Below are 144,179 nucleotides of genomic sequence, written 5' to 3'. Positions count from 1 at the left end.
ACGTTTTTATTTTATTTTATTGCTGTTCACACTGTTTTAAAAAGCTGTTTTAAATGTTTATTTTTAGCTGTAGTCTGAAAATAGCCTTTGGCTGCCTCTAAATGGTCTCTGATCTCATGTCTCTAAACTAAAGGTTTTCTCACCAGATTGATTTCACACTGGTGTTTTTCTCCAGTGCCTGTAGTAGATATTCTACCCCTTCTCTAGTAATGCAGTTCTTGGTTAACCTGTGAAGACAGAGCAGATGAGGAATAAGGGGAACAGCAACAGTTCACAATGTAGCACGTAAGGGGTTTCATACTTTGATCAAGGGATCATGAAGAGGAACCATATGCCTTCTAAAGTAACAAATATTTACTAAAACAGAGTGGCATATCTGATATTCCATGGAAAGCAATACAAATCACTCACACATTAAATTTTTGTAAGACTGTAAAATGTGAAGCACAATCTACTGTACTTGTCCCCTAAACATATCTCTTCTACTAAGTCTCCATATAGAGGTCTGTTAAGAAAGGTTTACTAAATGTCCTGCTGTATACTCCTAGGTTTCATTAATCTCCTGCCTGCAATCTCACAATTTAATATTTTTTATTATTCATTGTGCTTTATGGTGTACTCCGTATTGCTACAACTTATTTCAGCAGCTATTGTTTGATGTCGTTAACTGATGTTGAGTGAGTGTGTCATGCTTCTGTGTTTTCCTGTCTGTGTTTCCCTTGTTGGGCCGCCAGATGGCGGCACTTCTGTTTTGTGTCCTGCTCACCCCTGTTAATTGTATTATTGTTGTCTCGTTATTCTATCATTGTTCCCACCTATGTCTTGTTATCCCCTCCTTTTCTGGTTTGATTGTTTTTTGAGTTCACCTGTGTCTTGTTACCCCCTGTCTATTTAAGTTCTTTGTCCCCTTGACTCGGGTGCTGGTTCCTTGTGTTTGTTTCTGACTTGTGTTTGTTTCAGACTGTATGTACCTGCCTGTGTTTTTGACCTGTTTGTGTTTCTTACTTTGTTTCCGCTTGTGTGTTTCTGTGCGTTTCTGCCGTTTGTTTTCTGTACTGGTGTAGTTCTGTTTTTTTTGTATTTTTTTAGTTTTCGTTTTATGCCCCTCGTGGCTCTTTGTTTGTTCTGTTTTTTTTTTTTTTTAGTAAAGTCTTGTTTGTATCAACTCTTGAGTTCTGTGTTTTTTCCCACTCTGCGCCTGGGTCCCACCCCCCGTACCGTGACAGTGTCATTTAAAAATGCATATAGGGAAGTAAATCAGCAATTTGAAGTTTGTTTATAATGCTCAAAGGAATTTATATGGAAATGAGAATAGCTCAGCAGAAGTAAGAGTGATTACACCATACCAAGCGTGGTTATGGTTTAGTAAGAATTAAATTTTATAATTACTAAAACATGCCCCCCCCCCAAGTTCTGGAGAACCACAGGGTCTGCTAGTCTTCATTGTTACTAAGCACTTAATCAATTCAAATCAAATAAATGCAGCTGGAATGATATGAATTGCACAGAAAACACACACTACCTAGTTTCTTGGTTCTGAATTCATTGCTGATTTTAGGATGGAAACAAAAACCAGCAGAACTTGTGGCTCATTATGACCAGGGTTAATGACCCCTGCGTTACTCTTGGGACTGCACTGTCAGCATTTAGACTGTTCAGGCACTTACCACATATCCTCAAGGGTCTTACTGCTCCTGATGAGTTCAGCCAGAGCACACGCTCCATCACTACCAATCCCATTGTCTACCAGACTATAAGAAACAGCACAAGATCAGCACACACAAGAAGTACTGAAGAGCCTCAAAGATCATCACACTATTGAGACCTACAGCTTGCAGATACATTTTTGGACACAGAAAGCAGTGAAATTGGGAAAGTGCAGCTTCCACAAAGTGAACTGAAATTTTTGAATGTTGCACACAGATGTAATAACAATGAAAAACTATACTGTGAATTCATGTTTTGAAAAAAAAACTTTATGATAATTGTCATTAAGCTTCTTTACACATATACATTTTAATCCAGTTCCTACACATTTTGTAAATGTCTCATAACTCAACAAGTAACAGATGGTTTAAAACCCAATGCTATTAAATGGTATTTTTTGTGGTTACCGATACTTCCTTTTTGAAAGGTGCAACGGTTTTTTGAAAGACGCCTACAGCTATTGTGTAAATTCAGAAGTTATCACCATGGTTTGTACGGTTGGAAAAGGAAAAACCTATTCAAGCCACAGACTACTCATGAAAATAAACACATTCATGGATTTTCCATGTCTGTGACCTGGCCATTTTTGAAAAGTTGTTCCATGGCTCACCCAGCTATATAAGTATACCATAAACATGGGGAAATGCATAATTTTTACTATTGAAAAATTATGGGAAGTCACAACAGAAAAGACCCATAATTACCTGAGCCACACCAGACTGGGGCTTTCCTGCAGAGCCTGTGCCAGTGCCTTTGCCCCCCGGTCTCTTACTTTGTTCCCCCACAGCCTAGGAAACACACAAGAACAACACTGCTGATGCACAAAATAAACTAAAAGAATTTATGTATTTCTTAAACCGAAAATCCAGAATTGGCCCACTCTCAGCCAGCTTCATAAAATTCTAAATTAAAATAAAATTAAATAATTAACAGTAACATTTGGATGAAATACCAAATTCTTTTTGGTTGGGAATAAAAAGTATAGAGGGTAATTTATGAAACAATAATTTCTAGAGCTACTATGTTGAGTTCAAAATTCCAGCCCAAAATCACATAATCTGGCACCAAAGAAGATGCCATGGTGGTTTGCAACCAAAATATAAGCCAATGCTAACACTGTTTTTGGAAAAGGCTTATCATAACTGCCAATACAAAAACTCACTTCTTACAAACTAATGAAATTAAGGTAATACATATATGGCCATGACAGCTCAGGAATGCATCTATTCTTATCTCTTGTGTTTTTAATCCATTTTTTTTAATAAACAAAAAATATCAATTGGATTTTTAGCCCCACAAGTCAATGCAAAATTCAGTCAATGTGGCTTAAAAAAACAAAGCTAGAAACACTGATACTGTCTCACCCCAAGAACTGCAGTGATCTGTTTGATCTCAAGCCATCTGCCAGCTGCTCTGCCCCCACAGCAGTGATGTAATTGTTTCCCAGCCTGCAACACAAATCTTGCCAATCAGGAAAGCCAATGGGAATTTGGCTATTTATATCTCATATTCTCCAGGTATAGGTAGCTACAGCCTCAGGAAGATTGCTGGTCATATCAAAAGAACACAGTCATTGGTGAGACACTCAAAGTGAGCATGAAGTGGCTGTGCTTATAGCTCATAAAGTAGTCTCTGATTATTCTCAAAGTGGGTGTGCCAAATGAACATGTGCTTGATACTCTCTTCTTGAAGTGATGCCATTGTTCAGTTTTCCTGCCAGTTTCCCTTGTGGAGTAAGAAATATGTTAATACTTGCAATAGTAAGAATGGCACATTGTTGATGAAAGCAATTATAACAATAACACCTACAAACAACGTGTACAATTTGCACTGTATGTCAAAGCCTGTTGCCATTTGTTGGCAGGCGCTTTTGTTGGTTTAACGTGATGGATCACTGTTTGCATTTGTCAGAAGTCTGATTAGAGTAAATGAATATCTAACCAATTCCAAGAAAACAAACGGAACAGATATAGGTCGGTAAAACATAAGCAGTTGATGTCTGGTATCTTAATAGCTAATGAAGTAGCCAATGTAGCATACCAATTCTACAGGCAAAACATTTTTTCTGACATTTAAATTCATGTCTTGAGGATGCTGTAAATGTATACAGGAGACAGAGCACGTTTTCACAAAGTGTGGTTGGTGAGTTAGCCAACTAGCTTTTGTAAATATTGTGTGAGGCAGAAGCAGCAGTTTAAAGTTGATAGACAGGAAAGACCAGTAAAAGAATGATTTCGGTACACCCAATTCTTTTGACATGCCAACTTCCATGCAATTCATTACTCAGAGGCCACTGCTACCTATATATCCTGTTCTTCATAAGCTTATGGTATGATTAATGTGTAATGTCATATTTCCTGGTGTGTCAAAATGAGGTTGCTTACGCAATTCATTCAAATTAATTTAAAATTTTATAGATTACCTTAATGAGAGAAAATGTTGCTTCCTTTTCAGAAGTTCAGCGAAGTGCTTTGTGCAGGCATCAGTTAACTTGTTATTAAAGAGCCTGCAAGAAATGACAAAATTGAATCTGTTTCACAATGGACTATTGCTCCTCTCTTGGGCCTCTGCAAGTCTTTTTTTGTGTGAAGTTGTTGGACAGGTTTTGCGACACCCTTGCGAAATGGAAGTAAGTCATCCTTGCTTAAGATTCTGTCTTGATAATATTACCGTACATTGCATGAAAGAATGAACTATACACTGTCAAACAGGTATGTGAAGGCCACTTGTCTTTTTTAAAGCTCATTGTATACCTCTCCCTGTACTTGGAATTTTAATTATTTACTCACAAAGCTGTACTCACGCAATCTTCTGGAGATTCTCACACTGGATACCCTTGTCAATCAGTTTGCGGATTCCCTCATCTGATATGTTATTGTTCCTGAGACTGGTGAATCATAGAAGAAAGTTAAAACAAATCCAATTTTGGTGGATTTTTGTATATAATTAGATTCTGCATATTCATGTAATTTACTTTCTTAGCAGATGCTCGTAGACATACACAGCATATATTTTAATACAAATATCCATTTATAAACTGCAAGTGTTGAAGAAATGATGATTAAGTATCTTGAAATGGCAGTGCCACAACTCAGATATGAACCTGCAACCAACTAATTGATTGAATTAATGGACCTATTATGGATATTAATGTAATGGGTATTATAGAGATTCTTATGTTAAAGTTATTATTAATGAAAAATGAATATAGCAGAACCAGGGTATTTCTACTCGTACTATATTGAGTGACAGATTTCCAGACAGGGCAGCAGCTGCTCCACGCCGACATCGCCCACAAAGTTGTAGTCCAGCTGAAGTCCCACTGAGGTCCTCAGGTGCTGTAGCACATATGCCAGGGCAGTACACTCCACCGGCCCAATGTTGCAGTAGGTCAGCTTCAGGTGTTCCACCTCCAGCCTAGCCAGGGCATCTTTAGCAACGGAAATTTCCTGCATCTCATATATGCACTTAATTAGCCAGATGAACTCCGGCATAGCGTGCATGCTCTTTTTCTCACCCTCAATGGGCTGGGGGATTGATTTGAAGTGCTTCTGCATGCCCTTGGATAGGGCCCTGACCACCTGCGTACACTTTCTGTCCAGGGTGGGGGCAGGGCAAGCTTGCAGGAGAAGTTCTCGATGCCTCTGAGACAGCAGCCCAGACACAAAGGTAGCGGTTATCTCCAGGTTTGGCCTTTCAGCTTCCTGGGCACCTCCGTCAGGATCCCTCTTCTGGGAGCCAGCAGACAGACAAGGCCCTAAGCATACTTTGGCCAGAACTGAATCCTGCCAATACTGAGGGTAAAAGAGGTCTTGGATGGTAGAGCGTCCAATGTTGTTGTTCAAGACAATGAAAAGAGCGGCAAAGAAGCACTGCATGGTGACATGAAGGAACTCGTAGTGTTTGCACTCTGAGGATGAGTGGTCCTTGGTGTGAATTAGGAACCCAGTGCAGATGTCCTCTTCTGTTACTCCGCATCTCTGAAGCTCCACTTCAGAAAACATGAAGCAGGAGGACCTCAGACCGCCCAGAGCCACCCGGCCCAAGCGAATGACTGCACCCACACTTTCCTGCACCCACCCCAAACCCGGGCTGAGCCGCCTTGAGGAGCGGCATTGAAAGAAGTGCTGCAGGACCATAAGGTAAATGTCTGTGATGGTTTGAGGACTCGTTCCACCCCCCAGGAGCTCTCTGCTACACTGAGAGACGATCCAGCAGAAGACGGGGATGTGACAAAGCCCAAACAGCGCCATATTGCTCTGCAGGGACTCCAGTACACGGTTAGACACGGCGGGATCGCTGTGGTGCTTCCTGACAAAGAAGTCTATCCCCTCAGTGGAAAAGCCCTGCAGGGAGACCTCCTTTCGGAGGTACCTCTTCAGCACGGGGGTCACTGCCACCGGCCGGCTGGTTGCCACCTTTCGCACGCCCTTCATGAGGGAGCCCTGCAGCAGGTTGAAGAGCAGCACGGACACTGGGGCGCACTGGGTTGGGCAGCAATGCCTCCGCTCATCTGAGAAGCCAAGCCTGAACTCGTCCACTCCATCAAAGGTGAAGAGCACCTTGTGCGGGTGGTCCAGTATGTACTGGAAAATCAAGTCCTGGCCCCGGTCGGGCCAGCAGCAGTGCATGAAGAGCAGGTCCCTGAGAGAGACCTCTCGCTCCTCTGCGCTTAGCCGACGGCAGCTGAAGGAAAAGAGGAAGAGGTAGTCTTGCAGGGCCGTGTCCCGGGACCAAAGCTGGAGCAGCCTCTGTAGCAAGGTGCTCTTCCCACTCCCAGCTTCGCCCGACACCAGCACCGTGTCCGCCTCCTCGTTCAGAGTGCCCGCATGCCCCAGAATGTCCTCCAGGCCAAGGGGCTGCTGGGCCTCACCGGAACCCTGAGCCACTTCCAGCAGCCCCTCTGTGTAGATGTCATCCAAAGACAGGTTCCCCGTGCCGCCATAAGTGCTGACAAAGTGTGACTGAGCAGACAGTGAACTTTTCAGTTTCTTCTGGTACAGCAGGCATTCTGCAATGGTACGGATATGGTACAATACAGCAAATTACACTAGTATCCAACAAGCGAGAATAGATATAGTAAGACGGCATATCCTCCTGAGATTCAGCAATTCATTTTTATTCCCGGTAGAGCAGTGGTTCTCAACCTCAGTCCTGGGGGACCACAGTACAGTGGTTTTCATTCCAACCATAATTGCAATTTAAACAAGCTATTAATAAGGTGATATTCATGTTTAGAGAGATCACTTATTCTTTTAAGCCACATTATGCCAGAAAAAGCTATACATGCCATGAAGAATAAAAGTCCCATTGTCACATTATGCTATTTTGCAAATGATTACATTAAGACAAAACTTTTTACCTAATCGGCAAAGACTGACTGAATCAAGAGACTCCTGATTGATGAAAATGTGGACACCATTACATTACATTACATTACAGGCATTTGGCAGACGCTCTTATCCAGAGCGACGTACAACAAAGTGTATAACCATAACCAGGAACAAGTATGACGAAACCCCTAGAGAGAAGTACCGGTCCAAGTGCAGGGAACAACCGCATAGTTCAACTTGGACCCTGATGGTTAAACTGATTAACACTAACAACGAGAACGGCAACAACGCAATCTATGGAAAAAAAATACAAGTAGTCGTTAAGACAGGTGCATTAACTAAGTCACCTACGAAACAGCTGCCTAGTTACAACCCTAAGTTTAGTCATTTACAGGGGGGAAGGGAGGGATGGGGAGAGGTGCAGCCTGAAGAGGTGAGTCTTCAGTCGTCGTTTGAAAACGCCAGGCCATTAATGTAACCATTTGGTAGAAAATTAAGAATTCAAAGACAATTATAACATGCCAAACCTGTATGATGTTAATAAGTTTAAGACACCTATGTTCAGCAAACTAATTAGGAGCCTATTGATTCACCTCAGTCTTTAATTTGATCAGGTAAAAAATTGTGTTACTTCTCTTTATGTGATTGTTTGCAGTATATCACAATAAGCACAATGGGACGTTTATTCTTCACGGCAAGCATGACAATGTCTGACACAATGTGGCTTGAGAGGGTAAATAATCCCTATAAACATGAACAGCACCAAATTAAGAAAAAAAAAATACCCTGTTAAAATTCTGGGATTGCAATTCTAATTGGAATGAGAACCAGTATATACAGTGGGTCCCCCAGGACCAAGTTTGAGAACCAGTGTGGTAGAGCACATGAGTCTCTTAATCTCCCCAACTATACATATATTGAACGATGACGAAACCTAGACTACAAGGGACACTCAAAATATTGAAATATTTGAAAATATTTTCACTGCAACATGTTTTATCATACAGGACACTTGTATTGTGTCCAACAATTAAAGGATATTTCAAGGATAGTTCATTTTCACCTGCAGGATGCTCCTCATTTTCAGGTGTTGTGGGGTTTTCTTCAGACGTCGGGGTATGCTGTAACAGAATGGCTGCTGCAGACTCTCCCTTTGACTGCACCAGGTCCAGCAGACGCCTTGCCTGAGAAACAAAAGTTTGTATTTACTGTTAGTATTACTTTTTGAACCACATAATACTAAGATCTATAAAGGCTGAGTAACATAACCTTTGGCTAGTTTACTGTAAGACCTGTCACAAGTACATCCGCACACACACACCTATACTCTTTCCATTTCTTTCATAACTGGCGTCAAGTGATGTGAACCAGGTGGTCCTGGGGGTGGGGCTACACCCATATGATTTATTTTTAGCTCAGGGAAATGCACATGGCGGGTGTGGAAGACAGGTGTAATGGCAGGCTAATGTGAAAGGGTTTTCAAAGCTTGTGCAAGTTCTGCTGTAAGACGCAGTGCTGGTGGCATTTTGTTGAGTTTGCCTAATTTCGAGGAGTCCCGGAGTCAAGAAGAGCTCCGGTGTGGGCTTAAGAGGAAGACGGCTGTTTTTGAGTTTATCTTCATGGCCATAACCACGCCACATAGCCACCAAAGCACCGGCAGCCTCCCTTGGGATTTTGGGGTTCTTTTTATTATCGCACCGGCGCAACACCAAATAGCACTGGCACGGGACGTTGGGACTGACTTGGTCTTATAAAAATAAAAATAAAAAAGAGAAACAAAACTGAACTAAGCGTAACCATAACCAGCGTGAGCTGTCCGCCTAAGTGGCGAAGTCGGACTGGCCAGGGAAGTCCCAGGAAAGCCGCACCCTCAGGACTGGGTTTGATGCCAGCACCAATTAGTTCATTTTCTTTCTAGCTAAAACCCTGCAGGACACATCATTTTGCGTTGCAACTGTTTCTCACACTTTAATCCTAACATACATAACAGGCTGGTGGGGAACGCATTTGACACAGATCCCATCATGATTTTGAGTCTCATTGAAAAAGAGAAGCATTCAAAGGAAGCAGAGAACTGATGTGGTGGACTAGTTATATTCATGTGGAAGTCAAAGAGAAGTCATGTTATATACAAAGAGGGAGAACAGTAATTGCTCATGGGAATGACTAGAATATGGTTCCATCAATGTCTTGATGTAGGCATGCTGGATCAGCTTTTTTATTCTGTCACAGGAGTGAGACTGTGGCACAGTCCAAAGGACAGCCAACACACCCATATAAGAATTCCCCGTGTGGACGGGGGTTTGATTTCTAGCCACAACCCTTTCTGTACTGCAATCCCCTTCTCTGCTTTCTTCCTGTCTGAAAAAAAAACTGAAAAGAAAATACGAAAAACATCTGTATCTCTTGCCTGCTGTGATGGGGTGTAAAGCAGCAGCTGCACTTCATCACAGTCGTAGGCCGTGAAGACGCCGGACTCCAGCAGGGCTTTCAGTGCAGCAGTGATGCCACCTCGCAGGCGCCTCACCAGGAGGGATCTGTGGCACCTCAAGGCCTGGGTTGCGGTGGCAGGGTGAGGCTCTTGCTCCTCTTGGGGTGGCTTGCAGCCCCCAAAGGACAGGACCACTTTCCGAGCCTCTGGGAAGACCCGGCTACATGCCGCCAGCAGCAGAGCACAGGCGGACTCTCCCTTGATGCACACCAGGTCCAGCAGCCCCCTGGCTCTGGAGCTCAAAGTCTGGACTGGCGCGCACAAGCCCTGGTAGTCTTCCCATGTCAGCAGGTCCCAGGCCAGTAGCAGGTCGATCACGCTCTCTAGCCCCTCTGCAGACCCTCCGCAGCACAGGGCCTGTAGCAGCTCCTCCCTCTGCCCCTGGACCAGCTGCATTGCACCCATTCCTCATCCTCTGCAGAGTCTGCCAACCCTGCGTCACATTGGAGGGGACAGCACTAGTTCCTACATTCACACAACCTGCATTTACTGTGTGTACTTCTGGCAGATATCCTTCTTGTGAGACCTAAATGTTTGTCTCAACAAATTGGACCTAAAGAGACAAATTGTGTGGGCTTGTAGTGTACAAAGGGAACATAAATTTTAAGTTCTTTTAATAGTCATAGATGTTCAAGTGATAGACATTAACTAGGATAAATATTATTCAATTTTGAAACAATAAAGTTTAATTGTCTTACCATATGATTGGGGGGGTGGGCTTATTATGTGGGCAATTAATGTGTGTGCATGCCAGACTTTGTCAAAGTATTACCCTTTAAACTTCACTACAACAAGAATAAAATAAACCAGCTTGAAAGCAATAATTAAGCAAACACACAACTAAGGGCAGGTGTACATTATATGATTTTCTCGGATTCCTTGCCACACTTAACAAGGTTCTGATTGTGACAACCGATTGGATGATAGTATTGACTATACGAGCTCCCAAGCACAGCGGGCACAACATCATACATGGAGCCACCTGCTGGGTGGTCAATGGGAAATGAAACACATAATTGACTCACGTGTCCTTTCACACCTAACAAATTAAAGCCAACTGTGTCCAAATTTTTTTGACATGTCAAAAACAACAGGGAGCACATAGATCAGTCGGATCAGTCCGAAATGGTCTCTCATACCTTGCGAGTTGACGTTACGTCGGGAGCCCACAACTCGTATAATGTACGCCTGCCCTAAGGAACCACCAGAAAACTAAAGAAACATTTTTTGTGCTCCAAAACGTAACTGAAAACATCATACAAAAGAAATCTAACCTTCTCCTCAGCTGTTATGAACACTTGACTTCCCAACAGGGGACTGCATGAAAACACTGACCCTGATTGGGTGATGCCCAGTTAAAACACTGAAGGGGTGGGTCATTTTTGTCAAGGACTAGCCTAAGAACTGACAAAATGACAATTAGTTAAAGCAGCTCTAAGTTGTCTAAAGCAAAGGTAAGCACCATATTACTAACAAAAGATTATTAGTATTTTTAACGCCTCTTTCTGGTGTGACTTGAAAAGTTACATTCCAAACTGGAAGGCTTCAACAACATTACTCACATGGGATCAAGACATTCAATCATTATTTTCAGCTCAGCATTTTTTTTTTTTTTTTGTAAAATCTCACAACATTCAAACTTTATGAAAAGAAATAATGACCCTGTCATATGGTGTGGCTGTACTGGGGCCTGACACCATAGCTTTGTGTGCAGGTGTTTTCTGTTCTGGTGTTTCTTCAGGGGTAGTAAAAAATGTTAACATATATAACAAAAACCATACCATCCTAGATTTGTGTGAATATCTTTTTACTACCAAATAATTCCATTGAATGCTTTAGGAAATGAGAGATACAAAAACAGGCACATCAAGGATATTTAGAAATGTCCCCCATTACACTGATTTTAACATAATGCATAATCAGAATCAATTCCTACAAATTATTTTGTTTCAGTGTGCAGGTGCCCACACTTTCAGACCTCACTGATTTCCTGTATATCTATCAATAAACTCAAAATAGAAACATCAATATAAAGAAATCTTGTCTCAGTGAATATAACAGAAAACAACAGCCTTTTGCCTTTGGATTGACTCATTAACAATCCCTGAATACTGGATATTCTTTCTTGCACACATATACTGTATATTTCTGACATAATTTATCATAATAAATTATTATGAATTTATCATAATCTATCAGAGCAAATCCTACATCCCACACAAGACATTACAAGTATCTAATCGCAAATTAGTACCAGCCTGTTACCCTTCATAAATTAAAATTACACTTGCACATGGAGGCTGCAAGAACTAATTTGAGAATCAGTTTTATTAATATAAATGTAGGTATTAGAAACGCACATGTAGTCTATCAATTGGAGAAAAACACTTGGAGTAGAACACAACCTGTCAGAAAATAATGTTGACACCTTTTAGAAGAAAAACTGTATCCACTGTTCACCAGCAGACAACAACTTGACTGAAATTGCAGTTTGCATGGTATATTCACTATTGGATTGCTTATCATCAAAAAATGCCTATAATGTATCAACAGGTGTCTGTATTAGAATGTTATCAAGTAAATCTCGGACCATGGACCATTGTAAAAGCATACTCACATTTCACAATGAGGTCACATTTATTGATCTGGAAGAGAAGGAATCCACAATGCTGCCCAAACTGTATGGATCGCTAATAGTGTCACTTCTCACACAAACCATTGTCTCACAGCAGCTGCGTCTACTTCCTCATTCTTTCTAAGTTTCCATAAGAGTGGCAAACTGCATGTCTGGATTTGAAAAGGCTACATCTCGATTGTAAAAGATGGAATTCACTGAAAAACACATGGGATGTCATAAGCAGCAACATATAATTTACTACAGAATGCCAATTTAGAATTTGAAGATTTTAAGATTTAATCTATAAAACCTATTCACATGTCCATACAGTTTATGTGTTGATTTAAAAAATAATGTATTTTATTGAATGATCTGGCACTGTTAGAACAGTATAGTCATATTGTACAATGCATACCTTTATATTCTGAACTAAAAAAATAACTCTGACTGTACCCATCCTGTTTCGGTTAAAGATTTCATTTCCCTCTTATCGTGTTCCTTCAAATATGACCAATCAGAACTCACTATTACATATTGCATAGTGGTTTCAGTTCAGGGGGAAGGTAAAATTACAGAAACCAGAAATACGAAAACAGAAGATTGACTGTAAATTAGTTAAGCCTGTTTGGGAAAATACAAGAAGATTACACATTAACAAAACAATAATTGCAGCTTTGCAAAAAAAGATTGCAATGCAATGCAAATGCACAATCTGAGAATAAAATAGAAGTGCAATCTTTAACCACAGCCACAACAGTAGTCAGTGCTAGAGAGGTTTTTTTTGGGGGTGGGGCAAGGTGGGGTTTGAAGAGTGTGGTGGCAGTTGGAAAGTGTTTCTGTGAATCGGACTGATGAGGGGAGGTCATTTCACGATGGGGGGGAGGGCCAGACAGAAAGCAGGTGTGACCTGGCAGTGCAAGTACACAGAGGGGTTAGGAGCCAAGTGTGCTGAGGTTGCAGAATGAAGGGATCTAGCTGGTCTGTAAGGTTTGATGACCCCATGAAGGTAAATTGGAGCAGTCCCCTTAGCAACCCGGTAGGCAAGCAACAAGGTTTTGAGATTAATGTAAGAAGGCGGTGACGTGAGAACACTTTGAGAGTCTGCAGCATTTTGGATGAGCTGGAGGGGCCTGATGGCAGAAGCAGGGAGGCCACGTTGCAGTAGTCCAGTTGGAAGAGAACTACTGCTTTGACCAAAATCTGGGTAAGGAAGGGTCGGATCTTCCTGATGCTATGAAGGAAGAATCTGTGCACTTCGTACACACTGCAATATTCTCTGGACAGCTCAGTCTGTGTACAAGTCAGATGAAGGAGAAGATTCACTGGGTTCCCACTTCTGTGTTACTGTTGAAAATAAAACATGAAAAAGATCAACACAGATTGAACATTTTTGCAAATACTGGCTTTTCTTTATTCCTCTTAAATATACACATGGCTGGTCATTTCTAAAATCATGGCCTAACAGTTAAATTTCTAATTAATTACATTTAGTTACTAGTTTTAGTTACAACTTATTTAGTATGAGCCTCTAACAATACTACACCTACATACCAAAACATTATGTTGCTGTGAAAAAAGTACATTAGTTAAGGCTTGAGGAGTGCGAACTTTCATTTTGAGCTAGACCATAAGAAAAAGCGTCATACCACTCAAGCTTTGCACCCAGACAGGTCCTCAGAAAATGTTTTGTTAAACCCAATATGATGCAAGTTGATAAGAAGAATCTGATTCTTAAAACCGCCACTTGAGGGAGCTATTGTAATTTTATTAATCTAGGAGCTTCACATTTTACACAAGAGACAGTTGGATGTTTTCATTGAACCATCATTTTGCAGAGTATAAACATTTATAAGTTGTTTTTATGCTTCATTTTTATATTATTATTAGAATGTGTCAGATTAAAGAAACAAAAATTATTTTTCCCAGATCTGCAGTTCAAGAGTGTTCACACTCTTGACTCAAGCTAGATAAATCTTAATCAGATAAATTCAATTCCAAACAAAAGAAGCTACAAAATATGGATAAAGATAGAAAAAATTGACCTTACCAAGAGAATACTCATGGTGGCCAGTAAGGGAGGAACATTTTGTGTTTCTTGTTTTTTCGGTAAAAAGAGTATTTAAAGTGAATGAAGTAAATGAATATACCTATACCTGCCAATTTTATACCTATAACCTATAAACACTCAACTGGGTGTTAGGCTAATGGAATTAAAGAGAAAGCCTCAGTCAGGTTTTACAAAATGAACAACATACTCTAGGTATGTATTTTGATAAGTGGTATTTCTGCAACCAAATCATACATTTGTGCAATTACCTTGACTGCTAATCAGTTCTCATGTGGACAATTCTCAATTCTCTTTAAATTCTCTTTTTTTGCCATTTCTGCATAATTTTCACTGATGTACGTACAAAGTAGTTGGTTAGTCACTGTAGTCTTCTTTACTAAAGAGAAGAATCTCCTCCAGTTTTCCAGACGCCTCCATTTTTGTTACTCCTGCAATATCAGAAAAAGAGCAGAATTATTTGCATTATAGAAAATTAGGTGTTCTGCTTAGTTTGCCACTGTAAATGTTTTTATCTGAAATTCACTGCTAGCCTGTAACTCTTAGGGGCTGTCTATTTAATGCAAAACTTTCCTTCATGCTACTAATACTTTTGTAACGTTTTATTTACAAACTGTGGAGACATTTTACTAAGCTTATCATTTGTCATTTCCCTTGCAATATTTGCTCCAGGTGCATTCACTGGTCCACTGTCTAAGATTCTGCTCAGTATATATTGCTTAGACAGTCAATTCAATTCACTTTATTGGTCCCAAGCAGAAAATGATAAAAAGATCACCAACCTAAATTGAAAGCCTTAAGCCGCGTTTCCACCCAAAGTACCCAGAACTTTTAGTCCCAGGAACTACTTTTCAAGGAACTAAAAGGTTCCTTCAGCCCATTGTTGTCTGCGTTTCCACCGCGGTCTAAAGACCAGCGAAGATTAGGCAAATTAGTCCACTGACGTATATAAAAGCGACGTCGTCGTCGGTCCATCTGTCCTATGATTTCTTCTGTAACCCCATACTACCACTGAAGTACATTATTTTCCAATAACCGGGACAGCCGGATGGGGTTTATTCCACTTATACAACGGGTTACCAACAATGACTATATATGGTTACTTTAGTATTTATTGATTTTTATCGACTTAATCACCTGAAATTATAATATTCTTCCGCGGCCGTTTGGGCATATTATTTTACCGTTGTCAAGCAAAACTCTCGTTGGTAGTTCGACTTGGACCATTGTTATGCAACAAACAGGATATAACAGGCCAAACACATTCATTATGTTTTCATGCGACCATTCACTTTCATGTCTTGACATCCGAGACGACAGAATGCATTCACATTCTACAAATAACTGGTAACAACAGCAGAAAACATGCACACGTCATAAACAATTTGCTGTACGAATGCTTAATATTTTATAAAACGAATACTAAAGCAAGAAAAGAACATAAGAGCACACATTATAATCCTCAATCTTAATTTCTCATCTGTTCCAAGACGTTGGCAGGCTATAACCAAAAGTAGGCTACTGCGCCGCATAACATACAAGTTTGAATTCAAGTTATTATTATGAAAATAAATCGGTTAGCGGCCGCAGATTTTTAAAAATGGCGGTTGAAATAAAATACTGTGAGTAGTCGACCAATCAGAAATATTCAGTACTTGCGCCCCACCCCAAAAGTTCCGGTACTTTTGGAAAGTACTACCCCCGAGCAGGGACTTTTTTGGGGGTACAATAAAGTCCCTGGAACTTAATTTACACTCAGGTTCCTGCGGTGGAAGCGCACTGAGTTCCTCAAAAGGTTCCTAGTTCCTGGGGAAAGTTCCTGCGGTGGAAACACGGCTTTAGTGTACAATGTACATGAGCATTAACACACTAAAAACAAGACAAGACCTGCATTTCCTCATCTACAGGGGTGTTCAGAGTCTTTTTAGCCACGTTTCCACCAAAATTACCCGGAACTTTCAGTCCCAGGAACTGCTTTACCAGGAACTAAAAGGTTCCTTCAGCCAATGGCTGTCTGCGTTTCCACCGGGGTCTAAAGTCCCGCGAAGATTAGGCAAATTAGCCCACTGACGTATGGAAAAGCGACGTTGTCGTCGGTCCATCTGTCATATAATTTCTTCTGTAACCCCATACTACCACCGAAGTAGCCTACATTATTTTCTAATAACCGGGACAGCCCGGAGGGGTTTATTCCACTTATATACAACGGGTTGCCAACAATGACTATATATGGTTACTTTTGTATTTATTGATTTTTATCGATTTAATCACATGGAATTGAAATATTCTTCTGCAGCCGTTTGGGCATATTTTACCGTTGTCAAGCAAAACTGTCGTTGGTAGTTGAACTTGGACCGTTATGCAACAAATAGGATATAACAGACCAATAGTCAGATTGTAACTGTTTTATATATCCTCTCAAACACATTCATTATGTTTTCATGCGAACATTCGCTTTCATGTCTTGACATCCGAAGCGACAGAATGCATTCACATTTCCAATATAACTGGCAACAACAGCAGAAAACATGCACACGTTGTAAACAATTTGCTGTTTGATTACTTTCTCATCGTCAATTCTATATAGGCTAATCGCAAAATGACAAGAATAGAACGAAAACTCGGACTTGCGTGAAATTTTAAATTAGTAGTGGTACAGCCACCGTTTGTTTTCCTTCGGAGTTACTGCTAGCCGAGCAGCGAAGTGTGCCCTCCAGATGCGAACCATGCACCATAAATTAGTCCATAGTCTTCCTGGTCTTTTTGTGAAATTGAAGAATGGCAGAGTAAAATTACGGCAGTCTGAAAAAGCTAAAGGTACTATTACTAGAATTAACCTGTTATTTTACCATGACAAAAAGTGCGGAAGGTGATTTCCAGTTTGCTTTTACTGTATCACCAATGTGAATTACGCAGAACTACCGCATACCTCACATAACTGTATCAAACGTTTTGATTCAATTACAATGGGCTAACAAAGAAAATCCGGAAGAAAATATTCAGCAACCGAATTAATCCGTTTGAATGTTTTAGTAGGCTACGTAATATGCTGTCCCAGCACGAATGCTTAGCATTTTATAAAACGAATACTAAAGCAAGAAAAGAACAGAAGAGCACACGTTATAATTCCAAGACGTTGGCAGGCTATAACCAAAACTAGGCTACTGCGCGGCATAACATACAAGTTTGATTTGAAGTTATTATGAAAATAAATCGGGTTGCGCCGGCATATTTTCAAACATGGCGGGTAATGGCGGAAAATAAATACAACACAAGTGCTGCGAGTACTCGACCAATCAGAAATGTTCAGCGCTGCAAGCTCCACCCAAAAGGTTCCTGTACTTTCGGAAAGTACTACCCCCCGAGCAGGAACGTTTTGGGGGGTAAAACAAAGCCCCCAGAACTAAATTTAGACCCTAGTTCCTGCGGTGGAAACGCACTGAGTTCCTCAAAAGGTTCCTAGTTCCGGGGTATAGTTCCTGCGGTGGAAACGCGGCTTTTTATGATGCATTTTCTAGTTTACAAAAGTGTAATTAAGCCATCATTAATATTTCCCCTTCCGTACATGCTTTTATGCTGTCATCACAGGAATTAGTGGTAAAATTGTCTTATGCTCCTGGTAGCATGTTGTATATTCCTATCATAAAGCCTTCCCATTTCCCACAGAAATGTAATCCAGGTATGGTTTACAGGATCAGTCACTGAATTAATTTGCACATTTAGGCAAGTTTTCCTTAAAGCAACAGTATACTAAAATCTATTTCTTACGTATTCTATCGTTTCTTAGCAGTTTAAATCCAACCACACTGTTCACTTCTTTCCCTTTGTTTAGTTAACTCTGTGTAACCCAAATTATAACATTGCTGTCCTTTTTAGCAGACATCCAACTCTAAAATTAACATTTGTAATATATGAAGGAAACATGAGTGTTTTATACAAAAAGATCACATTTAAAGTATTATCTGACATGAATCTGGACAGTAGAAACACTGTAGAAGTGCTGGTGAGCAGTGTTCTCTTCTGGGATAAACAATCCTCTAATGTTGGGATGTAAATCTTTTCACTTGAAGAAAGATACTTTTCCAGAGGATTTCCCAGGCATATGTGCCCACCTATCTGCTAAGCCACCCAATTGTCAAACTGAACACTGGATTTAATCAAAAACTTGTCCTAGAATGAGAATGTAACTTGTAAAAGCGAGAAATCATCCCATTTCATTAAATGCATATGTTGTTACTCATCTTTATTGTAAGAAGCCCAATTTGGCTTCGTTCATTGTAAAGCTACACATACAACTAATCCATTATGCTCTGCAAAACCAGTCTGATGATTTTACATTATAATATAATTACTATCCAATATTCCACCAGTACTTCATAAATTGAGAAGATAAAGACAAGTCAGCGCATTCTGAGACCTTCTGGAAGATTTTGTGGTCTGATGAAGTTGAAGTTTAACTTTTTGGTGCAAAACAAAAGCAACCCATTTATTTCCAATACGAGAAAGATGGACGGAACCAAATAAAAGTAAATCCTTGAGGAGAACCTGTTTCATTCTGCAAGATTCATGTTTCGACAGGACAATGACCCAGAGCTCATTACAAAAACTACAAGAACAAGAAGGTCAGTAGTCTGGAATATCCCAACCAAAGACCAGCTGTAAATCCCATTGAAAGTTTGTAGCATAACTGGAACATTTCCGTCCACCTACACTCTCTGTCTTAGCAGAGTTAGGTTATGTAACTGTTCTCCTTTATTGAATCTGCATTGCATTTCACATGGAAAATCACACCTACAGTTCTTAAGATTTTAAACAAAATGTATTTAATTTATATAATAATATTTTATGTTTCATTGAGGGATTTTGTAATGCTTTATTTCAGAATGAATGCACTCTTCGAGCCTCACAAATTATCATATTGATCATACAAGTGCACTCAGAGATAAAGTATAATTTGTTACTTACAGAAGTGCAGAAATGTTTATTATTAAGGTGTATGTTGTATACAGAAACCTCATAACATAGTTTACTTATAAGACACAATACTGTTATCTTACAGTCTGTATGCATGTACCCCATGTATTTACTTTTAGATAAGGGGTTGGATCATATGTTGAAAATGAGGTTGATGTAATTTCTCATATATTCCTAGTACATGCCTTCTCAATATACTGTTAGGAGGGCACAGTAAGTAAAAGCAGTTTGTAATGCACTTAAGTAAGGCTATCTAGGGCAGGAGTACGGATGACACATGCAGTCATGAAGGCATTCCAAGACTGTTCCTGCCTGGCTGAGAGCAGGATCTAACCAAGGTCATTGAACTGCAGGGTTTTACAGGCCTACTGGTAGTTTCCCATAAACATTGTATACAAACAGCTCTATAGCTCTGAAAGGGAATTTGCTTAGATCCAGGCCTGGAAAATTTGACTGAAACTTTTAATTCCACTTTTTTAATGGGTTCTCTGAGTCAAAGTTGCCATGACGGACACATTCTCTCTCCAAAGTTGTCTTGAGATGAGAAAAAACAAAATGGTTGAGACATTCTATTTTTCTTGGCTCAAATAGACCTTTAACAGAAGTGGTTAACAAAATCATAGGTTAGGATAGGGTAGAGACTTTTCCCTCTCTCTTGTCTATAGGGCCACCAGTTAGTCTCCACCATGTGACTTGCAGGGATTTAAACTTGTATTTCAATGGTTATCCTCCAGTGGTTCCCATGGGCACTCCAACAGCACACTCAAGACTGACTAATACAACTGAGTTTCTATTGAGACATTTTTTTTTTTTTTAAACAATAAGTTAATCTAATGATGGTAGAGTCAGGAAAGAAAGTGAACATGGATGGTAGTTTAAATGCTGCGAAAAATATGTCTTTGAACCAGTGTTCCTCAGTCCTGGTCCTGGAGAGCTGCAGGGTCTGCTGGCTTTCGTTGTTACTCAGGACTTGAGTAGCGCAGCAATTGATCAGTTAAGGCAGATGATTACACAGTTAATCCAGGTCAACTGGTTTCTTGGGTCTGAATCAGTCACTGATCTTAAAAATAAAAACCAGCAGACTGGCTCTACAGGACCAGGACTGAGTACCACTGCAGCAAAAAGAAAAATGCATCCATATAAAGCAGGTTTTTCATTCAGCCCAGCACCAAGACGCCTGATTCTACTTAAGGTCTTGACTGAAGACTATGACTAGTTAATTAGTTGAATTATTAATTTATTTTATCTAACATTTTTTGTTAAAAGTTAAATGTTACATAACTGCTCTCATTTTTAATTTGGGCATTTCTTACTGCTTCTTACAAAACCTAACATGTAGCATGTTCATTGTAGTAAGTAATCAAACTGAATTTAACATGTGAGTGTCACTTATAAATATACAGCTGAGGCCAAAATTTTACATACACCGAGGCTAAAGAAAAACCTAGGCCCACAAACGTGACTGAGTTACATCAGTTCTGTCAGGAGGATTGGGCAAAAATTCCGGAAAAGTATTGTGTGAAGCTTGTGGATTCAGCGTTTGATTCAAGTTAAGCAAATAAAAGGCAATGCCACAAAATACTAACAAAGTGCATGTAAACTTTTCACCCACTGGAATTCTGATATAGTGAATTAAAGCTTAAATAAATCTGTCTCTAATCGATTGTTTTAAAAATGACCTCAGATGTAAACAAAGTAGATGCCCTAATTGACTTGCCAAAAGAAATGTATGGTAACATGAAATGTGCAGAGTTGTGAAAAACTGAGTCTGAATATCGTTAGTCTAGGTGTATGTAAACCTTTGGCCTCAACTGTAGATGTCAATCATTGTCTGTGTTTAATTAGTGGCTATTACTTTATCAACTTTGATTACTGAGGTGGTGCATTTGGGATAACAGTTTGAGAAGTGGCTTCACAAAGAGACTACCGCTACCTATATCTGGCAAAGTACTGAAGTACCATGCAAAAAAACAAGGGGAGGTGGTGGCCCTACTTATGAGGTAACCATAAATGCAGGGCAGATTTAGAGTGCTTAAAGTCACCATTTTTTATAAATGGAAAAGGTGACAGTGCAAGACAGTGTATGCACATATAACACATAAGTGTGCATGGCCTTTGAGGTTAAGTGGCAAAATATTAAAGCTTGTGTAAAGCCTTCCAATAGTGTGAAACGTAATTAATTTTTTCCAAGTGAGAATTTCTCTCTCCAGCATTTTGCAGACTTTGGGAGTGGCATTCAAGGTTATCGGTTTCTCCCACTGTGTGGGTGCTGCCTACTTGTTGGACATTCATTATCAAAACCTCTTTTCTCCTTTCATCTGCACCCCTCTTCAGTGCTCAACATAAACTACACAGGCACCTTGCAGCTTGACATCTCTCCATTCAGACTGTACCTTAAACAGCATGCTGCCACATCAAAGAGCAAGAATGGCCTTTGATGTTACAAAAAAGGACAAACCCAATGATTACTAAAACCAATAGAAGTTTTTTGGTTGACCCTGTTACTCTCCGTCCCATCACCTTGAGAATTATCCTTCCCCATCTCACTCTACTCTTTCACCTCCCCGAGACTGGTGTCTCCATTGGGTACATTTTTCAAAAAGGCTAATTGTATGAATAAAAGAGAGAAATGGTGTTTTCTTCCCTGACAAAATTGGAGTGATCTTCCTGTTCCTTCAGGACCAATGCCTTTGTTTAGGAAGATAGTGACTGTGGTGCTGGCTATCAAGCAGCTTCACCTTCAGGACAAGTCTATTCATCATTGCGGCTTTTCCTCTAAAATGATCCTATATTTGACCCCATATTTTATATAGTTTATTACGGTTTATACCATATTAATCATTTTCTGTACACATATGCTACACATACGCACACAAGGACACACATGCTTGCACACTGAGGGGAAAAAAAAACATCTGGAACAAATCGAATCCAGTTGTTTTACTTTCCATTCTCTCATTATCTTCAGCTGGATTTACAAATGGCCAATGTGTTTCCGTTTTTCCCCTGGATTTTACAATGGAAGGGCAATTAAACTTTGGTCCATAAATCAGATGGCAGTTTAAAAAAGAGAAGGATTGTTTTGGAAGAAAATATTTACAGTATAATTTATGTGTTGCTATTGACTCTCCCTAATTTAAAACATCACTGGAAAAACACTTACATACTGACGCACCTTATGAAACTGGCAACCCCACAGAAAAAAAGCTAGAATAGGACGTCTAAATAGAGTGTATTTATTTTTCACTTCATAGAAACCCCTGCTTTTTAATATCAAGAGAAATTTCCCATTTTAAAGCCTTTACAAAATGCCGGTAGCATCCCAGCTCTCAATGCCCTCCCCCTCTCATCCCAGTTCTAAATAATTTAGCCGGGTTCATTAGCCATTCATTTCATCCAGCTGAAAACATTTCTATGTCCTTTGCAGTTCGATGGTTTAAGCACAGATGTAACACATGAAAGTGTAAGTACTAAAAAGACCCATCACATCTGTCCAGCTCTTTGACACCTAACCATGACAATCGTTCTATGAATATTGAGGTGATGGATTTGTTCTGAGTTAGATTTCTCTTTCCCTGCACCAAATACAAGAGACAATTTTGTTGGGGTAATTTAATATTTTCTGTAGTTTTTTTTTCTTTTTACTTTCTTTGAATAGCCAAACTCTTGCAATCAAACTACATCATGCAAAATCTGTCATGAATATAAAAGGTGTGACCAGGCCAAACACAAAATCAAAGATGTACTGCTGTCACTGACTGATAGTCAGGCTGACATCCAGCACTTGGCTAAAGAAATCAGAACCATGTGTCCATCTTCTGAAGGTCATGCCCCTGAAACAGAATACAGTACACCACTGTGTGATGACAGAAAGGTGTAGTTACCTTCTGTCATCACACAGTGTTACCAATCAATGAAACTCATATAGCAGACACAAATATCAAAAGTGAGGTTTATGATTCCCTGGTAGTGACTGCTGGAGTGGGAGATTGGATCTTTCATGTTCAGTCAGTTCGGTTCTTCATTTAATGAACTTGACCACTGTTGAAGTGTTTTACTTTTACTCTTCTTTTTACACATAAAAGACTATCACACCAATTAGCCTTCTTTCTGTCTTTTCATGCTCTGATTTGGCAGGAACAGGCACACTCCCAATTATTTGCACGTCCTGTGAATTTGCTTTGAAGTTCTAAGATGGTGTAAAAAAACGGATCTACTTATCCACCCGTAAAGAAATGTTCAAAGAATATATTGTAAATACCCTGGAACAGATGTACATTAAGACTGGATTAGCTTTTTTCTCCTTGCCACTGTACTGGCAATAGAGTAGCTTGTGTCCCTCTCATCCTTAGCATTTAGCACCTACAGAAGCTTGTGTCCCACTGTGCCAATCCGCACTTCAAAGCCCCGTGTCTATCTACTGGAGACAAAGCACACTGGAAACACATGGCCGTATTTCACTTTCCCACATTTAGGGCATTACCATCGCCTCCTATTTTGGCACAAGCAAGACATGACACTTTTTGTCTGATTTGTTATGAAAAAATCAGTCACATCTGACAAAATGCACTTATAGATTACATGGCTTGGCCCCAAAATACCAAGACAAATGCCACAACCAAATGTGGTTAATGCTACTTTTTTGTATAATTAACCAATTGCAAGGTTTATAGGCCTGAAATGTTTGCAACTGTGGCAGGACTTGGTCTAGAAGAGGGAATTGGAGTACTCTCAGGGGGGAGACAGACAGAGACAGAGAGAGGGGGGGGGGGGAGACAGAGAGAGAGAGTTTTTTTAAGTCCCATTTATTTGAACATCACACTAAATATAATTGCAGAAACAAATAAATAAGCAGTAACCTTCATTCCATTGCAATGTTTCTAAAAGACACTTAAAAAAAGGACAAAAAAGCCAAGAGAGATTTTAAAAGCAACAAATGCAGTCACAATAAAAAAAATACATAACAATAAAACCATCAGAAAATCAGACCGCCAGTATGACTAAGGTAAAATCAATAAATAAAATAAGTAAAAATACAATAAAACCAGAGCAAAAAACAAAACCATTCCAATTCCACCCTTGTCTTACATACTGTTGTTTAGAAGCATACATTGTGGCCCCCTTCATCATCCACCACACAAATTGCTTCATTTACACACCAAATTCTCTGGAAACTACTTACATTACTATACAAACTAAAATACTTGTGCTCTATATGAAGGCGTTGTAAAACCATCCCCCTGAAAACCAGTAATGGTTTGTCCCCCTCTTGTATCCTATTCCTCCTTGTGATCCAAATTGCAAGCTTTACTTGCCCAAATAGAAAATTAACCAAGGAGAGTGCATACTTGTGTTTTGCACTGTACTCTGGACCAAGAATGAAGACGGTCAAGTAAAAAACCACCCCAAGCCTCCCGCACAGATCACACAACAAAGCAAACAATGATGACAGACGATTGCATTGCATAAACAGGTGGTGCACAGAGAGAGAAGGAGAAAGAGAGAGGATAATGGAGGTAAAGAGAGAATTTAAATTTAAAACCCCCTTTATTTGGTTAACAAAATTATAACAAATTATCAAAAATAATAGTAATGAACAAGCAAACAAAAACAAAAATAAAAAAATAAATAATATTACAATAAAAAATGACAGTCAAATAGTTCAATTACATTAATGGATAAAGGGTCAAGGATACAAGGATACATAGAACTGAATTACTAATCTGCTGTCATCGATTGAACACAAAGTGCTTTGCAGCCCCCAGGTATTTACAAATTGCAACAGGTTCCCTACCAGTTTACAGTAAGAGTAAGTATTCTACCCTCAATCTTATGGCAACTAGGCCCTTAAACATTTGTACAACATCTACAGATCCCATTTCCCTGATTTGATTTTTCCTGGTCTTCCAGATAGCAAGTTTTTCTGTGCCAGATAAATAGTTCATCAGAATCATTTTTTGGTTTGGTCTTAAATGAATATTTAGGCCCCATTATGAATATTATAAAAGTGAAAATAACCCCCTAATGAGGAGAACCATCTCTTGAGTAGTTCAAACAAATCTCCCAGCCTTAGGCACAGCACGAACAGGTGATGAAGACTTTCAGGAGTTGAATAAAAAGGGGCACCCAACCCCAATGCCTGGATCTAGGTGGGCCACATGTCTGTTTGTAGCTATTGAATCATGTATTACCCTTCACTGGAGGTCAGCTGTCCACTTTTAAATGGGAGGTTTATACAGAGACCGCCAATTGCCTTTAGGTGGAGGGTCTGAGCCAATAACCTCAGCCCACCTGGTTGTCCTCATCTCCACCAGCCCCTCTGCATGCAGTACTTTAACACAGCTGGTGTACAGTGCTTTCTTCCCCACTCACTCGAAGTTCCCCAGTCCAGGGGTCTTAAAGGACAGAATAAAGCCAGTGGTTTTTTAGCAGCAGTCCGACCATGTCTTATCATCGTTCATATTTACTGAGACAAAGATGTTTTCTTTTTCTTGATTCATCATAACCAACAGCCTTTAGAAGTGTAGACACTGACCTAATTAATTTTTCCCTATCAGGGGAGAAATCTGTCAAATTCACTCTGACACATCTAAAAATGCATTCAATTCATTTAGAGTGTAAAGGGAGGGATCTGTCACCAAGTCGCCCTGAGTTAAAGGCACATCTGTCAGTGACTCGCATTCACTCAAATCCTCTTCACTAAATTCTAGAACTACCTGCGAGTTTGTATCAGCTGCACAGCTGGCATGTACAGTGAGTTCTCCCTCTGTACTCATGCTTGGCCTTGGGTCACTAATTACAGGAGAAGGTACTTCTGTCAAATCAGTTTCGTTGTTTATCGAAATGTCGCCACCCTCAACATGCGACTGAGCTGCCGCGGCTGCCCAACATTATGAGCCGGCTCAGATTCCTCAACCGGCGATATCTTTCCCTTTTTTGCTGCGCTTTCTGCTTGTTGTTCAGAGGGATTCTCGGTTTGTTGACCAGAGTTCAGCAGCAACCGTTTGGATCCCCCAGCTACAGAGTTCTCGGCCACGGTGCTTTCTACTGTTTGTTTGGGACACTGGATTCTGATATGGCCAAAAACCCCACAGGGAAAACATAGGGGACTATCTGTGGTCGCATAAATCATGTAAGTTTTGTTTTCATGCTTAATGCGCAGCGAAATATCAAGCATTTGGGCTGGTGAATCTAAAAACATGAACACTTTACATCTAAAAGACATCAAGGGTAGAGGTTTTTACATCCCAGAGAAATCATTCTAACTCAGCTGGAAAATAAAGGTTAAAATTAATAAATAAAGTGAAGAAATTGGAAAGTCTTGTTTTTCTGGGCAATGAATGCCTTACAGGGAGCACCATAATTCATTGGACAGTGCCTCATTTTTTGTTATTTTGGTTCTGTACTCTAGCACTTTGAGTTTGAAAGGATACAATGACAATGAGGTTGAAGTGCAGACTGTCAGGGTATTTTCATACATATCGGATGAACTGTTTAGAAATTATAGAACTTTTTGTACATAATCCCCCCCTTTTTCGGGCATCAAAACATTTTGGACAGTTTAACATAATGTAGAACAAAGTAATCATTTTTAATATTTGGTCACATATCCTTTGCATGCAATGACTGCTTGAAGTCTGCGACGCATAAACATCACCAGCCGCTGGGTATATTCCCTGGTGATGCTCTGCCAGGCCTGTACTGCAACCATCTTCAGTTCCTGCTTGTTTCGGGGACTTTTTGCCTCCAGTCTCCTCTTCAGCATGTAAAATGCCTCTTCAGTTGGATTCAGATCCGGTGATTGACTCAGCCAGTCAAGGATTTTCCACTTTTTGGCCGTCAAAAACCCCTTCATTGCACTAGCAGTATGTTTCGGGTCATTGTCTTGTTGCATGATGAAGTGCCATCCAATGAGTTTGGAGGCATTTGGTTTTATCTGAGTCGATAAAATATTTCTGTAGACTTCAGAATTCATTGTTCTACTTCTGTCTGCAGTCACATCATCGAAGACAAGTGAGCCCGTTCCACTGGCAGCCATACAGGCCCAAGCCATAACACCCCCTCCACCATGTTTCACGGATGAGGTCGTATGCTTTGGATCATGGGCATTTCCTTTTTTTTCTCCACACTTTTCTCTTTCCATCACTTTGGTACATGTTAATCTTTCTCAGTGTTAGACTATGTTCCAGAACTTTTGGGGCTTTTAGGTGCTTTTTAGCAAACTGTAATCTTGCCTTTCTGTTCTTCAGGCTTATCAGTGGTTTGCATCTTGTAGTGTACCCTCTGTAGTCCTGCTGGTGTAGTCTTCTACGTATGGTAGACTTTGACACATCTACACCTGCATCCTGGAGAGTGTTTTTGATCTGTTGGGCTGTTGTCAGGGGGGTTTTCTTCACCATAAAGAGTATTCTACTGTCATCCACTACAGTGGTATTCCTCGGTCTACCGGGTCTTTTGACATAATTGAGTTCAACAGTTGTTTTTTTCTTGTTAATGATGAACCAAACTGTTGACTTGGGCATGCCCAGGTTTTTTGCAATGTTCCTGATTGATTGATTTTCATTTCTGATCCTTATGACGGCCAGCTTAATTTGCATCGACACTGCTGTCTTCCTCATGTTGTCACACCCCAACAACAATCTCCAAAGGCATTTGCAAAGTCAAAAATCAAGACTAGACATCTACAGCTCTCTTCCGCATTCACTAACGACACAAATGAATACACCTGCTTAACGAAACACATCTGTGAAGCCAATTCAACAAATACTTGTAGTACCTTAAAATGGAGGGACCATGTACAAAAGGTGCTGTCATTTCTAAACGGTTCATCCGATATGGATGAAAATATCCTCAAATTAAAGCTGACAGTCTGCACTTCAACCTCATTGTCTCATTGTATCCTTTCAAACTCAAAGTGCTAGAACAAAGTGGTAGAACTAATGAGTGGAATCAGCTGACTGAGTATGTAAGTGGAAGGAACACATGGAAGGACTTAACATCTGTGCCTGAGGGTGCCCTACTTATTGCATTTCTCTGGTCTAAAGTGGAGGTACAGGTCTAATAGGGAGAGGGAGAGAGAGATTTTTTTTTGTATTTTTATCCATCCTCTATTTCTACACTCAACACACCACTGACATTACATACTGTACATCACATAAAAAAAACAATACACCAAGAAATCAAAGTTCAAAACTAACATTAACAAAACCACAAGTCTACCACAAAAAAAACCATTAACAAAAACACAAGTCTACCACAATAAAATAAATAACATAGTCAAGTTCATCCTATTCCATCTGCAAACAGTAATTCATTTCCTTCCACTGAACACAAGACACCCTTAAGACACCACACACTCTGAAACACACTCAAACTCTCCATTACTTTGTGATACTGAAACTGCATCAACACCCTATGCCTGATCATACCCCTTAGCACAACCACCACATCTTGCCTATCCCCTCCACCAATTGTGTTTTTGCGACTTATGTTGATTGCCATCTTTGCTTGCCCCTGTTACAACCCCTGGCTCTCAGGTTGTTATGTTATGTATATGAGCGTCAGTAGAATCAATGGTGTAAGTGAGTGTGGGTGTGTAGAATATGTTGTGTGTGTTGCAAGGAGTGAACCCAAACAATAACTAAACTAATTAAGTGTGCAGCGGACTGGAGAGAGGCCGCACTGGGAACTGGCAGCAGCCTTTATGCTGGAGGCCATGCCCAGATCCAGGTGTACGCCCTCAGCTCTGATGAGCCGCCTCCCAACCTAGAATGACAATGTAGAACAGAAGTGAACAGAAACAACCCAAAAGGGGGCGGGTCATCACACCCCCTCCCATAAGACGGAATTTCTTCCAGAAATCCGAAAATACAAATAACCTAATGAAATATAAATAGAAAATGTGCATAAATTAACACCTGATTCCGCTGTCCATCCTCTGGCTGCCACTCTCCCTCCACCTTCAGCAACCCAGTAGGCCTTCCTAGGAAGCAATTTAAGGAAATAGAAGGAGAGGGCAACAAGAGAAGGACAAAAGAAAAACATGTTACTAGGGGCAAGGAGCCCAAGACAGGGCGTCAGCGACGGTATTTGCTGAGCCCTTGATGTGGCGAATATCCAGGCAATAACATTGCAGACCAACGGATTAGCCGTTGATTTGGGCACTGAGAAGAGAGTTCAGAAATGTTAAGGGGTTGTGGTCTGTATAAACCACTATGGGCACACTTGAACCCACATAAACATCAAAATGTTGCAAGGCCCAAACAAGCGCAAGTGCCTCCTTTTCAACCACGGAGTAGTTTAACTGATACGAGTTGAACTTGCGAGAGAAGAAGCTGACGGGATGATCAATCCCATGTACATCTGACTGCAGGAGGACAGCACCAGCACCCACGTTGCTGGCGTCCACCTGCAGTGTGAAAGGCTGATGAAGTTGAGGAGCAGCTAACACAGGCTCTGAACACAGAATTGACTTGACATTCTCAAAGGCCGATTGACAGCTAGGCGACCAAACACTGAGCTTTGCCTTTAAGCAGGTCTGTGAGCGGGACAACGACAGTGGAGAAATTGCGGCAAAAACTACGATAGTAGCCCACAAGGCCAAGGAAACTCATCAACTCCTTCGTGGTGGGAGGAGGGTACTGCTGGATGGCCCATATTTTAGCCTGTACCGGTCGCACCTGACCTCGCCCGACTACTTTACCAAGGTATGTCACAGTCGCTTTGGCAAACTCACACTTCGCCAAATTGACTGTGAGGCGTGCCTCCGCCAACCTGTCAAATAGCGCACGGATTCGTTTGAGGTGCGAGTCCCACGAGTCACTGTGGATCACTGCATCGTCCAAATACACCGCGCAACCCTCGAGACCAGAAATGACACGATTCATGAGGCGCTGAAAGGTCGCTGGCGCATTTCGCAAGCCAAAACACATAACTGTATATGAATACCGTCAAGGGCACCTGCCAGTAACCTTTTAGCAGATCGAATTTGCTAACAAACTTAGCGGAGCCAACTTAGTCTATACAGTCCTCCATTCGAGGAAGAGGGTACGAGTCAGGTTTGGTGACATTGTTAACCTTTCGGAGGTCAGTACAAAATCTATGCGTTTTATCCACCAACAAACACGGTGAGGCCCAGCTGGACGACGAGGGAACTGCAATATTGTTATCCAACATATACTTTATCTCAGTCTAACGTTTTACATCTCTCTGATGAAACATGATAAAAACGCTGCCTGATCGGTTGAGCGTCTCCCACATCTATATCGTGCTCGATCCAATGTGTGCGTGACGGCGTATCTCCAAACAAAACAGGATAACACCTGATTAATTTGGCCAACTCGACGCGCTTCGGTTCAGGTAAATGATTGAGCAAGCTTTCCAACCTACCCAGGGACTCTGAGTTTTCCAACCGGCCATGCAGAACACAGTCATCAGGTTCAATACTCCCCTCCCCTCCACCCACTCCCCTCACATGAGCGGAGGTGACAGAAGTGGTACCCACTGCGAGAGCCGGACAGGCATTGTATGGGAATGCCCCAATCTCTGGTGGCGTCAGAGCAGACGAGCGCGCATAATAGGGCTTTAACCGATTGACGTGATGAAGCTGATTTGATTTTTTGCGATGGGGAGTGGCAATAAGGTAATTTTCCTCTGAAACCTGCTGGGCCACAGTGTATGGGCCAACAAATTTGGCCTCAAAAGGTGAACCCACTATAGGCCGAAGAGCGAGGACCTGGTCCCCCTCCGAAAAGTGACGTCTCTCAACCCTGCGGTCATAAAGATGCTTCATCTTAACCTGTGAGGTTGCCAATTTTTGTTTAGCTAATTCCCCAGCTGCATAGAGTCGGTGTCTAAAACCATTGACATAACTGATAAGGTTTGTAGGAGGGTCCTCAGCCCTCCAGTCATCCTGCAGGACAGCCAGCAGCCCTCGCACAGTATGCCCAAACACGAGGTTGTTCGGACTGAACCCAGTACTCTCCTGTACTACCTCCCTGGCTGCTAGGAGTAACCAAGGCAGCCCCTCTTCCCAGTCTCGATCCAATTCCACACAGTATGCACGCATTAGCGATTTTAACGACTGGTGGAACCGTTCCAAAGCGCCCTGACTCTGCGCATGATAAGCTGTAGACTGCTTATGCTTAACACGAAGTTGCTTCAAAATTTGTGCAAACATGTGAGAAGAAAAATTACTGCCCCGATCGCTTTGAATGGTCCTAGGGATACCAAAGAATGAAATGAATTGTGACAATGCCTTCACTACAGCCTTAGTTGTAATGTTGCGTAATGGGTACACAGCGGGATAGCGAGTGCTTTGACACATGACTGTAAGCAAGTAGCTACTACCAGATTTAGAACGCGGAAGGGGACCAACGCAGTCAATAATAAGATTTTCAAATGGTTTACCAATGCCTGGAATGGGATGCAAGGGTGCAGGTTTGATGCTTTGATTTGGTTTCCCCGTCAGCTGACAAGTGTGACATGTTTTGACATGAGTGGCAACCTCCCTCTTCAAACGAGGCCAAAAAAAATCTCAGAATACGGTCGTATGTTTTCCTCACCCCCAAATGTCCCGACTGATCATGAGAGCTCCAACACCAAACTACGAAATTTCCCTGGTACTACAATTTGCACCATGGCGTCGCCAACAAAACTCTCCCCATAGGGTACCCATTTTCTCACCAACAACCCATTCTGGATGAAATAACCACGCGCAAGGCTGATCCCCTCGCCAGCAGGGAGGTTACTGTCAAAGAGCTCTTTCAAGGTGGGATCCACCTGCTGTTCTCTAGCCACGTCCTCTAAAGAAACAGGGAAGGGTAAGACAGACAAATCTGGCAAGGGTAGCAATGGCATTGTACAGTCCTCTTTTTTATCGCTAGGCTCAAGCTCTGGTTCAGGTGTGGCACGGCTCATAGTGCGCGTAACAGCACAGGCCGTGAAAACCTCTGGCAATCTCTGAGCACTGTCCTCTAACTCCCCCGGGAGAATCGGTGAAGGGGTAACAACTGGAGATGGCGGCCCATCAGCCCAAACACATCCCCCAGCCAGTCCGTTACCTAAGATGAGATGAACCCCCTCAACTGGTAGCGCTGGGCGGACGCCGGCCACAACCTCCCCCTGCACCAGATCAGACATGAGCACCATCTGATGAAGTGGAACAGACAATGTGGTTAAGCCCATGCCCCGTACTAAGACGCTGTCACCTATATCAGACTTGTGAGAAAAAGGAAGCACTGATTCCAAAATAAAAGAATCCATAGCTTCAGTGTCTCGCAAGATCTTCACTGGGACTTTCACATTACTTCCCACAAGTGAGACATAACCCTCTGTAATAAATGGTGAGTAGTCAGAATAATAGTCAGGGCTATCAGAGTGGCACAAGGATGTTGGCGGTTGCAACTGCTCTGGGCACTGTGCAAAAGGACTACCAATTTGGATAGGGGCAGCCAACGCCATAGGCTTCACCTGCCCCCTACCTCCTGAGAGCTTAGCCTTATTTTTAAGAACAGGACATTCTGCCTTCCAATGGCCTTTCCCTTGGCAGTAATTAAAAACTCTGTTGGGATCAAACTTCCCACTTGACCGTGCGCATCTCCAAAAGTACTTCTGTACGTTAAAACATACTCCTCGGCTAGGACAGCAGCCTCTGCAGCAGTCTTAACTTTATGCTCATTTATGTATGTGGCTATGTAGCCAGGGACTGAATCTTTGAACTGTTCAAGCACAATAAGATCAGCCAGGTCCTCAAATGTTTCCACCTCCAAAGCAGCGCATCACCGATTAAAATGAGTAGCCAGGTCCCTAGCAAACTCACCACGCGTCTGCTTTTCTACCTTTCTCCACGACCTGAACCGCTGTCGGTAAGCCTCTGGTACCAGTTCATACGCCCTTAACACAGCAGACTTCACCTTCACATAGCTACAACTATCAGCTGAACTGAGAGCAGCATATGCCTCCTGTGCCTTACCCGTCAAGACGCACTGCAGTAACAAAGTGCGATCAGCGTCAGGCCACCCCCTTGAGTCCGCAACACGCTCAAACAGAGCGAAGAAAGTGTCTGGATCTTGTTCACTGAACTGCGGCAGAAGACGCAAGTTACGAACATCAAACAGGTGTGGAGAAGCACCTGGAGAAGTAGCACAATCCCCGCTTAGATCCCCTGCCATTTTACCTTGCCTAATTAAATCCAGTTTGAAATGCTGTAACTCCAGTTTGGCTTTCTCCAGTTCTAACTCGGCGTGACGCTTTGATTTGTCATGTTCCAGCTGTAACAAGAGCAACTCTTTCTGCTGTTCAAAAGTGAAGTTACCACCTACGGATGACTGGAGAAGCTGACCAGGGCTCTTATCTAACTTTCCTGACAAGACCCCCATGTCCCATAAATTGGATTTCAACATAGCCAACATTTTCTTTACTAAGCCTTTTATCCCCAATATCAAGCGAGTAATGTTCCGCAATCTTAAGCAATTGTTCCTTGGTGCATTGCTCTAACGATTCCTCTGAGGGACAACGAATAAACTCCTCAACATTTGCCATGCTGGACCACTCTATGCAAATTAACACAAGGACAGAGAAAACGGGAAAAGTGCGCAAAAAAGAACAAAAAATCAGAACTCCCCCACTAACTGCCTAACCATGAAGCTAACTAACTCTCCTCTAGTCTTCATGTGGCTACCGGCGACGGGTACTTATGCACCTAAAGCCCGATGGGGCGAGGGAGCGACTGGCAATCAGCAACCCTCTCAACACCACGGAAGTTCCCCCGAGACAACTGCTACTAATCACTTTCACCACAACACTACAGTTTTTAATCCGACGTACCCCAAATGAGACACGCCGCTATTCCTAACAGGGAAATAATTCTGAAACTTAATTGCACACAGGTGGCAGCCCCTACCTACCTTGGTCAATTTTGCATATAACACAATACCCCTAGCAACAGGCTCTCCCCACTACACACACGGCACACAAACAATAATCCAATTTAGGACATACAGACCGTAACAAAATCAGTGTCCCCCAAACAAATAGCGCAACTTAACCCAAAATGACCATACAGCCAAACAAATGAAAAGCCAATACACTTACCAGCCTACGCTTCCAATAGAACTCATATGAGGCTGAAAGTGACCAAACAGCACTATCAATTAAACCAATACAACAAATTAACAAATTACAAAGAAATGCTTACCCAAATTTAGAAATTAATTTAAAGGACGAGCCCCCATTTTGTTACAACCCCTGGCTCTCAGGTTGCAACAAAGAATGGGGGACACATGAAACCATTAAATAAACAAATAATTTATTAACAAAGGTAATGAAATGAACTACATCAACTCTGTTATGTATATGAGCGTCAGTAGAATCAATGGTGTAAGTGAGTGTGGGTGTGTAGAATATGTTGTGTGTGTTGCAAGGAGTGAACCCAAACAATAACCAAACTAATTAAGTGTGCAGCGGACTGGAGAGAGGCCGCACTGGGAACTGGCAGCAGTCTTTATGCTGGAGGCCACGCCCAGATCCAGGTGTACGCCCTCAGCTCTGATGAGCCGCCTCCCAACCTAGAATGACAATGTAGAACAGAAGTGAACAGAAACAACCCAAAAGGGGGCGGGTCGTCACACCCCAAAATGAAATGAATAAGCTGGCATTTTAATCTTTGCTTCGGCTTATGAGGGAAACCAAGGATAAAAACCTTATTTGTGAAAATTTCCCCTAGTAGCTGAAATAATCCTCCCAAAAATGAAAACAGAGCTGGAAGCCTGACACATTCCAAAAAACAATGAAAAACAGTTTCCCTAGCCATACAGAAGGAACAACGTTGGGACACAGCTGGGTTCAACACTGAAATAAAGCTGTTAACTGTGATGATCCCATGCAGCACCCTCCATTGTAAATCCCCAACCCTCTTGGCTAACGGTGGTTTGTATAGTGCCCTCCATGCTGGTTTTTCCCCCTTCTCCAGCCCCAAATAGGCCCTCCATGGAGTATCTGTAAGAGAGGTTAGTTTTTTTTCATGAATGACCTTTACCAACATTATATAAAGCAACTTCCCTTTAGCCACCTCCAGGACTACTTTGTCTATTCTCTGTTGGTCGATGAAAGGACCTGAAATTACAGGTCCAGAAAGCCTGGGAGAAACAAATAGCCCAGGGAATAGGTCCCCTGCATTGTGAGGGCCTGATTTAGCAGCAGAGTCTCTTAGCAGCTGCCTTTCCTCCTCAGACAACACCTTTCTCCACCCCTCCAGGACTCTGGAGGCATATCTTGCTGACCTGACCCCAAGACTTGGTCCTATATTCTCCACCATGTCCAGCTCTGGCCCAGCTGTGTCAATAACCTGCCGCAACTTGATTGTCTTTGCGGCACAGAGTAGTTCTGTCAGCTGTGGAAAAGCTGCGCAGCTCACATCCAGTCTGGACCCATGCACTATTGGTTCTTCAAGGAGCCAGTAAGTAGATGTAGCCGGACCTGTCCGGTGGTGCACCAGGAGTCCCCACGCACGTAACAGTCCGTTGTAAAAATCCGGTAGCCCATTCAGACTAAGCCCTTTGCAGTTCATGAAAAAAATTGTTTTGTCTATGCCCAACCCGCCTGCTCGTCGCAGAATAGCACAGGCTAAAGGTCTCCAGACTACATTTTTTGGGCCATAGAGCAGTCTCTGAATAAACTGTAGCCTGAAAGCAGCCCCCCTGCTTCCACTGTAGACCCCCTGGCAGAGTAGGTGGCCCTCCTCTCCATTCCCCCACTAGCACTGCCTCACTCTTACCCCAGTTAACTTTTGCAGATGAGATGGCCTTGAAATCCTTAACTGTGCTGTTCAGCACATCAACATCTCTTTGACCAGTAATAACAACAGCAACATCATCTGCATAAGCAGATAGCTTAACATGTGCCGTGCTACTTGGAATTTTTAACCCTTTAATTTATGCCCTTATCTTGCTCAACAAAGGTTCAATGGCTAAGGAGTATAACATCCCACTCAGTGAGCACCTCTGCCTTATACCCCTACTCACCTTAAAGGGGGCACTCAAACCACCGTTCACCTTCAGCACACTCTCGATGTCTCGATACAGCACCTTAATCTTTTCAATAAAACTATTATTGAAACCAAAGGCCATAAGGGTTTTCCATAAATAAGGATGTTCAACCCTATCAAATACCTTCTCTTGGTCTAAGGAGATGAGGCCAATATCAGTTCCCAATTGCCCACAGATTCAAGCTGGTGTTCAATACTGTTAACAGGTCTTCACCCAGCACATGCCAAAAGGTCTTATAAAAGTCTGCTGGCAGCCCATCAATCCCAGGAGCCTTTCCAGTCTCCATGCCCTGTAGCGCTGCATGGAGCTCCTGTTGGGACAGAAGTCCTCCCAGTTATCTGTCTGCCTGTAATTTTGGAAGTCCATCATAAAAAACATGGGCCACTTCTGTCTGTTCTCCCCACTCACTCATGTAGAGTTCAGAAAAGAAGTTCACTGCTCTTTTCCTAATTGCACTTGGTTCTAAAAGTTCCTGCCCTGTGGTAGAATTCATTTTTCTTTTCTAATCCAAAGAAAAACTTTGATGGGGCATCCATCTCTGCTATACTTTGGAATCTTGACCGAACCAGAAACCCCTGAACTCGTATGCGTAGCAGGTGAACCAGGGAGGCTTTTTTTTCCTGTAGAGCTTGAAACGTTTCTCTATTTCTTGAGGTCTCAACCAAAGATTGAAGGGCTTCAATTTCAATTTCTAAAGCCTTCGTAGATTGTGTGATGTCTTGTGTGACACCCAGAGTGTATTGCATACACAGCTGTTTGATCTGTACTTTCCCACAGTCCCACCATTGCTGTAAAGATGAATAGCATTGCTTCTGTTTTTTCCATGTCCTCCAAAAGAACTCAAAAACCTGCCTGAAATTAGCATCTTGCAGGAGTGTGGTGTTAAAGTGCCAATACGCACTACCAGGTTTAATTGCTTGCAATGAGAATGTCCCTGATACCAGGCTGTGATCAGAGAACCCCACAGGAGTAATAATACACTGTTTAATTGCACTACCTTGATGTCCAAACACATAGATTCTGTCCAGCCTCACCATTGAAATAACATTGTCTCTCATGTGTGTCCTAGTATATTGTCTCTGCTGCCCATGGACATGTCTCCAGACAGCACATAATTCATGAGTCTCAATAATCTTACAAATCATTCTACTGGATGGTACATGTGGCTCATTGTGATTCCTATCCAGTGTGTACTGTGCTGTACAATTAAAATCTCCAGCAACATACAAAAAGTCATCAGTGCTACATTTGGCTAGTGTAACATGGTTAATAATGATTACACTTGCCATTGTACCAGAGGTGTATGTGTGTATTTTGGGTCTAGTGTTCTGTCACTTTAAAATACTTGTGTAGTTGCCTTTAAGGGAATGACGCACGTTACGTTCTTCCCAGTTTAACTTGCCCATGCAAGCGGTAGGTCACGTTTTAACATTGTGCCAATTATTTTAAGAGATAGTTCATATTTGTTCACAATTATATAGTTATATCAATGCATATGTACCTAAAGGAGTTTAAATATGGACAAAGGCTTTTGTGCATTTGTAGATTTGTATATCCACTATATCTGTTCTACGAACTGCAACGAACGGCATGTAGGCTATGTTGCTAGCTAAGTTAGCCACTTACCAGGCCGCGTGTGTGTGTGGTAACATGAGTGTTTCTACATTTTTAGATCACCATTGCTGAAGATACATGTTGAGAACAGTCCAGTGATCACACTGTTTGTCTATTATCAGGTACATATGTATGCTGTAATTGATATTGTTGGTTATATTGCCCAGTTTAACTTGCCCATGCAAGCGATCACCATTGCTGAAGATACATGTTGAGAACAGTCCAGTGATCACACTGTTTGTCTATTATCAGAATAAATCAGCTCAACTGGGAATCCTGGTTTGTGGTGCTTTTACACAACACAACGCAAGATCACGCCTGTTACACTAGCATATCATTAAGTTTATTTAAAAATAGCATTCTCTCTGGCCCATTTGTTGGGGCATAGACATTAATAAAAACAATTATCATATTCTCAAATTTTTCTACCACCTTCAAAAGTCTACTGCCCACCATCTCTTCCACATCACATGAGAGGGGAGAGAGGGATTTTGAAATTAAAATAGCCACACCTGCACTGGTTGAGCTCTTATGACTAAGAAATATGTCACCCTCCCACTCTTTCCTCCAATCAACCTCATTTGTTGAGTCACTATGTGTTTCCTGGGCGAACACAACATCAATATGCTTTTGTTTTATTAACTATAAGAAAATTCCTCTTTTTTTACTCTCCCGTGCCCCATTTAGATTAATTGTTGCTATCCTAGCCTCAGCCATTAATGATAGAAAAGTGTTTGTGTTCGTTTTCCCTTCCCTCTCTGTGGCCTGATTGTTCATGGTGCCCTCCTGTGTCTCGTCAGTGTCTGTTCTATTTATGTTCCTTCTTCCTTGACTTAGATGCTGGATCCTTGGTTGTTGCTGGTGTATGCCTCTGATCGTGTTCCTGCCCAGGTTCTGTTTTCCACGTGCTTTTGGACTTTTGGATTTTCTGTGTTTCCTGTGAGTTTTGTAGATTTTACTTTGTGTTTTTTTTGAAGAGTTGCCCTTGAGGCCTTTTGTTCCCTTTTGTCCTGTTTTGTTAAGTAAAGTCTGTTTCAATTACTGTTGGGAGTTTTTAGTTTTTTTCCCCCTCACTCTGCGGTTGGGTCCTAACCCCCCACGCACACACCCTGACAGTGTTAACATCTCATTTGTTACCATCGGCGGCATATTTGACAACGTGATCCTTCTCGCTGGATTGACGAGAGGAAGTACCACGGTAAAAGTTTCTTTAATTACAATTCCGTGTTCAACTACGGTGTTTACTTTTGTCGATGTTATCTAAAAACATCACAATGCCTTTATGCATTCTTGATGCAAACTTAATAGACCCGTGTCCAACCACCTCCACAACAGCTAATGTACACTCCTCTACTGAACAAGGTACACGCGGGGCGGCTTTGATGCCATGCCGCCGCGTTAGCTGTTGACCCCCTGCAGCCGCAGCTGCCGCCGCCGCATCAGCCAGCTATGCTGGCTGACTGTTCTCTTAAATTCCAAACTACTTTTAACGGTGTTTGAACAGAAAATCAGAAGAAAACGGAGCAATTTTTGGAAAAAGCTCACCAGTGTAGAATAAAGGAAGGGAAAGAAAAGTTTGTAAATTGCTCACTGAATTGTGCTCCAGCCACTCTCACTCACGCACCCACTCACCAGAGAGAGATTTTATTTTTATGTCCCACAATTCATAAATAAGCAGTAACTTTCATTCCATTGCAATGTTTCTAAAAAGGCACTAAAAGGACAAAAAAAAAAAAACCATTCTAAAAGCAACAAATTCAGTCATGATGAAAGCAATACAAAACATTAAAACCATCAGAGAAACAGACTACCAGTAAAACAAAGGTAAAATAAGTAAAAACACAAAACCAGAGTAAAAAACAAAACCATTCCAGTTTGAACCTAGTCCTACAAACTGTTGTTTAAAAGCATGCTCTGTGGCCTCCATCATCCACCACACAAATAGCTTCATTTATGCACCAAATTCTCTGGAAATTACTTGCATTGCTATGCAAGCTAAAATACATACTCCGAAGACGTTGTAAAACCATCCCCCTAAAAACCAGCAAAGGATCTGTTACATCCCCCTCTCTTATCAGGTTCCTCCTTGTAATCCAAATCGCAAGCTTTGCTTGCCCAAGTAGGAAATTAACCAGGGAGAGTGCAAACTTGTGTTTTGCACTGTACCCTGGACCCAGAATGAAGACACCCATGTCAAAATCCACCCCAAGTTTTGCACACAGGTCACTCAACAAAGCAAACAATGATGATAGCCAATTGCATTTCACAAACAGGTGGTGCACAGATTCACCCTCCCCACAGAAACGGCAGCCCTCTGCTGGAGCATGGTCTATATGTGCCAGGTGTCTATTAGTGGCTATGGCTCCATGGATAAGCCTCCACTGGAGGTCTCCTGACCGCTTTGGTATAGGTGCTTTATAGAGCAATCTCCAATTTTTCAAAGCCGGCATAAAATTTGATCCCAAACCCTGCCAGACACCCGCCCTCACCTCCCCTAGGGAAAGAAGGTGCCGAACCTTCACACCAACAGTGTACAATGCCTTCTTGCTCACAGCCTTAAAAACCCCCAGCAAGGGCATCCTAAAAGTTAAAAGCTTCCCCTGTTCCTCCTGCCAGTCCCCTGCCGCTGCCTGCACACAGATGGGAGGGAAAACAGACACACGCACAGCACCGTCTTTTTCAAATGACGTGGGTAGAGCAGACCTTATTCCCACGAGGATCCTCTCTACCAGCTACACTCAGCGTATCCCCACCTGTGCCCAAATGTCCACTGCGTATCTCCAGCCATTGTCCTCCAAGCTGCACAAATGTGCAAGCCTTGTTATTCCAGCCCTCATGGAATTTCCCTTGAGGCCAGCAGAGTCTTGCGGTGACAGTCTCAACACAGGATTGTCAAACAGAGACTCTTCCAGCCCCCAAAGGTCCCCCCGTTCAGGGTTTCCGCCAGCGGCCCGCCGGGCCTAAGCTGACCCCCCGCCGGGATTACGCATCGGGGAAATTTTATTTATTTATTTTTTTAATGTATTTTTAAGATGTTTTTAAACAACAGTTACAGTGGGGCGGCTCGGTTGAAAAGCTCACCAGCGACATCTGTTGATTAAAACGTGAACGCAATAGGAAAACAGCAGGTCTGAGAGCAGTGTTCTTTACCTCTTTGTGCGTAGTGACATTCAACCTTTTTACAGTCTCTGCATTCAATTTAGTTGGCTAACTAACCTTGTTACAAACTGCGTTATCACTTCATCTCGTCGGTAAGTACATTCTTTTCATATTAACTTAAGCAGTGTGTAGGTAACGTTAAACTAGTAGCATGAATGTAACGTTCAATATATTGTAACATTACATGACTTATTAATCGCCAACGAAATAACGACTTCACTTGTTTATTAATAACGTTAGCTTGATGACATTGATGTGCACGACAACGTTGTCATAAAAATTTTCCCGACCGTGAAAACTGCCTGACTTGTTTACATTTTGGACAGATGTGGCTACAGAGTAAATCCATCGTTGTTTCCGTCCCAGCACTTTCGACACAAGTAATATCGGAAAAATCCTAAAATTTCTTCTTACAGTGAAGAGTGCCTGACCAGCAAAGAAATGTGTTAACACAGCGGCAAATTAGGCTATATCTAGAAATACCATCTTTGGGGAAAAAAACGCTACGGTTGAGGGTCAGGCACTCTTCACGGTAAGAGTGCCTGACCCTTGGAAATTTCAGGATTTTTTTGATATTGCTTGTTTAAAGTGCTGCGACGGAAACAACGATAGATTTACTCGGTAGCCACATCTGTCCAAAATGTAAACAAGTCAAGCAGTTTTCATGGTCGGGAAAAATTTTATGACAACGTGGTCATGTAGCTAACTTAGCTAGCTAGCCAAACAGTCAGTAACACAAGATACTGTGAGAGGCATCAATTGTAAAGCACTTTGGATAAAAGCGCTATATAAATGCAGTCCATTAACCATTTATACTTCCTTGGTGCCATTTAGGGATAATGTCAAGGAGGAAAGGTAGCCTACTGTAAAAGCCAAAAAACCTTAGACAGTTTTTTAAATGTTTAAATGTGCCCAGCATTCCAAGGCTTGTTGTAAGATTCAGTAGCCAATCAGGACTTGAATACAAGTTTTTTTGTAGAGTGTAAAAACCTTGATATTATTTTCATTTAATTTCTTTTGTTGTTGTTGAAATGTGCCCAGCATTCCAAGGCTGTAAGAATCAGTAGCCAATCAGGACTTTTTTCAGGTTTTTTGTAGAGTGCAAAAACATTGATATTATTTATTTTAATTTAATTTCTTTTGTTGTTGTTGTTGAACAAGACTGTACATTGTTGTCAGATTCTTTGTAAGACTCTGCTATGCTGTAAATACTTGTTGATTTTTTAAAATGTGTGTTGAATAAATGACTTATTTATAACAACATTCACATTACGTAGTCATATTTTCAAATCTCCAGTCAGCTTTTAGCCCTGACTTAATGTAGGGCCCTATGGAATCTGTGTTATAGCTTTTCTAAATTCTCAATTCCGCGATTCTGTCCGTGATTCTGTTATCACAGAAACTATAGGGCCCTACCTTAATGCTGCCATCAGTCTGTCGCTGGCCTGCGCCGGGCACCCGTCAAAAAAGACACTTGGCCGCCGGCTCGTGCCGGGCCCTGTCAAAAGATACTTGCTACCGGGCCTAACAACTTTTCTGGGGGAAACCCTGCCCCGTTGCATAATAAAAACGGCCAACCATAGAGGAATAGAAATCTGGAAGGCCTGCAGTGTTTGTCTCAAAAAAAGGTGCCGGTCCAGCCCCCAGCCACCTGCCTTCCTCAGCAGGGCACATGCAGTCTCCCTCCAGCTCACATCGACCTGGTAGAGAAGCCTCTGTTCGGCCTGCAAGCGAAATGTCATCACACGGCTCTCTAGGTCTATGAGACCCTGTCCTCCTTCCAGCAAGGGCAGATATAGCACCACTGCCCTGAGCCAGTGCTGCCCCGACCAAAAAAAATTAACAATGGCTTTTTGCAATGTAGACAAGAAACCCTTGGGTGGTGACAAAACCGCAAGCTTATGCCAGAGAGCAGAAGCCACTAAATTGTTGAGGATCAGCACCCTCCCTCTAAACGAAACCTGCGAGAGGAGCCACAGTCCTCCTGACTGCTTACGACCACTGTGATGTCATCAGCATATACTGAGACCTTAATTGCCACTTTACCCAAACTCGTTCCTGGCACCGCGAGTGCCTGCAGCCTTTGCCGAATCTGGCATAGCAATGGCTCGATTGCCAAAGTGTACAGAAGCCCAGACAGAGGGCATCCCTGTCTGATACCCCTATGCACGATTATCGGCCTACTCAGCCCCCCCGCCACCTTTACCAGACAGGAGACATTATTGTATGGCGAACTCACCCATAAGACCAGGCCCTCCCCAAACCCAAAAGCCTTTAAAGTACCCATGATCAACCCGGTCAAAGGCTTTTTCTTGATCAATCGCAAGCAAGCCAAAGCCCATGTCCCCCATCTCTGCCAAATCCATAATGTCTCTGATTAAAAACAAATTATCCCTGATTGTACGATCAGGGATACAATAAGATTGGTCTTTGTGCACCAGTGCTGCTATAAATTTCTTCAGTCTGTTCGCAATAGCTTTTGAGAGAACCTTAAAATTGCTACAAATAAGTGCTACCGGTCTCCAGTTTTTTAGTACACACAAATCCCCCTTTTTTGGAAGAAGTGTGAGCACAGCTTTGTGGCAGTTCACCTTTTATCGCACACTCCATTATCACTAAATAAAAATCTCTCCCAATACTAGACCAGAACCTCTTATAAAATTCCGCTGGCAGCCCATCTATACCAGGAGAACACCCAGGTGCCATCTGTCCCACAGCCTCCGTAAACTCTTGCAGGCTGAGTACAAAGCAGCCCTATCTGCAATAATGAGCACTGGTAGGCCTCTGTGGAGGACAGAGAGCTGCTCCTTGTCCACCTCCTCTGCTTTGTACAGGTCTGTGTAAAATTCCACCGCTGCATCGCGGATTTCCCCAGGGTCAGTAGTCACCCTCCCCCCATGGGTCTTGATGCAGTGCAACTCATTTTGGGCCACAAATTAAAAAAGAAAGAGCTTGGTGCTCTATCTATATCATTTAGGGAGGTAAATCTCACTCTTACAAGAGCCCCCTTTGACCTCTCATTTAAAATACCCCCCAAATTTTTCTTCCGTTCCTTTAACCCCTGCAGCAGCCTCATATTTTTGTCATTAATCATTTCAGCCTCCATCTTGGAAATGTCCCTTTCCAAACTACTCAGAGCCCTTCTTATTTTTGCCGTAGTGTAAGCTGTGTATTGTTGGCAAAAAAGCCTTATCTGTGCCTTGCCAACCTCCCACCAAAGACTAAGACTGTCAAAGCTTTTCTTTTCACCCATCCATAGTTCTCAAAAAGGTCTCAAACTTAGCACAGAAATTCATGTCCTTCAACAATTGGACATTAAATTTCCAATAGGTTTTTTTCCCTAATGTCTCCTGCAAGGACAGTGTTAATGTGACCAAATGATGATCTGTGAATCCCACAGGAAAAATCCCTGTTTTAAGGACTCTATTCCTCACATTCTTAGAAGTATACAGCCTGTCCAATCTGGCTGCACTCACGCGGTCAGCAGCACATTTAACCCTGGTGTACTGTCTTATTGCAGGATGCAGCTCCCACCACACATCACACAACCCACCTTTAGATAGCAGCCGTGAGAGAGCCTCTACTGATTTCATATGGGGTTCTTCCCCATTTCTATCAACTGTGAAGTCTAAAGTACAATTCCAGTCCCCCCCCCCATCACCACTAAAGCATCAGAGTCAGAAATTCGAGTCAGTTCCTGATGTAATTTTTAAAAAAAGACTTCTCTTTCAGAATGTTTGGAGCATAAACATTCAAAAAAACATACGCCACTCCCCTTACTTTCATATGCACAATCAGCAGACGTCCTTTCACCACCTCCTCCTTACCTGTCACCCCTGCCTCCAAGATAGAAGAAAATAAAATGGCAACCCCTGCGCTAATATTTGAAACATGGCTCAAGAAAAATCCCCCTTCCCACCCAAGTTTCCAATCAATTTCGTTACCCACATCACTATGGGTCTCTTGTAAGAAAAAAACATTTAAGTACTTGTTTTGCGACCGCAGCCCTTCTAACCCCATCTCTGGCACCGTTAACGTTAAGGGAACCTACAGATAGTGTCTCCATTAAGGAATTGGTAAAAAATAACCACAAGACATGACATGCCAATGGTAGAAAAACTTGTGCATCATGAAAAGTGTACATTTTTATCAAAAATTTAAGGAAGACAACAGTTTCCGAACAGTAGTACAATGTTTTTTAAGACAAAATCTCTTCTGGCTAGAAATAAGATCTACGCCAACAGTCTTCATGTAGTGCTTCACAGAACGTACTAATTTTTCCCCATCAGGAAAAAATTTCAGTAGATTAACGGTTTTCCCCTTCGTTGTGTCAAGATAATAGCTTATCTCATCAAAACTATATAAAGTCCCATCCCCCGCTTGACTCACGGTCAGAGACTACCGAAGAATCAGAAAGTTCCCCCTCTTCTTCCTGCATGCTCCCAGCACCCCTATTTACCCCCGATTCCACCTCCATAATCTCTACCCCATCCGTCCCGTCAACAACTGTGACGTCCAACTCAGAAACACTTGGAGAGAGGGCGAGTGTCTCCGTAGCCTGAGCGCACACTGCCTCATTCACTTTAGACCACTCCGAACCCTTACAAGTAGCTATCGCTTACTCTAACTTTTTTCCTCTCAATGAAAACCTCCGTATCACCCGACGGTCTCTGTGTCTTCCCCGGTTTACCGCTGCCCCCCAATCTGTCCACAGACCGAGGCCGTGCAGAGGAAACACTAGTCCCTTCCTGGGGATCTTCTAACTGGAATTCGCCAGCCAACTGCGCATCAGGTACTACCACCTCCTCCCCAACCTGCTCATTCAGCTCCGTCTTCCCGGCCTGCTCATTCTGCTCAGTCTCCCCACTCGCCTTCCCATCAGACTCTAAAACGATATCCCCATTTCCTTCTTCCCTGGCCTTCTCAGAACACTCACCTCCAGGCATGAAAGAACCGTCCCCGTGCCTCACTCGAAAAGACACATCGAGAGTTTGCGATGCGGAGTTTAATAACATAAATATCTGTCTCCGGAAAGACAAGACATGTTTCAACTCCGCATTCTTACAGCCCAGTGGGATCATCTTCATTGCACTAGCAAATTTTCCAAACCGGGCAAGTTCTAGTTCGATCGCCTCGCTTTTTATAAACGGGGGAACATTTGAAATGACTACTTTTGTAGCAGGTGCCGCAAGCGGGGTTACCTGTACGAAAACATCCCTAACCCACAAACCACTCACAATTAACTTAGCCACCAGACTAACCTTTTTTAAAAATACCACCACCGCCTTATTCATGCGTGAAGCTGAATCAATATTTCCACCTCCTACCTGCTCTGCAACCGCCACTAGCACGTCTTCTACAGACGTATCACTCCCTGTAATACACCTTATCCCATGATGGAGAGACACCATCTCACCTTCCGACTGAGACTCAGAAAAACACACTAAACCCCCCAAAAAACCTCACCCCAACCCTAACTAGAACCCCAAAATAAACACCAAAGTGAAACAAATAATTAACAATAAGAAATAGTAAAGAAAGGTTATAAGAAACCAAGAAATAATAGCAAAAAAGCACACAGCCAGCACCCACTCCCACAACACCCTCCACCTCAGAGAGAGAGAGAGAGAGAGAGAGAGAGAGAGAGAGCCAGCGAGAAAGGGAGAGAGGAAGATATAAAAAATTGATGCTAAATCATACAGGGACATTGTAAATGCCAAAACTGGCATTTACCCTGCTGCTCTAACAAAGCAGCAGAAACATGATCTGAAGAGGCAGAGCTTTAATTACACAAAGGTGAAGTTGATAAGATTTGTTGACTGCAATATCTTCCAGTGTGATACGTTAAAATTAAATATATGAATCTTAAATATATGATGTTGAACTATATGATTTTGATGGAGAGCTGTACCTCCTCAAGAAAAAGAACAAAGGCACTGAAGTGGTGAAGGTCATAAAATCTGCTGTGGAGGCAAATACAGTCTTTAAAGATTTGCATGCCAGTGCAATTTCGGGGCACATGGGATTTAATAAAACAGTTGATGGCATTAGCAGAAGGTTTTACTGGCCTGGTAACAGCATTTACATTAGAAAATGGGTAGGTATCACAATCTCCTTCTTTTTAATTCATGGGCACTCAAATTTCTTTAAATGGTCCCCATACATATTGATATAACCTTTAGATTGCACTATGTATTCAGTGCCAGAAAAAGAACATCAAAGAACACAAGGAGTACATCCCAGTTCAAGTAAGCTTCATGCCTTTCATACCTCTTTGCACATAAAGTTACCAATCCATATTTCATTGTCCACTTCTAAATCTTATATAACTTCTCACATGTCTGAACCATTTGAACTGGATGAAATGGACCTGGTGGGGGAACTGAGGCCAACTCCAAGAGGCAATATCTATACATCTGTCATGATTGGCTATAAAGGCATATCCACTGAAGTCAAAGCAAGCTGATGACGTAGCACAGTGCATTGTAGAATTATTCTACAGGTTTGGGGCTCCACAGCGAATTCTCACGGATCAAGGAGGGGAATTCAGGAATAAGGTGCTGCCCTTTTACCATGCATTTTCAATGATTTCTCAATAACATCTTTGCCTGTACAGTAAGTTTCATTAACCAAAAGATATGGCTGAGGCTAACTTAAGATTTCTTATGTACTAAATATGACTGTCATGCATTAAATTCAGCTGAATATGGCTCACTGCCAAAAGCTTCAAATTCAGAGGAGCTTATGCATGCCATACCAACCGCAGACCAACGGATGGGTTGGAAGAATGAATGGGACAGTGACAAGGTAATTTGGACTTGACACTTAAATGACCTTGACCTGTATGGTTTTGCCCATTTGACAACTACATACCATTGTGTTAAATATTCTATTATGGTACTTTATTGTATTAAGCTCTTTGCGTACACCACCTAGTGGTCGGCACACCGGCGTGCCAAGATTGTTCAACTCGGACATTCATTGCTCCTGTGACCAAAGTATGAGTTGAAAACAGAAACGCTTTGTTTTAGTTTCATTAGTAGACGATTCACGACAACTATGCCGAATAATTTTGCAGTGCAACCATTGTCACTCTGGTCATTCATTTAACAAGCACCCCCTCCCTGCAGTCTCATCTGCAACTACACACCCAACCCATGACATAATGGACAATATTGGGCCTCATTCACTAATATGTGTGTAGAAATGTTCTTACTTAGTGCGCAGAGAAAGTTTGCAGCAAAATTACCGCCAGATTCAAGACACTTGTGGACCAGCCACTTTTGTTCTTACCCACGTGCGTATTTTGGTGAATCTGGATCATTCTTAATTGATAGGCGCGTGCCTGCAATTTTCTATTTGCATAATGCAACGCCCGATTTCTCCACATAAGGACGGTCCTGTTGCAGGCTCAGAGCATGGCTGAGAGATAGAGAAGTGAAGAGAAAAGATGAACCATGGCCCCAGTGGTAAAAAAAGAAACATTTTACTAATGCAGAGATAGAAGTGATTGTTTCAAAAGTTGAAGCCAGAAAAGGCGTTCTTTTTTGTAGCGTTTCCACTGGAGTGACTGATGCGAGGAAAAATGAGGCTTGAGCTGCAATAATTGAGGCAGTGAATGCTGTGTCTGCTGAGGGACGCCGTACAAAACAAATCAGCTCATCTTGAATGTTTTTTTCCACAATATTCAAAACAGCATATGCACACTTTACTGAACATACAAACAAATTACAACTGTGGTAAACGCTGCTTCTTACTTCAGATGAATACAGGTTTCCCTGCATAAATAGCCTAAACACAAATGCTTCGGGTAATTCCTCTGTAAATGCCAAATGAAATCTCAGCTGAGTAGAACAGATTTCGGAGTTACTTCAGCAGTTCTTCATGTTATCATTCAGCCCGCTAAGATTTTGAAGACTGTCCTCTGACAAGAATAATTTCAATTTTTCTGTAATCCTTCACTCGGCACTGCTGCATTTTCCACGTATTCTACAGTTTCCCCCGCGATGTATCACCCCTTATCAGGCGGGCCGTTCGTTATTGCCTGGGAAAAGTCCCACGTCTGATTTGCAGTGGTGTAGGGTCTGTCTGTGCAGGGTCCAGAAATCGATGAAGAGCGTGCTGCAAGAGTTCCCAGTCCTGTGCATTCTCTCATTACACTCGTGTCTGAATGCAGTGACAGGGGAAATCTCGGCTAGGGTGCTGTTCTTTAGCACCAGGAAGGAAAGTGTAGTCCGATAATTTGGTTGTTGCGCAATTTTAGGAATACTTGCATTCTACAAAGCTCAATACTGGAATGCTGGTGTAAAGCTAGACAGTGCTAATGTTTTTGTTTTTTTTGGCGGGGGGGGGGGGGGTGTTAAGGAGTACCCTGTTGTTGGCTATGAGTGGGAGCAATACAAATTTTTACTATTAAATATGATATAATCATTATTATTCTTATACAGTTAATTATTATTATTACAGGTAATACTTATGATAATGTTATTAATTTTTTTATTAAGTACATTATTAGGTATTATTAGTAAATATTATTGACAATTTCAAATATTGAATATTTACCCATTTCTACTATTTGAATTTACACTTTTTTATGAATTTACAATAATAATTTTCGAAGACTTGGGGCCTTCATGATTTCTGTGTACGCATGGTCTGAGGTAGCTCTAAATTTGTTTGCACAATAAGAACAAATTCAAGTAAGAAGATACAGATAAATCGCACAATTGTGCCTAAAATGTGCGTACACATGGTTTAAGCACAGATTTGTGCATATGCAACGTTGGTGAATGAGGCCCATTGTCTATCTGGGCATTCATAAAAATAATCTTTCACCACTCAAAAATCATATTCCGTCATAGCAACAAGATAAACCCAACAACTAAGATATTCCAAAACAGCAGTGAAAACACTGCTCACTGTTATGTCCCTCTTGAGGCTGAGTGGTCATATTGTCTTGGACAATCTGTTTGTGAAATATACGTGCATTTCTGATGCCTGGGTACCTTCCAAAATAGCTGTGCGTAATACCACACGTGTTGTTTACGGCATTGTGGCCTTTTTTAGTACAGTCTGGCTTGATTGAAAATTCATTTATTCAGTCGGTGACAGTATAAGCTTTCTAACAATGTATAACATGCCTAATTTTGCTTTTGGAATAGCGTTTTATAGCTCAGCATAACCGAAAGTTCTCATCATTGCAATCACTTATACATTCACTCTGCGGTAGCAGTAAAAGACACTGCACCTGGCGAAACGTTGTCAACGATTTTTCATAATTTCTTGAGGACTTCTGAGCATAGCTAAGCCATACGTTTGCTGATAGACCTAGCTGACATCGTTTTCTGTAAGACAGGAGCAGAGGGAACTGAATCATTGATTTACTGTCTCTGTTTCTATCTACTGAACACAGATAAGATTATCATTGCTATGTAAGTATTACTGCTCAAATTATTTCGGTTATATACATTATTTTTGAAATTCAGTGTCTTTAAATAGGTTAGTGGTATTTTATAATGAGGATATTTCACACTAATGTAAGCGATCCTTGGTAGCTTAGTAGATTTTGTGATGCATGCAGTGATGATGTGAGAGTTGGAACATTGCCAAAACATGGTGGACGGTTGAAAATTGTTTTCATGCCGTCCCATCCCCATACAAGAAAACATTACATACTGTAGAGCACAGAAATACATACAAGAGATAATTGCACATTTAGATACTGTACCGCATTGTGTGACAATATTTTTGCATTGTTTTTAAATCTGATAGCAATGTTTCATCTTAAACCTTCATAAGGGGCTCATTTATATCTATATTATATATGATTCATCTGCCATAATTACCTACATCCACACTATCAAAGGGCTATATTGCAAATTTGCATTTTCTTTTTCAGATCCTTTTTTGAGTGCACCAGGGAGGACTCTGGACATCGGTACTATTTGGACTGTGTGAGGAGGCCTCAGGTGGAGGGGGACTACATTTGTTTCGCTTGCAGTGATGACTTTTTTTTAATGTGGATTTTTGGTTGACTTTTAATAAATTTATTGACTTTCCATAATGTTGTAATTTTATTTGGTATTTAGTCTGTAGTGGTTTGAGTGCCTAGGCGCTATCAGGGTTCCCCCAAATTGATGTAGTGGTGTCTTTCATGAAATAACACAACTTGAATAACCAGTTTTAGTCTGAAGGGAACTTTGACCTAACAAAGGTTTGTAAGCACAGTAATACAACCAACTTAAAATAAAGTACTTAATAATATACTTACATTTATACTTTAACTTTGCAGCTTTTTGTACATAAAGTAGTTACACTCAAGTACAGAAAATGATACTGAGTTGGTAGTAAGCCACTAGTGCTCAGTGGATGTTTAAGTTACTTTTGACATAACTGAAAAGTGGGCCAATTCAATGCCAAATTTGTAAAAGTCAGACTAGTGGCGCTATATTTAAATTTGACATGAAACTTATAGTTTGTTTTTATTTATTTTTGGTAAGGGGGTGCAGGCTTTTATGCTTTTTAACGCTCCGCGCTACGACAGCATTAATATAGACTGAGCAGGCGATTAACATTTTTTAATGCTTCATGTAAATGCTCATTTTAATCTGGTTGTTAAACTGCTATGTAGTGACAGTGTAGACTTTTTCCCTCAAAGATGGTATTTCTCAGTAACACAGTTCTACGCTAGACGTAACACCAGTCAAAGAATGTGAACAAGTCAGGTATTCTTCACGGTAAGACGAAATTTTAGGACAACGCTTCCGATATGGCGAAAGTGCTGCTACGAAAACAGCAGTAGATTTTCCCAGCAGCCATATCTGTACAAAATGTGAACAAGTCCAGCAGCCTTCACTGTCAGGAAAAATTTTATGACACTGTCACCTGTACAAAAATTTAATTAATAACAATACCAGTTTCAGTAAATTTATTTACTAATTTATCATTGTTCAACAAAACAACTGCTTTATTCATACGTGAAGCAGACATGATATCACCAGGCTTCACCTGCTCGCCCACAGCAATTTTGTAGGCGTCTGTATGTGTAGCCTACGAACGTTTTCCTTTACTATGAAGGTCAAATAAATGAAAGTGCATGTCATATTATAAATGGAAGTGTTTTAACGGGTTATTGCGCACGACAGACCAACTAATTTTTTGTAGGTCGGTAGAGGCTGTATAGGCAATAGCTAGCTAACATGAATTTACAAATGTGGCATTGGAGGGTTAAAGCTAGCTGCAGTAGCCTACCCTAGTTAAGAAGTAGGTATGATAACAGGGGCAGCGGTGAATGTGAACCGTTTTTTTTTCGTTAAAGGAACACGACATACCTGGCGTGAAATCATTATCTTGCAGCAGTTTCTATATGACCGGTAAAGTTACCAACCGGACCGAATCGTAACGCAGATGAGAGCGATTTGGGAGGCGCCTGTATCTGTAGTAACGTTATATAGCCTACTCAGTGTGTCGTCGTAGCTAACATGAAACACGGTGAAAATGCAGGAAGCGTAACTGTAAAATGTGGGTGTATTTGGATTTCAGAGAAGTAAATGAGTTTCCCACGGAAGATTTTACAGATGCAAAACCAATACTTTAAATTTTGTATTTTTAGGTAGCCAGCAAGCCAGCGTAATTAGTTAGAAATGTGCTTCAGTCGAAGGGGGGATTTGAACCCCAGTCTGTCAGTTCAAAAGGCAAAGGCAGTACTCATTAAGCTACAAGAGGTGAAAAATTGAACTGTTTTAAAACATGTGAACTTATGTTCATTTTTTGTGTGTATACAATGTTTTTATTGGTTGGTGTACGTAAATAGACCGATGGGGAGACATATGCTTTGTGGGCTATAAGCATTTCAGGCAGGAAAAAGAAGAAGGAGCGCAAAATACCCTAAGTTTGGCGCTTTATTGTGTGGACGTGTGACATTGTTTGTGAATTCTGTCTGTTGAAATGGGATCAGAAGGTACAGAAATGAATGTTTTTAAGGGCTGAGAGTCTGTGGTCATTGTGGTTATTTCTGTAGGGAACCCTGAAAAGTGCCAAACTCTCGGTGCTGTATAGGTATGGGGCATGCCGTCCCACCAAGCCGTAACTTGGCGGGATGACATACCTGCCATCCCAATTTTAAGAACATCAGTGCTTCAGAAAGATCAGGCAATGAACAGTGGCCTGGGCGAAATACAAGGCCTCCAATGCTATAAAGAATCTATACAGCAGAAGAGGATGCAGGAACATGCAGATGCTATTTTGTTGTGTGTCTTCTAGAATAACAGTTTATTGGTAGATGGTGGGAGATGTATGGGGCTGAGGGCCTCTTTTTGCACAGCTGGATAAGTGGAATATCCTCTGCTGTGACTAATTTTGCAGCAGCATCTTTGACCTCTGCTTTCAGAGTATTCTTCTCTGTTTCACTGCACCATGCAACTTTGAAACATGGGTCAAGAACTGAGGCAATTTGGTAGAGCTCTACTCATACACAGCCAGCTTAAGTCCTCTGACACATGGAATAATGTAGCTGGCAGTGGCAACATCTAAGCTTTGAAAAGAATCAGCAATTTTGAAGGGTGTTAAGATACCCACAGCATCTGTGAGTAACAGCTTTTCTGATGTGGAAAGCTTTGTGAGGGGCAACTCATCCAACATCTTATCAACACTGAGAACAGAGCGAAGCATTTTTAGGTAAGTTCCACCATGTCAGAGTTGCCAGCAGAAGATGATTCTGGCTTGCAAAGAAATCCTGCACAAAACATTACAGCAGTGAGAAACAATGTTTGAGGCTTTATAAATGGCCTTGCTGAGGTGATGGGTTGATTTCTGGTCATTTTAATGGCAAGCTGCAGCATATGAGCAAAGCATATTTTATACTGGGGAAAGTAAGCTTTGTCCAGAGCAGCTGAACTTACAGGTTGCCAATCTTTCTGTTGATCATCAGTGATGTGTTCTTCGGGGAAAGAATCAGCTTCACTGTGACCAAAGGCAGTCACTGTGTTGCTTGTATTGTCAGTTACAACAGTATTTATTTATTTCTTGGAAATGGTAAAGGTTTCCTCATATACACTTGCAATGTTTTTCCCAGTATGGTGACCACTGAAATATTTACATGCCAGCATAACACTATGCAGACTCCAGTCTATTAAAAACTGCCCTGATATTCTGATTTGATGGAATTAAAGCAGTTCTTTAAAGAAGAGTGGGTTAAAATCTCTCCACAGTAATGTGAACGACTGATATCAAATTATAGGAAGCATTTGGCTGCAATTATTTCTGCTAAAGGTTGTACAACCAGTTATTACAGTAAGTTTAAGGGGGAATTAATTTTTCACATGGGTGATATGGGTGTTTGATAACCTTTTGCATTAAATAAATGAAACAATAATGTAAAAAAATATGTTTTGTGTTTACTCAGGTTCCCTTTGCTAATATTGCATTTTATCAAAAAATCTGAAACCATTCAGTGTGACAAATATTTAATAATAGTGGAAATCAGGAAGTGGGCAAATACTTTTTTACAGCACTGTACATGAATATAAATATGTCCTAACATACAGCTTAATTACTTCTACTTGATAAATTGTTTGCTAAAGCCAGAAAACTTCATTTTAAATTAAGATATGGAAGATGTTCTACCCACGTTGATATCCATAATACATGAAATGCAGTGCAATTCACTGCCCATTTCTTACTTGTTTTCAGTTACTCATGTCCCTTGGAAAGGCTAGAGGCTCTCACCCATGAGATACAGAAGAAATACCAACTCTTGTAATAGTGGCAGTACACCCATGAAGTTATGATGAGTTTGTTTGACTGCCATTAATTAATGCAATTAGATTCCAGCAGCAGATGCCATTAGTGGGTGTGACAGCCTGCTGTATGGACCCCTGTAGGGGGTGACCAGAGTCTTGGTGGGAGTGCTATATGAATGAGTCCACTTGTAACGGACAGCCTGCAGCTGTGAGAGGGGCCTCAGTCTCTCAGGAAAGATCTGAAATTCAGGGGATTCCTGAAAATTTGCCGTTTGTTCAAGCAAGAGTGGGCAATGCCCGTCTTAGAGAAGGAAACTAAAAGGCAGTTCAAGGTCCTGCATTCAGCATCTTTTTTTAGGCCTAGAACAAAAGAACAAATTTAAATAAAAAAATAGAACAAAATGAGTTGTCTGCACATGCAAAAGACTACTCAAATTTAGCTCATAGTGACTAAAAAAGAATGTAGATCTGTAGACCTTTTTGGAGGTATTGCCCATTTCATGGATACATATACACAGCTGATCTTACCTCCACAGCACTGACAGCACAGAAGAAACCAGACGACACTCTGGCTCCACACATCTGGGGCTAAAATTCAGTGCACACATATCTGGGGCTAAAATTCAATGCATTTCTTACAGAGGCGGTGATGGATTTGAGGTTTTTTAAACTAATCTTACCTCTTGTGTTTGCATTGTTAGAAATTGTCCACAGGTTTACACCAATACATACCATTGTCAAATAGCCTACTTCAATTCAGAGCACATAGACCAGCCAGCAAACCACAGTGGAAACTTACATGAGTATATTGGTACCACAGATGTGAGAAACTAGAACCAAAAGGCTTCTCAGTGCCAGAACCACCTAGTCATATTTTAGGTTTAGACATAAATGCTCAAAACTGGGTTTACAAAACCAAATAAAGAGAATGATCATTCTGATCTGAATTCTGTCTTTCAATTCATATTTTAATCACAATTAAATCTGGAAGGTTTTTAGAATTTAGAGATTGAGTTTTGCTAAAAATCAGTATAATGCAGATACTACCACAACAGGGAGGAATTTGTAAAAATTCAAAGGCAATAAAATTAGCAAATTTTTATATTAATAAGGAGATACAAAGGAAAATGTATTTATTTTATTTGAATTAGCATTATTAATTGTAGCATTGCATGTCTTATTTACTCCATGTTTTTGTTACATTTTTTTTTTACAATGTGAAGTACTAATTTATTTTCAAGAGGGAAAAACAATTTTACAATTAAAGTTGGTCAAAAAGAATTCAAAAGAATACATATCACAAAATAACCCTAACATATTAAGGTTCTATTAATATAATTAATATTAACGCTTGCTAACTGACAGTGCTAGCTAGCTAACTGCGCTAGCTAGCTAACGCTAGCTTGCCAACCACCTAGCTGGCTAACAAAGGCATGGCTGTGTAACAAGAGCAGCCATGTCGATTCTCTGCATGTTTCGCAAAACAAAAATAACAATGGTCTCGGACTGTGGTCCAACTAACTGCGCTAGCTAGCCAACAACCTAGCTGGCTAACAAAGGCATACAAAGACATGGATGTCACAAAAACAGCCATGTCAATTCACTGCATGTTAAGCAAAACAAAAAAACAACGTCTCAGACTGTGGTCCAGCTAGCTAACGCTTGCTAACTGACAGTGCTAGCTAGCTAACTGCGCTAGCTAGCTAGCCAACAACCTAGTTGGCTAACAAAGGCATGGCTGTAACAAAAACAGCCATGTCAATTCTCTGAATGTTCAGCAAAACAAAAAAAAAAATGGTCTCAGACTGTAGTCCAACTAACAACACTAGCTAATGCTAGCTAGCTAACAACCTAGCTGGCTAACAAAGGCATGGCTGTATCAAAAACAGCCATGTCGATTCTCTGCATGTTTAGCACATAACAACATGAACATGCTTGCCTGCATATAGCTAGATGATCACACAGTGCCTAAACAGGACAGACACATAGATTATCAAACACACCCAAGTGTCGATTGAGTCATTGAGTCATTTCTGAATCATTAATGGAAGTCAGTATAGTTCCCAAAACAAGCATGTTGTTGTCTGCTGACAATGAGACTGTGTTCAGTCTGGATTTGTAGACCAATTCTGGAGACGGTTTTTGGCTACACGAGACGGCGGGTTGTTGCACATCAACTGATCTTAAAACCTTTTCAATGCCAACAGTCACAGATATGGTCATTGTCCTCTTCATCGCCAGAAGACAAACTATCCAGATCAGAAATGTTGTCGTCATCTTCGCCATGGTCAGATTCAGCATCAGAGTAATTACCATCATGCATGTACTCCAAGATAAACAAGTCCATTAGATCTCCACTGTCCATTGTCCTAGCAGCAGCGAAAACCTTGTTTACAGCAGTGGCAACAGGTTGAGCGGCTGCCATTGTAGCAAACTCACAGTAAACAAACATCTCATAAAAAACACGTTTTCAACGTACAGCAATTCCAAGTTACTCACACATACAAGACATACACCGTCTATAACTAATTCATTCCAAGTGACTTGAAAGAATTGAAGAAATATTGGGTAGCATTGCTTTGGAATACATCTTATTTAATTTCGGTGAGGCAAGATAGCCTATATTGTTTGCAGTAAGTACCGTAACTTGGCTTCATTTTTGAAATCAACACTTTTAATGGCAGGCCTGGATTTTGGCAGTCTGAATGAATGAGTTATAGACGGTGTATGTCTTGTATGTGTGAATAACTTGGCATTTTTGTACATTGAAAACATGTTTTTTATGAGATTTCTTTTTGCAAAGCGTTTTTATGATGAGAGTGAGAAATGCGAAGTGACCCTGTAAGAAACGGTAGTGGATTATGGCTATCCTTGTGTGAATTTGTACAGTCTGATGAGCGTGTACCGTTTAGCAGTTTCAGTTTTATATGTAAAACAGTGGCTGTGACAAAGGGTGCGGTGGAGTGAGTGTAAACGCATCAGAAACGCAGGTGAAATATGGCCAGTGTATGTACTCACGGATTTGACGGCCATCCAGCGAACCTTGATTGACAAAAGAATCAGCAAGCCCGTAGAATTAGAGCGCCCTAGGTCGCAACTTGTGTACCCTTCTGTCCTGCTCCGTTGTCTGTTATTTCGTGGAGATCCACTTTTAGTTTTTGTAAGGTGTATAAGGCATTGTGATAGGCTTATCTGCAGGTAGGAATCCTCTTTGCTGTTTTGCTAAGCTAGAACCGGAAAACTTGATAGTGGAGAATAGGAGCAGATGGTTAAGTCCCAGCAGACTTTGCATATGAGAAAATAACAACAGTGTGAGAGAAATTAGGTGAAATGATGAAATTGCATAGATGAAACAATATGTTTTTAGCAGAATGGGCATGTAGGTGAAGGTTGACATGATCACAGACTATAGTGCGAAGTAAATGAAGTGACCATGAGCGAGCTTAGTTTCCTTATTGAACGGTATATAAAACAGTCGGTATAAAGCATTGGTCTTTAAAGTGGAGGGTTAAGTAACGTGTGAAATCTATTGCATTGATGTGCTTTTCTCATGTTTATTACTAGTAGTTATAACTGTGGGATAATAATGGGGAGTTGCAGAACGTGCATACGTAGTAATTGTTTGTATGTGGCTAGATAGAGAACAGGGCGAGGTAACATGAATGTAGAAACGTGGCGTTTGCTGATAAGAAGGTTTTGTACGGTAGCCAAGTGAAGAAATATATTTGCCGTCATGAAATGCATATGGGTGGCCGTGAGTGAGTTTTGGTAAAGCAAATATAAGCTTAAGAAAACGTTAGTGTAAAAGAGGAAATTATCTGCCTGAGGGTGAGGCGGGATTCAATCCTTCAACCAGAAGTTTACCAGTCTGTGACTTTGTTAGTGCAGCACCATGACATAGCTATGCAATGCATGAAATATCATTAGCAAACCTAACCGTGGTTTTTAAAGAAGAACACAGGTTTATTGACATTTTGTGCCAGTACAAAAAATAATGGGAAACTGTATAACTTAATTTTTACAGGTTAATGACTGACTAGGCCAAATGTTCTGCTAATAGCATTCAAGAATAGTAGAATCCTCAAAATGTTCAAATGCTAGGGTTTAAACTATGACTGAGTAGTGATTCACTGGTGAGAAAAGCAATTTTTCTGTACTAAATAAGCAGCCTCCAATGTGACGCATTGAGCTAAATCACTTCATTCTCTCTGTGGTGACATGGAAATTTAATTATGGTGGTGCTGGTGCAGATTGTGGATGTGATGTGAGTTTACTAGTCATCCATTTAGGGAGAGTTTCCTCAACACCTATTTATGAGTGACTCCTATAGCCAATTTGGTGCCACCAAGTCTGCCTGCATGCCTTTACTCCAATGAAAAGACTGTGCAGCTCACCCGAGAGACTGCAGTGACCCTTAATGTTGGCTGAGTAGTAATGCTTTGGAGGGGAAACATGCTTGTTTCCGCTCTACTGAATTGAGATTGAGCTGAGAAAACTGCAATGATGGAACAGGTACAATTTGGCAAAAAGAAATGTAGTCAATTAAAAACTACAAAAAAAAAGCTGACACAGTAGTGAATGTTCAAGTGGAACTGTTTTTCTAAGCATGACCATGACTTTCTGGCTAATCTGGGAAGACACCAAGAAATTTCAGAATCTTCACCTGATTACATCTGCCTGAACAATCTTCCCATGGTGTCTGGATTAGGGTTGCAAACTATCAAGGATTGGCCATTGAAGAATAAATGCTGTGATAAAACACATTTGTGGTTCAGGTCTCATTTTGATTAAACCACTGCAGTTACAACTCAAGCCAAGCAGAAGTGGTGCTGCGTGTAGACACAGTAATTGCTGTCATTGAACCTCTCAGGTTTTCTTTGTCACAGCTCTATCTTTATAATAAAATGCGCTTTCGTTTTGCAATTGTGCTCTGAGCATAGTGTATCGGTGAGAAGTAGAGGCAGAGTAAGCATTTTACACAGCCCCCAAAACCCCACCCTCTCTCTAACCCCCACCCTCCACACTCCCCAGTAAATTTGACAAATTGACATTACATGACTCAGGTAACCATAGTCTAGATCATGCCTACAAACAGGAACATCATTATGGAGATGGACTAGTGTTTGGAACTTGTGTGGTTCTAGTGCTGCCTAATAAACCAAAAGAGATACAACTTGTACTGTCCCATTCTTAGTTCATTGTTCTACAGAAAAGCCTAATGGCTTTCTATAACCACACATATGAATAAGTTTTAGCATGGTTGTATCGCCCATTTTTTTTAAAGTGCTACAATGTAGCCATATCCTGTAATGACCACAATGAGCAGTTCTGGTGGCGCTGAAGTAGTGTAATGTAATGAAAGACCCATTTCTGAGCTGCATGAGTCTCGACAGGGCGCCTACAGAATTTGGTTATGAGCAGTCAGGAGACTCCAGGCCTGGACGGGTATCGTTTAGTACGAGTGGAATGAGACAGCTGAGTTTGTCCACCCTCCCAAGTATCAGAGTGTGTCCTGTTGGCTGAAAAGATGCTTTGGTTTCACCCAGCATGTGGCTGCTTGTTGACAGCAACGCTGACAGCTGAGGACAAGACATGGCAGCAGGACTCCAGGCAGATACTCTCCCATTTACCATCCAGGCGGATACTTTCCCCCATGTTACCATTGAGACTCCAGGCAAACTGACATTATCCATCCGCACCGCAAAGGCAAGACATCTACTGCAATTCCGTTTTTTTGGGGTTTGCTGTGAGCTCCTGAATGAATGTGTCGGATATTCCTTTAGTGAGTCAGCAATGCGGATGAATCCACAGGCACCGGACACTGAAGCATGTATATTTCATTTCAGATGAGACTCACCTCACTTGCAATCAGGTTGAGCATTTGATGTGAAATCGAGATTTGGTTTCCAGAACTGGTTCTCAGTTTTGGAACTCCGTGAATATATTGGTTCTGATTCAAAATAAACAAAAATTTCAGCTGTAAGCAACGATAAGCAAAGTTGCAGTTAACATTAACAATAAGTCAATTAGATTAAAACTGCAAAACTGCCGCAAAACTTTAATCAGACTAGGCGTGTGACTTCTAAACGCTTCATCACTAAAAGTAAAAAAAATGCTTAATATTTAGGAAATTCTCTATAAAAAAACATATTTTTCAAAATTTAAATAATTTCTAACCAATTATTCTTGTATTCTCCCTGAGATTGTCATAGGCTCAAATTTTGAAAGTATTAGTGCTGATCTGGAGTCAGTTTTTAAAATTGAGAGAGGTTGTGGTATAGACCCTGGGAAATTTTCATTGATCAGTTCTGAAGTGATAACGTAGGCATCTGCTTGTATACCTGGTGAAAATCAAAATGACATTCTTAAAAATGCTTCGCAAAGAATGGTATTAGAAAACATGCAATTTGGTCTCACTGAGCAAAATTCAGAAAATAGTCAAATTGTAATCTTTACGACATTGAGCTGACACTCCAACAGCACTGGAAAAAAGCAAAATCATGCAAAATACAAATTGTTATTTATGCTATATATTTAAGGCATTTTGATTTCAGATAAAAATACAAATATGAGACAAAAGTACAATAGCTTTTATTTACATGGGCATATTTACCAATTTACAGAAACAGCTGTTTTTGTGTTGAGTCTTCTCACTTTCAGCTGTATCTACGACCCATTGACATCACCAATCATTGTGTATCTTCTCTGGAAATGCCTTTCTTGACCTTTACTGCAGCCTTTTTAAATTGATATTCGTGTTGGGTGGATTTCTGTCTTCAGTCCCCATTTAGGCTACTGTTCCCATACTTCAGGAGGGCACTGTATATCTTTTTTTTTTTTTTTTTTTTAAGATTCAGTAAACCCAACACCTTATTACTGTTTTATCCTATCAAGACATTTTAAGTTATCCTTTCTGTACTACTCATCATACGGCACCTTTCTGTGTTTTGCACTGCTTATATAGGCCTCCATATTTCCTTTTGATGTCCTCTCTGTGGCTGCTTTTTTGCAGCTTAGTGTATAAAAGCACATCTTGGCTATAGTTCGGGTAGTGTGCCGGTTTAAACTGCAATGCAGCAAATTTAGAAAAAAAATCCCCCCCTCCCCAAAACTTGTTTAAATGTGGAAGCCGTGTTTTGCACCGTGTAAATGTTTAATGGTTTTCAGAGTTTTTCACATCCCTAATTCAGACGCAACAAAACAATACATTGTATTTACTTTGGTCCAGCCACAAGTGGACCAAAAGATAACATTTGGAAATGGGTGTCTCTCAAGTTCATCCTGAATGTATTCAATAAATTTTCAGTCTAATAAACTAAGAAATGGGTCAATCTATTAATTACAAAAATAAAAGCACTTGAGATAAAGGTTCCACAGCATTTTTTTTTGTTCTTTAGCTATGGTAGGCTGCTAAATTCAAGTTAGAAATTCATGCAGAGGTGATATTGGAATTTGTTTCAAATACAGCCACCTATTGATCTTACACATTGTGATGCTAGCTATGTCCACCACGCTGCATAGCCGGTTGCTACATGGAACTTACCAACTTAGCTGAACAAATTGCAAAGTCAGTTTGATTGACCACATACCACACATCAATAAAGCCAAGTAATAAAAATCCATAAGTGCATTTCCTTTCATTTGGAGTGGGCACTGTGCAGATACATTAATCTTACATGGGTAACCTATAAGAATGATATATTGTAAAGACCGCTCAATTTGACCAGTGTCTGCTCTGAAATGAAACTTTTGTAAAATCCAGTTATACTACCTAATTGCGTATAGCTCGGTGGATGTAGCAAATAGCATAAAATACTGCACTTGGAATAGCTGCATAGTGTTGCTAAAATTACCTATTTTGGAATATGAAACAGTAAACCACAAATAAGAAATGATCCTGACAGATGACAAAAGTCTTATATCAGATAACATAATGACTCATTATTTGCAATACAAAGTGACTGTGGCCAATTATGATCAACATTACAGTTAGCTAGCATACATGTTGATTCCATAATTGAAAGCATATTGTGCTACATTTATGCAATCATGAACACTTCACTGTTAATTTCTACAGTCCATACATTTACAAGATTGGAAACCCTGCCATTTTCAGATTTGACTGTGATTTTTGTCAACTCGTGGTTAAGTGACACTCTCTAATTATCCTCATGTTCACTATCTCATCTCACAGTCAGTGCTAGTTGTTCTGTCACATGAGGCTTCTATGACTACTTGGTTATCTAATCAACTGACTAAAGTAGCTAAAGGTTGCTGGGATAAATTGAAATACGAGACAAAATGGGACATCTCTATGGCTAAGGAATACAGTGATTACTGGCAGATTACAGTTTGTCTATAGCTACAAAATGACAGTAGCCTATTAAATAAGGTGACAGCAATGTACAGCTAAGGACTGAAATTATCTATATTACAAACATATCTTAGCTTTAACCCACCTTTGTGTATTTGATTTCAGTGTGACTGTATTATACCATAAGCTACTGGCATCACTGTTGGCCTGAAACTTTCAGTTCTACATACCCACAATCAGTGCCTCGAATATTACTTGTTAAACCACTATTATCGAGCGAATAGAAATTTACCTGAAAGAGTATCTATTTTATAAATAATCCTGTTGTCTGTGGCTTGTATGACTGTGACTGTCCCTAACCGTGGAATTTCACTCCGATAAGGTAGCCTTGGGACAAGAACTTCAGTTACTCCAAATGTGAGGGTGAGGCCTTCAAAAAACATATTGTGAGAACATACTAGATAACATAGAGAGAAGCTTTGCTTTCATAATGTGGATAAAAAACACAGCATCAGTAAAGCTCATATTGTTGACAATTGTTGACAGTAAGAAAATGTGAGGAGCTTACTGTTACATCACTTAAGAATAGAAAAATAAATCCCATGGGCTAAATTTAATACATGTAGTTGAAAATAAAACCTGAATAAAAAATTATAGTTGCAATAATCATAACACTAGAGTTAGCAGCTGTTTGGGGTATTCCATTCTCAGCACACATACACTTTTTCCTTTTTAAATTTTCTTCAATGTCTTGATATTCTTATGAATGCCTTAATCCGATGTTAACAGCAATGTCATTTTTAGAGCAATTGCTCCAGGAAGTGCTTTTTGAGTGATCTTCAGTGACAGAAGTAGATTTGCAGCGAACCAGGTCCTAGAGCTACGTGGTCCACAACACCCTTCTTCCACACAGGTACACCACAAACTATCCCTTCCTTCATGAATATCAGCCAGTGGACTGCGGACCGTCCCCACCAGTGACCTCCTGGCTTCCTCTAGCTACTCTGGGAGGAGGGACAGAGAAGCCCAGCTAAGGAGTGTTTTTTGGTCCTGAGGAAGAGAGAACCAAAGCCCTTCTTCAAACTCCCCTCTCCCACCCCCTATGTCGCCAATCTCACCAGCCAAATGCATCCAAGCCCGCATCGTGCCATGGCTCCTGGTGGACCTGAACCGGGCCATGTCTCAGTCCTCACTGGCTTTGGAGACACACAAGCCACAGTCTCCCAGTTCGGGTGGGGCCTGCTTCAGCTCCTCCCCCTGAGGCTCTGCCCCAGGAGAGGATAGAGGAAGGGCCTTTGTGCAGTCGTCAGGGTCTGTGTGCAGTGGGTGGTGTCCTGAAGGATTGGCGGCAGAGCTCATGACTGGTAGAAGTGGTGGTAGTGGTGGTGGTGCTCGTGGTGGTGGTGATGCTCATGCCTCTGCACCACCTGACCCAGCCCGCCCTCATAGAGCAGCACGCTGGGCAGGTCCCGCACCTGTTCCTTCTCCAGTGCTGGCCCTGGAGGTCTGGGGGCCCGGTAGGCCTGCTGACTCTCCTTGGCCCTCGGCTTATGCCTTCTGTAGGGCGCGGAGGACTGGTATGGCACGGTCTGGCCAAGCAGCACTGGCTGGGAGGGAGCGCCCCTGCTCCTAACAGCTCTCCCAGCAGCCGGTGGGGGTGGCATCTGGCTCTGGGGTTTTGGGGAGCGCAGGGAGTGCTTCCCTGGCTCCTGGGCCCGGGGCTGGAGGCAGGCGGCATCGAGAACGGGGATTCGGTGGGCCACGCCCTCGTTGGCCTGTGGCCGGCGGTGATGTGGGTGAGAGTGCCCGTTCTCAGGCTCGTGGGAGCGAGACCTGGTCTGGTTGACCGGCCGTGTCAGATGCTCTGCCTTTACTGGATCCACGCTGAGGCCTGCAGCACAGGAAAACAGCGGTACAGTTAGCTCCTTTCATTCATCATGTTGGAAACCCTATTCTGAAGGAACATCTTATTAAGGTGTCTTTTTTGTATTAATATTGACTGTATTTTATATGTTATGCTGCAATACTGGATATTATGTGTTATATTTTTTTATGAAAACAAATAATTTCCCCTCAGGGATAAGTATGTATCTATTTACATATACAAAATGCACAACTACATTATGCAATATGTGATATGAGCCAAGTCCTGACAAATTGCCAAATACTACTGAATTAAAAAGTCTACCCTCTCCCTGCATTGCGTGCAATGAATGTGGGTGGAGAGTTTGAAGGAGAGTGCTGAAAACATCCCCCTTTCAGTCAACATGTTTCACAGACCTTTTGTAAGATGCATTTTTTTTCTGTGACTTTGAGCGACCTTCTCTGTGGGCTCACCTGCCCCGAAGCGTGACGTGTAGTTCTCGATGCCAGCCAGGTCAAGGTAGTGGTTCCTGCGCTCCAGGTTTTCATCCACGCAGTGACGCTGGCAGCCTTGCTGGGTGTGATGATCGCTATGGTGACGTCTGGGAGAAGAGGGATTTTAATGGATCCCTTTAATCTAGGGATTTCCATGTATGCTAATTTACTCATATGCAAAACATATGTTCGCTATTCATCTTTAAAAACACACTTCCTAAAAACTGTCAGCACATTAAATTATGAATACCAAAACTGCCAAGTTGCAATAAAATACTTCACAAATATATTTTACCGAAACTAAACAAGCACTTTTCCAAAGGGATGCAACCTACGTTTCCTACATTCATTTGTGTAATTTAACCCAGTGTTTCTTCATCTTGCCATGTGTCACATCACAAATTTCTGAAAGTGTAAACATACACAAAGCAATCTGTCCATATTTTACAGTCTACACTTGAAAACAGAACACTACATAAAGCCTATGCAAATCCTTTCTGATGTTAACTGATGCTACACACAATACTGACACATTGTGCTAATCAGGGGTTGTTCTGGAAGGTCAGAGTTCATGAAATATGCATTTGTTTGTGCTGGTCCTGATATAACATCTGGAAATATCTGCATCTCCAGGACCAGAAAATGCATGATGTCTCTTTATACTTGTGTTGCTAGCACTATGTTCACAGTATTCATTGTGTTCATTTTAATACTTAAAATTAGTATTTAATCAATTTCTACTTCTAACAACCTTCTAACAAATAATGTACAGTAATGTAAGTCACAAAACAGAGTGGGACCAATAAGCATGGTCTAAAGCCGCGTTTCCACCAAAATTACCCGGAACTTTCAGTCCCAGGAACTACTTTACCAGGAACTAAAAGGTTCCTTCAGCCAATGGTTGTCTGCGTTTCCACCGGGGTCTAAAGTACCGCGAAGATTAGGCAAATTAGCCCACTGACGTTGTCGTCGGTCCATCTGTCATACGATTTCTTCTGTAACCCCATACTACCACCGAAGTAGCCTACATTATTTTTTAATAACCGGGACAGCCCGGAGGGGTTTATTCCACTTATATACAACGGGTTACCAACAATGACTATATATGGTTACTTTTGTATTTATTGATTTTCATATATCCTCTCAAACACATTCATTAACAGCAGAAAACATGCACACGTTGTAAACAATTTGCTGTTTTATTACTTTCTCGTCGTCAATTCCATATAGGCTAATCGCAAAATGACAATAGAACAAAAACTCGGACTTGCGTGAAAATGTAAATTAGTAGTGGTACAGCCACCGTTTGCTTTCCTTCGAAGTTACTGCTAGCCGAGCAGCGAAGTGTGCCCTCCATATGCGAACCATGCACCATAAATAAGTCCATAGTCTTCCTGGTCTTTTCGTGGAATTGAAAAATGGCAGTAAAATTGAGTGAAATTACGGCAGTCTGAAAAAGCTAAAGGGAAGATTACTAGAATTAACCTGTTATTTTACCCGGATAAAAAGTGCGGAAGGTGATTTCCAGTTTGCTTGTACTGTATCACCAATGTTAATTATGCAGAACTACCGCATACCTCACATAACTGTATCAAACATTTTGAGTCAATTACAACGGGCTAACAAAGAAAATCCGGAAGAAAATATTCAGCAACCGAATTAATCCGTTTGAATGTTTTGGTAGCCTACGTAATATTCTGTCCCAGCACGAATGCTTAGCATTTTATAAAACGAATATTAAAGCAAGAAAATAACAGAAGAGCACACGTTATAATTCCAAGACATTGACAGGCTATAACCAAAAGTAGGCTACTGCGCCGCATAACATACAAGTTTGATTTGAAGTTATTATGAAAATAAATTGGTTTGCCGCTGCATATTTTCAAACATGGCGAGTAATGGCGGAAAATAAATACAACACAAATGCTACGAGTACTCGACCAATCAGAAATGTTCAGCGCTGCAAGCTCCACCCAAAAGGTTCCTGTACTTTCGGAAAGTACTACCCCCCGAGCAGGAACGTTTTGGGGGGTAAAACAAAGCCCCCAGAACTAAATTTAGACCCTAGTTCCTGCGGTGGAAACGCACTGAGTTCCTCAAAAGGTTCCTAGTTCCGGGGTATAGTTCCTGCGGTGGAAACGCGGCTTAAGTTGTGCCATTAGGTTAAAAGAAAATATACATTTGTAATGATCTAAATATGTGAATTTATGTTTATGAAGTAAAAATAATCAATCTGGGCAGTAATGTAAGGTCAGGTAGTTGGAATTTAGCCTAACTGGCTAGCTACCAGAACACAAAACTAAACCAGTAATTTATTTTTTAAATGTCAGACAACATGTCATCCAAAATTGTTTCATCAGTTGTTACATCAAACAGTTCTTTCCATATACCTTCAAACCTGTACTTGCAGTATATAGAAGCAATTGCCACTACTTTCCACTGAGCAGTGAATTATCACACATTGTACACGGTAAGGTACACGTAAATAGTAACGATCGAAAGAGCAACCAATCATGCGGTTTGTCCACCAGCCACAGGTGGGCTACAAGTCCCAGGCTCTTGCCGTTGGGCAGGACAGCAGATAGCTTCCATTCCCTATCTAACAGCTGCTGCAGGCACGAGACAGGCCCCGGCACCTCCGGATCGGGATAAAAGCCCCGCGTTCCGCTGCGGCAGAAGCCCCGATGCGTGGGAGGCGAGATCAAAGTGCAGCTGTGCGGGACAGGCAGCGGGGCTCCTGCAGGTTTCCTTTTCACGCCTGAACCCGCTCACAGCAGGAGGGGAGATCTAACAAGGGACAGTCGCGTCCTCGGGCTCAACACTCCGACGGTTTGCACAGGGAGAGGTGCCTCGAGACGGGGAAAAAAACTCCCATATGCTTAGGGAGCGTTCCATCTGTGACCATGACGGCAATTATCCAGTTAGGAAAGGTCACTGCAAGGGTTGCTGATTTATTAAATTCCCATTTTATTTTTTTCATGGACTGTATGTGAGATGTGTCTGCTGGTGCACTGATCCCAGTATGCACCGCAGAAGCACACAACTGCTTTTTTGACTGCAGCATTTCCCATTGTCTTGCTCTGTCCCAACTTGGTTTTCACACATCAAGGATCATGCATCCAGGCATCTGAGCACATAGCAACAGACTAAATATGTATTTAGACCACTTGCAAATGGTATTTCAAGCAGAAATGAATGCCAAACTGCTCAGTATGATGACTGGCCTAAATGGCCAATGTATTTGATCTGGCTGACCCATTAAATTACCATTTTGGCAGACTGGATGTAGGTATAGGTAGCCACACTGCAAGAAGCCGTTTCCTGCCATGTTCCATAAAGATCATAAGCAGTTTATGTAATTAAGTTCTTTAATAAGTTGTTTTTCTGTAAACAAATTTGTATTTGATTTATTTTGCAGAAATTCTGCTAGTTGTAGAAAGACTTTGGGAAAATGAATGAATGAATTATTATATATGCCTGTACATATGCATAATTAATATCTATTAATATTTATGTTCAGTTATTTATTCATTTATTTATTTATTTTATTGTATTGTATTTTACAGAGCAAAACGCAGGCTGTGGGATGTTCTTTACCTGAGAGGGGCTCGGGACTTCTTGTCAGAGTTTTTGGAGTCTTCGGCACACTTGTATGCCTTTAGCCTGCAGCGGGGAGTCTCTGTGGGAGTACACGCCATTATGAAACTGACCTTCATTGCACGTTATTAAGTCAGGGAAGCCTGAAAGTCTGAAGAAAGTTAACTTCAAAGATTTATTGAGAACTGAACAATGCCTGTTTTCCAATTTAAACTTTTCCACCCAATCAAAGCATGAAAACAGTTGGAAGGAGTGTATTACTGGGAGGAGGGCTAATGTGGTTGGAAATCAGCATGACGACAATGTTTTCAAGAGTCACTACTTTAAATGCTGTGAAAAATAGTTGAAAAATAGGGTTGTGAGGTAAAAAACAAACAGAAGGATATGTTCCTCAGCTCACTTGTTTGCCAGTATTGCTTAAAGAGTTTATCTAGTTTGAAAAAGTTATTTCAACATTTAGATGTGAAAGCATACCTGTATATATTCCCCCAACTAGCTCTGAGCTAGGATGAGGGAAAGAACTGCTGAAGATATCAAAAGGCACACGTTTGTTCCAAAGTATTCTGGAGTATTTGAACAATTTGATGGGAAGTGTGCGTTCTGTACGTGTGTGTGTAGGGTGGTTCTTTGTGCTGCCGCTCTAATCATTAAAAACTCAACTTGCAATAAAGAAACTGGGGAAGTGAGTGCCAGAGCATTCTTTGGCTGGTGTGAAAATGAATGGGCAGTGGGGGTGTTAGCACGAGGCGCAGATGGGGCTCTCATACCAGTGGCGCTCTGCAGAGAGCTCCTCCATTTCTTGCTGAAGTCGGGGGACACAGACAACTTCACCCGCAGGGATTTGCTGGCACTGGGGGTGTGGTTCACTGAAGAGTCCACCACCTCATATATGGTGTGCAGCAGGCTGGTGATATCCTGGTTGTGTAGATAATAAATAATTATATGCCATTTATGGTGTTCTGGGCATGTCATTGCATTAGCGAGCGACATTGAAGGCAATGTCTCTGTTCGCCTGTCGACTCAGGGCTATCCCATAGGGGACTGTTCAAATTGCGCACTTGTGTGAAGACACAAGATGTCTGAAATCTGTAGATCCTTCTGGCTTAAAAGCATGTTCAGGAAGAGCATGACATTGACCTCCCAAGATCAAAAAAACCATTTGGTTTAATTATACGTTTCAAGTCTCATTAGCGTTTTCCCTCTGAAGGTAATTACAGCTCCTTTGACTGATGCTGCTGAGAGCGAGGTCTGCAAATGAGTCTAAAATGGGGCTGTTTCTGTTCCTATTAGAGACTTTTAGAAGATATATCCTGCTTCTTCCCCCTTTCCAGACTGCACATTGGCGAGGACTATTAGGTGCTCTTCAGAGGCTACTTCGAGATACAGTTTCAAACCGCCAACATGAAAAGGGCTCTGTCATTTTTGGTTTTTCGGTGCTTCCTTTATTTGTGCAGAGAAATGAAAGCGGCAGGAGAAGAAAGTGTGCCTGCTGTCTCGTGAGGCAGAGCCGGCGGCACTGCCGGGGAGGACTGCTTCCATGTCTCCGTGCCATTTCAACTCCTTCCCAAGTAACAAGGCCTCGAGATCTTTACAATCCGGAATTCTGCATCTAAGCAGCTCGGAAGAAATTCTGAACTTTTTGGATTTTCGTCCCATAACAGCATAGAGATGTAGGGAGTTTGATGTGACAAAATTGGGTTTGCTGGTTAGAGATATGTGAATGCCCGTATAAGAAAGAACTGGGGAGCTCGTATGGAAAACAGCGAGTGTGTGTGCGTGCTTGTGAATTTGTGTTTGGGGGTACGTGCATATGTGCATATGCATGAGCATGCACCTGGCCTGTAGGCTACTAGTTAAAGGCAAAAGTATTGGGATAGTTGTATCAATTTGGTTGTTTTTCCTCTGTACCGCACAAATTTGTATTTTCACGTCAAACAGTGACTATGAGGCAAAATTCACATTCTGCCTTTATTTTAACAGACAGAAAAATATTACATTACTTCCAATGTAATAAGCAGGTCTAAGTTAGTTGCAATAAATTTTGTTTTGTAACTAGCTAGATTGTTTCGCCAGCTTGTAAGCTTGCCAGCTAAAAAATTCCTTGATGTCCAGCCCTGACTATACATTAGTGCCAGCATGCAACTCTGAAAGGATGCAAGAGGGCACCAATCCCTACCTCTCTGGTGACCTTGCCATTGTTATCAAAGTCATACAAAGTGAACGTCCACTCTTGGCGGCTGTCTTCCTCCAGAGAGACAGCGCATTCCAGCTCCTAAAGCACAAACGCAATGTTCAAAGTTGCCCGATTTATCCACATGAATGATATCAATTCTAAATCTAAATACCATCAAGTTCCAAATTCAGTTCTACTTTATATAGCTGCTTATGTGAACTCTTCAGGGATGCATGAATATCCACCAAGCCCCCTTTCATCTGCCCATACCCCCAACCCCCTATCCCCACCCCCACCGCTGCTCCACACTCACTTCAAACTGGAGCTGTTTCTTAGCCACCACAGGAGCCTGACCCCCCCTTTCTTGCATCTTGTCCTCAGCCCAGCAGCTGTCCGTCTTCTCTGGAGGCAGTGCCACTGTGGGGGGGTGGGGAGGGCACACATTAAAATTAATGTGTGTGTATTTGTGGGGGGGGGGGGGGTTTACAGAATCACAAAAAAGTATAAAACCCATGTACAAATCACATAAGCTTCAGCTATGAATCCGCTTTCTCCAGGGCTAATGGGTAAAGACAGAGAGTACAGTGCGATCGTAGAATAGCTGAAGAAGGCGTTAAAGAGGTGATACTCAATATGAAGACAGTATCTGCTCGCCCAAAGCACGCAACCATTGTTGGCTTCAATACCCATGTGAGGAGGGAGAGGCTATGCAAAGTCCCTGTCTGCTTTTGCATAGATGCCTACACTCCAGAGCAAACCCTTGCATTAAGACTTCAAGGCATCGTTCCGGTGGGCCCACCAAAGCCACGCCATGCTTGCTTTTCAAAGCCTACATGCGACGTGCACTGCTGGCTATTCATTTGTTTATTTTTGCATCCGTAACCCCACAGGAAATTTATGGAAATGAATGCTCTGGAAAACGATCAGCTTTGAACAGAGAGGAAAAAAGATTGACGGCAAAACCGCATGTACAAACAGCCGTCATCCTGTTTGCCACTGGGTTCAAAGGCTCTGTGCTTTGTTTAGTTTGTGCCTTTGTCCATCAAATCCGGCATGTCGGTGATAAACGATACAGATGGGGTTCGGCATTGTGGAGTCGCAGAGATGGCGCTCTCCCATAGGTGTGTGTGGCACATTAAAAGCCAACCTTCCACCCACCGCACTTTGAAGTTTCCCTCTCTGACTCTGAGATGCCTTTTGAATAAGGATCAGACAGCTTTAAAACAGAATTAGTAATTAATTAAGCAGAGTTAAATTTTAAAACACTGTTTGTTGAGTTTGCCAAAAGGCCAAAAACAACAGCCTCCTTTTATTTCTCTTTACCCCCGCTGCTCTCGACAGATCAAAGAAGACTCATCTCTTCACTCAGCAGAAAATGGGGAGGATAAAAAACGAAAAGGTCTTGGGGAGCTTTGCTTAGTTTGAAGCAAATAACATCAGTTCTGCCTTTTGATCATCTGAGGGACTCAGAGGTAACACTGCATGCAACCAATCAGAGGTGCAATTGCACACAGCCAATCAGAGTTGACATTGCACACAGTCAATCTTATGTTGGACGGTCAATCTGCTATGTACAAAGCTGTATTTCCTGGAGATGGTTATCACAAGAGGAATGAAAGACACAATATTTTAATCAACAGTCACCCCTACATCCCTTTAGGGAAATACTTGCTGACTTTGAAGGCAGTCGGCATGAAGGGAGCTCTGCATCAGATGTGTTTATCAATGGTCATGTGAGACTGGACACCAATGACCATAGACTTGGCCGCTGAAGGAGTTCTACTTTTAAAGTAACCCTGGCTTTGAAACCGTGCCAGCGCACATAGCCTTTCACAGGCACCTACAGCCTATAATCTCCCTTCTAGACAGACAATTCTGTTGCCATGGACCCAGTATGCCATTTTCCAAGTAATACACACAAGTATTACACATAATATTGTTCCTCAGAGACCAAAAGAAATTCAATACAACTAATATTTATAATGGTTCTCTGAGGAATTTTAGCACTTCAGACATACATAATTTACAGTTCAAGGCACTAACTGGAAAGGGGCCCAAACATAAATTCCCACTGCACTTTCAGAGCACAAGTTGGAACGTGGGAGGAGGGAATAAAGAGAAAATTACTTTTATCCAGGATTTATTATTGTCTTCAATTTTTTGTTTTTAATCTGGCCACATTTTGTTCCTTTTTAAACTCTTGCCAGGTGACTTCAATGCAAGCCATAAAGAAGGTTTAAAGTCTGCATATTGAGGTCGAGGTATAGTTATAGCGCCATAGGATTAACCAGGGAGGCAGGGTATGGCTCTGAAGGATATTTTCCAAGAGTGTCTGTGGCTGCAGTGATGAGCCTGGCCAGAAATTACAACCTAATTTGCCAAATTTAAGGAGATGAATGAGACAAACACTCTTGCTGGCAGGTGGGAGGAACAGGATGGCAACTATCGATGAACAGGCTGGACTTGTGTCTAGTTGTTGGACCTATGCCACAGGGTAGTTTGTATGGTTATACTGTATTAAGGAGAACCTACATTTTACATTATGCTGATCCAATTGGATGTTTTGCAATTGAGCACTGTCTTTTTATCATACTTGCTGACTCCCTGTTCTTTTGGAGGTGAGATAAGGAGCACACTTCTATAAACTGCCTTACACATATAATGTCCCACCAGTACAGGACTTTAATGATCACCTGCCTGACCTGTGCTGGCCTTCAAAAAGCCACTTTCAGCTTTTTGTGGAATTAATTTCTGTCACAGGTCATGCATTCCAATGGATCTTAAATACAGCATCTATCAGACTAGTATTACAGTTCAAATAGCCAAGCAATCACTAGAAGCATGAATATCCTGCTGGCCGTGTGTCAGGTTCAGCCCCAGGGACAGAGCAAGCGTCATAGGGGGTGTAATAAGATGGCATGGATGTGTGTTGGAGCTGCATAACCAGAAAGTGAATACAGATACTTCAACAGAGAGAGGAAGATTGGAAACATTACAAATAAGAGTGAAAATGTAGTTGATGTATATTGAGATCTCATAAAAAAACAAGTTTTCAACGTACAGGTAGGAATCCTATTCGCTGTTTTGCTAAGCTAGAACCAGAAAACTTGATAGTGGAGAATAGGAGCAGACGCATATGTCCCAGCAGGCTTTGCATATGAGGAAATAACAACAGTGTGAGAGAAATTAGGAGAAATGATGAAATTGCGTAGTTGAAACAATATGTTTTTAGCAGAATGGGCATGTAGGTGAAGGTTGACATGATCACAGACTATAGTGCGAAGTAAATGAAGTGACCATGAGCGAGCTTAGTTTCCTTATTGAACGGTATATATAACAGTCGGTATAAAGCATTGGTCTTTAAAGTGGAGGGTTAAGTAACGTGTGAAATCTATTGCACTGATGTGCTTTTCTCATGTTTAGTACTAGTAGTTATAATTGTGGGATAATAATGGGGAGTTGCAGAACGTGCATACGTAGTGATTGTTTGTATGTGGCTAGATAGAGAACAGGGCGAGGTAACATGAATGTAGAAACGTGGTGTTTGCTGATAAGAAGGTTTTGTACGGTAGCCAGGTAAAGAAATATAGTTAGAAATGGCACAGTGGTGAACTGGTGTAACTTTTTAATAAAAGGAATACATTTGCCATCATGAAATGCATATGGGTGGCCGTGAGTGAGTTTTGGTAAGGCAAATATAAGCGTAAGAAAACGTTAGTGTAAAAGAGGAAATTATCTGCCTGAGGGCGAGGCGGGATTCAATCCTTCAACCGGAGGTTTACCGGTCTGTGACTTTGTTAGTGCAGCACCATGACATAGCTATGCAATGCGTGAAATATCATAAGCAAACCTGTCCTTGGTTTTAAAGAAGAACACAGGCCAGTAAACACAGAAGAGCTCCCGTTGAATCCATATGGCTTTGCAATACTGAAGCCGGTTAATAACTGAACGTGCAGACGGTACGTCATAATTCAGTGTATACGTTCGGTGAACGGCGGGTAGATATGGTGCAAAAGCAATAATTGAGAAGTATTAGACAATTATTAGTGAGGGTAAAAGCAGGTTAAAGAAATGTGTTCCTAGCTAGGCTTGAACCTAGGACCCCACGTTCCCAAGACTGTAACCTTGCCCACTAGGCCACAGGCCTAGGTCGTATAGGTGAAGATTTGGCTGGTGTTGGTAAAATGTCCAATGGGGAGACATTTTGTTCTTGTGATTATACTTCCATCTTCAGTCACGGCAGTTTTCACTCTAACATTCTGAATGAGCCTAAGATCAAGATGGTGGCTTGAGTGAAAATGACCACCAGACCTTTGCGAGAGAGAAGCCAGGAAGAAGCCCCCTTAACATCTTGTAAAAAATCCCTTCACTGGACTGTCCTTTTTTTGCTGAAAGCCACAAAGAAAAGCCAAAGGGGCCTGATGATCTTTCACATCAGAGCCTTTAATACAAAGCACACGGGAGAAAATCCAGATTAAATGGCAGGGATTTAAACGATGGAGGGGGGTGGGGTACAGTAAATGGGAAAATAATAATGGGAATAAGTGAATGGGAACAACATTGAGGCTAGATGGGACTCAGCATAACAGCTAATACAAGAGTTAACAGCATGGAGCTAACTATATTTCTGCAGCACCAGATGCATGCTGTATTTTCTTTCAATCAATACCCATTATCTTAATTAGTTCAATTTTCTGTTTAGAATTACACACATGAGGTTCCTGACATGTGCAGCGGAAATGTATGTCCTGAATGTGGGGTGCCAGCGCAAGCTTCGGCTTAAGATCATTATTTGAAGAACAGAATGGAAGAAATGTCAAACTGAGAAAACTGAAGATAATCAAACAGTTAAGCAGGGGAGGAAAAACAGACACGTGGCCTTCCAGGACCTAGTCCACAGGCAGGGCTTGACTCTTCCCCGGCCACCTCAAACTCCTCCCCTGGCTCACAGCCATATAATCAACACATTCTGGGGATTAGGCGGGGAGCGACCCAGGCGGCCTACCTTCTAGACGGTAGTGTTCTTTGGTAATCCGCTCTCCATACTCTTCTTCGGGAGGGACCTGTGGGGAAGAAAAGAAGGTTGCAACGTGCAAGCTGGTGAGGCCTGTGTTAACCTCGGCAACCAATTCACAGCCAGAAAACAATCATCACTAAGGGTGCAGGTCAGCATTTGGATAGGGCAGCCGTGTGGCAGATCCTAGTGCCGGCGGTGTCTTAGGGACAGCTCTCATTTTATTTTCTTTACCGAGAACCCTTCTGAGAAACAGACAGAAAAGTTATTTTTGTGATTGGTCACAAGCAGCAGCATTGGTCCCAGGAGTGGGTGAAGCATGCCTTTCTTTTGATGGCTAGAGTTCACAACCTTAGTCTTGGGCCCATCTGTGTTTGCTTGTTTTTATCCCAACCAAAACTGCAACCCCTTGATTGTGACAATCATTATTTTTAATTAGACACTTTTAGTGTGTACTTTCGGATTTTTACTCTGCTAAGGCTGCATTATGTCAGAAATAGCTATGCAGGACATCTCAGGGTATGCCAGGACATCAGTGCTTCATGTTCTATAATGAGTTGTAAGAAAATGATAATTATAAGGTTTCATTTTTAATTCACAAGACTGACAGGTTGAATCAGTGAGGTGGTAACTGCTGAAAGGGGTCCACCTGGTTGCTGAGACTAAACAAAGCAAAGACAAAGCAAATGGCAATGGTCCTAATCTACACTGTGTTCATTTAATGCTGTTAACCCCTTAGTACAGATGCCAAATCAGGCAAATCCTCATCCATTTAGGGGGTGCTCTACTTGAGGCTTTATAACTCCAGATGTGAGCATTGCAGAGGCTTCAAAATGGCTTAAATGAAGCAAGACATATGTACCATTTACAATACAATAGATTTGTTTATATTCCCAATTTAGGTAGAAAAAAGTGGCACACAGTCTTTCGTTGGATGGGGATAGGATGACATTTTGCAAATGTTACTATTTATGATCACTCCAAGGGACGTTTAATGTTCATCTAGCACAGTGGTAACCAACCCTGTTCCAAAAGATCTACCGTCCTGTAGGTTTTCACTCCAAGCCTAACAAAGCACACCTCATTCAATAGCTGAAGATTGTGTTCAGCTGCTAAATAGTGGAGTCAGATGTGCCAGATTAGGGATGATGTGCCAAATTAAAACCAGGATGGTCAATGTCCAGGAACAGGATTGGTTACCACTGATGTAGCACATATCAGCACACAGTGAATTTGAATGAGTATTTTCCATGCCCTAAGTATAGCCCATGAAGATACCCCACATTATTTACAATAAGATTACAATTAAATAATATTCCATCATCAGAAAAATGTTGGTGATGTTCTAGCATCACAGTAAATTGATGTATCAAACATAACACATGATTGAGCCACCTATGAACATTTGCACTACATTATGTGAAATTCCAGCATTAGAGAATAGCACAAACCTCTTTAAAGACACTCTATTTCATTATGAGTGGTAGGAATTCAAGCAAAACAGGCCACAATGAGCCACTACCGTAATTCTACCCAGGGTACATAAACAATGCCTCCATACTACATATCTATTACATATCTATTAGTAAGTCCCCAATACAAATATGCTAAGCATTATAAGCAAAGGCTGTTGCAACACTTGTCTATTGTGACCAATGTGAATACATCAAAAATAAGACACAACATTAATAACTGAGATGTTATAAGCAGTAGTATGTACATTTTAGCCATGCTCACATATATCCTTGCTTCATGCTTCCTCCTCCTGTTCTGACCCACTCCCTAAATATGTGCTTTAGCCACACTGATGTGTTCGTGAAAATAGTAAAATCTTCCAAAAACTAAAAGAAAACAACAATTACACCTCAACAAGTGCTTGTATATTATTGCATAACGTTGCTGTTGACTGCACAATGCTCTGCTGAAGCAAATATTCAGCTGTTACACCTGGATCTCAATAGCTGTTATAAATTTAAAAAATAAAATGTGCCATTTACCAGTGGAATGTATATACTGTCTTCTTCTGTTAAAAGAGTTATCAATCAAACCAGTATGAACTGAAAAGAGTTATAATGGTGTAAAAAGCAAGTGGGATCTTCCACATGGCCGATGTAAATACCTACCTCATTTTCTATTTGCGTGTTTATAACAGATTGCTTAAAACAATAAATTGCCACTGAATCATGAAAAATGTGTAAAACCAATGGTAGTTGCAGATATTGACAGTAGAATGACAAGGTATAATTCCACAAAAAACTCCTTATTTATTTTGCTATTTAGTTTTTCACAGCTTTATTGGCATACCTTTGGGCGACTGTTAGCTTCATCTTGTTGCTACAACGAAATACAAATTTTTGGTGGTGAAGGAACTCCCAGACAGATGCTATTTTCCAGTGTGTCATGCTTCAGGGTGTAGTTGCAGGTGAGACTGCAGGGAGGGGGTGTTTGTTAAATGGACAAGCTACACAATAATGGTGGCACGCATAAACTTTGTATATGGTGTATTTGCCATGTAGCCTATAATCTACTAATATATCTATAACACTAACAGGTTTCATTACGAGTAGACTCTCAGGACACCGGGGTCCTGGCCACTAAGGGGCTAAGTCAATGTGAAACATCATGGGCAAACTTGTTTTCAGCAACCTTAACTGAACAAGAGATTTCTTGTAACAAAAACCTGCATGTGAATCTGCGAACCCCTCTCGTACAAATGCACAATCAAGCTCTCACACCCATTTGGTTTAACCTTATCCATAATAGAAATGTGAGTCAAAATAAATATTAGCTGTTTTTTTTGTTTACATATAGCCTAACTTTTTAAAATGTTTCTTTACACCTTAATATTAAAAATACCTTACAAAACATGGGGGTACAAATTAAAGCAAATACGAAATATTGTATCCCAACAATGTATGATTTTCAAAATCATACATAAAACATTTTTAAAAATAAGTATATTTTAGCTTTGTTTCACAGCACATCAGAAAGGTAGGCAGCTGATTGTGTTTTCCCAGTCAGGAAAATATACATCAACAGACAAGAGAACTTCCAAAACTTCCTCAAGAAAGCACAAATCGCTTACTTTTGTTTTATGTATCCAATAAAATGAAACTCCGAAAGGGTGCTTAAAAGCAGCAAAAGCTGACTGTGCGTTTCTGCAGCAGAACTGAACGCCAAAAGAGGGCCTGAACGTGCTTTTCAGTGGTGAATACTATTTAACATATGCAATGTGCGTGTGGCACCATCTGCGCATACCAAAATAACAGGGTAAATAAATAAGGCCCCATGTTTCCTTCAGACGTTTTCCGTTTGGGTTGGCAGGGAGATGAAAGCTACGGGATGGCACAGGCAGGCTGTGAGTGCTGCCAAGCCCTCCTCCAGTGAGGCTCACATGACGTCTTCTCTGTACGCCCTGAACCCACACCCATCACACCTGCCACCACGACAATGTCAAAACAGGTCTCCATCCTCCTCCACATACAGAGCATGTTTAAACCCCGCATGAACATAGCATTTTTTGAAAGGTTAAGGTCCTTATTTTAAAACTTTATTGAACCTAGTACATTTGTAATGTCTGAACATTTCGTTAAATATTAAACTAAATGAAAAATAAGATGTGATTTAACAATAGATATCTGGGAAATGTTTTCTTCCCCACAGACAAAAAGAAGAAATAAAAAATGAGGAAAAACTAAACATAAAAAGTGACTATGTTAACTATAAACTAATCTAACAATCTGCCAAAATAAACAAGGACTGTCTTTTTATTATTATCCTGTCTGTAGAAGGCACCCATAGTTACACATCAGGGCTATGCCTGAAAAAAACCAGCATTGTACAGTTAACAGCAGTTAAAAACACAGAACACAAGAACAGTCTAATAAAAAAAAGCATTTGCATTATTAAAATAATACACATTATTGCAACGTGCAGTACTAGCAGCTGACATAAGTAGGCTTACCCAATAAAATTTAATTTGGAATTAAACCAGTGATACAATTTGAAAACACTGACAGCAATAATAAATATCTCTTTGCACTCCATTTCCCACCATAATAAGTCCCATTAATGAAATTGCAAATTCTAGTTTCACAGTATTTAATCTCTTTTTGGTTGTTGTATATTTTTCATGTAAGTTAGACTGAAGTGGGTATGGCCCTGGCCATGCTCCAGAAAAGTACTACTGTCTTTAAAAGCACATTTTGGATGCACAAGTCAGGTTAACACCATTGGTTATACCAGGGGCATGAGTGCTTTGAACTGAACAGACAACTGAAAATTCACAACAATAGCAAGCTATTGATAGCCAGTCATCCCATTCATCAATTAATACAAAGCCAGAACAAGCTATCTAGCAAAATTATTACAGGGCAAAACTGTCAGGTGACACAGGTACAATTTAATCAATTTTATGAAACCTAGCCTTGTAGTTCAATGAATTTAGTAACTAGTACATGTCCAGTATAAAGATGCTTCCAAGCTAACTATTGCCAGTATCAATGCAATGTATGAGTAATTCACATTAATGCAGGATCCAGCAATTTTTACGCAAAAAATGAAAATAACTGAAAACATAGGTACACTGATCATGACATTCACTTCAGTTTTGAGTTCAGAAATGTCAGAATTGATTAGTAAAGCCTGCACAGATTTGTAATGCCTACTCTTAGTTATATAGCCTACTCTAAGGTTGCCAGTTGGATTTCTACAAGAGAATGTAGAGCGCTCCTTTGCGTTATCAGTGCAGAGTACGAGCATGTGGAGGACTTTGTCCTACAATTCAAAGACTGCAGATTCAAATCCCAGCTGGGACACTGCAGTTATACTCTTGAGCAATGTACTTAAACTAAACTGCTTCAGTGAAATATCTCACAGCGTAAACAGAGAGTATGCTAATGTACAAACTGTGTAAGTTACACTGGATAAAGGCATCTGCTACATACCGAAATGTACTATCTTGTGAAGTTTTTGTATGAAATATGTTTTATGATTATTATTTTCTTAGGAATACTATGTCACGGGAGACTGTGTGGTGCAGTTCATAGGGTGGCTCAGTCTCAAGCCAAATACAAATCCTGCCGTGCAGCTGGGGGTTCAATTCTCTGCCACAGTTCTTTCTTTACTGTGATCCCATCTTTATCTACAGTATTACCCTCTCTTTCCTCACTCTTGCTTTCCCCCATTTGAATTAAATAAAAAAAATACATCAGAAGGCTGCTCTCCTTTTTTAAAAAGAAAATATACTGTATAAAAAATTATTACTATTTGTTTGTTCCCTGACTAAGCCAGGCAGGTGCAGAGAAGAGAGCCTGGAAATAACAATCACACCTCATACATCAGTACACAGTACCATGCCCTAAGGAATAAGGCAGCATTAATAAAGCAGCAGCGACTAGCCAACCATCACAACACACTGTTACACAGGCTGCAAGCTGCATAACCTGTGGCTTTCCATCTGAACACAACGATGGGCGCCTGAGGTCAGACATCAAACCCTGCAATCTGGCGACAGACCACTCTGACCCTGAAAATGTACTCCAAACTTGAGTTCTGCACCTTTGAAACCGTTGCAACAAACCAACAACTTATTCTGGATAGCTTTCTGTCCTTACAATTGACTGTGGTGTAGAGCAACTGTACACCGCAACGACTGGTTAGGGTAAAGCCTCGACCAGGCCCACTAATCCCAACGAAATCTCAACCATCAATTATCATTCCTTCTGTCTACCGCTGGGGCCTTAATACACCGGACCGGAGCTTAACCTCTCACACTCATACATAATGTACTTATATACGCTCTATCTCACTAACACACACGCACACACACACACACACACACTGTATGAAGGGTTAGCCAAGCCCACAAAGCTTTGGAAACAGGAATGTGCCAACTGGTTGCTGTCTGCAGTGATGGATGGTGGCTGTATTATTAGCATCATTTCTGGTCCTGAAATGACTCCTGGCATCCCTATTTGAAGCTGAATAAAACACACAGTAAATATGTCTGGGGCCTCAAGAAAGTTAACTTCTCATTGTCATTTTGGTCTGCTCAACTCTGACCTCGCCACAAGGAACTGAAGAGCACTGCCACTAAATAAAGAGGAAAGAGGGTGGTTACTGAGTGGTAAACTTTGAGTGAACTTTACCACTGTCCTGTCAGTCTGCTGGACAAAATATCAGTCAGAATATGGACAACTATATACCATGAGCTCCATAATGTTTGAAACAAAGACACATTTTTTGCTTGATTTGGCTCAATACTCAGTACAATATTTTGTAGTCAGACTGTTCACATGTGGTAAAAGCATATTTTTTATTATTTATTATATTTTATTAAAGCATACTAGTATACATTTTGGTTTCTCCATGCAGAAATTACAGCACTTTTTAGGCACCATAAATTTTGGGACAAATGGCTTTACATGTGTTTCTCATTAGTCAGGTCTGTTCACTTGCTTAGTGCAAGTATAAGAGAGCTTTCCATATCTAGTCTAGATTCTAGGCTTTTTATTGCCTTTGGAGTCCATTATTGGAATTTGTAAACATGAGGACCAGAGTTGTGCCAATGAAAGGCAAGGAAGCTACGACTAGGCCAAACCTTAGGCTTACCCAAATCAACAGTTTGGAACATCATTAAGAAGAAAGAGAGCACTGGTGAGCTCAGTAATATATATATAGTAGTATAATGAAAATAAAACCCTGAACACCTGCCTGACAGATCAGAAACACCCTTCAGAGGCCAGACGTGGATGTATCAGTGACTACTGTCCACAGAAGACTTCACAAACAGAACTACAGGGGCTACAATGCAAGAAACAAACCATGAGTTTGCCTCAAAAACAGAATGGCCAGCTTACAGTTTGCTAAGAAGTACCTAAATGAGCCTGCAGAGTTCTGGAAAAAGGTCTTGTGGGCAGATGAGACCAAGATTCACTTGTATCTGAGTGATGGCAAGAGTAAAGTGTGGAGGCCAAAAGGAACTTCTCAAAATCTAAAGCACCCCCTTTATCTGTGAAACAAGGCGGCGGGGGTGTGGTGATGACTCACTACGGTGACAACGGGGATCACTTCCTGATGAATGAAATTGTGTTATGGTGTGTGGTCACCAGTCAGGTAGTGACTGAATAATAGCAAATATCCAAGTCAGACTCTAAACTGGCTCCTTGGGCATTTTATTCACCTTTTTATGTAACAAACGGAAAATAAAGTCCCCAAAGAACCGAAAAACTCACCATGATTTGGGGCACGGATTAAATCCATGAACAAGCTGGTCAAACTGTAAAAGACACAGTGGAAATTGCAACCACAGGCTGTGAAGAGCTGCCAACCTCAGGCCAAACTAAAATATTTGAGGTAGGAAAAGGAATTTAAAAGTGTTATTTTGGGGTGAACTTTAACTCAATAACTCCGTTCTGCACTGTAAGGAAAGACATGAAGTCTTAGTTTTGGCTGCAATCTTTACTGCAACATTAAAGGCTGTTCGCACACAAGCAAACACCTTCTTCAACATCAGGAAGCACTAAAAAGAATTTTCCAGTCATGACATCTAATGTTCTTTGTAAGCCCAGGTATTTCAGTGTTAGTGGATGCCAGAATCTCCAGAACTTCTTCAGAGCTTGAGGTACATGTGTACGTGCCTCTGGCGTTTAAAACATAAGAACATTCCTCACAAACAAAAAGGAATTTACTTCTCAACAGAATGTGATGCGCATCATTACAGCATTTCTTGGCAAAGTTCCTGCACTGTTCGATTTGGCAGTTACAGCAAACAATAAATCAAGCCTGTGACATGAACATAACTAATAAAAGAGAACCATGCTCCACATTAGCAAATAAAGGATCAAAGCCAACAAGGGAATAAGCCGATTCCAAGAGGTGTTAAATGTTTCTTTGATGAGTGCACTCAACAAAAGGAGCTTGTCATGGTTTGGGGCATGCAGCCATGATTCTTTATATACAGAACTGTGCAAAAGTTTTTGTTTATTCAATTTCCAGTAAAATCAGCCATTCAGTGCATTTTTTCAGCTTCAGACAATAATGCAGGAAACATATACTTAACAGAAAATTACAGAAAACCATCCATCGCTACACATAATATCAAATCTATAAGTTTTCGTCCACTCCATTGTTTCATTTTGGGCACCATACTTCCGTCCTTCTAATCAACAAACATGTTACAGCTGTCCTCCCAACAAATGCTGAAGTTATTACCGAACATATCAATAGCATTATGATAGAACCCTTTGACTTCTAAAGTGACTCTTCAAACAACTGTCAAAAAACACTTTAGCTGCATTGTTGCATCTATATTTGTTGTGCATCTAAAACGGCTAAACAGTGTTTCCCATGCATTGACTTTATTTGGACAGCCTGCCCAAATAGAGTTGCCCCCGCTAAAAAAGATGTTTTGTATTTAATATAGATGCATGGTATTCCGATTTCCAAACACGGTATTTGCAGTATTTTTAACACTGTGAGATATATGGCGATCTGTACACACAGAACTAGTGGAGTTGCTTAACCTTAGCCAGTTCAAACTATTGGTCAAATTCACATCAATTAAAATGTTTATTGTCTCTGAGAGCCAATAGGCAACCACAATCATAAACATCAAGGGACATCAACTTCTGTATGAAGCAGCCGCCTCCACATGTATTGTTTAGAACACCGTGAGCCCACGTTAGTTGATTATTTCTGTACGCAACACACTATACATTGTATTCTTTTTTCAAATGTCAAAGTTTCATACATCCGTCATCTTGCTGTGTGCACTGCCCATCGCTTCTCCTTCCAAGTACGTTTATTATACGCCACTATGGGCTTCTTTTTTTAACCAAAAAGTCACTGTTAAACTTAAAGAGTTGCTCGTGGTTTTTTGGGCTTGTTTTAGTTCATGCATGTTTTTGGGGCTTTATTGTTTGGCAATTTGAGATAAAAGTGAAATGCCACTGGCTGTTGTGTTTTCAAAACAAGCCAGCTCCCCCATTCCCCTCCCTGTGTCAAAGAATTCAACTGTTTGTTCATATGTACCAATATCACAAGCCACAACGATTCTGTTGCACACAATCCCCACACAATCATTCACGCGCCCCCCCCCCCCCCCCAAAAAAAAAAAAAAAACTCACATGGAATCAACCACCACACAAGTCCTCAACCTTTGAAAAACACTGAGACAAAAGAGATATTTCTGATGGGATTAGATTTAACTCAATACGGAATTGCATATGGAAGGTGAAAATCGAACGAAAATAAGTGAAAACACAGTTTCCAAAACTGGTGTTAAAAAGATTATTGCAAGATAATGGGAAAATGCTAATCCTAACAACCTATCACCATAAAAAAGACAGTACTTAAAGATTCTGTCTTTGAAAGATAGGAAAAAATCAAGCTCCACTCTTCCTTCAGATCTGAACAAATCCACAAGTTTTTCTGTCAATCTTCCACTGTGAGAAGACAACTCAATGCCATGGGTCTGAAAGAACATGAAGCTGACACAGAATTGTTTGTGGAAACGTTCTTACACACAGTTTACGATCAAATATGATTTTGAATGAGGCCCATTGTTTACAACCATCAGTTCAGCATGGTGGAGATGGAGGATAAATGCCAGTTTGGGGTTATATAACAACATCTGGAATTGGTGATTTTATTTTGATTAAAGGAATCATGAATGCTGATAAATACAAACACATTTTAACATATCATGCAATACCCTCTGGACAATGTTTGATTGGGAGAAAATGCATTCTACAATAAGATAATGACCCCAAGCACACTGCTAAGAAAATCATGCTGCTGGTGTTCTCAGAACAATGGACTGGCCACCCCAGAGTCCAGACCTCAACATCATTGAATGTGTTTGGGACTACTTGGATAGAGAAAAGCATAAAATGCAACTAACTTATAAGACTGAACTTAGGACATGTTTACAAGAAGTGTGTAAAAATATCCTAGCAGATTTCATAGATTATCAGATAATGTACATAGTTGGATACAGGATGTTTGTGTGTAATTGTGTGTTAAATATACATTTGCTGCATTACATTCTGACACAGAAAAAAATAACTAGCACTTACTGGCTGTTTTCACTGGAAAGTAAATAGAAGAAAGGGTGGTCTCTGAATTTTGCTCAGTACTGTAGGGTGTTTAGGGTTAAGTCAGTGGCTGAGCCAATCCTGACCCTACCTAGCTGTCACACAGTGTGTCAGTCAGCTAGTTTCCCCACTACACCACCCAGGCTGACAATTTACATACCCGACGACAGCTTGCACTGATCCTGAGCCAATGCTTGCTGAACACAGGTCTATATTTTAGCTGGCACATGACTTTCCCACGATTTAAACCCATTTAGAAGAGTAAGACCTGCAATGGGTGCCTTGTGCTTTTCTTGATGACTGGAAAAAACCTTTCAGATTGACATTTAAGCCGATGCTGCCAATGACAAACAAAGAGTATGGGAAACTCCAAAGAGGGAGCCACGCCTGTCTAGTCTACAGAAGCACCTGGATATATTCAGAGGATTACTCAAACACAGCAGCTTCAAAATCAGGCGTCTTGAACTGAATTTAGCATACGCAGATGAACATGATTAAGCCTGCACCTCAGTTACTGCATGTTCAGCGATAAAACGTCAATGTTGTTGTTCACACTTGTTTAAGCTGAAGAGAGGATCATGATGGTGCAAACATTTGACCTGTAAAAACTGAGTATCAAAGCATGTAGTTTGAGCACCTGGGCTTGTGTGGAGGATTAGAATATCAGTGGTGCATTGACCCATGTGCTTGTGTGCACTGCACTCAACTGGACCCAGCTAATTGGACACTGGCCTCTTAATGACCTAGGGAGGCCGGTCTTGAAGGGACCTTCAAACTCTGGGAGCACTGAAGAAGAAAGCTGAAGACTGCAGCAGGGCAGACCTGTTGCTTTTTCCCTTCACCCCCAACCTATTCCCACTGATCTCCTTACCCCTAGAAACAACTGAAAAATGTAGACCCCACTGCTTTCTCTTGAATTTTAAACACTTTGGAGGTATTGGTTCTTTCATGTTATAAACAGTTGACTGTGCCTGACAGGATAGCCAGTTGTTCTCATGATATAACTGATTTGTGTACATTTGTAGGCTTTTCTAGAGTAACTGTTGCTCTTGCATCACTATTGCGTGCATGTAAGTATGTCACTTACAAATCTGGAAAAGCACATCTGTTAAATTCATATAATGTAATAATAATAATTTAATACAGTAATTTACATTACATTACATTACATTCATTTGGCAGACGCTTTTATCCAAAGCGACGTACAAAAGTGCATTTTCATGATCGTAGACAACTGCTGAACACGGGTTCAGTAAGGTACAATTACTTATTTTGTACAGCTATTTAATAAATTTAATAAATACAGTTCAATCTCTGATGTTAAAGTTCAGTTAAATTGCACAAAATGCGATATGTGATAGCTTTTCATGGCATATTTGTAGCAAGACCGATTCAATGTGTTTACATTTTGAAATTTTTCCTCTTATGCTATTTTCCACTGGTGGTGTCAAATGCAACAATCCCACCAACTATTCAAAAATGGCCTTTCCAGACTCATATTCAGTGAGCAACATAATGTTTGGGACAAAGCCATATTTTTTTTTCTTGATTTAGCTCTGTACTCCATAATTTTATATTTGTAATCAAATAATTATGTGGTTAAAGTGCAGATTCCTAGCTCTTATTAAAGTGTATTTTTTATGTATTTTGGTGTCATTATGCAGAAATAACAGCACATTTTTAAAGTGCCATTTTAAAAAATTCATTGAATACATAAAAAAGCCTTGAGAGAAGGAATCCAACTTCTGGTTGATACGGTTTGCTAAAAAAGAAAACAATGGTCGGAAACATTGGATCAATTGTTCTCTTGGGGATAAAATCTGCTGAAAAAGTACAGACCTCTAGCACAATAGCTGCACATCTCTGATAGTGGACTGCAAAGTGGAAAAATGTGGTGTCTAGCTACACAAACTTCAGAAAGCAAGTGTGCTAACTGACTTGAGTTGAGAATGCTGCAGCAATGGAGTAGACTTATAACTGTTATTCAGTATTCTAAAAAAAGATAAAATTTGGAAATGGGGGAAAAAATTGGCTTTCTTTTCAATAATGTCTGCAATTGTCCACTTGAAATCATTTCCATAAAAAACTTACAGAATAACCAAACCAGAAGCACCCAGCCAAGTTGCTTTCAATGCATAAGAAAACCTTTACCCTAATTTGAAGGAACTGGCCAGACGTCATAGCCTAATTCCAGATCCATCATGCTGGACAAACAGTTGGACCATCCCAGAAGGGAAATCTGACTGGTGTCATTTAGTGGGTAGGCTCAGCTGTTCGCTCGTCTCAGTCCAAATGAAATGAAACCACAAAGCCGCCTGCTTTTGTACATGCAGCCAAGGTCAACTCCACAGGCTTCTCTCCATCCCATGGAATTCCTTCATGGCCAGGGGGAGGGTTTCCTACAGTGCACAGAAATAAACACTTCTACCATTGAGGACAAGCCTAACCAGCTCTTCAAGTGCAGGCCTCCCTCCGTGCACTGCCAAAAAAGCTGCTCATTGGCGAGACAGAGGACCGCAGAGTAGCCTTGTCACAGCACATAGAAACACAAAATCCAAAAACGGCACACCTTCCACAATATGTCCAATAAGACAATGTGAAATGACTAACCAGAACTCACACTAGTCATCAAAAATATTAATTTTCAAAATGTGAGCAATGAAAATTTCTGTTTTGACCCATTTCAGTATTTTAATAAACTGATAATGTTGTCCATATTTATCTATTCCGGGATGGAATTTCAGCAGGGGATTGTGAGAATCTGACATTTTTTCTGACAAACATTAGTCCAGGATAATGTGGGAAAATCCTGCAATGTTTAATGCTAATAATGAATTTATTAAATAATTAATTCATTTAAAATATGAGCACTTTAGTGCATTCCAACTGGTCAGAATATGAGTGCTCAGACTCAGGTATGTGGATGCTCTCATCCGCTGATTTATAATATGACAATGGGCATGAATTTGAATTGCATAACTTGAATTTGTATTTCACTACTTGAAATTGAATGCAATGGTTTTAAACTGAATGTCAACTTGATTTCATTCAATTTTCACTTTTAATCTCAAGTTAGCAATTCAATACCCTTTCAAATTCAGTTTTTACAATTCAATTTCAGTTTTGTGTAATGCATATCTGGGAACTTAAAAAAAAGAAAATGAGCAATAAACGGCAAACAGCGATTAGCACCATAAGCGGGGCAAATAGTTTTTATGTCCTCATTTGCTACTATGGTGGTACAATTCAGGTTTGGCTGGCACTAATTTCTGCCCAAATATGACATATCAACAGATGAATCTGCCATGCCATTAACCTCTTTCATAAAAATATCCAGGGCAGTGAGAAAGTGGCTCCTTTAAACTAAAACAGAAGCACAAAGCAGAAAGCTTGCATGACATTACTAACTGTTAGCAGTAGCACAGTCCCATAATGCTGGGCTGTCAAGAACACTCGTGAATACACCTGTGGTGCTGCCATCTGGTGTTTGCACTGATGTGAAGCTTGTAGCAATGCTTTGTTTTTGGGATGTCAGTGATCTGGGAACTGCTTGTTTGGACCTAACATTTAGCCACCTGAAATGAAGCTAGCTGGGCAAGCTGACTAGACAGCTAGTATCCATTTCATGTAGCTCACTTTAGCTACACACCACTGTTAAAATTTTTTAAAAAGTTAGCTAGCTAGCCTGCTTCCTTGACATATTGCAAACTGTATTACTAGTCTACATATGGTTTGTTCCGTCTAATGAATATTTCTATCAAAACTGCAATATGCTTGTAGTTGTGTAGCTAGTCAACTTTCTATCTAAATGACAGCCAGATACCTGATTTATTCTGTAGCTCTCTAGCTAATGTTACTTTGCTACCACATATCTGAATTTCTGGCCACTGTGACTGCGTCCACCATTTTTTAATTCTGTGCAGATATTATGTTGAAAATGAAGGTTTTCCCATCTATTCTCATTTATGATGGGCTGCAAGTCGCTTCCAAGTGTGGAAGGCAAGTTCAAAAGAAACCCGATCTGAACTTTTTTTGATGCTAGTCCAAGCTTCAAAGCAAGCAGTGCTAATGCAAACACCAGACCTCCACTGCCATGTGAACACATCTTTATTCAGTGCAAAGAACCAGTTGGAAAATGGAAATTTCATTGAACTCCTTGGGTTTTTAAAGCACAGAGTGCCCTATTGTGCAGTCTCAGCTGTGCATCTAACTTGCGAATCTATACATTTCTCGAAACTCAAAACTGAAATGGATGTCACAATCAATACCAGCATTTTCAGGTGGAAAACACAAACCTGGGTGACATCTGCCAAAAGACTTTTAAAAAATACAACCCTCTGTCACAATATTTATGTACAACTGGCCTAATGGCAACAATCTTATTTGCACGGGAGATAATCGTTCCTGACTTCATGGCGTGTGGGCTTGACTGTTTCTTAATGAGCTCAGGTATCTGTAAAGCCTTCTGAGTCTACTTCAGAGCATAAACATGAGCATGTCTCTGATCATGGAAACCTTGCACAGAGGCTAATTTGCAGATATTAAACATGTCTGGCAACATAGGAGGACTATAGGACATAGCAGTTTCCTATAGAAAACAAAAGTGAAAAAAATGGTTGCATTTCAGAAAGTGTGTTCAAAGAATTTAAACTTGGTTTTAATGGGGAAATCTGAAGGAAAAAATCACAGATGCCATTTCATAAATGAAATACAGGTACAGGCAAGTAGGCTAATATTTTTAAATTCTGATCAACATCAGAAACATTGTCTGTGTAGCCTGCTTACAACCAGGCAACAGATAGCCAAAAGCCATCTAGAACAGAGTATGCAGAATTCATACTGCATGTAGCCTAATGAGCAGGAGATAAAGAAAATGGTAGATCTAGGCTACTGCGGCTTCATTCCACAATATACTAAGCAAAGTTGTCAAAACTTTACCATGCATGTTGCATTAATACCCTCCATCCACTGCACATACCTGTTGGATGATTGATGTCAAGGCATGATCCCCCCTCCCCACACAGGCTGCACCTGCCAAGAGTAAACACACCTGAAGACAGGAGTGCCCGTTTCAGCAACCTGGCCTCTACATTATAGGTATCCATGAACAAAAACCCCATTTATTAAGTCAGCCTCTTCAACTTCTCTAACACCAGAGACAATAGGAAGGTAAACAGAGCTGGGGGAAGCAAAATGCTTCTACACTTCAGTTCGTTTGCATACTGCTTCCTCCTTTCATTGACAGGTAGGTCTATGGCCCTTGCTGTTCTACCCAGCTACAAAGTTTGAGCCTTCTACATGCTGGTGTGTTGTCAAAAAAGCTGCTTAGTCGAGTTCTAATACAATTTTTAAAATTGCATGACCTGGCAAAAACAAAAAAAACTAAAGGCCAATAGGATGAAAAATAAAAATCATTACACCTGTTAAGTTACTTTTATAAATAAGAAATCCTGCCAGATTTTTACATGTGACTCTAACTGCTCTTTCAACTCAAGCTGTGTAGAGATAAAGGGCATGTGATCAAACCCCTGGGAAGACAAATAAAGAAGAAAGAATTACTCTTTCTAACTCTTTTTAAGTGTTCAAAGAGGTTGAACACTTAAAATGCTCACTCCAGCACAGCCTTCAATATAAGTTCTTGAATGAGCCATACAGGAAAGCCCAACAAAGCATGCATACTTTTTCCTCACCCTAGTCTGTTCTTTTTAGGAAGCCTCAGAACTTGCTTCACAGCAACAGTATTCTGTGAAGTATCCTCCGGAGCTATGACAGATTTTTCCCTTTTCAGTAAAACCCTGTGTATTTCCTTGAATGTGAATGTAGGGAACTCAGAAAACCAGGCGATCACCCACACTGTAAAATGATCTGGATCATCTCTGTAACATTACAGTGCATCTGATAAGAGTACATTTCATCCCTGCTGGACTCATATAAACTCTAACATTGTACTGCACATCCTCACACTTGCATGATGCAGACATGCACACACATGAAAAGCATATACTTTAAAAGTAACAGTGACACAAAATATAAAAATTGCTTAATTATGTCCATACTTTTGTTGAAACTTATTGTACATGGTGCACAGTCCAGTTCTAAGTTTTAAAATCAAAGCAAAAACAATCCATCTTTCAGGAACATCGCAATTTGCAAAAATAAATAAATAGTGAAATAAAATGGTAGGAAAATATAATGTAACAAAATAAAATTGTGAAATATTAGTTTTAAAACATTTAAATACATTAAAAAAGGTCTACAACACCAAAAGAAAGGAATTGTTAGAACATGATGAACAAACTTTGACTTGACTACAAGTTATTGAGAAAAACCTCCCCGGAACAGGAGCAGTTCAAGAATGCATTGACAGGGTGGGCATTTTGAAATATCAGTTGGGTTTCCTTTTCATATGTAATGTAATACGTTATCCTTCAGTTTAGATTTCAGCATTGTGAGTAGACAACAAAACCAATCAAAGATCTGACAGACCATTCTTAGAGGTTGTAACATTAGCAGAGAAACATAAGCCTAAATATTATACTTGAACACATTTTCAATGTATGCATGTCTTTAACAATGTCAGAATAGCTAAGAAAGAAAAAACTCAAATACAGGCGGGGGGAGGTAGCTATCGGGGAATGGAGGCGAGGGGACCATTATATACAGTAGACACTATTGGGTTGTACAAGAATAGAGGCCAAGGTTGATAGTTGTAAAGAGATGTTCACTGAAACAAACAACACCCCAACTAGCTAGGCCTATAGCTTTCTAAGGCCTACACAGCACAACAGACAAAAAACCTCTGAAAAGAGTCATGGTTTGGCATGGCTGCGTCTCACATTGTAGTAGGCTAGCAGGTTATGAATACAATGCATGCTATTAATTTACATATTTCCCAATGCAATCACTGGGCTAGGCGTATCTAGCTAGTAACTAGCTAGGTATTAAGTATGTCATTGCTACAGCTAAAAACTGCACAAATGCACCACACTAGTTAGCTAAAGCTTCATCACATTACAATAAAATCCACCCATTACTGCCTTCATACTCTTCAGTCTCTCAAAAGATAGAGGTAAATATCCCCCAAATCTAGAACACCAAGACGACAAATAAGGCAAAATCCGCAGGCTATAATATGGGTATCAAAATAAAACAATCAGCATACAACCAATTTCTTATCCATAGTAAGTAATTTTCAAGACTGAAAGGAGCTGAGATCGCTCAACACCTGACCTACTTACACATTTGGAGCTTGAAAATTATCTGGTGCTTTAATTTTAACTAAGAAACAGAGCATGTGGATTACAGTTATCCCTAACCCCTTCTGTGTTGCCCCCTTTTATAAACACCAGCCTGAAAATTACACACCCAACATAAAGTAGTTACTATTCTTGAACCCTTTAGACTACAGGCACAATCTCTCTTCTGAAAAGTAACCCAGGGAGTTTGTTTTCCAAGAGTCAGAATTATTCTAAATGTATCCAAAAGAAAGTTTCAGAAGCTCAAACACAATGGAACCCCCAAACATGCCCAACCCTGCCCACCCCTGTCACTGCCCCTGCTCTGGAATTGCACTGTCCAGGTGTTTGGTGATGCCATTTCGCACTCCGCTATTGATTGTACCAGTGCGTGGATAGTTTGGAAAGAAAGAGGCTGCTAGTCCCTGGGCATTCTGTTCTGCTCTGATCTCCGGAGTGCATCCAAACAGCCGGGTACAGATGCTCAGTGCACACAGTTACCACACTGCTCCTCTGCACGCTCCTGTACCTCAGACGCACCGGCACTATTTTCACATGTGCGCAAGGCAGACGCATGCTCATACACATGCATGCCGCAGGACAGGTAGCAAATGCGCAGGAATGATTATTGTCCGATATCCTATCAGTCGTGTCCACATTAATAATTAAACTGGGAGGTATCTCAATTAGTGTTATGTATAGTACTTGTCACAATTACTAACCCCATGACAGGATGGGGCGAGTAAAGTCAATGCAACCTGAAGCTCCTGGCCCTCCCATTCCTCCTGCTACATGAACTCCGCAGCGGCTCCTTTCTTCTTCTGAGAAAAGCAAAGCTCTCCTTTGACCAAGAACTGTGCCACTCTCCCCAAAGGCAACACTTTTCTTCTCAGAAAACAAACAGAAAAAACCTCTCCCCATCTTTTAAAAAAAAAAAAAAGCTAAAGGAGCTTTTGTGACACAAGGGAGGCAGACAACATGAAGGAGGGTGGATGATAGGAAATTCTGTTTCATGAAGGTGCATCTGAGATTACCAGAAAACATGGAGAAAAGGCAAGAATGTGGGACAGGAGCCAACAACAAACTTACACTCAGTTCCTTGACAACAGTGCTTAGTGGGGAAATACAGTGGAGGAAAATTCAGGGACCTACTGAGTCGTTTCATATGAGGCAGCAATACAGCACTCACAATTCTTGAGGAGCTTTGCTGGGTCCAGAAACTTCTATGATCATGTTTCAGTTGATGGTGTTGTACTGCGGAAGGGCAGTGATTCACACCAAGATGAGAATATCTTAAGAAACGCACAAATGCAGCAATCTAAAAGTTTTCCTGTACTCCACGTGAAATAGCATTAATTAGCCCGAATGAATTAGTTATTACACAGTCAAGTCAGTGTAAAATTGGAAAATTGGACTTCATATTTTCACTCATTTTCAGCAAAAGGGTTTGCTACCTAGGAAATTGTGTTAGTGCAGACAGGATTTCAACCATGTTGCTGGAATGTTTCTTGGCAGGAAACCAAACAAAACATTTTGTCACCCTCTTGTGAATTTGTCACTATGAAAATCAATAGTACTTTAGTGGTCACAGCACCTAAAAAACATTAGAGCATGCTGTGACATATGCGTTCATAGTGTTGCTTTTAAAAACCATTGATCCAGGTTTAAATAAATAATGAATGACATGATATTCTGGAGAAGTTTTTTAAATTCCAGATTCCATATTCCACATAAGTTTAAAATCAGTGCTATAGCTAAATTAAATACAAAGTGGTTCTCACCCGTTTCTGGAGATCTGCTGTACCATGAATGAAAACCAGGTAGGTTCTGTAGGTTTTCATTCCAACCCTAACAAAGCATACCTCATTCAACTCTCAGCTAGAGATTTTCTTGAACTGCTAATGAGTAGAATCAGTGTTCCAAATTCGGACTGAAATTAACACCTACAGGTTGTTAGATCTCCAGGAACAGGGTTGGGAACCACTGGTGTATAGTAACCTTGTGTGGAATTCTCTGGGCTGCACTTCCTCTATATAATAATTACTAACACTGACTAACCATCAGGTATGTTGTTTAAATGATGTACAGTACAGCTGTGGATCATTTATCAAGAATGTGTAAGTGCATTGTTTTACAAGGTGTTGCTGAAAATATGTGGTCAAAAGATTAGGCTATAAATAAACATTTTTTATCACACAATATTCTGAGCATTTCCCCAAGGGATTTGGAATCCTGTAATCTGCACTGTCCTGGAATTTCCTAAGGAGTGAACTCTTCAATTCACAGTATTCACTTCTATACATTTGAATGAGTCTATCTTTGATGTATCGTTATTCCCCAAATAAGCACTTTCCTGAATGTTCATTTTCAAATAGTTGACAGTTAATGTACAAAATTCACATACAAAAAATAGGACAGCTTTAGGCACCACCAATTCAGACCACAGGTACATGAGCATAGAGGATTAATCTTTCTTCCCACTGGCAGGCTACAGCTTCTGACAGGATGAGGATCACATTTCACAGCATACTCCTACATGGCTTGCTTCAAATGTAGTCGTGCTCCATCAATGACAACTTCAGGGTTTCAGGGTACATGCAGGAAACAGATGGATGCTAAGAAAGGGAATGAGCTCAAGCACGAAGAGTGGGGGTGAAGCAAGATTTGAAAGAGGGGGGTGTGGTGAAAGAAATTTCAACATTCAAATCAGGTTGTCAAGGAGCACAATGAGAGTGACTCTACATTCTCAGGGCTGTGCTTGAGTACTAAATGGATCTTCAAACTTAAAATAATGATGAGAGAAGAACGGAAAATGCTCAAATGGGATAAATGGGCTCTCCATTGGGGAAAATGGCATACTGTAGGAAGGCAAGCCATAAGACAATGACGGGAGTGTTCCTGGTGAGAAAACACAGCCCATGAATGGGTCACCACACCCCGCCAATGGTCCTGCTCGCCTGCTGGGACACCGCGACAGATGGGCACCAGGCCAGAAGCCTTCCCCTGCTGCCAAAATATCTCTGGATTGCTGAGAGACAGGGTTTGGAGAAGTGGGCGGCAGTGCGGGTGGGGGTTGTCACCAAAAGGAAGGACCGTGTGTTAATGGTCGCCTGCGAAGAACACTGAAGGACCACCCCTGGGCACGCATCCGTCTTGTCAACGTTGTGTGGCTCTCTCAAGCGCATAAAAAGGAGTGCTCTGAGCCATGTGTTCAACATTTCTGTAAACCTTATACTGCCTGTCTGTAAAGCAGACCCTAAATTAATTACATACTACAAAAGCTAATCAAATTCTAATTTTAATCCTCTTATTCCCAAAATATGTACATTTTATTAAAAATTATATTGTTGCATCTGAGAAGAAATACCAGAGCTGAGGTGGTATAGAGCTGGATCTAAACAATATTTGTAGTTATTGCTGCAACTAATCAAGGGTTTGATTAAGCCGCGTTTCCACCAAAAGTACCAGGAACTACTTTTCAAGGAACTAAAAGGTTCCTTCAGCCCATGGTTGTCTGCGTTTCCACCGCGGTCTAAAGTCCCGCGAAGATTAGGCAAATTAGCCCACTGACGTATGAAAAAGCGACGTTGTCGTCGGTCCATCTGTCCTATGATTTCTTATGTAACCCCATACTACCACCGAAGTAGCCTACATTATTTTCTAATAACCGGGACAGCCCGGAGGGGTTTATTCCACTTATATACAATGGGTTACCAACAATGACTATATATGGTTACTTTTGTATTTATTGATTTTAATCGATTTAATCACCTGGAATTGAAATATTCTTCTGCAGCCATTTGGGCATATTTTACCGTTGTCAAGCAAAACTGTCGTTGGTAGTTGAACTTGGACCGTTGTTATGCAACAAATAGGATATAACAGGCCAGTAGTCAGATTGTAACGGTTTTATATATCCTCTCAAACACATTCATTATGTTTTTATGCGAACATTCACTTTCATGTCTTGACATCCGAGGCGACAGAATGCACTCACATTTCCAATATAACTGGCAACAACAGCAGAAAACATGCACACGTTGTAAAGAATTTGCCGTTTGATTACTTTCTCATCGTCAATTCCATATAGGCTAATCGCAAAATGACAAGAATAGAACGAAAACTCGGACTTGCGTGAAAATTTAAATTAGCAGTGGTACAGCTAACAAATATTCAGCAACCGAATTAATCCGTTTGAATGTTTTGGTACGTAATATGCTGTCCCAGCACAAATGCTTAACATTTTATAAAACGAATACTAAAGCAAGAAAAGAACAGAAGAGCACACGTTATAATTCCAAGACGTTGGCAGGCTATAACCAAAACTAGGCTACTGCGCCGCATAACATACAAGTTTGATTTGAAGTAATTATGAAAATAAATTGGTTTGCGGCTGCATATTTTTAAACATGGCGGTTGAAAATAAAACACTGCAAGTAGTCGACCAATCAGAAATTTTCAGCGCTTGCGCCCCACCCCAAAGGTTCCGGTACTTTTGGAAAGTACTACCCCCCGAGCAGGAACTTTTTTAGGGGTAAAATAAAGCCCCCGGAACTAAATTTAGACCCTAGTTCCTGTGGTGGAAACGCACTGAGTTCCTCAAAAGGTTCCTAGTTCCAGGGTAAAGTTCCTGCGGTTGAAACGCGGCTTTAGTTGTATCCTGTGTGTTTGAGGTGAAACACATCAAATGCCTGGATCTGGCTGGGGGTACCTGAGAGGTTTGGAAACCACTGACCTAGCATAATAGCATGTAGGCTATGCTTTATGTTCAACACCCAGTGTGAAATATGTAATGTTTCCACAAAGAGAGCATTATTACATTCGTTTTCAGATCATTAATATGAGTATGTACGGGTTAGGTAAGTCTGATACCAATGAGTAGTATCGGTGAAACACTAGTCATCATCTTTGATTCACAATTAAGTGCAAGTAAATGTTATGGAATCATTTTGAAAGCATTGAATTGAAGTTACAATAAATGTTGCAAATGTAATTTTTCTGCCCTTACACTTGCGTGTCTGTCCAAGGCTAGACAGATAGCATACAAAAACCCCAATAATAAAGCCGTTTCTCCAGAAGTATGGTCTTTACTATAAGTTGAGTTCAGGGTTGACATTGTAAAACTGCAAGAATACAAAATAAATGTCTTAATACAATGCTGTTAAATGACAATGAAATAAGCTACCATGTAAATAGTACCAATATGAATTGTTTTAGCTTTCTAACTTATGAAAATATGTAAATACATACATAACAATATAGCTACCTGCTAACTTACATAGGCTATATGTTGATCGCACGTAGACAAGCTAGCTAACCAACGTAGCACACAGAAAACTAGCAACAAGCATTTCTACACGGACATTTCAAACGCGACTAAACAACAACATGGCCTGCACACCTCTTTACATTCGTTTTCTTGTAAACTTTAACACTTATTTATAACTATTATTACTCACAGACATATCAACTCCAAGCCATAAAACGTCGGAGAGTTGTGGAGAACACGCTGTAGCTTGCTCGCTTATTTTTCCTTCTGAACACGCAGTGGAAGACTGTACAATTTGGAACAGGAAATTACATGCAGTAACATACAACGGTCACAAGATGGCACCATCATGCACAATAATGTTAACCATTTAAGGGACAGAACACTCCCCGTCTGGTATAATAATTATTATACCACTATTACTCAGTCTATATACTCCATAAGATTACTTTTCACTTGATAAGAGAACAATTACCTCTGAAACAGGCCTAAGGTATACTTTGGCAGTCCCTTGTTTAATGACTTTCACTTTCACTTTGCGAATTCTCTTGTCATTGCTGGGGATGACTTTGACAATGAGCCCAACTGGCCACTCATTGCGCTTTACCTGACAGTCTTTGAGTAGGACAACATCACCTTCCTGAATGTTTGGTTTGTCTTCCTTCCACTTTCTCCGTGTCTGGAGTGTTGACAGATACTCCTGCCTCCAACGCTTCCAGAAGGTGTCTGCAAGACTCTGAACCTGCCTCCACTGACATATGTAAATGTCTTTCAGGTCAAAGTCCCCAGGTGGTGCTGATGTTGCGCTGGCTTTCTGATTCAGAAGCATTGCTGGTGTGAGAATTTCGGGCATCTCCGGATCAGCTGAAACGGGAACCAATGACCTGGCATTCATTACGCCCATGACTTCAGCCATCAGTGTGGTAAGTACCTCGTGTGAGAGGCGAGTGTTTCCATTTTTCATCAGCATTGCATCTAGAATGCGTCTGGCTACCCTAATCATTCTCTCCCACACTCCTCCCATGTGGGATGAATGAGGTGCATTGAAAATCCATGTACACCCCTGATCCAGCAAATAGTTTTGGATTTCCGGATCATCTGAGTTGATTTTCAGTTCCCTGCGGGCTCCTATGAAATTTGTTCCTCCGTCAGACCGGAGCTGCCTGATAGGCCCACGGATGGATAGGAACCTCCTTAACGCGTTAATGAAGCTTGAAGTTGACTTGGATTCAAGGACTTCCAGATGAACCGCTCTAGTGCTTAAGCAAGTGAATATCACAGCCCACGTTCTACTCTCTGCACTGTTTCCTCTAGTACGGCGTGAAGTGATATTCCATGGTCCGAAGAAATCTAGGCTTACATGGGTGAACGGGGGGTCCATGGTGAGTCTGTCTGCAGGGAGGTCTGACATCTTTTGTTCCTCTAACCGCCCTCTCAGCTTTCTGCAGGTTACACATCTGTGGAGGATACTGGAAAGAAGCCTTTTGCATCCGGCAATCCATAGACCAGCTGTGCGTAATGCGCCCTCAGTAAAGTGGCGGCCTTGGTGAGCTACCTTCTCACGGTAGTGTTTAACCAAGAAAGTGGCTATGTGATGATTGGCTGGGATGATCGGGGGATGTTTTTCGTCTTTTGTAAAATCTGCATTTGAAATGCGCCCACCAACTCTAATCAGTCCCTCTTCATCAATCATAGGGTTTAGACTCTTAATAGGGCTTTGCTTAGAGATTTCTTTCCCTTTTGACTTGAGTTCATCTTTAAATACATCTTGCTGCACACATCTGATTATGACTGTTTTAGCTTGAGAGAATTCTGATGAGTTACAGTTTCTTACTGCAATGCCAGCCTTTACAAGAGTCTGTGTGTGTACTACTGGAGAATGATTTGGCTATGTAAGAGTAGCCATACCTCTCACAAGTGACTTCCAGCGTCAGAATCTGCTAAATCTGTGTGACCCCAGCTGCTGTTCGGTGACCTTAGTAGCGAGGGCTGACACTTGGGGCCTGATCTCGTCATCAGAATCTGGTCCAATGAGGTCAAAGGATTCAGTCATCTTTTCACCTGTTTCAGCCTGGCGTAGGAATGCTGGGCCCGTGAACCAGTTGGTCTGCTGTACATGAGCTGCTGGAACAGGTCTGGTGCTGTGGTCTGCTGGATTGTGACTTGTAGCTACATAATGCCACTGGTCAGGGTGAGCGGATTTTCGAATCCGTGTCACTCTATTTCAGACATACACATAGAATCTCCAAGATACATTATGAATGTAGCCAAGTGCAATCCTGCTGTCAGTGTAGTACTTAACTGCATGAAGATCAATGTCCATCTCATCAGAAATCATTTCTGCCAGTTCCACTGCTAAGACAGCAGCACACAGTTCTAATCGTGGCACTGTGTGGGCGGGGCGTGGAGCTAGTTTTGATTTGCCCATGATGAAGCTGTGGTGTGGGGATGGCTGGTTTAAGCAGCCACACCTACCCTGGGTCAAGCTAATTAGACCTGGCCAATTGGATAATTGGTTAAGAATTACATAATTGGCCAGGCTAATTGGACCCAGGAACAGGAGTGGCTGCACCTGTGCGTAGTGAGGTAATCACTGCGCACAGCTTAAATCTGCCATCCCCACCCACACAGGGGAGCCTCTCTGTCATGACAGTGTTTTTAACATCTGCTCCTTGGCAGTAACATCTTGCCAAACCCTTGCAAATAAATGTGGACTATTTGAACATCTTCTCCCTGTGTCTCTGTGCTGGAGGGCCCCTAGGAAAGCCACTTCGGTGGCCTGTGGCAGGCGTGTTTGCCACAGAAGCCTACATGACACTGGCCATCACTGTCTATAACCCTAAGATATGCTACAGCTGCTATTGCCATAATAAAATACGCATACCCCTCTGTGCTGAGTAGATGATAGTGACACTGGCACATAGGGTCTGGGGATACTGAGTTGCTCAAGACCAATCAGCTCATTGGTCCATGCATTCCATTGAGCCTGTCTATCTGCTGGAAGCGGACCATCCCATTCCCACTGTTCTGAGGAGAGCTCCCTGACTAAGGCCTTACCCTGCACCGTTATGGGGGCTGCAAATCCAAGGGGGTCATAAAGGCTATTGACTGTGGATAGAATGCCTCTACGTGTAAATGGCTTTACATCTCGGGACACTTGAAATGTGAAACTATCAGTCTGTAAGTTCCAACTCACCCCAAGACTCCGCTGCAGGGGCAGAGGGTCTACGCCTATGTCTAGGTCCTTCAAATCTTTAGCTCTGTCATCTGTGGGGAATGCTATCATAACAGCACTGCTATTAGATGCAGCTTTGTGTAACCTGAGATTGGATTCTGCTAACATCTCTTTGGTTCTCTGCAGGAGGCTGACTGCTTTGGCTTCGGTGGGTACAGAGGTAAGTCCATCATCCTGCTCAGCTGCCCGTCTAAGTCCATAGATGGCCACAGCCAGGGGGGGGGCTGTTTCTGAACACGTGCACTTTCAGTCTGCATTCCACGATTTCTTTGCTGAAGTCGTTATCTTTAAACCACAATAATCTCAAATAGTTTCGGTGGTCTTCCCTTACTACGAAGCAATAAAACATTTGTTGCACATCAGCAGTGATTGCAACCTGCTCTTTGCAGAAGCGCATAAGGACACCTATGAGTGTGTTATTTAAATCGGGTCCACAAAGGAGTGTGTCGTTCAGGGAGATGCCTTCATATTGAGCACTTGAGTCAAATACTACTCTAATCTGCCCTGGTTTCTGTGGGTGATAGACACAGAAAATGGGCAGATACCAGCACTCCTCACCTGGTTTCAAAGGTGGAGCTGGTTCTGCTTGGTCGTTCTCAAACATTTTATGCATGAAACTGACAAAATGCTCTCTCATCTCAGGTTTTTTTTCAAGCGAGCGTTGCAGAGCGGAGAGCCGTTTTAGTGCCTGCTCTCTGTTGTTCGGTAGTTGACGACGAGGTGAGCGGAATGGCAAAGGTGCCACCCAGTGGTTTGCATCATCAATGTATACTTCTCTGTCCATTATGTCAAGGAACACGCTATCCTCCACAGACAGAGCAGGTTTGTCACAAACACACGGTCTCCCAAGATGTCTGTGTTAGGGGTTACACTCTCTAGACAGCGCTGAGAGGGTGTGTGTGGATGTTGTGTGTAGGCACTGAATTTCTCTTTTACCTGAATGCTGTTCATGCAAGGGTTGAGCATGGATGTGCGTCCGTTGTGCAGCACATTTGTTTTGAAGATGCTCACATCTGTTGGCTTGTAAGCTCCTCCCAGGCACACTTCTCCCACTATAACCCAGCCCAAATCTAGCCGCTGTGCATAAGGTGTATCGTGGGGTCCATTGTACTGTTCACGTACCTTGTGTACACTTAAAATGTCTCTTCCTAACAGGAGGAGGATTTGGGCTCTGGGGTCAAGTACTGGGATTTGGTTTGCTACTGGTTTCAGATGAGGGAAATACTGGGCAATCTCAGGTGTTGGAATTTCTGATCTGTCATCTGGCATCATGTTGCATTCAATGAGAGTAGGAAGTTTTACTTGAGTTTTCCCATCAATGGACTCGACAGTGAAGTTGGATGTTCTCCGCCCTATTGTCTCCATAATGCCTGAGCATGTTCTCAGAGTGTAAGGGGATGAGTCTCCACTGATGCCGAATAGATTGAAGAATTCTGATTTGACTAATGACCGATTACTTTGGTCATCCAACACAGCATACATTCTCTCTGCTTTGCCAGGGCAACCGGAGGGATAGATAGACACTAGGCAGATTTTGGCGCATGATCTGGGTCTCAACACTTCCCCACATATCTCTGTGCACTTTGATGTGACTGCAGGTGTGGTAGCCTCCTCTGCCTCCCCGCCTTGCTCTCCCTTAGTTGTAAGCGCCTCTGCTATCCAGGGAGCCGTCCGACTCACCAGGCAGAACCTGACACTTGAGCTGCATTTCTACTGAACTGCTCTAATTGTAGGTCAGCAATATGTGAGGTCAGCCCACAGACAAGTTGTCTACAGCAAGCTGGAAAGTACGCCAGCCTATCCTTGGGGCAATAGCAGCTTCTATTCAAGCAGGTAAAACAGAAGCAGGTATGTTTTCTCCAAAGTGAAGCACCACAGATAGTGTCTTCAGCATGACTCATAGGCATTGGAACCAGGTGATAGATAACATAGATAATGTACACAATGTTCTATCACCAGTGAACCTCACAATGAACACAAACAAATTTTAAGGAAATAAAAATGGATACGAGTGACCATGTTTTATTTTAGTAATGCAATTTGAGCATACTCTATTTACAACAATGTTTTGTTAAATTAAATGCAAAAAAGCGTGCTGTTTCTTTCCTTGATGGATGAATTAAGCAAGTACTTGCACCAACCTGTGTATTTCACTCATAGGCTGTAGTGTTGTGTCGTTCGCGAACGATTCGTTCAAAAGAACAAATATTTTGGGTGAACAAACTGTACAGAATCACTTCGTGAAACGATTCATTCGCGAACATGAACTGGTCGTTCACTGACTGACTATCGTTCGCAGACTCAGTGAACAAATCAGTTCAGTGACTCGTTCACTGAACGTACTACGCCCAAATCATTCACGAACGACGCAACACTAGCCCGAATCGTTGGCGAACGACAAAACAGTACACTTGCCAGAATCGTTCGCGAACACTACAGTACACTCGCCCGAATCGTTAGCAAAAGACACAACAGTACTCTTGCCCGAATCATTCGCAAACGACACAACAGTACATTTGTCCGAATCGTTCGCAAACGACACAACACTAGTTTGTTCTTCTTGCTGTGCCAAATGCAAGGAGTGAGGAGTGTCTGGGGAGGAGAGTGGGTATGGAATGGAATAATGGATAATAAATGGATAATGGAACATCACTGTCAAGTGTACTGTTTATTTTCAATGAAATAACAAGACATTTTTTACACATGTCTCAAAGTAGGCTAGCCAAGGCTACTATTTTATCGACTACATTTTATGGGAAAACATGATCTACTTAGCCAATGTATATCAGCACTTCCTATTTCAAGCAGCCGCTAGAACAAGTCACGGTAAAAAAATCACCATCTATGGCTATAACAACCTATTTTGGGAAATGTAGTGAACTGGCCACATGAAACACATTCTTTCAAACTAAATTGTGTAGAATAAAAATCCAAACGGAAACATTTTGTGAAAAATAGGGAAAGAAAGTGTTAAAGTGTTTGGTGCTTTGGCTAAGTCGGACTGAAATTTGAAATACTGTATCGTTATTTATGTTCTACATCATTGCAAAATTGTTTTTAAATGGTTTGAAAATGTTTTATTTTAAATGATAAAAATTAATACTTTTGGACATATCACAAAAATGTTACTATCATGTTACTATGGAGGTCGGATACTGCGTGGGCGGGGTCGAGGGCGTACTCCTTGCATTTTGAGTGACAGCTTGTGGACGGACCGTCTGAGCCTGAGACTACAGCTAGAGTGACCGCCGGTTTTTCCCATGGCGCGCAGAAAAATACTTAAAAAATAAATTTTAAAATGACAGAAAAGTAGACAGCTGAAGTCAGCATTCCCTCCCAGTAGACTAGTACAATGAAGTCGGGCGAACTCAAATTACGATGGCGGAAAAAAAATAAAAATGCGGATGGTGGGAAAATGTTGACTGTGACAGCCATCAAGATAAAATAATAGGGCGACAGGCTACATTTCAGTAGATAGGTAAAGCTAAATGAGTTGTCGTATTGCACAAAGTCAACAAATCTCCGTAGCTAGCTAGATAAATAATATTCGACTTTCCTGAATTGTTGCTTTATTTTGTGTGATAATTATGTTGCTAAGATTGCTTTTCAGCTATGCCAGCTAACGTTAGCGAATGTAGCTGTTAGCTCTCCTCCTTGTAAGCCAGGCGAAGGTAATTCATACACATAATTATACATCCAAAATATAATAATATAAGAAACTTACTTACTGGTTATCCGCCGTACTGCTCTGTACTGTGCTTGGTCGAATTGAGGGGACTTTTCAGGGTTCAGTCGCAGTTCTTTGCAAAATCCACTCTGTTTTTGCACCCAGTTCAAAAACTTGTCTGGTTTAAAATGCAGACTGCAGACTCTTGTGTTGTTTGACACTAATGAACCTGATAAAAATTCTACCCACTTGTTTTTTTACATTTGTGTCCTTCGGGATTACGTGCAGTGAGTCAGTTGACACTGCCTATTTTACCACCAAGGATAGTACAAAATATAAGCGAAGTAACTTCAGTCCGACTTTAAATATATTCTGTAGGAAAATGCCCCGTCTATAAATGATCCCCCCGGTCGACAACGTCCAATGGCACCTCTACAACCCCCCCCCCCCCACCCCCCCCACGTCGACCGACACCAACCTAGTGACGCCACTGATTCGGTGAAAGAATCTTTTGAACAAATCTTTTTAGTGAACTGATTCTACTGATTCAGTACACTGAAAAGAACTGTTTTGCCCATCACTAATAGGCTCAAGGGTGTAATTTACAGGGGATATTACCCCTCAATATTACAAAACAGGCTAAATAATTTCCCAATAATATAACAAGATGATGAGAAAAATAATCCCATATCCTAAATATGGGAATATCATGATGTAATTGGGATATACCGGCAAGGCTAGGTGTTTGTTACGGAAGTCACAGGTGCCACGGATTCTGTGAATTTCTCCATTTTTTGCCATTCCTGCAATTTCCTCAGTTTTCCTCAAATTTCTTGGTGGTTTTGGATGCTAACTGTCAACTTTAATGTAGCTCAGGATTGGGTATTGCATATATTTTATCGATTTTGGTTCCATTCCAATTCTGCTTATCGAATCTAGGCCTAATTCTTATCAAATCCTGGTTCCAATTCTTGTCATATTGTTTCAGTACAAAAAGAAACCACAGTGTGTTGTATGCAAAACCACCTTTATTTTCAGCAGATGTAGGCTGCCATAAACAGTTAATTGCCATTTTGGTAAAAAAAAAAAGAAGGAAAATAGAGACAGGGCATAAAGCACCACACAATTAAGGCCACACTCATGAGTTATTATTAGCAATCGGCAACTTATCAAGACTATAAAAATGCTGAAACATTGTTGTGTAGTGGGCTGTTCGAAAAACAAGGACAAAAACCCAGATCTGAAGTTTTCTGAGCTCCCTTGCAAAAAGCTGCTTTTAACTAATGTTATTATGATAGCTGCTTTTAACTAGCATTAAGTCAGTTAAAAACAGCTAGATCTATCATACCTAACAACGTTATGCTAGCGTAAGCATCTTAGTTAAAAGCAGCGAAGTTATCATAATAACGTTAGCCAGGTAGCCGTTTCTTTAGGATGTCATGTGATATGTAACATTGTTGGTTTTGCAGTTACAAGTCCTAAAAATTAATGTCCTAAAAAAACTAATTAAACAAGCAAACAAATGCCCATTAATGACACAGCTACAGCTTTGCTACAGTTAATGAAAGTTATAAGTACTTCCTGGTGACAAAATGGCTTTAAATGAATTTAAAAATCACAAAAAATCATCATTGAAAAGCAGTAAGTACTTACAGGTCTACAGGACTAATAATAGCGTATGTACAGCCAAAATACGAGAGCAATGTCATACTTTAAAATGTTTCTGGAACATTTCAATATGGTTTCCATAATTTGGACTGTGTGAGCTACGTAGACAGGATTACAGAACAACGCACAGTTCCTTTTTGAAAATGCACGTAGCTTTCAGTTTCTCTTATAAAAGTGTTGAAAATCTAATATATTCAATTATCTAGCTATTACTTTAGTGTCAATGTTGGAAAACCCACAATATCGCTGGACCCTAACGGGTACCAAATATAGTACTATAGCCAACTTGATGTCTTTTGTTGGATGTTACTTTTTTGCAGCAGATATAGCAGAAAATCTCAGGGCCTCTCTAGCGTGCCCTCAGAGCCCCTTCCCCCTGCCTACCATCTCTCTCTGTCCCATGACATGCTGAGTTCTCCCCCTCCCCAGCCCAGACCCCTTCCCAGGCCCCTGTCCCACCGGTTACTCGGACTTCCCTGAAAACATATCCCTTCGCAGGCCTCACAACAGGTGGCATTAATAAAAGGAGACTGACTGCAGAACCACAGCTTTGGTCTGCTGCAGACCCCAACTGAAAGTGTATTGAGAACAGTTGCTAAAACTTGACCACAAGTCCATGAGGATTTTCCGGTGACTTCAATGCACTCCTGTATTAATAATCACAGAGAGTGATTTGCATTTGTATCGTTGACCTTTTTAACACCTGCAGTCAGTCTGGGTCTGGAGAGAAAGATTTGAATAACCATAAAAAGGAATTCAAAGCTGCAATCACCAAAAAATGAAAAAGCAGAAAATAGATTCTGACACATCTGCAGTGCAAGCTCATTTTGGGGTTTACTTTTAAGTAGGGAAAAACAAGAGAAACCATGCATCCTGTTTTACTTTGGAGTTGTGGGATCAGTCATAAATACTGAAACCTCAAAATTCTGCATTTCAGAAAATGCTGCCAACTAAAGAGGCTTAAAGCTCTTCTGAAGCAGTTCCAGAGGGTTTTGTCTCCAGACAACACTTAACTTTTGTTTGTTTATCAGGACACTAAACACAAAACAGACATGATCTTGCCCACTGATGCAAATTTACAACATACTTATGTCAACAGATTAGCTGGGGAATGCTACAAGTTATAGGCTATTCAGATTTTTTTAACCAAAAAAATACAGCATGCCAAAATATGACGCAGTGATTAAAGCCTGGTCTAAACAAAATTAAATCTTTATTCATCTGAAAATTTTCTCTAATTATAATACCTTTTTGTTTTTTATAACTTCAAAAAACATTAGCACAATTGTGTGGTTAAGAGAATCATTAAAGATTCACTCGCTGTAGAACTAGTGTGCTTTACAGAATGTATTTTCAGAGGTCTGACAGCAAGTGTGAAAAATGCATTAGTACTTTTCCACACATTATTGTTTTCATATGCTTCCAAGCTTGATCTTCCTTGCATTTCTGTGAATGGTATGTTACTCAACAGCAGCAGTGTCTAAATTCAGAACATCAGCTATCAAAGTAACTGGGGAATGCAGTAATGTGACAGCTGTGAAACTGAAAATGAACACCAAAGTTGTTAACCATAAACACCCAGTTATCAATTACATGATTATTTCATGGATAACGTCTATTAAATCGTTTGTTGCAAAATGGCTCTTAAATGAACACATCCTTAAAACCATTCCAGCCAAAACTGAATACGTCTGCTTCATTTTTAAATAAACTGTTTTACGATTTAACTACTCCTGTCTTCTGGAAATGCATACACCACGAAAATTAATTTCTCAGACGTGCTTTCAAAAATGCAGAGTGAAGTCCGGGAAGTTCTGAGAATGCTTTTGAAGATTGAAAAGAAGCGCACATTTCGAAGGGCAGCTGCAGGGTAAAAGATCTGTGGCAGCATAAGATCTCTGCGCCACTTGCCTTTTACGTTTCAGAATACACCCAGACGTTTCATTTTTGATTGATAATAACTTCTACCAAATTAAAAGACATTGAACACATGAGCTTGAAAAACTAAAATAAATATTTCAGATGTCCACAATGTACAAAACACATGCATTTAGATACAGTCTTGATATGGACAACTCCTAATTAATGTAACACATCGTAGACCGAACGACTACTGATATAGAATATTGCTGTATTAGGACAGAATATATAATACGATATCCGCCCCATTACATTTGTATTGACTTAAGTTCTACCAGTAGCTGATGTCTATTTGGTGATAACAGCCTAAAACGCATCACAAAGTAGGCTAGCAAACTAGTAGTTCCAAAATCTCCCGTTGTCACAGTCTCTTTATGTGTCAGGCAAAAGAAATCGCCTACATGTAAAAGTAAAACTTCACTTTACTCACCCCTGTCGACAGTCCACAGGTAGTTTTGTGCTCACAGACCTGCTGCTCTAGTCGCGACCCAGTGCAATAGTATTTCTGTTTAACGATCCAGTCGTCGATTCCTTTCCTCGCCAAACAGGCATTAACTACAAAGCTATCGCCTAAAACCAACAGAAAACAGACTATTTTTATGTTTCGTAAGTATGAGTTTTTAAACAAGAAATACACAAACTAGCTACCTCTTTCTCAAAGATCAACACTGGCTCACTCGCTTCAGAACATGACAAAAACCAAAGCTTCAAAGATAATGAAATAAATATGTAGGCTACTTTACAAAGTTATAGCTATACAGACTGACAAACTAAAGTCTCCTCACCTTCAGGACTCTCCCTCTGTTTACAAACGGCAGCTTTGATTAAGAAAATGAGAACACAAAAAGGTTAAATGGCTATCAAGCAGCGACATATTCATTTTAACTGTCTACATATTGCGACTACTGTGAACAGGACCACTTACCATGTTTGGAATGAAGTTTACCCATTTCTCTGCATTGGACTATAATGAAAAGTATTTGATTCCTTATGTGAAATCCAGAAATCGGCAACGTCCCAGCACTTCTGTTCTATGCATCCACAATATCCTATAGTCTTTGATTCGATGCAAGCATTTCCTCTCGCCTCCGCGAAGCAGAAGGCGGTTACCGCACATCTACCGCCAAGGAAACGTGATTGACAGCTCGCCTAGATTCGACCACTCGCAGGCAGTCCGTATTTTATTGGACCAAGGCGGCACATGAAAGACTTGAGATTCTTTTTGGAGTCTCCAAATATAAAGAGTGCAGTCCCTGGTCCCCGCGCACCAATTCCAGCCAAACCACATGCGGCCGGCTCAGCACCGATCGACGGAGACAAAAGTGCTTAAAGAATGGTGAACTAAATGTGGAACTAAATAGTACATTATGCGTGTTTACTTTAGTTCCTGATCTTCTAAATTGTTTTAGTCTGACATTTTTACGAGCTGTTAAAACGATTACGGCATGAAAGAAATTCCTTTTCTACGTATAGTGAATACTGGGTTGGACACTTGTTTGTTATGGTCAATACTTAACTGTCACAGGAATAACGTTTATTAGCTATGTGTACATCTATATTTAAACGAGCATCATTAAATAATAATAACACTTTGAGTTCAAAGAGTTTTTCTTTGAGTGTATCCACAATTAAAAAACCACTTAATATTAAATTCAACCTCTGTTCTCGGAAAACACATTCAGTCCTCATTTACAATGATACCGAGATTACAATAAATATAAAAATAAATAATAAAAACATAATTTATAAATACCTGGTAAATTCCCCTCAGTTGTTTTGTGCTAATTAATGGAAGTATCAGGGAAATATTTCCTTGGTGTAAAACCAAACACATTAAACACTTTCATATTTTTTTTCACATAGGTTTCAATAGGTTTTTTTATTACACTGTTTAAATGACCCTTTTAGTTGCGATAATTGTGATGTTTATGGAGGAAACTAAGAAAGCATTCCACTGGTACTTGGCCGTTATCAATGGGAAATTGGAATAATAGCGGTGATAAACGAGAAAAGCCACTTCTCTACCCTGAAGCCCTTTGGATCAGCCAACAAGTTACTACTAGGATCACACCCTCCAGTAACCTCTCCCATGTGCCTTTCTCTCCGTATTCCTTTGCATTATACGCTATTAATAGAAATGTTTCAATACGCCACTTGTGTGTCTTCACATTTTTGATTCGTATCCTCGTGTGCAAAAAATGGTGTTAGGAGAGTGTTTTGATGGGCACAAAATGGATTTTACACACTAGACAGGCTTTATGGCAGTCAGAAGATTGCTGCTGATATCTCTTTGTGTTAAGCTGTGATGTGTAATTAACTGCAGTTATTCTTCCAGATATATGCCTCATCCTAAGGGCTTCTTCAAGTAAAAACTGACATGTTTCAGTCATTTCAAACCTCAGATCGTTTACATATAAAACTGGTTCTTGAAACTTACTTAATAGAATTGCCATGTGAAATTCAGGAACAACAGCCTGCCACATAGAAACAATAGGCACCATAAATTAAGTTAGCCCATGCTATTTGTAGTCTGATTTGGTCCAATATTTTGAATACAGTCTTTAAAGGTGTTCAGTATCATAATTAAAAGGCAGTGACATGATTCCTAAGCAGAAGCTTAGCTGGATCTAGACCTCTCTTCATTTTGGAAATCAGGCTTTGTTAATGGAATAACCACATTCGAAAAATATGGGTCAAAAACATTTTGAGTTCATAAAATGCATAAATAACGCTGGTTTTATGGGTGACCTATTTCTTTAAAGAGAATGGCAAATGGAAGATGGCTTAGCTTTGCAAGCAGCACCTACCTCCAGTGAAGTTCACCCAGGTAGTACAGCTTCACAGATACATTAGAATAGGATTGGTTTCACAGCTATATCATACTGTTTATTATTGCAGATAATTGAGAGCCACATACAATGACAAAAAAAAGTTTAACTGAAAAATGGTAAGTGTAATCAGAATTTACTGAACCATGATGGGAATTTTCATCAGTAAAGTCCACAACCAGTCAGCTGCAACTCCAATAACATTCTTAGAGGAACAGAACATTGTATTTGCTTATGTTGGCTGTTTTATATTCTATCATCAGCAGAATTAAGTTTTCTATCAGTGAACTCCCCTGAATTAGCCATTGAGGTGTTGCTTTGTATTGCAAATTGTATATTAGTGCATTATTGAGAGATGGAAGTGAGATGTTCTCTTCCTTCTGAGACAATTAAAGCATAACTAGCCATGGTGCCTTAGGAGCAGAGGTGGGTAGTAACGCGTTATATTTACTCCGTTACATTTACTTAAGTAACTTTTTTAATAAATTGTACTTGTAAGAGTAGTTTTAATGCAACATACTTTTCACTTTTACTCAAGTATATTTGTGAAGAAAAAATGTTACTTTTACTCCGTTATATTTGGCTACATTCTGCTCAGTACTTTTATTTTTGACTCATTTTTTTATTCAATGCACGTTCTGTTTGTTTCTTTCTCTCAGAGAGACTGACTGGTCTTTGCTTTGGCGCTGTCATAGCCCCACATGACTCCGTTTCACCAATCAGACGTAGCTAGTCACAGCACACAGAAGGATGAGTGGGCGACAACAATGGCTGAAACAATGGCGGGTGATTCGTAGGAGGCAGAACACCCCTGGCCTCACATGCTTACTACGTTATACTTACAGACTACCAAAAACAGTAGTTACATTATGCGCTGCCTTCTTTGTCTGCCTAGAAATGTGGACATTTCAGCCTACAAGAACTCAACTTCGAACTTGAGAAAATATGTGGCGGTAAGTTGTATGTTACTTTTGGCTGTGGATAGATAACTATTTGACTGAGTGGTCATTTATTGTCTTGGACAATCCGTTTGTGAAATATACGCGCATTTGTGATGCCTGGGTACCTTCCAAAATGACTGTACGTAATACCACAGGCGTTGTTTACGGCGGTGTCGCCCTTTTTAGTACAGTCTGGCTTGATTGACAATTCATTTATTCAGTAAGTGAGAATATAAGCTTTCTAACGATGTATAGCATGTCTAATTTTGCTTTTGGAATAGCATTGTTTAGGTCAGCGTAACCAAAATTTTTCTTATCATCGCATTCACTTATGCTACTGTGGTAGCAGTAAAAGATGCATCACGGAACGTGGTCAACGCTTATTCGTAATTTCTTGGGAAATACTATTATTATTGAGGACTTCTGGGCATAGCTAAGCCGTATGTTTGCTGATAGACCTAGCTGACATCGTTTTCTGGAGCAAAACAGAAGCGGATTGAACTGTATTGTTGATTTACTGTCTCTGTCTCCATCTACTGAACACAGATAAGATTTCATCATTGCTATGTAAGTAGGCTATTATTGCTCAAAATACTTCGGTTATATACGTTATTTTTGAAATTGAGTGTGTTTAAATAGGTTACTGGTATTAATGTGGATATTTCACACTGTAATGTAATCGTTAGTTAGTAGTGTAATAGTTTTTGTGAAGCATGCAACAGTCATGACGTGAGCGCTGGAACATTGCATAGCATACATAACATTTGTTTACGCTAAACCGGAAGTTCTGCACATATTTCGCGCAAAGCATCATGGGACTTAGGAATATCGTGGAGAAGTGCATCATAAGGTACAATAATGGTGCTACAAAGCATTATGTTTCCCACATATAAAGTTTCTGTTTGAATTTGAGCAGGCTCCTCTTTGTTGTGATGATGAGTCTATTTTAATGGATAAATCCCTGTAGCCTCATTGATATTTTTTCTGTCAACGGAGGGTTCACCCCAACAAACTGACGGGGTATACAGACTTAATAGAGTCCAACAGAAAGCGAAAATCCTCCTCTTCTGACGAACCTCCTGTGTATTGTTTTATTTAAAGGGATATGATTTAGGCCATATTTGAATTTGCACATGGCTATTTTATATTTTGTTTATTTCTATTGGACAAGCATTTTATATTTTGGAAATTTGGATTTTTACGTTCATTTACATTGCTCTGCTTATTACATTAAATCAGATTATATGAAGTAACTGAGTACTTGAGTAGTCTTTTCACAAGATACCTTCTTACTCTTACTCAAGTAATTATTTGGATGACTACTTTTACTTCTACTTGAGTCATTATTATTTTAAAGTAACAATACTTTTACTTGAGTACAGTTTTTGGCTACTCTACCCACCTCTGCTTAGGAGTTGACAACGTTCTACAGTCTACACTCAAAAAAATAAATGAATGAATTGGATTTACTTAATAAAATTATGGACTGTAGTTGCGCCCAATATTATTAAGTATATGTGACTTCAGCTAATTAACTAAACATGAGTTCTGCTTGTTAATCAGATTCATTTTTATTAATTTATTTTACGTAACACAAAATGAATTGCTGTAAGTTAGTATGTTATTCACTTAAGTGTAAAAACGTGCATTTCTGCATGCTACAAATACATAATAATATTGCGTGCAACATCTGTCCATAAATTCCATGTCCAAGTAAATTCAAAGACTAAATTTATTAAGTGAATTCAACTGCAGCCATTTGCATTCTTTGTAATACAAGATTCATCCACTTTCTAACCTGCATATTCTCCTGGTCAGGCTTGCTGGGAGATGGAGCCCATCCCAACCTGCATTGGCCGAGAGTCAGATTGCCAATCCATCGCAGGGTTGCCAATCCATCACAAGGCACATACACCATTCACTCACATATTCATACCTAGAGGCAATTTTGAGTCTCCAACAAGCCTAGCCTTTAGTCTTTGGACCGTAGGAGGAAACCGGAGTACCCAGAGGAAGCCCACACAGACAAGGTGGAGAACATGCAAACTCCACATAGAAAGGCTCAGTCACCCTGTAACACAAGATGTTTATTTAAATTACACTCCACCTCATTGAAAAAGAAATGGAAAATCACTTTATTTTCAAATGGATGCTGCCAGGACAAACAAGCAAACTTGCAAATCACATTTTGCCCCATTAGGCCAAAGTAGCTGTTTGTATAGACAAACAGCTTGTGACAGCTTATGAGAATATGTGCTGGATAAACAATTTTATAGGTCTGGTACTTCAGTGAAGAGAAATGGTGTCCCTTCCCAAAACACTTTGTCCATAACCTAAGTAGGACCAAAGACATCACAGTCCTTGCAGGAATTTCAGGATTACAGTCACATTCACATCACTCGAAAACACAAAATAAATAATATGAGATGGTTTACATAAACTAGCATTCAAATTTGACTATCCAACATAGAAAATAATTGAACTATGCCTTAAAAGGCAAACACTTTGCTTCAATTGCAGTGTGCTTAGCTGCAATTTTGTGGTCTAGAGGTTTAAACCTGAGGTTTAAACTCCAGCTAAGCACATTGCAATTGTCCCTTTAATTTCTGCATGCTTCATGTACACAGTTTTATAATTAATGGTAAATAATTCTTTAAGAACCCATAAATGTCTTATAAAATTAATACAACAGTATTACTCCATCATAACCCAAAATATGAGTGGTTAACTCCATTGTTAATGTTTTTGTTTACATTTGACATCAAAGCATTAGCTTCAAATAATGGTTTTCATGTCCTGAGTGGCTGCACAATGCAAAATATGAAAATCATAACAAAACATTGTCCATCATAATAAGCATCTTAATGTTGCTGAAACTTTAAGGGGAATTGCACTTTCAAACACATACGGGCTTATTTTGTTTATACTGTCCTTCTAATCAATGTGTCAACCTTCATTTTTCGATTAGTTATTTCACTTTAAATGTCTAACAATTGAAACAAGGACCTATTCTTTTTTTTTTTTTAGCGCAAGTCCACATAGTAGTACGGTTTCTGGTTTTTTCTTCTTCTTCGAAGAAAAGCATAGCGTTGAAGTCGCACAATGATATGCCACCTAGGTCTACTTCCTGAATTTGTAAAGGTAAGGAACAAAACATCGTAAAATATTAACAAAATGAAATAACTAATCGAATTCCAGAAATGTGTCACTGGAAATCACTGCTGGAGCTGAAATCTGTTTTGCACATAAACTCACTGAAGGTCATGCAGTACTTCAGCAACAGGGTTATTTATACTCTATCAGCACCAATTTATTATAAATGATGGTGCTGCATACTTTCAGAAGATGTATTTTGTGTTAAAATGATGCATTAATTATCCTGTTTTTTTTTCTTTTTAGCAAATTGGTCACTAATCTTGTTTTTCTAAAAGATAGAAAAGAAAGACCACTTTCTTTCCTGTATTGATTATGGAAACCATCTCTTTGTGAAGGCAGTCTTATCTTTTGCATGTTAGCCAGACAGATTCATTACAAACTGAAAGTCCTTAACTGTGCATCATTGTGCATTATATAGGGAAGACTTGCCCTCATTGTCTGTTAGGTGACAATCATCTTTATGCATGTGGCAATCTTGAGTGAACCCATATTACAAAACAAAACAAAAAAATCAATCAGACAGATTCTATTTGTTTCTAGACTAAGCAACTTCTCAAGAGTTTTCTTCACATTGCCCAACCGTGGACACCCAATGGCAGGAATATGTTTAACATGCAGTTGTGATGTATGCAGCATTATGCATTTGGTCATCAAACTGGTAATGTTTTTCCAAAGATTAATACATTAACAAGTGTTGTTATACCCTTTGTACCCAAGTAACAGCCATTAAACAATGGCTATGTTTCTCAAAATGATCTTTCTGTTCAGCTATAAATTCAGTTCCAGTACTTCAGACTCGCCAGTTACAACTTACCAATCATCTCTCCACAAACTCCTGTGCATTTGCTGTATATTTTAGTGAGGTGAAAGTATGGCAGAATTTTGAAGATTAGATGGCTTTTGCAGAAAATATTGCTAAATTTATACAGGGACCTCAGGAGAGGGCAACAGTGATTTTGCTACCAGTAATGAAGGTAGTACTGACTGACATGTGAGTATGCTTGTACACACATTTTCAGTTTCAGTTCCTATAATGTGTGCACATTTGTAGGTGAGATACACAAGGGCTACATTCAGGCTACAGCTTTTGGCTTGACCACGGTAGTAGCTAACCAGATTTACTGCTCTTTTGAAATGAGCTGGCAATAAAAATTAAGAATAGTTAATATTTTGCTTCAGTATGCAGACAAAAATAACAGAAAAGTACAACACTAAATTCTCTACATACGAAAACATAGCATAACCAACCCTAACACAGCAATCAATATCCAGTCCAAGTGGCGGTTCATTAATGCGGGGCGCTGGGGCGCCGCCCCCCTAAATGCAAAATAATTAGGCCTATAAAATAAAAATTGTTTACTCGTACAATGCGCCTGTATTCTGTCAGCGCCTGTCAGCATTCATTAAAAATTGGTTCCAAAATCAAATTGTAATTGTGTGGTTAATTTCTGTGTGAATACATATACTTCCTGGGTGAAGGCGCCGGCCAAATGAGTGTGTATACGTAAGTCCTTCAACTTTTGACAAGCAGGTGACCTGAGGCTGCTCTCTAAATGGTTGCTTCAAGGGAGGGCAAAATATTACATTACATTACATTACATTACAGGCATTTGGCAGACGCTCTTATCCAGAGCGACGTACAACAAAGTGTATAACCATAACCAGGAACAAGTATGACGAAACCCCTAGAGAGAAGTACTGGTCCAAGTGCAGGGAACAACCGCATAGTTCAACTTGGACCCTGATGGTTAAACTGATTAACACTAACAACGAGAACGGCAACAACGCAATCTATGGAAAAAATACAAGTAGTCGTTAAGACAGTTACTGCACCTAGTCACCTACGAAACAGCTGCCTAGTTACAACCCTAAGTTTAGTCATTTACAGGGGGGAAGGGAGGGAGGGGGAGAGGTGCAGCCTGAAGAGGTGAGTCTTCAGTCGTCGTTTGAAATGGGTCAGTGTCTCAGCTGTTCTGACCTCCACAGGGAGGTCATTCCACCATCGTGGGGCCAGAACAGACAGGAGACGTGTTCTGGAAGTGCAGGTGCGAAGAGGGGGAGGTGCTAGGCGTCCTGAGGTAATATGTTCAAGTAGTGCTACTGGCCAGTGTTTAGGCAACATTACAGTGTGTTGTGTTGTTTTTAGATTTTTTTAATTTTTATATATATATATTTTTGCAGAGCTATGAAGTGCTGCTTCAGTTTGTTTGCCCCCCCCCTTCCCCCAAAAAAACTGAGCCCCCGAAAATGTTTTTATCACCAGCCGCCACTGGTGGCTATATTAGTAAATAAAGCCGTGTTTCCACCGCAGGAACTTTACCCCGGAACTAGGAACCTTTTGAGGAACTCAGTGCGTTTCCACCGCAGGAACTAGGGTCTAAATTTAGTTCCGGGGGCTTTATTTTACCCCCCAAAAAGTTCCTGCTCGGGGGGTAGTACTTTCCGAAAGTACAGGAACCTTTTGGGTGGAGCTTGCAGCGCTGAACATTTCTGATTGGTCGAGTACTCGCAGCATTTTTTTGTGTTTATTTTCAGGCGCCATGTTTAAAAATATGTAGGCGCAAACCGATTTATTTTCATAATAACTTCAAATCAAATCAAACTTGTATGTTATGCGGCGCAGTAGCCTACTTTTGGTTATAGCCTGCTAACGTCTTGGAATTATAACGTGTGCTCTTCTGTTATTTTCTTGCTTTAGTATTCGTTTTATAAAATGCTAAGCATTCGTGCTGGGACAGCATATTACGTACCAAAACATTCAAACGGATTAATTCGGTTGCTGAATATTTTCTTCCGGATTTTCTTTGTTAGCCCGTTGTAATTGACTCAAAACGTTTGATACAGTTATGTGAGGTATGCGGTAGTTCTGCGTAATTCACATTGGTGATACAGTAAAAGCAAACTGGAAATCACCTTCCGCACTTTTTGTCAGGGTAAAATAACAGGTTCATTCTAGTAATCGTACCTTTAGCTTTTTCAGACTGCTGTAATTTTACTCTGCCATTCTTCAATTCCACAAAAAGACCAGGAAGACTATGGACTAATTTATGGTGCATGGTTCGCATCTGGAGGGCACACTTCGCTGCTCGGCTAGCAGTAACTTCGAAGGAAAGCAAACAGTGGCTGTACCACTGCTAATTTAAATTTCCACGCAAGTCCGAGTTTTCGTTTTATTCTTGTCATTTTGCGATTAGCCTATATGGAATTGACGATGAGAAAGTAATCAAACAGCAAATTGTTTACAACGTGTGCATGTTTTCTGCTGTTGTTGCCAGTTATATTGGAAATGTGAATGCATTCTGTCGCCTCGGATGTCAAGACATGAAAGTGAATGTTCGCATAAAAACATAATGAATGTGTTTGAGAGGATATATAAAACAGTTACAATCTGACTATTGGCCTGTTATATACTATTTGTTGCATAACAACGGTCCAAGTTCAACTACCAACGACAGTTTTGCTTGACAACGGTAAAATATACCCAAACGGCTGCAGAAGAATATTTCAATTCCAGGTGATTAAATCGATAAAAATCAATAAATACAAAAGTAACCATATACAGTCATTGTTGGTAGCCCTTTGTATATAAGTGGAATAAACCCCTCCAGGCTGTCTCGGTTATTAGAAAATAATGTAGGCTACTTCGGTGGTAGTATGGGGTTACAGAAGAAATCGTAGGATAGATGGACCGACGACAACGTCCCTTTTTCATACGTCAGTGGGCTAATTTGCCTAATCTTCGCGGGACTTTAGACCGCGGTGGAAACACAGACAACCATGGGCTGAAGGAACCTTTTAGTTCCTGGTAAAGTAGTTCCTGGGAATAAAAGTTCTGGGTACTTTTGGTGGAAATGCGGCTTAACTAAAACAAGAACCTGATCCCAAATTGGCCACTTTTGAGGTATAACATCATTGTGTGTGTATGATTTGTGAGTTATAATACCTGCCTAAACACAAGTTGCAAAACATCACTGTTTCAGTGTGTTATTTACAAATCTTTAAGCTCATGCCAAGAAAGGCATAGTGAAGCAAATGTGGCTTTTGCTTGAAAGCCTAATGGAGAAGTTTCTGGATAAATCTTGAGTGGAAAGCTGGGCCTTAATGAAGGAGAAGGACTGCTGGGATGAAGGAGTTTGCTAGTAGTGGGAATGCAGGATGAAAATAATGCATGCCATAACCCCTGTCCCTGAAGACAAACCAGAAGTGCAAAAACTTTTATTTCTCAAACACCTTCCTCTCACTGTCATAGTCCTTACATTGTGTACACTTCAAAAAAAGGCAGCCTCATTCCTACATATCCACAAGCTGGATACTCTCACTTTTGTAGACATAAATCTATGGTTTAAGCTATGTTTTTGACACTTTTACCTGGTCGACCAGCTAGTCCACCTGTTTGATCGCCAGCTTACTCTATTAGCTTAACCAGCTTTGACCAAGTAGAAGTGTCAAAAACACAGCTTTAACCATTTAAACCATCTAAGAATCCCATCTGGTCTTAGCTGGAATTTTCAGCAGGGTAATCAACCTAAGTGGGTGCTGTTAATAATTTCTGCACTGTTTTGTGCATTTTTCATTTTTACAGTATGGAACAGCAGGTATAAAAACAACTTTTGTAACTGGGGCTTTCTTTTTTGCTTTTCTGTGTAGGAACAAACCATTGAAATCAACATGCAAAAAGAGCTAGCTTTAATGATTTATGCAGTGGATTTAGGGCAAATGATTGTTGTGTGCAGGACATCTGCTCGCTGAATCATTAGAATTGGCCTAATCCCCTCCGGTCTCTAAAGTTTTGGAAATGTTTAAGATTGAATCAAAAGCACTGCTCTGATACATGAACCTGAACAAGGTGCTCCCAGTGCTACAGGTAATTGCTCCATTAGCAGACAATGGCAAGCTGTGGCAGATACAATCACTGGCACCGACTGGAAGAAGCTCCTGGAGGCAGAGTCACTGAAATCAACTGCTACATCTCAGATATGTTTCAAGTGGAGTTACTGGGTTATCTGTAATGACAGTTGTCTTGAGTCAGCGATAGGTGATAACGGCAAAGGCATGAAGCATTGCCTGAAGCTTTTAGGAGGTTCCTCCCTGTATTCAGCTGCAGTTAAGTGCGATCCCAAACCAGTGATGTCCCACGTGGGAGGTCTTAGGGTGCGCCACAAAATCCTTAAACTATCTTAAAACCAGTTATTCGTGCAACGCAATGAGCTTCAACAATAATAGTGCATAATAACTGCTGATTATGCACACAATACTATAGGTGTGCACACAGCCAAGCATACCTACAGTATTATCCACTGAAACCAAAGGCGGAAACCTTGGAGATTACCGCTTTATTTTTTGGGGGTGTGCCGGATTAAATTTACAAGGCAGTATGGTTAAAAATAATGTCAGACCTTGGCCCATTTTATGGGGTTTTATGTATAATTTTTGACAGGGATATACAATGACAGAAAGAACAAAAGCCTGTGCATGACACAGTCCTCTTAAACAGTCCTTCGGTTAAATGTGGTTTCAACATCCTGAATCTATCATCACATGGTTCGACAGAGGAATCACAGGCCCCTTTGAACTCCGCAGCTACAAACACGCAGATGAGCTTGTTATTATAGCCGCTCATCTCTGCTTCTGGGAAAGGCCTGTCCCTCTGACACACTTCCTGTCCTTTGAAGCAGCCAAGGGATAGAAGGCTTTGCAGGCCCTGGTTCTGAGCTGTGGCTTTGAAGCCTGTGAACGAGGGTTTCGGCGCTAGAATTCCATCCAGAGGATTGCTGACCGCCCCCACTCTTTGCATCTTGGGAAAACATAGCTCTCATAACCCTCTCAAAAAGTTGAAATGCCTGAATAAGGGAAGTATTGGTTAGCCTGTATTGATGCCTCATATATTCTTTAGATAAAAAAATATACAGAGACACTCAATTCAGATAAAATAACTGTAAACAGTACTTATTTATAGCCAAGTTGGTCAACATAACTCCGAGTCTTTATCTACTTGTGTTTTTATCAAATTCCTTGAACACCTGCCTTGGTGACCTGCTTTGGGAAGTAATTCAATCTACAACGATAAATGCATCGGAATTCCCCCCAGAAGCTCACAATGGGGATATTCATGGAGACACAGGGCTGCTTCCCTTAATCAGGGGATCTTATGGCTTGTCTGTGTTTACGTCCTTGGAACAATGTTAGGTGAGGTGCCGGAAGAATGGGGTGGGGGAGGGGGATGTTGGGTCGGGGATTAATTGGAAGGAACTAGAGGACAGCAGCTGGTGAGTGTTTAAAACACATGTGAACTTCACTATTTCATCAAATGGGTGGCTGATGTGAAGGGCAATGCGTGAGATGTGTGTGGCTTCCATGTCACAGCTTGACTCAGTTAAATGTAATGACATGTGCCATGTATCAATTGAGCAGTCTATCAGTTCACAGAAACCCCGCCTATGTGCAGGCAGTTTGTAGTAATGTTTTATTACAATCAATTATATTTTGGCAGTGTTGGAGCAGCACCAACAGAGGAAATTAAATCTCTTTAATCCAAATAGTATTTCCCTTTTCACTTTTGGCAGCTTTAGTATTATGAAGGTAAAGAAAATGCTTTGTCAAACTAAATAAAGCATTTCAATTTTAGTGCTGGTACAGTTACAAGAAGGGAATGTAATTCATATATCAAATTCTCGTTTGCAACATGGTTGTTATGGACTAAGAAAAAAACATTAAATGAATTACTGCATTTTCATTTTGGCATAATAAGTAAATTTAATTAGCAAAGTTCATAATTAAATTAACATTAACCATTTAACATTAACTTTTGCAGTCTTATGTTTCCTTAAATTTCAACTCTGAAAGTTTGATGTGAGTACACTCAAATAAGGGACTTTGCATGGAGGTCTTCAATCTGTAAATCACCACAGTAAATTTAGGTGAAAACAAATTAAGTGAAGACAGGTGAACTCCTTTGGAGTTTGTGCTGCCAGCCACTGCGTGTTCTCACTGTCACAGGACTGCCCATAGGAGTAGAACTTGTAGGATAAGATGGGGAGAGCCCAGCCAACTGAAATTCTCTCTCCCTCAGCAATTAGACTGAAATGTTTTTGTTTTCCAAAACTGGAATATCTGATCAGACCAGGGACGTTCTTTGCCCCATGGGTGCCAAAAATTCTATCATGAGAGGGGGGTGCTATGGATTGCGCTCTGTCAGTTCAGTCGTTCATTCCAGCTATCACTACATAATTAATAGCTAATTGTGTTAATAAAAAGCGTACATATATTGTAAGTTACGCCTTGGCGGGGCGGCATGCCCTACTTATACAGCACCGAGAGTTTGACACTTTTCAGGGTTCCCCATAGAAATAACTGCAATGACCACACACTCTCAGCCCTTAAAAACATTCTGTTCCGTACCTTCTGACCCCATTTCAACAGACAGAATTCACAAACACATTCACACGTCCACACAATAAAGCTCCAAACTTATGGGATTTTGCGTTTTCTGCTTCTTCTTATTATTATTATGATTATTTTTCCTGCCTGATTACATCATCAATGCTCCAAACCCACGAATACTATGTCCCCCCCATTGGACATTTCAGGCACATCAGCCAATCAATACATCAGATGCACATGCAAAATGACATATATACGTACCAGCGCATTAGTTTAAAACAGCCACATTTTGGCAGTCCTATGTCTCTTTTTCTGGTAGCTCACCAGGTACAGCATCTACTTGCAATGTTTTTGCATGACTGACAGGCGAGGTTCGAGCCCCGCTCGGACTCATGAAAACCTTTTTTTTCACTCATTACACTACCTTACTGGATATAAAATAAAACATTAACACTTTTTCTTTTGCATCTGTATAATCTCTGCGGGAGAAACAAATTCATATTTCTGAAATGCACATACAATGCACCCTCACTTTACACAGTTCTGTTTTCGCCATTTTAACAGAGTTTAACGTTAGCTATACCTCACTTACGACACGACAGACCGTCTGTATTACTACTGCAGACGGCTGTGAAATTAATGACCACTAAAATAAGCATTTCACTTTGGTCTGGTAGGTAGCGTTACCGGTCATATAGAAACTACTACAAGATACTGACTTCTTCAAGGCAGGTCTGTCAGTTTACATTCAAAACCCCATTGTCTATCGGATATTGAAAGCAAAACCTAAAATACACCACATTGTGTCACCAACACAATTTCCTTGTGCCAATTGCACTGGCAACGTTTGTTACTATCACATACTATGTAAGCCTAATTGTATGGAAACCTGTACTGGCATAAAAGTTCATTCATTTCACCAATATCATATCTGGACAAAATCCCAGCTTGTACATTCATACCATTATCCGTTAGATATTTAAGGCTTGTTTAATGTGTGTGAGCTATGATAGCCAATATTGTTTCATGTAACTTGGCACAATTTTGATATCAATACTTTTGATATCAATACTTTTAATGGCAGGCCTAGATTTGAAGTAATGAGTTATAGATAGTGGTTTGTATGTGTTAGTAACTTGGTATTTTTGTACGTTGAAAACGTGTTTTTCATCCGATTTAAAAAAACATAAACACATATTCTTTTCCCTGTTATTGGTTCTCCCGTGCCTCAGCTACTCTTCAATCTTGGCAATCTTGCAAGTCATTATCTGAACATTATGCTGCACAGGCTACCAATTAACACAAACTGATATCAACACAATTTTTTTATTATTATTATTACTGCTAATGACCGAGATCACAGATTCCAAAGGGGAACTTGCTTGCCTTTGCAATCCCACAGTGACAGTGCTCAGAGTTATGCAAGTCAGTTGCAAGGTTTGTTATGAAGTTATGTTAGCTATCTTTATAGCTAGAAAGCCATGTAGCAAAGTTATTAGAGGCCTGTCAGTGCTTTGTTTGTGTCAGAGACTAGCCTAAAAACGGAGTGCATCCCTATAGTAGTACATCAGAAGAGTTTGATGTTTAACATTAGTTATTTTTCTTTACTTCCTAGCCTAGGTTACTGACTAAGGAAACAGAACTTAACCGGAAGTTGAAACTGCATCCATGGTTGTCATGGAAAGGTCAGAGTTCCAGGAAATACCTAGATGTGCTACAATGTAGCCATGAATGGAAAATGCACGGTCGGTTTTTTGGCACCCTTAAAAATTAAAATCTTGCTAAACATTTTTCAAAGATTCTCATCAGACTCTGCTCCTTCAAAACAGCTTCAAACTGTTGAAACGGCCAAAACACACCCCAGAATAAGACTAACACCCATTCAAGCTAATGTTCCATTCCATAATATACTTGGAATGGAACATCAGCATAATGTTTGTGAATTTATTTTAACATGTCAGCAAGTGGGGGCAATATGGTGATATAGAGGATAGCACTGTTGCTTCACAGCAAGATCATGGGTTTGAATCCCAGCCAGGGCCTTTGTGTGTGGAGCTTCCAGGTACCCTAAATTGACTGTAGTGTGAATTCCTAGTGTTTGTGCTCAGCAATGCATTGGTAAACTGTCCAGATTGTATTCTTGCCTCTTGCAAATAATGGTTAGAGGGATATTAACAAAGGATTTGTCCTTGTGATTTTATTTTAAAGCCAACAAAGGAAAAAATATATAGAAATATAACTAGATTATTAAATAAGGAACTATTTAAAAATTTAGAACTTTGAGACCATATTCTTTTCTAGTATTTGAAAAATTGTGCTAACAATGCACGTGGATATATTCAATTTGTGGTATCAATGAGGGGAACATCAAAAGAGCCAGCAACATAAAACGATAGTGTTGCAATCCTTAATATATGCAGTACCTAAGGAATGAAAACAGCTTCATGGTTTTTTCTTTTAAAGTCTTTAAAGGAGAACATTCTGGTGTCCCAGTTTAAAATTCTTTTTTATCTTGTAAAGGCAGTTTATTTGAAAAATAATCTTAATGGGGCCCTGAGCCCAACATAATTTCGCTAAATTCACCTACTGTAAATGAAATACATGGAAATAGCACCATTGCATGAAAAGTGAATCTGACTGAAATTATGGCCTGGAACTGCACTGTCAAAATACATATTTTTACTTTTCCCAAACATCAAGCATGTTGTGTTAATGAAGCTCCTGTATTCAATGATTTCTGCTTTCATACCTTTTTTGCTATCTGTAACCACTGGGTGCTTTTTGAAGGATGTGGGATGCAGCCCCTCTCCGGAACGTACTCACAAATAGCGCATTCAGCTGAAAACAGTAGGGATCCCCCTTTGATGTGGGGATCAAATGATGAAGCTGTGTATTTTCGTCCAAATGACAGGCTCTCCAGATTTACTAATGGGAAGCTAATAGAAAGCAAGGTTTATGATGCTCATTAATTGCCTAGCCTGACATGATCTGGAAAGGAAGAGAAGAAGAGATTTGAAAAAAAGAGGGGTGACTGCGGCCCTAAAGAGGAAGGGAAATGAGAAAGAGGGTAGAGGTGAAGGAAAATGGGAATTTCACAAAAGGGAACATTTCCATGGTAAAGTAGAAGCACAAGAGTAAAATCAAGGATGGAGAGGACAGGGGAATCAGGGGTAGGGATGATGAGCATAAAGTTTATATGAGAGGGAGGGAAAAAGCAAAGAGTATAACACAAAGTGAAAGAGAAAAATAGGGAGGGGTGAGAGGAAGAAGGAGAGAAAGTAATCCTCTCCTGAGATAAGAGGAGTCACCAAGACAAGAGCTTCAAAGAGAGCGCTGATCTCGTGGGAGTGCACCGTAAACCTTCGCTGTGCCATCAGAGGAAATTCAGATGCTACTAGCCCCCCCCCCCACCGCCACCCCCACCACATGGAAACAACCCCAGCACCCACTGCACAGCAGGCCTCCCAATTTCCCACTACCCCATATTGTGCAGTGTTTCAGATCTGTCAGCTATTATGCAAATGTAGAGAGAAAATCGGGATGCCCTTACCTGCCCCGCCTCCACCCCAAGAAAAAAGTATGACTCTCCTTTTGAACAGTTCTTTTCATTCTTATATTATCCAGGATCTCTTGTGAGCCATCAGTTGTTTGCAGTCTCAGATATTTTTGCTTCAGAAGTAAATTTATTGCTGTTTTACTCCTTAATTTAAATCCATCCCCCTCTGGTGAAGTAAAGTCAAGGTACACTTGATATTCTGTGAAATTATTCAATCCCTGTAATGGTTGGGAAATGGATTCAACAGAACATCTCAGTTTCAAGACCGAACTGTAAGGAATGTTTTGATACTAATGTGGAAGAAATGTGGAGGAAATTAACATGAAAATATAACTTCATTGTTTTTCCTAAGCATTTACAACTTTTTTAGTGTCTGGATGACTACTGTCTAAGCCCACAACCACTAAAGCTCATTACGTTTTATGGCCAGTTATCCCAAAAAATCTAATATAGAAAAATGCATTGGTTGCTATGGTGTTAACCAGATTTTCATTAAGATGTTCATTAAGGGGGGGGGGGGGGGTGGTGGTAGTTTCTTTGTTTAGTAAAGTTTAGTAAAGTTTTCAGTCAGAAAAAGAAAAATAGTCTTTATGCAAATTCCAAGTCCATAGCAATTCAGTTCAATAAAAACTAATTGTAGAATAGTGACAGGAGTAATCAGTGCTGTAGAGAATTATTTTACCGCTCTCTGGATACAACAGTGACACTCACCTATACCTGTTTACATACAGTTTGTTGGACATTATATGAATAATCTCTCTGAGTTACAGTCCCCTCCAAAAGTATTGGAACAGCAAGGTAAATTCCTTTGTTTTTGCTATACACTGAAGACAATTGAGTTTGAGGTCAAAAGATGTACATGAGATGACAGATCTGAATTTCAGCTTTTATTTTCTGGTATTTTTATCTAGATTTATTAAACAACTTAGAACATATCACCTTTTGTATCAGACAACCCAATTTTTAGGTGAGCAAAATTATTGGAACATGTGACTGACAGGTGTTTCATGTTGCCCAGATGTGTCCTGTTAGATTGATTGGTTAAACAATAAATAGTTCTGAATGTCTACTCTTGGTTTTAGCCTTGGGTTTTGCCTGTGAAGGCTGCATTTGTGTTATAAAAGAGAAACTAACATGAAGACCAGTCTTTGGGAGAAAAGCAAGCCATTTTGAAACTTAGAAAAGAGGAGAAATCGACCAGATAGCATTTGGGATAGCTTGTACAACAACTTGGAATGTCCTGAAAAAGAAAGAAACCGCTGGCGTACTGAGCAACAGACATCGAACAGGTTGACCAAGGAAAACAACAGCAGTTGATGACAGAAACATTGTGAGAGCTGTGAAGAAAAACCCCAAAACATCAGTCAGTGACATCACAAACAATCTCCACAGGGCAGGGGTGAAGGTATCTCAATCAACCGTTCGAAGAAGACTTAGAGAGCAGCAATATAGAGGCTATACCACAAGATTCAAACCACTCATCAGTAGTAAGATTAACCTCTACCAAAGTGATGGAAAGGCCAAAGTGTGGAGAAAGAAGGGATCTGCTCATGATCCAAAACATACGAGCTCATCTGTGAAGCACGGTGGAGGAAGTGTCATGGCTTGGGCTTGCATGGCTGCTTCTGGAGTGGGCTCACTAATCTTTATTGATGATGTAACTCATGATGGTAGCAGCAGGATGAATTCAGAAGTCTACAAAAACATTCTGTCTGCCAACTTACGGAGAAATGCATCCAAACTAATTGGGAGGAACTTCATCATGCAGCAAGACAATGACCCAAAACACACTGCCAACACAACAAAGGATTTCATTAGTGAGAAAAAGTGGAAGGTTTTAGACTGGCCAAGTCAATCACCAGACCTTAACCCAATTGAGCATGCATTTCATCTCCTGAAGAGGAGATAGAAGGGAAAAAACCCCCAAAACAAACAACAACTGAAAGAGGCTGCAGTAAAAGCCTGGAAAAGCATCACAAAAGAAGAATGCAACAGTTTGGTGATGTCAATCGGTCGCAGGCTTGATGCAGTTATTGCAAGCAAGGGATATGCTACCAAATATTAAGTGTTATTTACTTTCATTTACTTAAATACTCTCTGTTCCAATACTTTTCTCACCTAAAATTGGGTGGTTTGATACCAAAAGGTGCTATGTTCTAAGTACTTTAACACATCTAGGTGTAAATACCAAGAAATAAAAGCTGAAATTCTGAACTCTTGTCTCATGTTCATCTTTTTATCTCAACCCCAAATGTATTCAGTGTATTGCAAAAACAAAGGAATTGGCTTTGCTGTTCCAATACTTTTGGAGGGGACTGCATGTTAGCATTTAAGTTATAGATATAAGTAGGGAACACTGCTATTTGGAGGGGGACTGCAGTGTAAAGATTTTGTACACCACTGGTTTACATATTGTCTGATTGTCTGACTTCCATCTTTGTCTTCCTTACAGGACTATGACGATGAGCAAACAGCAGTATTTCTTATAGCATTATAATGCTGGTATATTTCACTCGTTGATGCTCTGGCACACTTGCTCATGAAAGCGATCATGTAAGTTTAAAATTTGCAAAACTGCTTAAAAAATTGCAAAACTGCTTTCTTTTTCATTTTTAACGGTCCAAGCACCACTGGTTAGGATGTCTGAACTCTTGGATTTATGGTACAGATTGAGCACCTAGTGGCACTGTAGTGCATATGACAAAATTTGTCCCCCATCATATAGTCTCTGTGTTTGTGAACTGTTGCTTATGCTGCTTGGACTAATCCTGTGAATTGCGGCTTTCTTTTTTTCTCATTTTTGAACTGGGCTCGGAGCAAGGTAGTGTGGAGAGCTGACAGAATAGGCTTCATTTTTCAGTTCTTTTTTTGGAAAGAACTGGGTTCCCCACAGTATGTTTGGAGAGAACATTTTATGGAAATTCCAGGATCCCAATTCCTGTCCATCAACTATGCATTGAGAGAAATAGGGCTGCACACCACTGTAAGATCTATATGTCCATTTTGTGAGCAACAGAAAAAACTCTCCACATTCATGTCATTACGACTGCACAGACTGGTCACATGGTGGCTGGGTACTTTTCATAGACGCCTATAAACGTGCGTCATTGTACGTATTCGCCTTTTAGAAGAGCAGCACACAATGCATGGTTTCTAGGGATACTTATAGGCCTAAACCCCACCAGGGAAAGAGAGAATGAAAGCCTTTAGATGTAAAAGAACACGCAGAAGGACACACTGTCTCTCTCTGGTTATAGCCATGACGAGTGGGTTATACCTCGAAGTGAACACATTATACTGCCAGTAAGCTAAAGGAACTGATCCAGCACAAGGTCAGTTTATGTACTAATTTCACATGTAGTTCTGCAACATAGCAAGTAGTAAACATGCATAGCCTACATACCTACCAGTGACAGTGACACAGCTACCAGTTTTTGGAACAACTGTCCAAATGGACGGAAGAATCAGCAAGAAAAACCAGGACGAAGATGGCAGACAGCACAACGAAGATCCAAAGACGCCACTCAAGCCCGAGTTCCCTTGGACAAACAAGCATTACATTACATTACATTCATTTGGCAGACGCTTTTATCCAAAGCGACATACAAAAAAAGTGCATTTCATGGTCGTAAACAACTGCTGAACACGGGTTCAGTAAGGTACGATACTTATTTTGTACAGCTATTTCTAGCCGAGAACAGTGAACACTATTCTGGCCTAACATCTGTAAGCCAACTAGGCAGAAGAATAAGCTACAGTATTAGGACAAATACAAATTACCAAGAAGAAGCCACGCAACTGGTCACACAAACCCATCTGCGCTCCAGTAATAAGACTGACAAACATCCAGGCATTAGCTTAGGAAACTTCTGTTTTTTCTTTATTTTTAATGAAGTGTGTTATTGATTGTATTTAATGTTATGTTTAAATTATATCATATTGCATGTTAGTTAACTGCAGCCACCAAGTCCCACATAGCTAATGTATATACTCTATCACTAACATTAGCCTACAATCCACCTGTCTTCTAACCAAGATCTGGGCATGAGAGGTCCCAGGACTAATATCTACTGTAATTTATATGGTCTTGTGTATTCAGCATGGCAAGGTGCACTGAGATTAGCTAGACAAAGTTAACTTCAGTAGCCCTTTGTACATGCCATTCCCCTTGTTTCCAGGCCATGTTAGCATCACATGCTACAATCTGGTTCATACTTTGCTCCATCAGAGGAGCCTTTGTTCTCTCCTGCACCATGTGTGCTGGTGAACACACATATGACTGTACACACACACGCAACACTCTAGTCCCCTTCCCATATCCTCCCTTATTTAGCCTTTATGAATTTTAGTTTAGATGTGTTGTTTCATAAATTCAATTTTATTAAACCTCATCGTCTGTCTGATCATTATTTGGGTAAATGTTTGATCCTACCACCTCAAAGAACGTATGCGTGTTGTTATGTTATCGGTTATTTTGATATTTAATGTTGAAATTCATCAACATGATTTAACAATTGATTTTATGAGACTGATTATACTTTTGCATCACTTGATCACTGCATGAAATATTATATATTTATATCCCTTGCATTCCTTGATGCCTACGCGTGAGGATTTTTAAGACGGAAAAATTTTCACTATCCTGACTATTCTATAATTAGTAGAGGTATTTCCCCCTACATTTTGGTGCCCCATCTGAGGTGGTACTTAGCTCCAGTTTTATCCAAATAAATTCAGACTGTTTGTGTATAGCAAACTCTTGTATCTCTCAGAGAAAGCTAAATTACAGTAACTTATCAGTAAATTTAATAGCTTTTCAACATGAGCTGGCCACACCTAAGCAGAAATATTATTCACTAGGTCAAGACAAGGAAAAGGCTGAGCACAACCCCAGCTGCAGTGAGAGACAGCTGCACAAAGTTGAGCAAGAGCTTGTGCAGGCTCAAGCTGATATAAAGCTGATGTTCAGAGACACAGTGACACATCCTCTGACATGCATACATTCCTTTTAAACTTTTTGGAGAAGAGCCTCCTTCTCAGCCTAATCTCAGCCAGTCTGATCACAACATACGGACTCCCTCTTCTCACTGGATGTCCAACAGTGACTCTTTTTTATTTATTAACAGTCATCTGACTGTCCTCTGCTATAGCAGGATGAGGAGTACCTCAATTTACCTTCTACTTCTGGCTAAAGATGAGAGACCAGGCTCTGACTCTCATTATGAGAGCTACTCATTAGCTTTTCCTGTTGCCACAAGCAGCTATCTGAGAAGAGATTCTCATTTTTTTTCTCCCAAACAAAAGCAGATAGAGGAGAACCCAGTTTCAGCTCACACCTCTCTCCTTAGGTGGAAGGTGGGAAGTGTAGAAGCGACTTTTTACCTCCAGTATTTCTAGCTTTGTCTTCTTCCTAACACCAGGTAGACTAAAGCTATACATCCTCTTCCTCTCTTCACTACAGACCCTCCTCATAGTAGAGGGAAGGAGTCCAGTTGTTCAGTCTTGTCCACTTATTGCCAGGTGAGAGGCCAGTCTCCTGGCTGCCGTCACCTATCCTACAGCCAAAGGATGTAATTCCCCAATCCCCTGCCTGGTTTACCCATCACCACTAGAAACGCAGGTCTACAGACTATGGTTCTACTTTGTCACCTTATAGAAAGATCAGACTACAGTCTAAGCTGTTAGTCATTTCCTTTGTCCTCTCACCGACAGGAGGGACATCACTAAAAATGTGCATCCAGCTGCACGCCCACCCCTTCCTTTGACTTCTCAAGTTCACCTCCACCTGAAAGAGTGGATCCTCAAACCACTGATTATTCCTGCTGGGAAAGGTTCTGTGCTCTATCGAGTGATGTTGAACAGTTTGACCCAGCTACTCCCAATAGTAGTATTGAGAGCTACCTTCTTGTGGTTAACTATGCTCTCTTTCATGCCTGACGCAACCTCTGAAGAGATTTTCCTCATATGGAAACCAAGCATCAGGGCAGTTCACAGCTTTATAGAGGAACAGCCCTCTCAGACCTGTGAAAGTTACCACAAGCTTTCGTAAAAACAGTATTCCATTCGAGCTGACCCGATAGCTGCAATAAAGGCAGGCTATGAGGTAAAACAATGTCACTCAGAGCGACCTTGTGACTGTAATGAGAGGCTGCGAAATAGCCTACATGCTCCACTGGTTTGAAGGGGCCAAGAAGACCCAGATTTGAATAGTCTATTCCTTCATAACTTGCACCTGTCAATCCGAACAATTGTTAGAATAAGACCAGACATAGACAATTGTTCAATGCGTGTAACCCTACGACCTAGCTCAAAGGGCATGGGAATGTTCGTATTGCCCCACGATTAAGAACAGAGAACATGAATTTAGTATTTCTGTGAGTGCTCCTTTTCCTCAGGAAGGCTCTGAGACACCAGTCTCAGGACCGTACCAGGCAAGCATATCCAGAAACCGCCATCCACATCATAGCTCCAATGGCAACTGGAGGGAGTGGCTAGGTAACCCACACATAAAAAAATAAAACTGGCTTCTAATACTCTGATATTTGCTGGAACATTCACCAGGAAAATGGCCGATTGGGTGTGGAAAGGCTGTGGATTTGGAAATATGAACACAAAATCTTTATGCTCCATATATGAGGGAAGCCAAGAAAAAGGTTCTTTGAGGCATTCATTTGTATTTCAATTAAGTGGGCTCAAGAAATTACAGTTTTTTACAATTTCTAACAAGCGTTTATCTATAATTAAGACATTTTTTCTAAACTCTTAACACAGCAACACACCTACATCACACAATTAGCCAAATTGTTAATTTTCTGCTCAAAACCACATTTTGTTCATTAAATACCAACTATACATTTCAAAATGCAAAACAACTTTCACTACATACACTAACTCTATCAAAACACGGCAAACCCAACTCAATATTAAATCATTCTGTCAAAACACTAGCACATGTTTTCTATCCAAGAGGAACATCTAGTCAATCATAGCACAACGATTTTCAAAATACTAACAGGTGATGGCATTACAAAAACTGCATTACGTTTCATGTTTCAGTTCTACCTGCATACAATAGACAATATGAAATCCATTGTTTTTATAATTCAGTTTCCTTTTACTGTGAACCACTCGACATTTTTTGGTTGAGTGTCGAATGTGTGAATTTTTGGCAACATACTATCTATAAAAGTGAATGAGTCATCTTTACTTTATAGAATGTAGTAGAAAAAAATAGTAAGTGACAGAATTGCTGCAGTAAAAGCTTTATTAGCAACATGAAATTGCTGCCAGTGATCAACAAAAAATCCAACATACATGGCCTTTGGTTCCAAATGTGTAAAAATAAAATACACAGTTACAGTAAATCAGCTATTTCAATGATCTGCTCATTCAAAAATGCTTATCAGCTGTTTTAATATAGCTTTTGAGCTGCTGTTGTTGCAGAAGTAGAGGCTTTATACTATATTTAAGGTTTTGAACATTAGGTTTTCATTTCTGGCATGCTGTGTGCAAGCATTTGTAAATAAGACAAGAAAGGTCCATAATTTTGGTATTGGGTAAGCTTGTATGTAAAGAAACTTTTAGAAACATGTTAATTGACTGCATATTCTGTGAAAACAACATGAATTGTGTTAATGGTATGGTCCACAACAGACGGATGTTGTGCTAATTGTGTTTAGAGTTTTGAAAATGTGACTACAGATTGGACAAAAGGATGTTAGCGATTGTAAAAAACTGTAACTGAAATTCAATTAATTCATTTAAAACTCCACATAAAACTTTATGGTTATTTCAATTCATAACTTGAACATGAATTAATTTCCTCATTACTCCTCATACTTCACCCATACTCTGCACAATGTTAACCAATACATTTTTTATTCTACAGTTTTTCTCAATTGTTTAAACACGTTTTCTGAAATTATAGCTCAGTTTCTCAAAACTCTACACACAAAGCACAGCAACAGTTAACCTTTTGCCAAAACTACACGAATCTCTTGCAAAATGCATTCATGCATTCAAAACCATGTTCTCTCTTCTCAAAACTGACTTTTTCCATCAAAATGATTCACACAGGCCTCATATGAATAGGTCTTATTGAGCATTGATTTCACACTGGTGCGATAAATTTAAAAACACAACCATCAAAATACAGTATATATGTTCTGGCCTCATGAGGTCATGTTACATATTCAAGTGTATAAAATCGTGTAAAAATAGCTTATTTTTTATCCTTTTTTGAAGTTTTCGTTTTCTTTTCAAGGGGTCCCAAAATAGGCTGCAATTTTATAGTAAATATAAAGACTGTTTCCATGATACAATACAGTAAATATATCATCATATAAATAGTGCATTTGCTAGGTAAACCTAATTCTAATTCAGTACAGTACAGCAAAGTGTGTGAACCGTTATCACTTTGAGTGTTGTTGTTATTGTGTATGATACAATGCACATTTTACTGCATTGTCCTGCCAATGAGGTCCAGTTGGGCTGCACTCACAACCCAGGTTCCACCATGAGTCATACTGAACATTGTTAGAAGTGTTTTTCCTTTTTCCTTATCAGTGAATTATGAGTTTTGCCAAAATAGATAACATTTGTGTCTTCTCAAAACTAGAACATGCTTAGACTGGACAATGGATGTAATGATCTGTTATCATATATGAAATCAATGACCAAATTCAAAAAGGTAACTGTGGTAGGGTGGGCGTGGTTTTTGCGTTGGCTGCAGAGAGAGAGAGTGGGCGGGGCGGCTCTCGGAACTCTGCGCCACGGCTGTTGGGGTTTATTAATCAGCACGGATAGTTAATTGTTTGATTGATTGACAATGTGCTGATTACCTCGACAGTGAGCCTGGACGTTTAAAAGCGCCTCGACAGAGAGAGAAGCGAGAGAACTGGAGGAGGAAGAAGAGCTGACGGGCAGTCAGCCGTGAATTGTAACATACCTTGTGTATTGTGTATTGTGTTTTGCGTATTGCGAACAGAAAGCCGCGTGGCGGCCGGAAAATAAAAAGACGCAGTCGCGTCCTGAAAAAGAACTTGTCTCTCTCTCATCTCTCAAACGAGCGGTAGCACTCAGTTTGCTACAGTGGTGGCCCGCGCGGGGGAGACGGCAGGAAGAGAGAGAGAGAGAGAAGGTCAGAGATGGACCCAAACCGGAGCGAGACGGCGCAGCCTCTCGTAGCGCTGGCGAGGATGCTGGAGGGGATGGCCCAGATGCAGGAGCGGCAGGCGGCCGTACACGCAGAGCAGATGGAGGCTCTGCGTGCACAAGCCTCCCTCCAGACCCAGGCGCTGCGACAGCTGGCTGCCGCCGGGGAAACCAGCTCCCGGGACCCGCCGTCCCGATCCCCTCTCCGGATCCACATACCAAAAATGACCGCCGAAGATGACATCCAGGCCTTCGTGGAAAGTTTTGAGGTGGCAGCGGAGGCGTGTCAGTGGCCCCACGAGGAGTGGGTTGTACACCTCCTGCCCCTTTTAACCGGGGAAGCCCAGCAGGCGGCGCATGGACTGCCGCCCGGAGCCCGGGCGGATTACAAGATTGTGAAGAGGGCGATCCTGGACCGACTGGGCTGCAGCACGGAGGATTACCGGCGCCGGTTCCGGACGGCGAAACTGGTGGCGGAGGACCGTCCCTTCGCATACGCCCAAAGGCTAACCCACATGGCCCGGCGTTGGCTGCAACCAGAGACCCGGTCCGCCGGGGGCGTGGTGGAGCAGGTTATACTGGAACAGTTCCTGGAAGGGTTGCCGGAGGGAACGGCCAATTGGGTGCGCTGCCATCGCCCGACCAACCTAGAGGGGGCGGTTACCCTGGCGGAAGACCACCTAGTGCTATACCCCAGCGCCCAGCAGCAAGCACGGCCGGAACCGGCGCCTAGGAGGAGACCCCCTCCTCGTGCTGGCCCCTTCCCTGTCCCCCGGGCTCTGCCCCCTCCCTTGCCTCAAACTAATCCCCCCTTTTTTCCGATTCCCTCTCCAGGTCCAGGCTCAGTGGCGGGGGGCTCCGGCTCGCAGAGGGCGCCTCAGACGCTCGGACCGGGGTGTTGGCGGTGCGGACAGCTGGGTCACCTGCGCCGCGATTGTCCACTTATGGAAGTGGGGCAGGTGGTCCGGGTGGTCGGGCCGCCCACTTCCGCTCCCGATCAGGAGGGAGCGTACTGCATCCCGGTAAGGGTGCAAGGGAGTGAACACCGGGCGCTGTTGGATTCAGGGGCTATGCAGTCCCTGATCCAGCAAAACCTGGTTCGAACCGAGGCATTGGTAAAGGCACCCTGGGTTTCCATTCGGTGTGTGCATGGAGATGTGCACAAGTATCCGGTAGTACCCGTGGAAATTTGTTACCAGGGAAAAACGCATATGGTGAAGGCTGCGGTTAGCTCCCGGCTTGCGCATCCCCTAATCTTGGGTACTGATTGGGCGGGGTTTAGGGAGATCTCTAGAAACATACTGGGGTTGCGATCACGACCGATAGGGAAGTGTGACGTGTGTGCTGTTGACGGTGGTGACGCAGGGCCGTCCGACACGGCCGGGGCGGGGAGGGACCCAGGCGAGCCTCCGGTTGAGACTCCCCGGGGTCCTGTATTCCAACCCGCGGAGGATTTCCCACTCGAGCAGTCTCGGGACGACACCTTACGCTTTGCCTATGACCAAGTGATGCGGATTGATGGTCAGCAGGTGCGCCCCGATGCAGTACTCTCTCACCCTTATTTTTCTATTATTAGGGACAGGTTGTATCGAGTGTGTCGTGACGCTCAGACCGGTGAAGAAACGACCCAGTTGTTGGTACCCAGAAACCGCCGGGAAATGGTTTTCCAGGCGGCTCATTACAACCCCATGGCGGGGCACTTAGGGTATGATAAGTCACTACACCGAATAATGGCTCGGTTTTACTGGCCGGGCATTTGGGCGGACGTACGTCGGTGGTGTGCGTCCTGTCCCGAATGTCAATTAGTGAACCCCCCGGCCACCCCAAAAGCGCCGTTGCGCCCACTACCCTTAATAGAGGTTCCCTTTGATCGAATTGCTATGGACCTCATCGGGCCATTTGAACGGAGCACCCAGGGATACCGTTTCGTGTTGGTCTTGGTGGATTATGCGACCCGGTATCCCGAAGCAGTGCCGTTGCGCAATATTTCAGCTAAGAGTGTTGCGCAAGCTCTGTTTCAAATTATCTCCCGGGTCGGAATCCCGAAAGAGATTCTGACTGATCAGGGCACTTCGTTTATGTCACGTACACTAAATGAGCTATACGGATTACTGGGCGTCCGCTCTATTAGAACCAGTGTATACCATCCCCAAACAGATGGGCTTGTGGAGCGGTTTAATAGAACTCTGAAGTCCATGATTCGAAAGTTCATTCACGACGATAGCCGAAATTGGGATAAGTGGTTAGTCCCTCTATTATTTGCAGTGCGGGAGGTTCCCCAGGCCTCCACGGGATTTTCTCCCTTTGAACTGTTATTCGGTAGAAAACCTCGGGGAATATTGGACCTAGTTAAAGAAAGCTGGGAGGACGGTCCAAGCCCCAGCAAAAATGAGTTGCAATACGTTATGGACCTGCGAGCAAAACTCCATACACTGGGTCGGTTGTCACGGGAGAATTTGCTCGAGGCTCAGGAACGTCAGCAGAGGCACTACAATAGAGGGACGAAACTACGTCAATTCTCGCCGGGAGATAAAGTCCTGGTATTACTTCCAACCTCCAGTACAAAATTACTCGCCAAGTGGCAAGGGCCCTTCGTGGTCACACGACGAGTTGGGGAGGTTGACTATGAGGTGGAGCGTGCTGATAGAGAGGGAGCGAAACAGATTTATCACCTCAATTTATTAAAAGCCTGGAAAGAGGTGGTGGCTGTTTCTCTGGTAACGGTGGATCAGGAGAGGGACGAGCTGGGGCCGGAGGTAGTAAATTCAATCAATCAGACCCCACCCCTTTCAGATAGCCACCTCTCGCCAAGTCAGAGAGCAGACCTTGCCATGTTGCAAAAACGGTTTGCGGATGTGTTTTCTCCCCTACCAGGACGCACGAACCTCATACACCACCATATCGACACCCCCCCGGGAGTAACGGTACGTTCCCGCCCCTATAGACTGCCGGAGCACAAAAAGAAATTGGTGCAGGCAGAAATAAAGGCCATGCTGGAGTTGGGTGTAATAGAGGAGTCCCACAGTGCCTGGAATAGCCCCATCGTGCTGGTAAGTAAGCCGGATGGCTCTATTCGGTTCTGTGTGGATTATAGGAAAGTGAATGCTGTGTCACATTTTGATGCCTATCCTATGCCTAGGGTCGACGAACTCCTGGATCGGCTGGGCACGGCTCGTTTTTTCTCGACACTGGATCTGACTAAGGGCTATTGGCAGATTCCCTTGTCTGCAAAGTCCAAAGAGAAATCGGCTTTCTCCGCTCCGGACGGTTTGTACCAATTCCGAACACTTCCGTTTGGGTTATTCGGGGCCCCAGCCACCTTCCAGCGCCTGATGGATCGGCTGCTGCGTCCGCATGCTGCGTATGCTGCTGCCTATCTGGATGATGTTATCATCCACAGTAGCAGCTGGGCACAGCATATGCGGCATGTGGGGGCGGTGCTCGAGTCCTTGAGGCAGGCGGGGCTCACGGCTAACCCAAAGAAGTGTGCGATTGGCCGAGCGGAGGTACGGTATTTGGGGTACCACTTGGGAAGTGGACAGGTGCGACCTCTGGTGGATAAAACCGCGGCGATTGCGACCTGTCCACGACCCAAGACGAAAAAAGAGGTAAGGAGGTTCTTGGGGTTGGCCGGCTACTATAGACGGTTTATTCCGGCGTTTTCACAGCTGACCAGCCCCTTGACTGATTTAACTCGCAAAGGTGCCTCAGATCCGGTCCAGTGGACGGAGCCGTGCCAGCGAGCGTTTGAGAGGGTAAAGGAAGCCCTCTGCGGGGAGCCGCTCTTGTTCACCCCTAATTTCTCTCTTCCTTTTATCCTGCAGACCGACGCATCGGACAGAGGGCTGGGGGCTGTTTTGACCCAGCAGGTGGAGGGAGTCGACCGCCCGGTGCTGTACCTCAGCCGCAAACTATCCCAGCGGGAGGCGAGGTACAGCACGGTAGAAAAGGAGTGCCTCGCCATCCGGTGGGCGGTCGGGTCCCTGCGCTACTACCTGCTGGGTCGCCCATTCACCCTCTGTTCGGACCACGCTCCCCTCCAATGGCTCCACCGCATGAAGGATACCAACCCGCGAATCACCCGGTGGTATCTGGCTCTACAACCCTTTAATTTTAAGGTGGTTCATAGGCCGGGGGCGCAGATGGTGGTGGCGGACTTCCTCTCTCGCCCCGAAGGGGGTGGGGGGGGGGGTCGGTCATCGGCCGGATGGCTCCCCGGCCTAAGTCGGGCGGTGGGGGTATGTGGTAGGGTGGGCGTGGTTTTTGCGTTGGCTGCAGAGAGAGAGAGTGGGCGGGGCGGCTCTCGGAACTCTGCGCCACGGCTGTTGGGGTTTATTAATCAGCACGGATAGTTAATTGTTTGATTGATTGACAATGTGCTGATTACCTCGACAGTGAGCCTGGACGTTTAAAAGCGCCTCGACAGAGAGAGAAGCGAGAGAACTGGAGGAGGAAGAAGAGCTGACGGGCAGTCAGCCGTGAATTGTAACATACCTTGTGTATTGTGTATTGTGTTTTGCGTATTGCGAACAGAAAGCCGCGTGGCGGCCGGAAAATAAAAAGACGCAGTCGCGTCCTGAAAAAGAACTTGTCTCTCTCTCATCTCTCAAACGAGCGGTAGCACTCAGTTTGCTACAGTAACAAAGCAAATCTTTATTTGTTACTGTAAAATAAATCTTTGCTCAGCAGACTGCAAAAATAAAAATCGTAGTTTGTAGCCCTGCTGAAAAAAAAACAAAAAACAAATACGTGATCAGCCAAAGTTGCACATATTTCATTTGAAATATTAGCTCGTCTCCCTCTTCTTCGTCCACCTCGTCCACCTCGTACACGTACACCTCCTCTTCCTCCTCCTCTACCTCTACCTTGCTGTGCTGCGTGTTGCTCCATTGTTTTCCAACACAATAGAAGTCACCTGAAGTCTCTTTTATGCTCTGACAGATAATTGAAAAGTTTAGCCAATTGACTTTGAGCAGGTGTGGCATGAGTGAGACCAATTGGTACTTAAAGTTTGGCATTTGAAGGCCAGTGTTTTCCATGTGAACAAACAAGGCTTGATTATCAAAATTGTGCTAAATAATGAGATTTTGTGTGTAGAGTTGTGCAAAAATGTGATTTAGAATTGCTATTTGAGTGAAAACAAAGGAATTGTGCTTAGAGTTTTGCGTAAATAGTCTTTGTTGTTGACATATGAGCTTCAAGTTTTCACCATCGTGTGCATAGTTCCAGTTTCAGTGTGTAAACATTTGAGAAAAACTGTAATATGACTGTAAGAACCTACATTGTCACAATATCACATAATCTAATTATGTCATTGTCATAAATGTAACTAGGGATTGAATCCAGAACATGCTAGAATGAATGTCATGTGTCGTTATGCATAATTGGCCATAGCACTGCCCTGTAGAGTACTCTGTACCTCAGTAATGGCATAGTGATTCCTGTAGTTGACTATTTGGCTACAATCAGCAAAGCACACAAATCACCTCCAGAATAGGTACAACAGCAGCTTAGTTGTGATACAGATTATGTAATACAGGCTGATGTTTCAGGATTCATGTCCTAATCTTCAGCCTACTCAATAGTCAGAAGGATTTGCTAAAGTTGTGACTGGATGCTCAAAAACTGAGGAGACAAAAGAGGGAAAAAAGCCATTGCTAATCCATTGCTAATGCCTTGTATAAATCCACATAAACAATATAAAAACATTTTTTCATAGAATAAGAGACTGGCTATGTCCTCCTATGCACAACCACCGTGTAGCTAGTAATACTATAAGCTATACTGAGCTGGCTGGGATGTTTGTGCATGATGCACCAGACTCAGAAACTGTATCAGACACTGCTGTGCATTCATTTTAGTTATATCAGCATTTTACTTATGCAAACATGATACCTTGATTGTCACCTTAAAAAAACACTGTTAACATTTATCTATGCCTTAAAAGAAATAATTATGTTCTGCTGGGTTCTGTACCTTGTTTGGATGGGCAATTACCTTGCTAGAGCAATTAAAGGTATGTGTGTACAAATGTAACAGGAGCAAATATGGGTTTTAATCTGCTGTTTGAAATACTGTGTGTGAACTTACCCATAATGTCATTAGAAGACTACTCATCAGCAGTCCTTACACATGCAGCAATCAAGCTAAGATTACCACATGTCTTGCGTTGTGTGGGACAATCCTGTATTTTGACACTTTGGTCCACGTCCCATAAATAAAGACAGTGTCCCACACTTCAAATAATATTCTTACATTACACATTTCAAAACCATGTTACTGTACAAGTCTCATACATCAGGTTTGAGTCCAATGTCATGTTCTCTGAGCCTGGTTCTAAATCATGCAGGGGCAAATCTGGACAGGATGTGTCTCTATCATTCATTTCAATCAAATCTACCATTTAACAATTCACTTTCAGTTCACTTTACAGTATAGGTTTTTAAAATGATAATTCAGGTTTATTCTTTGTTTTATACTGTCTAATAATTCTGATATTTAGAGAATTTTCTGACAGCCAGCTGGCATTACAGTGACCGCAGGGGTGTCCAGGGGTTTGTGAGCTTCTGTCAGAAAATACAAAAATACTCCAAAGACCGTACAGCAATATGCCCCCAGAGGTTGTATATCTGTATATAACCTGATTATGCTTCAATAAAAGATGGATTGCCTAAATTTTGAATACAGGGTTTCATTTTGCAGTATTGAACACAAAACAATAATAGTTTCAGTGCTGAGAATGTCCTTGGTTAATGACATAAAAAGTCTCAAGGGTTCAAAAAGTGCCATTACTGCTATTAAAAAGCACAATAATTCGAAATGCCTTGCCATATAATCAGTACACACATTCATGATTTCAATTGTTTTTTTAGTTAATCTATACAAAACATTGGTCGGGTGGGATTTTCCCCCCAAATTTTTATTGAATGACCCAAATGTATATAGAATTAAGTGGAATTCCATGTCTATATCCTTAATCTATCATTCAATTCAGATAGAGATTGCAGCTCAGCTAATTTATTAGATTCCAAACCTTCTTATTACAGTACATGACTGTCTGCCAGTCCAGATCCACTTGTTTTAATCCACTATTTTTAGTCTTTTTATTGTTATGGCCTGTGAATTGACTTTTTGTCTCTGTTGTTTTCATTTTATGTTTATATTATATACACCATTTTAAATGTTTAATCTTGACAGACCACCCCTGCTCTTTATTACAATTCATTTCTCCATTAATCTTTATTACAAAAGAATTTCAACATTACATTACACAGCTATGGTAGCACTGAGGATGGCTGGGAACTTGTTTTCTGGGGAGGAAATTTCTGTTTCCTCCAGGAGCTGTTCAAAAGCAATGCAGGATCCTGCACTTAACCACTCCCCTTCTCCCCCAGGGCCTTCACTCTCCGAACAGATGTCTGCCACTCTTGGCCTTGGCAATCGCTTCTCCAACCAACAATGCTGTGGGTCCGGGTTTCTGCGGCCCATGCGTGGGGCCTGCGCATCTGTGGGCCTTTGCAGAAAGCTCTAAAGACCTTGAGCCAAAACAGCTCTTGTCCATGGAAGACAGGATCAGTGTCAGCTCTTTCCCTTTCCTGCTCCAGAACTTCAAAGGCTGCATGACCTTCGTGTTTACGTCTCTTACAAGAGCCAACCTGAAGTTCAACTCTCCACACTGTGCTCAGCTATGATTAAAAAGACAAAGCCAAGCTTTCTGACAGACATTAAATCACTTAAGGACACTGTGCAGTACAAAACAGCTCTGAGTAGTTAAGCAGGCATTCCAGCTATTTATTACTTCCACACTTCACCTTTCACACTTCACCTTCGGTCGTGTTCATACTGTCAATCCTACAAGTATGCCTCTAAGGGAT

General features: G+C 41.1%; 2 protein-coding genes across 8 annotated transcripts in view; both read right to left on the bottom strand.

The window, feature by feature from the left end:
* Window positions 1-12,637, bottom strand: part of nod2 (nucleotide-binding oligomerization domain containing 2) — a 14,361-nt gene extending 1,724 nt beyond the window's left edge. Inside the window, exons 1-11 of one of the 5 annotated variants that reach the window (XM_035417919.1) lie at window positions 12,564-12,637; window positions 12,149-12,363; window positions 9,451-9,964; window positions 8,104-8,224; window positions 4,945-6,718; window positions 4,511-4,594; window positions 4,130-4,213; window positions 3,072-3,155; window positions 2,412-2,495; window positions 1,668-1,751; window positions 144-227 (exon numbers count right to left, since the gene is read on the bottom strand). In XM_035417919.1, coding sequence (XP_035273810.1) covers window positions 144-227; window positions 1,668-1,751; window positions 2,412-2,495; window positions 3,072-3,155; window positions 4,130-4,213; window positions 4,511-4,594; window positions 4,945-6,718; window positions 8,104-8,224; window positions 9,451-9,936 — 2,885 coding nt within the window. In that variant the 5' untranslated portion in view covers window positions 9,937-9,964; window positions 12,149-12,363; window positions 12,564-12,637. Of the gene's footprint in view, window positions 1-143; window positions 228-1,667; window positions 1,752-2,411; window positions 2,496-3,071; window positions 4,214-4,496; window positions 4,595-4,944; window positions 6,719-8,103; window positions 8,225-9,450; window positions 9,965-10,805; window positions 10,936-12,148 lie in introns of those variants that run through there. The other 4 variants (XM_035417920.1, XM_035417918.1, XR_004765281.1 and 1 more) reach the window with 4 other exon arrangements.
* A 48,674-nt stretch (window positions 12,638-61,311) lies between these two features.
* Window positions 61,312-110,545, bottom strand: LOC118227444 (protein naked cuticle homolog 1-like). Of its 3 annotated transcripts, XM_035417922.1 has the most exons (10): window positions 110,217-110,545; window positions 110,077-110,109; window positions 109,722-109,861; window positions 76,192-76,249; window positions 71,500-71,603; window positions 71,190-71,285; window positions 69,781-69,928; window positions 69,014-69,095; window positions 65,396-65,523; window positions 61,312-64,949 (listed from the first exon to the last, which is right to left on the bottom strand). In XM_035417922.1, the coding sequence occupies exons 1-10, from the start codon at window positions 110,239-110,241 to the stop codon at window positions 64,414-64,416; spliced, it is 1,350 nt and encodes a 449-aa protein (XP_035273813.1). In that variant the 5' UTR covers window positions 110,242-110,545; the 3' UTR covers window positions 61,312-64,413. The 3 variants fall into 3 exon arrangements, 2 of the variants coding, with proteins under 2 accessions (XP_035273813.1, XP_035273814.1); XM_035417923.1 differs by lacking the exon at window positions 110,077-110,109; XR_004765283.1 differs by lacking the exons at window positions 61,312-64,949; window positions 65,396-65,523; window positions 69,014-69,095; ... (5 more) ...; window positions 110,077-110,109; window positions 110,217-110,545 and adding exons at window positions 95,175-96,108; window positions 98,992-100,908.
* Window positions 110,546-144,179: the final 33,634 nt, after the last annotated feature.

The sequence above is a fragment of the Anguilla anguilla genome, chromosome 5, assembly GCF_013347855.1.
Source record: "Anguilla anguilla isolate fAngAng1 chromosome 5, fAngAng1.pri, whole genome shotgun sequence".
Taxonomy (NCBI): Eukaryota; Metazoa; Chordata; class Actinopteri; order Anguilliformes; family Anguillidae; genus Anguilla; species Anguilla anguilla.
Note: the sequence above shows the minus strand (reverse complement) of the source record. Positions and strands in the feature narration are given on the sequence as shown.

Bases quoted from the DNA above. Each gene is read 5' to 3' on its own strand.
- LOC118227444 (XM_035417922.1), bottom strand. From the start codon at position 110,241: ATGGGTAAACTTCATTCCAAACATG. The intron at 71,286-71,499 runs GTGAGTGTGGAG...TTTGTGCTTTAG, and splicing joins AGAAACAGCTCCAGTTTGAA to GAGCTGGAATGCGCTGTCTC. The intron at 69,096-69,780 runs GTATGAGAGCCC...GTACTCCCACAG, and splicing joins CTCTCTGCAGAGCGCCACTG to AGACTCCCCGCTGCAGGCTA.